At 32.7% G+C, this 143,186-nt stretch overlaps 13 protein-coding genes, 1 long non-coding RNA gene and 2 other non-coding genes across 27 annotated transcripts; 4 read left to right on the top strand and 12 right to left on the bottom strand.

Annotated features, from left to right (window-relative positions):
• Positions 1 to 5,727: 5,727 nt before the first annotated feature.
• On the bottom strand, positions 5,728 to 8,039 carry LOC7495692 (transcription factor bHLH106). Its single transcript, XM_002307931.4, has 2 exons — positions 7,606 to 8,039; positions 5,728 to 6,762 (listed from the first exon to the last, which is right to left on the bottom strand). Exons 1-2 carry the CDS (start codon positions 7,900 to 7,902, stop codon positions 6,337 to 6,339), a joined length of 723 nt encoding a protein of 240 aa, XP_002307967.2. The 5' UTR covers positions 7,903 to 8,039; the 3' UTR covers positions 5,728 to 6,336.
• Positions 8,040 to 14,572: 6,533 nt separating this feature from the next.
• On the bottom strand, positions 14,573 to 18,124 carry LOC7479666 (probable auxin efflux carrier component 1b). The gene is made up of 6 exons (XM_002307930.4): positions 16,684 to 18,124; positions 15,795 to 16,071; positions 15,619 to 15,704; positions 15,361 to 15,518; positions 15,183 to 15,259; positions 14,573 to 14,833 (listed from the first exon to the last, which is right to left on the bottom strand). The coding sequence occupies exons 1-6, from the start codon at positions 17,780 to 17,782 to the stop codon at positions 14,767 to 14,769; spliced, it is 1,764 nt and encodes a 587-aa protein (XP_002307966.1). The 5' UTR covers positions 17,783 to 18,124; the 3' UTR covers positions 14,573 to 14,766.
• A 17,886-nt stretch (positions 18,125 to 36,010) lies between these two features.
• Positions 36,011 to 42,438, top strand: LOC7495691 (hydroxymethylglutaryl-CoA lyase, mitochondrial). 7 transcript variants are annotated; one of them, XM_052454212.1, is made up of 9 exons: positions 36,011 to 36,354; positions 36,751 to 36,943; positions 37,228 to 37,407; positions 37,740 to 37,820; positions 37,913 to 38,076; positions 39,362 to 39,498; positions 39,769 to 39,884; positions 40,172 to 40,421; positions 42,098 to 42,438. In XM_052454212.1, exons 2-8 carry the CDS (start codon positions 36,794 to 36,796, stop codon positions 40,418 to 40,420), a joined length of 1,077 nt encoding a protein of 358 aa, XP_052310172.1. In that variant the 5' UTR covers positions 36,011 to 36,354; positions 36,751 to 36,793; the 3' UTR covers position 40,421; positions 42,098 to 42,438. The 7 variants fall into 7 exon arrangements, with proteins under 7 accessions (XP_052310172.1, XP_052310171.1, XP_052310170.1 ...); XM_052454211.1 differs by having other exon boundaries at positions 36,011 to 36,361; positions 42,154 to 42,438; XM_052454210.1 differs by having other exon boundaries at positions 36,011 to 36,361; positions 42,131 to 42,438.
• A 2,447-nt stretch (positions 42,439 to 44,885) lies between these two features.
• Positions 44,886 to 47,366, bottom strand: LOC112327932 (uncharacterized). Its single transcript, XR_002982449.2, has 2 exons — positions 45,430 to 47,366; positions 44,886 to 45,191 (listed from the first exon to the last, which is right to left on the bottom strand). It is a non-coding gene; the product is annotated as an uncharacterized LOC112327932 (long non-coding RNA).
• An 8,233-nt stretch (positions 47,367 to 55,599) lies between these two features.
• On the bottom strand, positions 55,600 to 66,620 carry LOC18099807 (uncharacterized; the record flags this gene model as incomplete). Its single annotated transcript, XR_008059610.1, has 11 exons — positions 55,600 to 56,002; positions 56,093 to 56,324; positions 61,664 to 61,710; positions 62,516 to 62,688; positions 62,784 to 62,861; positions 63,875 to 63,940; positions 64,274 to 64,346; positions 64,493 to 64,529; positions 64,637 to 64,709; positions 65,267 to 65,398; positions 65,864 to 66,620. It is a non-coding gene; the product is annotated as an uncharacterized LOC18099807 (transcript).
• Positions 66,621 to 68,877: 2,257 nt separating this feature from the next.
• On the bottom strand, positions 68,878 to 72,215 carry LOC7495688 (serine carboxypeptidase-like 45). The gene is made up of 10 exons (XM_002307927.4): positions 71,185 to 72,215; positions 70,993 to 71,094; positions 70,760 to 70,855; positions 70,490 to 70,582; positions 70,302 to 70,372; positions 69,933 to 70,214; positions 69,713 to 69,837; positions 69,475 to 69,567; positions 69,254 to 69,371; positions 68,878 to 69,151 (listed from the first exon to the last, which is right to left on the bottom strand). The coding sequence occupies exons 1-10, from the start codon at positions 71,426 to 71,428 to the stop codon at positions 68,996 to 68,998; spliced, it is 1,380 nt and encodes a 459-aa protein (XP_002307963.2). The 5' UTR covers positions 71,429 to 72,215; the 3' UTR covers positions 68,878 to 68,995.
• Positions 72,216 to 74,969: 2,754 nt separating this feature from the next.
• LOC18099806 (serine carboxypeptidase-like 45) lies at positions 74,970 to 78,718 on the bottom strand. 2 transcript variants are annotated; one of them, XM_006380911.3, is made up of 10 exons: positions 78,296 to 78,718; positions 78,049 to 78,153; positions 77,684 to 77,779; positions 77,481 to 77,573; positions 77,327 to 77,397; positions 76,869 to 77,219; positions 76,638 to 76,762; positions 76,334 to 76,426; positions 75,768 to 75,885; positions 74,970 to 75,313 (listed from the first exon to the last, which is right to left on the bottom strand). In XM_006380911.3, the coding sequence occupies exons 1-10, from the start codon at positions 78,531 to 78,533 to the stop codon at positions 75,167 to 75,169; spliced, it is 1,437 nt and encodes a 478-aa protein (XP_006380973.3). In that variant the 5' UTR covers positions 78,534 to 78,718; the 3' UTR covers positions 74,970 to 75,166. The 2 variants fall into 2 exon arrangements, with proteins under 2 accessions (XP_006380973.3, XP_052309634.1); XM_052453674.1 differs by lacking the exon at positions 78,049 to 78,153.
• Positions 78,719 to 80,340: 1,622 nt separating this feature from the next.
• TRNAV-AAC (transfer RNA valine (anticodon AAC)) lies at positions 80,341 to 80,414 on the bottom strand. The gene has a single exon. It is a non-coding gene; the product is annotated as a tRNA-Val (tRNA).
• Positions 80,415 to 84,215: 3,801 nt separating this feature from the next.
• On the bottom strand, positions 84,216 to 86,364 carry LOC7479664 (trans-cinnamate:CoA ligase, peroxisomal). The gene is made up of 2 exons (XM_002307926.4): positions 86,059 to 86,364; positions 84,216 to 85,954 (listed from the first exon to the last, which is right to left on the bottom strand). Exons 1-2 carry the CDS (start codon positions 86,254 to 86,256, stop codon positions 84,398 to 84,400), a joined length of 1,755 nt encoding a protein of 584 aa, XP_002307962.1. The 5' UTR covers positions 86,257 to 86,364; the 3' UTR covers positions 84,216 to 84,397.
• Positions 86,365 to 93,386: 7,022 nt separating this feature from the next.
• Positions 93,387 to 95,517, bottom strand: LOC18099805 (trans-cinnamate:CoA ligase, peroxisomal). Its single transcript, XM_006380909.3, has 2 exons — positions 95,209 to 95,517; positions 93,387 to 95,088 (listed from the first exon to the last, which is right to left on the bottom strand). The coding sequence occupies exons 1-2, from the start codon at positions 95,404 to 95,406 to the stop codon at positions 93,532 to 93,534; spliced, it is 1,755 nt and encodes a 584-aa protein (XP_006380971.2). The 5' UTR covers positions 95,407 to 95,517; the 3' UTR covers positions 93,387 to 93,531.
• A 4,590-nt stretch (positions 95,518 to 100,107) lies between these two features.
• LOC7495687 (acetyl-CoA-benzylalcohol acetyltransferase) lies at positions 100,108 to 101,427 on the top strand. Its single transcript, XM_002308842.4, has one exon. The coding sequence runs from the start codon at positions 100,108 to 100,110 to the stop codon at positions 101,425 to 101,427; it is 1,320 nt and encodes a 439-aa protein (XP_002308878.4).
• A 3,015-nt stretch (positions 101,428 to 104,442) lies between these two features.
• On the bottom strand, positions 104,443 to 107,393 carry LOC7479662 (serine carboxypeptidase-like 45). The gene is made up of 10 exons (XM_002307925.3): positions 107,022 to 107,393; positions 106,809 to 106,913; positions 106,493 to 106,588; positions 106,149 to 106,241; positions 105,952 to 106,022; positions 105,499 to 105,843; positions 105,283 to 105,407; positions 105,059 to 105,151; positions 104,858 to 104,975; positions 104,443 to 104,753 (listed from the first exon to the last, which is right to left on the bottom strand). Exons 1-10 carry the CDS (start codon positions 107,266 to 107,268, stop codon positions 104,598 to 104,600), a joined length of 1,449 nt encoding a protein of 482 aa, XP_002307961.1. The 5' UTR covers positions 107,269 to 107,393; the 3' UTR covers positions 104,443 to 104,597.
• Positions 107,394 to 109,604: 2,211 nt separating this feature from the next.
• On the top strand, positions 109,605 to 111,773 carry LOC7479661 (mitotic-spindle organizing protein 1A). 5 transcript variants are annotated; one of them, XM_024603298.2, is made up of 3 exons: positions 109,605 to 109,904; positions 110,088 to 110,341; positions 111,380 to 111,773. In XM_024603298.2, exon 2 carries the CDS (start codon positions 110,125 to 110,127, stop codon positions 110,335 to 110,337), a length of 213 nt encoding a protein of 70 aa, XP_024459066.1. In that variant the 5' UTR covers positions 109,605 to 109,904; positions 110,088 to 110,124; the 3' UTR covers positions 110,338 to 110,341; positions 111,380 to 111,773. The 5 variants fall into 5 exon arrangements, with proteins under 5 accessions (XP_024459066.1, XP_024459065.1, XP_024459063.1 ...); XM_024603297.2 differs by lacking the exon at positions 111,380 to 111,773 and adding an exon at positions 110,781 to 111,292 and having other exon boundaries at positions 109,611 to 109,904; positions 110,102 to 110,341; XM_024603295.2 differs by having other exon boundaries at positions 109,612 to 109,904; positions 110,102 to 110,341; positions 111,362 to 111,773.
• Positions 111,774 to 112,909: 1,136 nt separating this feature from the next.
• LOC127905504 (uncharacterized) lies at positions 112,910 to 113,995 on the bottom strand. Its single transcript, XM_052454234.1, has 2 exons — positions 113,687 to 113,995; positions 112,910 to 113,584 (listed from the first exon to the last, which is right to left on the bottom strand). The coding sequence occupies exons 1-2, from the start codon at positions 113,726 to 113,728 to the stop codon at positions 113,063 to 113,065; spliced, it is 564 nt and encodes a 187-aa protein (XP_052310194.1). The 5' UTR covers positions 113,729 to 113,995; the 3' UTR covers positions 112,910 to 113,062.
• Positions 113,996 to 114,220: 225 nt separating this feature from the next.
• LOC127905419 (protein ALP1-like) lies at positions 114,221 to 116,342 on the bottom strand. Its single transcript, XM_052453536.1, has 4 exons — positions 116,234 to 116,342; positions 115,075 to 115,544; positions 114,763 to 114,988; positions 114,221 to 114,672 (listed from the first exon to the last, which is right to left on the bottom strand). Exons 1-4 carry the CDS (start codon positions 116,340 to 116,342, stop codon positions 114,221 to 114,223), a joined length of 1,257 nt encoding a protein of 418 aa, XP_052309496.1.
• A 9,826-nt stretch (positions 116,343 to 126,168) lies between these two features.
• On the top strand, positions 126,169 to 130,881 carry LOC7479660 (putative SWI/SNF-related matrix-associated actin-dependent regulator of chromatin subfamily A member 3-like 1). The gene is made up of 3 exons (XM_024604477.2): positions 126,169 to 127,932; positions 128,929 to 129,220; positions 129,775 to 130,881. The coding sequence occupies exons 1-3, from the start codon at positions 126,388 to 126,390 to the stop codon at positions 130,578 to 130,580; spliced, it is 2,643 nt and encodes an 880-aa protein (XP_024460245.1). The 5' UTR covers positions 126,169 to 126,387; the 3' UTR covers positions 130,581 to 130,881.
• The last annotated feature ends 12,305 nt before the right edge of the window (positions 130,882 to 143,186 follow it).

The raw sequence follows: 143,186 nt of genomic DNA, 5'->3' as shown, positions 1-143,186 counted from the left end.
ATGGGCAAAGTCCGATTCACAAATCAAACGGGTCAATATAGGTTGACCCATGTCAATGTTAGGATAAAAGTTATTATCATGGTTTTAAAACCCAATTTAGAGGTTGACCGGGGCATGGCCCAGGTCATGGGTCAAAAGGTTCAGCACGGGATGACCCGAGTCAATGCATGAATAAATGTGGTTATTATCATAGTTTTAAACCCCGACTCAAGAGTCGACCCGAGATAAGGTTTAGGTCACGGGTCTGGAGGGTCAACCTGGCTAACCAAATTTTTTTAAAAAATAATCAAAACAATCTTGTTTTGACCAAAAAAACTTTTTAAAAAAGTCAACGGGTTTTTTACTCTAGTTTTATTCCGATTGACCTGGGTTTTTTACCGAGTCAGGTCGAGTCAATCATTTCTTTATTTTTTTCTTTAACTCGAACAAGTCCAGGCCTGAGTCAACCCATCAAGTTAGTCCTTATTTCATAACTAAAGTTATTATAATATTATTAGTTTCAACAATCAATATAAACTCAAGTAAAAAATAATAATATTGAAATATTTTTTAAAATATATGAGTTTGATAATAATACATGTTAAGAATAACATAGAAGTTAAAATTAAGTCTTTGTTGCATATTTGAGTATCAAAGTGAATTGGCTAAAACTTAGATTCATTGACCTAGTGCATTTTTCCGGTGGTCGTCAGAGTTAGACAAATTGATGTTATTATTGGGTGCGTTTAATGAATAAATATACTATATAAAATTGTTCTACTAGAGAAGGTGAGGCGAAAATCTGACTATGACAAACAAGATATAATTAATATCTTGTATTCTAATTAATTTGTAAGTGTATATGTTCTAAGCGATATGAATTAGATTTTATTACAGTCTAATACACATCTAACATGAATGTGTTTTGGATTGTACTTGGTAAGAAAAATCTTAAAGGCAATTTTCTTGTCTCTCTAAAAGCTTGAAGGGGTTTTATTATGTGTGCATAATCGAGAACATAAAAGCATAAATTTCAAGGAATGCTTGATAGAAATTTTGTAACCATGCGACAAAAATTAAAGTAGATACTTTTTTGAGAAAAAAGCAACGACTTGAATCATATAAAGACAACATTTTTTCGATTAATCAGAACTTCAAACCCCTACAGATTTTCAAATCCCAGACGAACCCTCCTTGTTGCGGCTAGGTTAACATTCACACCAATAGGAATTGACAACTTCATCGGCAGATATATATATATAACATTATTGTTTATACCTCATTTAGTTTTTCAAATTTGAGCCATGATTATAAAAAATTTATTTAGTTATTTATATTTACAGGTTAAAAATATTCTATAACAGTAACACGGCCAATGGGGTGAGATGGATCCTTCGTCTAGTTTATTACTACTGTAGACCTCAACCTGGGGCCTTTGCCAGGCCTCACAACTATGAGTCTATGATACCTAGTCCTCACGAAGCCAGGCAATCGCAAGAATGAATGAATAAAATTTGTCCAAGATTACAACAAGTGCCAAAAACCCAGCATCAAGAGAATAAAAAGACAAAAAAACAGAGGTACACTTAAATGGCCCATTCCTAAACAAATCAAGAATTAGCCCGAGCTCCAAGAAGGAGAAAAGGGAATGAGTGTAATGATTGCTTGAAGAGAGAACAAAACAATGAAACAAAAAAGTAAACAGCGAGAGCAAGAGCAAGCAAAAGGCAGCACGCTAGGGCGGCAGTGACAGAAAAATGTGCGAGAGAGAATGGCACGTCCCCGACAAAGCCAACTCCTACACGATGCATTTGTCTCCTCGTGGAAAAATAAAGAAAGAGGGATGAAGAAAAGGAAAATGAGTCCCCTACCCACGCACGATCAAGCACGTTGAATTCAAAGGCTAAACCTCTTTTTTCTTTGTCCATGATTGAACTCTTTTTGCTGGCACTCCTTTTTGCACGCTTCTCTCTATTCTATCTCCAAAATTTGCAGATGCTGTATGCCTATAAAGTGGATGAAACTGCACACACTTTAAACAATTGGTCAAATTATGACGAGGTTGGATGTTGATGATGATGATTAATAACCACATGGTTCTCTTATTGATAATTACTAAATCAAACCCGGCTTTAGGATTTGAGCCCATATTAAGTTTTCAAAAAAAAATTAAAATTAATCTAATATTTGATCAAAACTTGATTTAATTTTTTAAAACAATATCCTTTTTAGAGTGACCCAATTAACATACTCAACATGAAATCCAACTAGGATTTAATAACTTTGTTGTTAATTATATGTTACAATTGGCTAAGTTCTTCAATACTGAAGAATTAAATGGCAAAGCTTAAGATTAAGTCTCTATTGCATATTTGAGTATCGAAGTGAATTAGCTAAAACGTAGATTCATTTACCTAGTGACATTTTTCCGGTGGTCGTCGGAGTTAGACAAATTGATGTTATTATTGGGTGTGTTCAATGAATAAATATACAATATAAAATTATTGTACTAGAGAAGGTGAGGTGAAAATCTGATTATGAAAAACGAGATATAATTAATACCCTGTATTCTAATTAATTTGTAAGTGTATATGTTCTAAGCGATATGAATTAGATTTTATTACAGTCTAATACACATCTAACATGAATGTGTTTTGGATTGTACTTGGTAAGAAAAATCTTAAAGGCAATTTTTCTTGTCTCTCTAAAAGCTTAAAGGGGTATTATTATGTGTGCGTAATCGAGAACATAAAAGCATAAATTTCAAGGAATGCTTGATAGAAATTTTGTAACCATGCGACAAAAATTAAAGTAGATACTTTTTTGAGAAAAAAGCAACGACTTGAATCATATAAAGACAACATTTTTTCCATTAATCAGAACTTCAAACCCCAACAGATTTTCAAATCCCAGAAGAACCCTCCTTGTTGCGGCTAGGTTAACATTCACACCAATAAGAATTGACAACTTCATCGGCAGATCTCCCTTTAGTTGTGGTATAATCAAAGAGAAACTATATATACATGATATGCGATGCTTTGTCTCCATTTCATGTGGGCTCCAATCGGTTTTGTGATCTTTGACCCTCTCATTTTGCTTAGGAAGTGTCATTTCTGTGGCTCGTTCAAGATCTAAGTAGGGTCAATTGTCACAAGTCCAATATGAACGATATCACAAAACCATTGATTCCTTTTGTTTGCTTTACTTATCAAAGGACTAAACCTTACAAGACAATATTAAAATACAGAGGATGATTATAAGAACTAACTTTGGAGTCGACTCAGCCTAAGATTCTCCTTAAAACAATCATTAAGAAGACTTGTTTATTTAAAAAATAAATAAATCACTACCAGAATTCTTATATTTACCGATGAAATTTTACATCGGTATTTATACTATCATTCCGTCGGTAATGAATTTACCAACAGGATCACGAATGTGAATGCTCCATCGATAAAAATCTCGTCGGTAATTTTTTTATCTGTCAGTGAGTCCGTTGGTAATAAAAAAAATATTTATTATTGATAGATTTAATGTGGATAAGCACGCCGAAAAAAAATTACTTGTTTCATTCCGTCAGTATTTCCCTCGGGAAACTTGTCATATAACCGACAGAAATATTGTATGCAATTTCTTCAGTGATTATTTAAAAATATTTTAAGAAAAAAATATATTTAATAGAACTAGAAAATAATTAAATTAATATAAATCAACACTCCATAATACTCTGGAACTGAGTTGCTTGGAAAAAATAAGAAGAAAATCAACTCAAACAAATAAATAAATCAACTATAAAAAAATTTCACCTAACCTAGAAAACCTATTTCATAACCCATAATCTAGCAACAAATAAAAGAATTTAATTGAAATTAAACAACAAAATTGAAAAACAAAATCTAACAAAATTGATCTCATATGAAAAAAATCCTACAACAACATTCATACAATTATTAAGAACATAAAAATTTAAAAAAAAAACACAAAAAAAAATATTACCTTAATATAGTTGCGAGTAAAGCTGGGAAGAGAAAATAAAAATCAAAATTATAAAATATGTTAATTAAAAAAATTTAAAAGAGAGAAGAAAAGAGAAGAAGACATGTTTGAGCGTGGAGGATAAGAGGAGTTAAGGAGAGAAGAAAAGAGAAAGAAAAAAATGGATGTTGATGTTTTTTACATATATAAAAAGAAGAGAGAAGAAGAAAAAGAAGAAGAGACATCTGTTGTGAAATGAGGGATTCTAGTCTTTTTATTAAGACATTTTACTGATGGATAATAAAATTTTAATATTTTTAATTATTCCGTCAATGATTTCATCTGTAAAATTTAATTTAAATTTTCAGTTTAATTGAAAATTTTCAAAAAAAACCCTTAAATATCACCGACGACTTTTCAATCCGTCAATGATTCTCTGTGTAATATTTAATTTAAATTTTCAATTTAATAAAAAAAATTCAGAAACCCCTCAAATATCACATTTTTAATTCATCGGTGATTTTGTCTATAAAAAACAGTAATTAACAGTGCAATTAAGAAGTGAACAGTTTCAAAGATATCTGGAAAATACTAACGGAATTAATCTGTTAGTGATACCTTTTGTAATTGACATGATGAACAGTGTCAGGGAGAAGTTAACAGTTTACCAACGATATTAATATCAACGGTAATTTCATCGGTATAAATAACACGTCATTGTACTTTTTAGCTTTATTTTAAATTTTTTTCACTGTAATTCCCTCAATATATACCGATGAAATATTTTTGTCGGTAAAATTCACTGTAATTTACCGACGGAAATATTTCATCAATGTTTCTGTTTGTATTTGTTAATTTTATAATAGTAAATAACAACATTATTTCAAAGAAAAAAGATTGATTTGAAGTAAAATCAAACTTGGATTAGGTTTTGAATTGGATGATCACCAAGTTGATCGAGTTTTATAAATCTAATTGAGATGATGTAATACATGTTCATGCAATAGAAAAGGTATTGTAAGTCCACTTATAGACTTTTCTTTTTGTATATATACATTTATAACTGAAAAAATTGTGATCAAAATATTTAATTGATGCTAAATATTATTTATCACATAGTGGGGACAAAATTTAGGCCATTTGCGATAGAAGTAACTAGCAAGATCATCTTCAACATTGTTGAAGTTAATTAATTAGCATACCTAATTAATGCTGTTTGAAAGTAATTGAGTTCTATTCACACTTGAAACTAAAAAAAAAAATATTTATCAGTTTGGAAGTAAAACTTAATGGAACTTCTACTTGATATAAAAAAAATAAATAAATAAATAATGAAAGATTACACTTCAGGTTGATGATAATCAAGACAAACAGCTTTAAAAATCGTAAAAATTATAAAGATTCGCAAAAAGAAAGAAATTTTGAAGGCTGCTTTTACGCTATCGGTCCAACTTTAAAAAAAAAAAATATATATATATATATATATTTAGATTTCAATAGAGTTATGCGTTTCTATCATGGGAACAACACAGCTTATTGAAATGTGTTATTTCTCAAATATTTTTTTTAGTTTTTAGTTTGCTAAATATAGTTTTTGGTATGAATGTGCTATTTAAGAAAAAAAAAACAACTCCAAACAAACAAAACCTTAAGTTCTCTTGCAGGAACTCTTGTTCTCTACTGTCCTATTCCTATATATTCAGTCTCTTTCACTGCAATTTAATACTCCTTAATTAACAGCAAATTCTGGGAACGCATCTAACACAACCAGTCTACAATAACTTCAAAATCTTTTCCTTCTCTTGCTTTCTTTAAAATCAGTGTACATTAAAGACAAAATGCTCAATAATGGAACTTCAGTTCTACACATACATTGAAGAAAAGTAGATAAAGACATGCCTTGTACTGCCAAATATCATTACAGAAGACAATCATATGAAATCTATGTAGGAGATTGACATGCCTTGTACTACACACTGAGAAATACTCTTCAACTCTACTTGGAAACTCACATGAGTTTTTTGCTTTTACAGACACCATAGCCATTCAACGTCCAAAGATTTCTGATCTTCTTCGTCATCTTCAGTTCAGATTCTTAGATTCTTCTGCTCTATGATCCCCTTACATGTAAGATATGATCCCATGAAGGAGACTGAGAATATCCTAAAACCCTAGACCAGTTAAAAACCCAGACTAAATCACACAAATACGTTTCCCTTTTCTTTTCCCTTCAATTCTTTGGGGTTTAATTACACTAAAACAAACAAAAACACACAATAGAGATTAACCAGACTACATCACAAGCCTGCAACACCTAAAAATATTCCAAAAAAAAAAAAGATTAAAAGGAGACTAAGACAAGCACATGAACGATATTAATCATCATTGGATTACTAATTTTCGGTCTAATACCCTTCGCCTTTTCGATCTTTCGCTAGAATTCGAGCGTTCTAGTAAAGACTTCAATGCATTTTGCAAGAAATGGACCGACTCGACACTATGATCTTTGTCAGCCGCAATGATAAGAACATTCCTAATTCTTCCTCCTAGTGTTACCATTTCTGCTTTCAATGTCTTCAAGTGTAGAGATTTCAGTATCTCGATTAGGTCTGGCATGAGATCCGACCGGTCTTCACAGCACAGAGATGCCTTGAATATTAATTGTCCATCACTTGAATATTCACCAGAAAGTACAGTGACTTCATCGGTTTCTGATGGGAAAGATTCAAGTCCAGGAAGCTCTGAGGTCTGTTGTTTCAGTTCTCTAACTCTTTGAACAACCTTTGCTAGAAGTGAAGCTTTGTCTGTCTGTAAAAATTGAAACAAAGTAACAGGATCGATTAGAAACCCTAGCTAGCTTTAGTAGATTCGAAATGTAAAAAGCCTTGCAACTTTCCTAAAAGCACAAACCCTATGTAAAGAAAAGCAAAGAAAAGGGTTCGCTGCTTTTGCTTTTGCAGGTATATGTACTTGCAGTTTGAACAATAATTCAAAAGTTTCAGAAGACTTGTTTGTGTAGATCCAAGGTTTCAGAATCTGAATTTTTACTGTAGCAGCGATAAGCCTTGTATAGATCCTTCCCGTTTGGTTACCAAGAAAATGAGGGATAGAAACGGATAAAAAAAAAATTCAATGAGTGAAGCACATAAAACCCTTGTTGTTAATCTTCAAAAAATGGGTATTCAAGTAAACAACAAATGCCAAACGATTTGAGTTGGGCAAGCGTCAAGTCTGTCAGCAGGGATTTCGGCTTTGTGGGTCAAAGGTAATTAATGACTGAAAAGTCTAAAACTCGAAATTTCAACTTTTTCCACTGCATTCTCAGCAACCAAACAATCAAAATTATTGAAGCAAAACACTATGGAAAACCCCGAAATCAATACCAATTCGTTTCAAGTTCTGTATGAACCCAAAAGAGAAATAAAAGTAAAAACAGCAAGAACAAAATTACAATATTTTCCATGAAAACCCCTTTAAAGCTTACAATCTTTTTAGTTTTCGTGATCCCTTTCTCTTATAAAACAATCCTCTCACAAGAAATTTTAGGGAAAGAGTATTAATATAATCCCTTAAACTTCATGAGTAGAAACATGATCAATTCAGAAAGGAAAAGAAAAGGAAACGCAAGATCATATATCATAAATATATTACCTTGGAATTGCAAGGAAGGAGGCCTCTAAGCTTATCAAGATGAGAGTTAATCCTCTCTCTCCTTCTCTTCTCAGCTTCCTTGTGATTCTTCAAGGCAGCAAGAGCTCTATCTTCTGGTGTCATGTCAGTTATCACAGACCTTTCAAAGTGGTAATTACTGTTATGGTAGGAAGTGGAAGATGAGGTACACAAGGTTTGCATCGCAGCCGGAAAACCGTATGGACCAACGTTAATCATTCCATTCTCGGTAAGAAACCGGTACAACTGTGAATTCTCCTGACAGTTTTCAGGCTGCATGTTGATGTTGTGTTTTCGGGTTGCCGTAGGAGAAGGGAGATGACCCGCAAGTGAAGATTTTCAGTCTTCTTTGTGTTGAAAAAAGTAGAGGGCTCTATCTCTGCCTTTCGGTGGTTTTGGGTTTTTTTTTTTAAGAAAAAAAGGGCATTTTATTTATAGTCGTTTGATTTGACTTATTATGTCGTTTTAGGATAAGGTTATGTGCAAAAGTAGTGGACCCAGCATAAAGGAGGTCTAATGATAATGGGAGCTAGGATATGTGTGGTCTTTAGATTTTGATTTCTTATTTTATTTCTAATTTCCCTCTTGTGATCTTTATTTTATGGCTAGTTTGTGGTAAATACCAGTAAATTAATCAAATTAAACTTATAAAAATCTATTTGAAATTAACCCAACTATATGTTTTTTCTGATTTTTTTATATATATTAAAATAAAAAACAGTACTGGTTCATCAATCATTCAAATTGTGATAATTTTCTAAAATTAAGCCAATTCTGGAAAAAGGTTTATATAAATCCTTTTTTCCATGAACTCAAATTCCATGCTTTAAAAGAAGAGTTATGCGGACCCAAATCCCACTAGCCGGTCCTTAAGTACCGTAATTCGTATAATGTATGGTCCAATAGTAAAGAATATTCATTAATGTATCTGTAAGATTATCTCAGTGTATTATTTTTTATTTAATATTAGTTTTTAAAATCAAAATCTTCGAATTCATTGAAAGGCAGGTAGAAAACACCCCCACACCATTAATCAGTCCCCAAATGTTAAAGCACAAGTACTCTTCTCAACAATCTTATTTGAAGTGTCGGGTAGGCTGGCGGGTCAACTCAGTAATATATCAATTTTCAATTTAAAATTGTTTTCAAATTAAAACTAATTAATGTTATACTAATTGATTTAAGTCCACGACATAATTGATCTGATTAAATCCTAATTTAATATTTTAATATTATTTTAAATCAATATAGTTAGTCTAAATTAACTCACCCAACTCATGTATCTAATCTTAAATTGAGTCGTGAAAAATAAATTTAGAAGTCGTGATTAATATTTTTAGCGTGTGTCGAAGCATATAAGCCATTACTAAGGTTTTTTAATATTATTTTTGGTTGGTGTAATTTTTACAAATTAAAATTGTGGTCAAGAGAGAACATTATGGCGGTCAAAAAGTTTTTTTTTCTTCATCATAAACAAAGATCACAGGGCAATTAAAAGGAGAAAATAATCATGTAGCAAAAATAGAAAAAATTATTGGATTCTTCTCTTAGAACACAGAATATCATTGCAAAATTGCAATGATGTTGAGGAAAGGCAAATGAATAAACCATGTCCACTTTTAATGGAAGCTAGGGGATCCAAAGTCCAAGAACAATCCCTTTGAACATTATAAAACTCGGTCTAATAAGGTTAATGCAATAATTAATCAATTCATAACTTGATATGAGCTGGGTTTTATTTTGAATTAGTTTTTTTATTAAATGATATTGTTTTTTGTTTTAAAAAATAAAATTATATTTTAAGTTGACCTTCCAATTTACGAGTCAACTCATCTATCTTACATTGTGGATCTTTAGCCAAATAGACTCTAAAGTAGGCCTCCATTTTGATAATGAATCTCATTCTTTAGTAATACTACTCCTGGCTTTGCAAACAAGCCTAGACAAGGATATTGGGCAGGCCCATAAACAGTTAAATTACTTTCCATTTATAAATGCACTTAAATAGACTGAAAGATATTGTGCAAATCTTATTATGAGATCTATTTTTTCTTTTTTTTTAATCAGAGAGGAGACTCGAGGATTTGAATGTGAGATTTTTTTATAAAAATTAATTTACTAATTTAAGAGGATAATTTTATTGTTAATTTTTAATCCAAAAGGCTGGTATGGAGGTTTATTTAATATTATTTAGGAAGGGATTTAGCTTCTGTTAATGTGTGAATTAATCTAACAAGATAATTTTATTGTTAATTATTTTAAAAAAGAAATGGAAAAACAAACACAAGATATAGCTCTGTTTGTTTTTACATTTCAAAAGTGTTTTTGAAAAAATTTAAAATTTATTTATTTATTTTTTATTTCAAATTAATATTTTTTGGTATTTTTAAATTATTTTGATGTGTTAATATCAAAATATTTTTTTAAAAAAAATATATTTTAATATATTTCTAAATAAAAATATTTTAAAAATAAAATAACACGATGAGGTTTTATCACGGCTAAAAAAAAAACTAGCTCTTAAGCCGGATACGAGCCACCTGTAAAGCCTGATAAGTCATTGGAGAAAACCATCTGGTTCGGGCCTTTGCTATCAATTGTCTTTGCTTGAGTGGGCTAATGGGCTTGAACGTCATACAAGCACTCATTTTTTGAAAATAAAAATAAAAATGAATTCAAGCTAGATTTTCTTGAATGGAAAATGCATTAGTTCCTGTTACACTAGTTTTTAACATAAGAAAATTATTGTAATTGATATTCATTTCTCATATGAACTAAACACTTACCTATTTATTTATTTAATTTTAATCTAATGAGTTAAATATTTTATAATTTGTTTAACCAATTAGTAATTGGATCCTTCACTTTGAAAAGTTATTACATAAACTAGGCTTGCTATTTATTCGCACTCACAAAGTGGTTAATCACTAATTATTTTATAATATGTCTCGTACAAATATCTATGTGAATGGATTGATGCATTATTATTGAACTCCAGGCAAGTATCGAACATATATCAAGTTCTTTAACTCAAAAAAAAAAATTTAATATCAAAATAATATCATTTTAAAATAATTAAAATTTATCATAAATTATGTCGTCGGGTTAACTAAACCAATTCTGAATTGATTTTTTAGACCCGATATAGGATAAAAACAGGTTTCAACTAGAACTCAAGTTGATAAAAAAAAAAAGTTTGGGTCAATAAAATTAGATTTATGGTGAGCGCACATTATATTTTTTTCACTTAATTGACACCGAAGTTCCTCTCGAGCAGCCTCTCTCCATGGGATAGTCTATCTATTTTTTTTTTAGTTTAACGTGGGTGTCCGGGTCAGCTTGCGCGCACCTCAACTAATCTCATGGGCCCTGAAGTTAACGACCATGTAAGCCTCCAGTGACCATCATATGAGTAATCATAGGGCTCGAATCTGAGAATACAAAGGAAACAAACATCTTAGTCCCAAGCTATTTTGACATGAAGGAATGTGAAAGAAAATACCGTTGTCTTCCAATGAGAGGTTAACGAAATATAATATAGAGCCGCCTAAGATTTATTTGGAACTTTCGACTTCTTCTCTTTCAAAACATGACCAATCCCTGACCTTCCACTACACTTCAAGTAATCAATACAATTTGTCTATGAGAGCATCGCTAATTTAAATTACTGTTTGAGAGTGTTATTATAATTATTTTTTAAAATATTTTTTACTTTAAAATATATCAAAATAATATTTTGATATAATTTAACCCAGTAAATCTTGTTAATATACAAATTTAGGTATTACTACTACCCAACTTAGCTCTTAAATTAAGTTGCTATGGTCACAAATCATGTGAGATCAAATCTCACTAGCACTAAAATTTAGAAGGGTTAAAGACAGAAAGAAAGAACTTGCTTCTTGCTCAAATGTGAGCTACACGTAGTCTTGGTGTTTTTGTATATAATCTTTCACTATTTAATCTCTGTTTAGCATTGCGAGGAACTGCGTGGTTAATTACGATATTAAATGGATACAACTGCAAAGGTTTATTATAATCTCGCGTGATTAACCATGTTACAAAATAGAGATAATTGTGCGATTGATCGCAGTCACAAACAACACATAAAAATTTATTTTTTAAATATTGATTCATCTAAAAAAACTTCAAATCGGTGTCTCAAACCCACCATCATTATTTTTTTCTTTTCCTTTTGCCAACCATGTTAGGGTTTCTATATTTCCCGTTTCCCGATTATTCAAAAACATGCAGCCAGTCCTTTCACATCAAACCTTCCTCCAACATATTTTCCGGCCATGGTTTCCCCGTAAAACTAGCCTTTCATCTGACTTTACAACTACTTGTAACCTCAAATATCCTTCATAACATTATAAAGGCAAATGGGGTGGTGTGATTATTCAATATTCCAGGTGCACTGATCTCCAGCTCAAGTGACTAAAAAATTGAAAGCAAAAGGGCCAAAACTACATAAGGCCTTGAGGGATGCTTAGTGGCCATGAAAGTGGAACACGTGCTGCACATTGAATGGAAGATCATGAAAAAGAAAAATAAGAAACTGGTTTCATCATTATATTCACTAGGGTCATCTCCAACTTTTCGAACTTTTCATGCTTCAATTGGTGTCTTCTGAGCCATGAAAATAAAGAAATGAAAAGCTGAACCCACTTGTGGTATTAATTAGGGCAAATAAGCTGTGTTGTCTGCTGTGGATGGAGATTGTGTCACATTGCACACATAAAAAGAACTTTTAGTAAGTCTCTGCCACTGACCGCATTCTGCAGATTACGAGTAAAAAGGCAAATTGCTGTATTCTCTTTCCCACAATTATTTAATTATAATTCCATAAATTAAGCATGCTTGGTCTGAGAATTCGGCTTTTGATGAGGTGAAATGATGGAACATCATTTGATCCTCTAATTTTCAATTGGCATGCAGAGATGTAGGTATGGCCATCAGAAAAGGAAATGTAGCAGAAGCTGCGGTGAGTTACAGAAAGTTTTGTTTTTGTATGTATCTTGACTAATTTCATTTCATTTTATTTTATTTTATTAATATACATATTTGACAAGTTTGGATGTATCTTGACTAATTTCATGAACTCTGAAATTAACAACCATGTAAACTTCAAGTAGCCCTGAGATTTGTAAAACTCGAAATGATGACCTCTAAGGAACAAATTTAGAACCTGACCAGTTGAGCTACACCCCTTAAAATTATGAAAGGTTGAATGAAAAGTACAGACGCAAGGATATTTTGTTAAAGATTCATTTTTATTAATAGTTTATTTAGAGTTTTATTACGTGTTATTAAACTTGATTTAGTTTGAGAGGTTCTCTGGTAATATGTTGATTCAAAATTTAATTTGAATTAAATTTTAAATTAAATTAAATGATAATTGATTTAATCAAATCTGGCCAATTCGATCAAAAACTAGTCTAATTTATTTTAAAAAAAATAGAAACATTAAAAACAATTTTTTATTATTTTTTTAAATAAAAAATAAAATAACATTGTTTTAGATTAACACGTGTCAATTTAAATTAATTCATCTAACCTATAATTTTTTGGGCCGAGTTGTGGACTTGATAGGATTTAATAATTTGGTTTTAATATGAAATGTTTATTTGTTTGTATATTTCTGAAATTCAATTGAATATATAAAAACAATTTCATTAGCCAATTTTTATTTGCTTGCTTTAGAGACCAAAACAGAACTTTAAGGAAACATTAAAGAGCAAAATTTAATATTTTTCCTTGAGAATTCTTGGAACTCTGGACTTCAATGACATCTTTCCAGCTTAAAAATGGGCTTTAGGGATCATAATAAAGGAATTGATTCACTTTACAACCCTAAAAATAAAGATCCTTCTTTTGATATCCTTTATTAATTGTAACATGGTATTTGAAAGAGCATATAAGAAGTATAAATATATAGTATGAACACTAGTCCAAGGAGGTGGGCTTCCAATTCCAACTATTTGGAAACATGTAGCTTTCAAGAACAAGGAGGTATATATACCTCCATTAGAAAAGTGCTAGGATGTATACCAAAGAAAACTGCTAATATGAAATTTTATTTTCAAACAAAATTAAAATCAATTGATATTAATTATTTTTTTCAGAAGAATTTAAAGAAACACTTTAAATCAACTAAAAATTTCTATAAAATAAGTTCTAAATATTGATCATGCTTCTTGGAAGGGCAAAGCATTTTTTGAGGTGGGAAGAAAAGGGTTCCCTAGTTGCCATCCATTAACAGAAAAAATTAATTCTTGAAAGATGAATATTCCATGACACCATATCCCACTTTATTCTTGAGCAAATTTTGATGCCAATGTTGCTTGGCAACACCAGCATTATCATAAAGTGAATGAATAATTCACCTTGCCACCATTGCATAATTAATTAAATAATTCGGGAATCCAGAATCCTTAAAGAAGTGATTACTGTTTTCTTAAATTCTTGAACTTCTATGTGAATACCACCTATAGAACCAACACATTAATAGCTGCTAGGGCATATTTGGCTGAAAAAGAATGGGAAGTATGAAGATTAAAAGCTTTTAACCATTAAAGGATCATTGCTTTTCTCATTAAAAAAGAAGAAAAACTTTCATGTCACAGAATCAATGGAGAAGTCCTGCCACTTCCAGAAGACAGCCTCACAAGAGACCTTCGGCACCTTTTTAGATCCTTGACCTAAAAGGGAGAGCCCAGAAACAGGTTGCAGTAGATCCTTGGCTTTCTTATGTTTTGGTCCTGGTTGCAGTAGACACAGGTTTCTGCTGAGCCTTCCATCCAGATTTCCATGACAATCTTCTTCTTTTTTGTAATATTGAAAAGGGTTAATAAATAATAAGCAGTGGAACCTCAAAATACTAGCTTCACTTTCTTTAATCAGAGGGGGAGCAAGGCAAAAAGGCTTTAGAGATGAGAATAAGGCAAAATGACTAGAAAAGATTTCTTTCAATTAGACAATTACATATTGTTGCATTTCCTACTCCTAAATCCCTCTCCCTAGTTTCCCTTCAAGTTCACGTTCTGTTAGAGAATGCCCAAAAAATCCCATAGGCCAAATGTGTTAGGTACACCTACGTAAGTAACTAATCATTGCTCATCAGCTCCAGGGATGCCCTCACCTTCAAAGTCCAAGCAAAATATAGTAAACCAGTGTGATTGGCAAAGCAATTAGCATCCCAAATATAACTCTGCAGCAAAGGGAAAATCAAGATACATAAATAACATTAGAGGTCAAAATCATTAATGTGTAAATTGAAGAGCAAACACGGTTCAACAAGTGGTGTGGAAGCTAAAGCTAATACGTGCTCATATTCTAGTATTGTGAAACTATCTTGCATTAAGAGCCTTGATTATACAAAAGAAAAAAGTAGAACATATTTGCAATGATTACAAGGAGCCATTGGTATCCCTAGTGATCCCATGAAAATGAATTATGAACAGGCAGATGAATTTCTTACCAATATTTAAAAAAAAAACAAAAACAAATGCAGTTCAGACAATTATATTAGAGTTGTAGCAGAATTTAGAGTTTCGAACCCAGTGCTCAGTATGTCAGGATGAACATTGTATTCCTTTGCAAAGACAAAGGGCACAATCCCTTGTGGAAGAGCTGACTGAAAAGTCAAACAAAGTATGTCATAAAGGATATTCAAACAAAAAAACCGTCCATGGTCACATTTGGGGAAATATTTATCATCTGGTTTCAGGGTTTTACCTGCACTATGGCAATGTGCAGTAGAACTCCTCGTAGTCCAACAGCAAATGAAGCAGCAGCCATGACTGCAGGACCAGTGAGGAATCTAACACTCATGGCAAAGGCAGCAACTGAGTTTCCACAAGCAATAATCCTAGGCTGCAATGCCATGAACAAACCTACAATCCAATGTGATGGTTTTATATAGTCAACAATTGCCAAGACATATCAAGCAAACAAGTCAAGAAATCGTTTGATATAATCTGATTATTAACTTACCAAGACTAAACATGGCCATTCCAAGACCAGCATCGGATAGAATAGATATAGAATGAGCAATTATTTGAGGCATCTCCAAGTCCCACCTGTTATATTGTAAATGTTTTCAGGTAATGCAACAAGATAAAAGTTCTAAACAAAAAAAAAATTATGGATTGTATAGTTTAGCACCATACTTGAACGAAACAAGAGACCATGTGAGCCCAATTAGACTGGAATAAGTATTGGGATTCCTGATAAGTTTTCTCCACACCATAATGAGAATGAGTCTTGTCACAACGCTAGTAGGAGGCATGGCAGTTGGCTTCGGTTCACCATTAGCAGCACTCTTTGGGTGCAGCTCAGCTGTGGAGCTTGAAGCAAGCTTAGAAAGCACTGGACCGTCACGGTCTACCCCATTAGGTACAGGTCTGTTTCCAAAGCTGAACTCATCTCGACCAAATTCTTCATAATCTAAACATCAAAACTGAAACACGTCAGTGGCTGAGAATATGAAATTAACAGACGACTCTGTTTTTTTATAAAGCAAGAAAAAAAAAATGCCATAGTACTCTAAACATGAAATGAAAAGGGAATAATTGTGGTTGCACAATACCAGGAAAGTTGCATAACTAGAGATGTTACTAAGATTTACTAGTGATTGAATTATGGAAATAAAACAAAAATAATTGTGGTTGCACAATACCAGGAAAGTTGCATAACTAGAGATGTTACTAAGATTTACTAGTGATTGAATTATGGAAATAAAAACAAAAATAAAGAAGACACCTTGTTGATGATAAAGGCATCAAGGTTACGCCCAATTGCCCATGCTATAGCAAAGGCAAAATGAAAAGCTACAAAAGATGTAACAAACAAAAAACCAACAATCCCACTTGACATGACAGGAAAATAAGGTTTCTCCAATAAAAAAAACCACTTAACTTTCAAGTATCAACAAGACAAATACACAAGGTTCCAAGAAAAAAACCACAACTTTGTGCCAGATATCTTGTAATCACAATCAAGCCATGCAAGAAACCAACAAAATCCAAAAACAAATACTATCAAGGTTAGTGTTTATACCTTTTTGGTTAGCTACCCCACCAAGGTCATTGCCATAATCCCCTCCCCTAAAGACATGTAGGCCACCTTCTGATACTGGTGAAGCACTTGAACTCCAAACAAACATATGCAAATCCTTGCCATTCTCAGTCCCGTTTGCCTTCTTTTTACCCCCGGGAGAAAAGATCCCAGCATTAGGTGGAGTAGGATAAGCGCTTCCATTTGCTCTTGGAACATTACCAAACACCCCAAGCCCTCCACTTTCTTCATCAAATTGCAGGTTACTGAAGTTCGAGTGTCTTGGACTGGCATTGCTTGCATTCTTAGAATAAAAATCAGTATGGTTAAAACTGGAGGCTCTTGGGGTAGGATTCCTAGAAGATTGAAGGGAGTATATCTCTGCGTTGGTTAAATTAGACGGTCTAGGAGTCATTGAAAGGCCCGAGTTTAGACCATGAGACATCCGAGAAAACACGTCTGATCTCGAGCTAGTTGATTTCCTAACAGTAACATGTAACTTCCCATCTTCACCGACTTCAGCATCAGTTTGCAATGGCTCTCTACCATCTAAAGAAAGAATATCAGAGTCAACCCTGAATGATATTATAGAACCAGCAGTATCGGGAAACTGTTCACCAATCAAGATTCTAGCTCCTCTATACTCAAACAAGAACAGCATCAATGTGTACCATATTATGCATTGAAGAACAACTATTTGGACCATAAGACTCCCTGAGGCTTCTCCATACATACCCTTCAACAAAGGGATGCCCATAACAAGAGTGTTTGGGAGAGTAGAGAGTGAAAACAAAGTAATGGACCATTCAAGGGAGCCTCTAGAGATAACTCTGGTCCAAATAGCTAAAACCACCAAGACTATGATTTTTTGAAGAGTATCTGCTGCAATGAACCTGTAGTTCATAGCATAGGGGTTGTTGGTGGAAATGAAGTGAAAAGAAAGCAAAGGTACAGCGAATAGAGCCACAAATCTGTTGATCCCTGAACATTGGTCAGGGCTAAATATTTTCCACCATTTGACTGAACCATAAGCCAAAATCATGGCCACATAAAGTGGTACCACAGCTGTGAGAACATGGTAAAGGTCTGTGAGACTGATCATTGATGCCTTCTCAAGTTTAGTTTTTTAGAGAGGTTTTTGGGGGTAAAGGAGTGCCCAGATGAGAAATTTGATTGAACAGAAAAACCCAGATGAGGTTTTGCAGATTATGCTTACAAAGATTGTATGTACCCTTTATAACTTTCCCTCAGGTTTTCCCTCGTTTTCTCTGCTTCCAAACTAGTTATAAACAAAAAAGGAGTAGTCTTTTTCGAGAGAGGAAGGGCCTCTATATATCCATGGTCCTGTATTTGAGAGAAAATGAGGAAAAAGAGACGAGCAGAGCATACTTGTGTGCGTGTGAACTGAGAGAGGAAAAGGACTCGTAAACAGCATCTTTCGGAGAAAAAGAGGGGGGGGAGTAAAAAACAGACCTTAACAAAAAGGAACCTCACACTCCCACTTTTATTTTTTGTTTTCTTTCTTTGTAATAATTTTTCATTTATTTTTTCGCTCAATTGTGCACAATATTACCTTTTCTTGGTTGGAAACAAAATATAATGTAAAGTTCGTATTTTCGAGTCTTGGAATATACAGAAAAAAATGATTGAGAGTGTTTTTTAAAGTGTTCTTTATTAAAAAATATATTAAAATAATATATTTTTTATTTTTTACATTAATATATTAAAATGATTTTAAAATATTATATATTGCCTAAGTTTATGATGGGATGTCTTGCAAGTCATAGATTAGTGATGCTCTCTTGTTGTTTGATGAACATGAAACACTTGCAATCCTGGAAAATTCCTGATAGGCATTTGTTTGTCTACAGTAATGAAATGATGGATTTGTAGAGATGAGAATCGAATTATAATTATCATTTAGGCTGTTATTGCATCAAAAAAGAACACAGAAACCACTTTTCAAAACAAAATCTAGTTGAAAAGGGTTGGAACTTGGAAGAAACAAGATGAGGGCATGAACTACAGTCAATAGTTCGAGTCGGATTATCACTCCTTTCAGCAGATTAAAGGGATGGGCGACAAATACACATGCAAAAGGGACCTTTATTCACCATGTCTATGTTTCTGTAATCTTGCCTTTCTTTTTTCACTTTTCTTTTCAGCCTTTTATTACTATTAATTGGAGTTTTTAAACCCTTTTAGGTGATGATCACCTTATGATTTGGGTTACTGAGTTAGTTTTATCTTTTTATGTTTTATATAAATCAACATAACATTTTTTTTATTAAAAATAATAATTAATTAGTTACAACTAGATTCTGCTACGTCAATTCGGGTGTTTTTTTTTTTTAGGTTTTCTCAATACATCATCATAAAAATTAATATAATGTCAAATACAAACTTAACCAAATTAGTAGAAATGTTGTTTGACATGGTATAGACATTGAATTTACGTACACCATTGACTAGGAGGAGTAGTTGTAATCTTCCATTGGAGAACTACAAAAGTCCATTTGTGTGCCCGATTCATGCTTATTTGTAAATGATTTCCCATTGTTCTGCTTGGTGATTCTACTGTTTTTTTTTTCTTTCTAATTATTGTTATTATAAGGATGATGACTTCATGATGTTGGTGGATAGGAAAACCTTGTCGTGTTAAATATAAAGCAATTATCTTTACATTATGATATTATGATGTATAGTATTTTTTAAAAAATATATTTTATTTAACAATATATTAAAATATTTTTTTATTTTAATATCAACATATTAAAACAGTTCAAAATTTTTTATAAATATTTATTAATGTCAAAATTGAATGCATGAAGATGAGCAAACCCTATTAAATTTCATTGCACATGATGTAGACCATGAAACCCACATCAATTCTTAAACAAGAATCTGCATATCTGAATTGTTAGAAAAATTATATGATAATCAATTGTTAACGGTCAACAAATATTGTATAAAAGAGAAGATATAAAAATGAGAGAGATAATGTCATATGAACTCGTCAAAAATAATAAGAAGGATATATATATACCCTCTCTTTTCAAAAATTATTTTTTTAATTTTCTCTCTCTCTTTTTTTTCTTTTCTTTTTCATGTACATTGGCTTTTTCATCAAATATAGTAGATGTAAGTGTAACTATCACAATTCTTGACAAACAAAAATGCTCCAATTCTTCACTTTTTGTTGAATAAGTGTTTGTCTGTAATGTGGTGGTATGTGATATTTTTTAAAGAAATTAAAATAATATTTTTTTAATTTTTTACATCAACACATTAGAATCATAAAAAACATTTAAAAATCATTAATTTTATAAATTTTCAAATGAAAAAATAATTTGAAAAGTATAAACTCATACAAATACAACAAATTAAGACATTCCTTGTATAATTTAATAATGGCAAGTACCAAATTGAAACAAGAAATGGAAATCACTATGGATAATCCTGTTTTTTCTTATTTTATACAACTAAGGTAGATATAAAAAGTCATGGAAACATTAATTATAGGTAGTTCGTAGTCCATATCCCAGTTGAGAGGTCTTGTTTAAATATAAAAGGCACCAATCCAGCATTTTAAAAAAGTTACTGTGTTAATCAGCTAATTTAATAATCAGTTCTTAAATTTACTTTTTAATAATCATGAGTTTGAGTCATTTCAAGGTCACTAGAGACTTATATTATCATTAACTTTAAGACACGTATGATTAATTGAGATGCGCATAAGCTAATTCAGACATCCATATTAATAATAAAAAAAACACTGAGTTTTAGAAATGTGATTAAAACTATCAAAAACAATTTGTGTTTTTGAGTTTTTATTTTATATTTTCAAAAAACAAATATGTGATTATTTAAATTAATTCAGAAACTTTACTCTACCATTTTGTAATTCTTCAATCTCAATACGTAATAAAGGGAGGAAACAAGATCGGATGTTGAGGGCATTGCACTTCCAAGATCTTACATTTTAGTTCTCAAATCTTGGATTTTTCTCAACACACTCTTCAAGTTAAGGATTATCCAAGAGAAATACATGTTTCTCAACATCAAAAATTTTGTGATTATATTTTTTTATATCTATAACTTTTTAATTTATTATTTTATTTTTCAATTCAATCTAATTTTCCTAAGCTAGCAACCCCAACTCATTAGAATTGTGACTTTGTCCCTCGTGTAATTGCTTGACATCACAAGATTTCATATAAGATCCACTCAATGACAACGATATCAAGAAATTACGAAAGAAAACATGAAAACAATACAATATAGTCCATAAAGCATACTATAAGCGGAAATTAACCTTTTCAATAATTCCATCAATCAATCCAGCAAGTTATAATTGTTTAGTAATTATCAATTGAAATTACAACAGTCAAGCATGTGTTTACTAAAAGCTAAGGAATCTAAAAGGGAGTAAAAGTATAGATTAATCTCAAAATCCATTATGTACTTTTAATCCCAATTGTACTTTCCATCTAACCATGCATCCCTTCAATTTCATTTCTATCAAACATTCCTCGGTTTAGCAAGCTGATTCGATTAAAATATTTCTAATATGTAACTTAACTATAATAAGGTTTTAATTTGAACTTTCAACCAAATCTGATTAATCCGACTAATTGATATATTACCTATCTAAACCTGATCGAATCAATATTAAATAATTTAAAAAATAAAATAATATTGTTTTGATAAAAACACAATTAAACTGAGTTGTTTTTATGCTAGACCTTGAATTGGACCTGACAACCATGTTTAATCCCTCCAACAAGGTATTAAAATTAAACTATAAAAAATGGCTTTTATTGGACTTCTTGAGTTCTCTAGTGGTAACTTAATTCTTAGGTAAAACAATTACAAATAATTCTTGTTTCAAAACAAATAAACTTCAAATAAACTTGAATAAATATGGTGGATATTTTATGATTAAAAACAAAAACACATTGGTATGGAGAGTGAGAAGAGTCCAATGACAATAAACACAATTCATTGTGGCATGGCATGAGAGGGGGAAAGGATATAAAACATGAAAGGAACACGTCAACAAAAACAAAAAAGGAAGAAATCACAAAAAAGAAGAAGCATAAACCCTTAAATGCAGGAATGATTGCAACATCTCGGTAGGGAATTTGAATTCCACAACACCATGCGTGACACTTGTTTGACCTTTATCATTGTTGTTTATGTCTAAGAAAAAGTTATGGGCCTAATTTCCCTCCTTTTTTTCTTTTTTTTTTTTGGTGTTTGGTATTGTGTGTTCAAATTGGTTTTAAATTGAATGGTTTTTCAATTGAATCTTTTATTTGATTAATTTTACAAGATTGATTCATTTAATAGCCATTATTGGTCATCATTGCCACCCACATTATACATTTAAAGGTATATTAAATACCTTTTCTCTATCAATTTGATGTAATTTGTGTTAGTTTGATTCCATACAACGTTAGGGTTTTGAATTAAGGATTTAAAATAATCATATTTTTTTCTGTAACTAGGCTAATTAGATATAATTTGAGTTAATAACTAGGTTATTTTATAAAATAATCAATAATTTTGGGTGGTTGTTGATTGTGAGTTAACAAAAATTTTTTGTTATAGTTAGTGTTGATTTAGATTAAATTATGAATTATATCGAATTGGGTATAAAATAAGATAATTATCTATGAAATACATGAATTGGGTTGCTAATTTTGTTATGGTAGTGAAATTCAGGTGTTCTTCGATTAACTTCAAAAATTCAGGTTTTAACCGATTATGTTATCGTTATGATTTTATTGATAAATTATGCATTTTGATTAACCCTGGGAAATTAATAAATTAGATTAGGTTTTTGTTGTGTTGTTTGACAGAATGTCTGGCAATTTAGAAATATTATGCTTTTATGGTAGTACCATCGTCAATACCATCAATGGTGTCACTTATAATAGAGGAAGTCATGAATTTCTAACTACTATATTATACATGTCCCTTGATGAGTTATCTATAATGTTATGTGATTGGCCTAGTTATAATATGTTTGAAATAGAAGTTGAAATTATTTAAGAGGTATTGCAAACCAGGGTCAGTCAAGCTCGTTATGTCAGTGTACCAATATATAGTGATGAAAGCGTGAATTCAATGTTTGGGTTTATGAGGATTAATGAGATTAATATGTTATAGCTTTATTTGAATAGTATACCTAGATGAAGAAATCCCTCTAGTATAGAGTTGACTCGGTTTTCAAGTAACTCTCAGAGAACCATATAAGCATCACGAGCAACTGGTCCATTTAGGCGAGGTGGTAATGCAAAGATACAAATAGTGGTACAAAAAATTATTAATATGAAACCTCAATTGGATATGACATATGCTTCATATTTCTATGAATAATTTTAACCAAGTAACGATGAAGATGACCATTACATTGATAGAGATGAGGTTGAGGGGGGAGATGAAGAAGATAGAAAAGACGGGGATGCTAAGTTGGTTGAGCTTGTTAATCAATACATGACTACTCATCCTCATGAATTCGAGGTTGTGAGTGTGGATGACCAATACGGATGCAATGACTAGGCTAATAGTTATAGGTATTCGCGCTTATCAATTGATGAATTGGAGATTGAAAAATAAATCAAAAACATGTCTGGACGTATTACTATAGTTAAACAGTGGCATATAAAGAAATCATTGCAGTACAAGGTCCATCGTTCAACTAAAACTTATGTTTAGTTGCAATGGGTTCAAGAAACAATTTGCAGATGGTATTCGCGTGAGGGAGTATCACCAAAGGTCTAATTAATGGAAAATTTCAAAACTGAAAAGGACAACACATATGTCAAAACCCTCTTGTTTTGCAACACTATCATTAGATTGACTTAAGTTTCATTGTTGAGGTGATGTCAGCAATTATAAAAAGAGATACAAATACAAGTGTCTTAACGATTCAAGGTATTATGGAGAGCGATTATGAGCATGAAATCTCATATTGGAAGGCATGAATGGCTTAGCAGAAAATATTTGAGGGTTGTTTGGTACACATAAAAAGTCATTTCAAAACCTACATAAAATGCTACTATCCATCAAGGATTCAAATCCAAGAAAAAATAGCATTTAGGATCATAAAATGATCGGTGGCAATTTGGCAACATTTGGGAGAACATTTTAGGCATTTAATGCTTCAATGGATGGGTTTTAATATTGTCATCCTCTAATTAATATTGACGACACTCACCTTTATGATAAGTACATGACAAAGTTTTTAGTTGCAGTTGTTTATGATGCGAACAATAAAGTTTATCTGCTGTGCTTAGTTATTGTCGAAGAAGAGACAAGCAATAATTAAAGTTGTTTTTTAGATTTACTTCTTCAATATGTAATTGGTGGTTGCACCAAGTTATGTATTATATCATATAGACATGTGGCGATTAAGAATTTCATGGCACATATTTTTCTTGAGCCTATTAGATATCATCGACACTTTGTGTGTAACTTAAGCACTAAGTTTAGAAATGTTGCCTTGAAAAATATGCTGCATAGAATATGTATAAATCCTTCAAAATAGGAGTTTGCCATTTTATACAAGGATATGATGGGGGACCGATGATGTGATTAGAGTATGGATAGAAGTTGAACATAGAGAAAAATGGACAATGCTAGAGCAGCACCCGATGATTGATGTAAATACTTGCATGAGATGGTATATGTCCATTATGCGTTGTTTTATCACACCTACTAGTTGTTTTTTTCGAGATGTCCATGAAATTCAATGCATTATGCGCTTCGATATTCGAGGCATATATGATTGGTATACAATATTATTTTACATGTAACATTTATTAAATATTGTTAACGTTATTGTATACAATAACTTCTAATTAGTTTTTAATGTATGTAAATAGATTCATTACTTGGTACAAGAGACTCCAATGATTATCCATGAAGGCGTCAATAAAATGGGATGTGTTATGGTCAACACTGCCCTCATTTCATGTCGTGGTGGACTTTAATAGGCTAGGGAGGCAAAATGTCTTTAAGTGGCATTAGGGAAAGTTGAGATTGCTTATCATGAGAGTGTTAGGGATGTTGGTCTGTCCATAAGTATCCCAAGCCCATCCACGAACATCCTAGTTTCGTCTATGAACTGAGGTGATATTAGTCCTCCTCACCTCTACACGGATGTTACAGACTCATCCTCGAGTTAAACGAGTTAAGGTGATGCTTTAGACTCATCCACAAGTGCTTCGAACTCTTCATTATTAGATATAGTTATATATTATTATATGTTATGATAATTATTAATAAATACATAGTTAGTTTGATTTCAATAAAATATCATGATATGTTAATTGTCAGTTTAATTTTGTTAATTATAATTAAAAATATTATATACTGCTTATGTAAATTGTGTTTCAATACTAGAAAATTGGTTATTTAAATTGTGTGGGTTGTGATTTTTCTAGACATGAAGTTAATGGCAAAATAAAATTGTTCCACGATATATCTTTTTGTCAAGGAGATCTAAATGGTTAGTTTTGCAGGAGCCGATGATTTTGATTTCACTACCCCCACAGCCGCCGGGCATTCAAACTGAACTAGCCAGTACCTCGGGCTCCAGTTTCATAGATAAACATTCCATATCATGTGTAGTCACGATCACATTTCCATCCCGAACTTGTTGAAAGCATTCCATTAATTTAGCCCATCTTTATATAGGCAGGGTTCCATGGAAAACTATTCACTACAATAAGAACCTCATATTCAAAGTTGGGCAGATATCTAATCACAGTGGTAACTTGGTGAACAGAATCCATTCTTTTAAGCATTTCTGAATGCGAATATAGAAAAGCAAGTTCGGAGGACGGTGCAATGGATTTGGATTCACTTGGGGCAAAAAAAAAAAAGAAAAAAAAGACGAGGCGTCAATAAAACGGGATGTGTTATGGTCAACACTGCCCTCATTACTTGGTACAAGAGACTCCAATGATTATCCATGAAGGCGTCAATAAAATGGGATGTGTTATGGTCAACACTGCCCTCATTTCATGTCGTGGTGGACTTTAATAGGCTAGGGAGGCAAAATGTCTTTAAGTGGCATTAGGGAAAGTTGAGATTGCTTATCATGAGAGTGTTAGGGATGTTGGTCTGTCCATAAGTATCCCAAGCCCATCCACGAACATCCTAGTTTCGTCTATGAACTGAGGTGATATTAGTCCTCCTCACCTCTACACGGATGTTACAGACTCATCCTCGAGTTAAACGAGTTAAGGTGATGCTTTAGACTCATCCACAAGTGCTTCGAACTCTTCATTATTAGATATAGTTATATATTATTATATGTTATGATAATTATTAATAAATACATAGTTAGTTTGATTTCAATAAAATATCATGATATGTTAATTGTCAGTTTAATTTTGTTAATTATAATTAAAAATATTATATACTGCTTATGTAAATTGTGTTTCAATACTAGAAAATTGGTTATTTAAATTGTGTGGGTTGTGATTTTTCTAGACATGAAGTTAATGGCAAAATAAAATTGTTCCACGATATATCTTTTTGTCAAGGAGATCTAAATGGTTAGTTTTGCAGGAGCTGATGATTTTGATTTCACTACCCCCACAGCCGCCGGGCATTCAAACTGAACTAGCCAGTACCTCGGGCTCCAGTTTCATAGATAAACATTCCATATCATGTGTAGTCACGATCACATTTCCATCCCGAACTTGTTGAAAGCATTCCATTAATTTAGCCCATCTTTATATAGGCAGGGTTCCATGGAAAACTATTCACTACAATAAGAACCTCATATTCAAAGTTGGGCAGATATCTAATCACAGTGGTAACTTGGTGAACAGAATCCATTCTTTTAAGCATTTCTGAATGCGAATATAGAAAAGCAAGTTCGGAGGACGGTGCAATGGATTTGGATTCACTTGGGGCAAAAAAAAAAAAGAAAAAAAAGACGAGGCACATTCTTGTTATTTTAGCACACAAAAAGGTAAATATACAGGAGATGTTCTAAAGCAACAAATGAGATAAGAGGTCCCTAAAGTTCCACTGAATAATATACGAGAACCCACCTGAAGATGTTACATGCAATATTTCTCCCACAAAAACTATATCTTAGCCCATGAAATTAAATCAAAGTGGTCCAGGCTCCAAGCTTTCATTTTCATGGTAAGTAGACCAGGCATCAAGCATGTATTTCGTCACCACTAGCCTGAATCACCGGAAAATCTCCTTTTAGAAGCTTTCATCAACCTGGCTGATCATTTCCCATTGCATGACTGCGTAGTGCTATTCAACTTTTATGAGGAAACTCTGTGCACAATCAAAGAAGAACAAAGATTTGCCACCTTTTCTTTTTCTTTTTTCTTTTTTTGTGGGTTTGAGAGAGCGATGGTCCTCTAGAACCACTAGTGATTTTGCGGCTGGTTTGGGTTGAAACTTGGAACAGAATTAGGTTCTTTCCATGCAAGCCCATGATAATATTTCTTGACTTTGTTTGCCCAGATGCAAATTATTTAATTTCTTCAACTTTTTTCGACAACGATGGTAGCGTTTTTTGAGTCATCTGATAGGTAGGGAGGGAGGGAGGCTTTGAATTTTCAGTGCAAAATGCCAAAATCAAGTGGTTACTTTACTCACTTTAGCTCTGTTCCTAGAGAAACAAGCAAGGGTTGCTTTGGCCTTGCCAATTATCACTAATCGTCATTGGATTATTCATCACTGTCCTAATTGCAATGCCTGCAATTGGCTGCCAGATTGATCTGCTTTTACATGCTTTATTTTATGTATCTTTGACCATTTTAAGGGGTTATTTCACTTATTTTGGCGATAGTGGGACAACTCTTGGAGCTTTGCGGGGACAAGAGGGATTAGAAAATGCCAAATGCTCGAAAATTTCAATATAGTTGGGCACCAAAGTAGTTAATTTAAGCTCTGACTCATTATTGGATTCAAGATCCAATTATTCGACTCATTTTTGGGTGCATGCCCCCCAGGGTTGATGTTGATTTGAGTCAACTAATTTTAAGTTTTTTAAAGGTTAAAACAATATATTTTAAAAATAAAATTTTAGAGTTCAAATAAAAATTTGATATGGTCCACCAGTTTGCAACTTTGAATTAAATTTCTAAAGAAAATTGGCTTGAATTAAAGATCTGAATTATTAAATTATTAAATCAATGATGGATTGTTGAGCCATTTTTTTATTTTTATCAAAGCTATATTATTTTTTTTATTAATCTAGTAAAGTTTGGATCGAATTTAATTGAATCAACTAGATTATTAAAAATTTGATAGTGTCAATTAGAATTTATTAAGTTAATATCCAATTCAACTCAATAAGAAATTTAACTCGAATTATTTTATGTGAAGGGTTTGGTATAAGATGAGGTTATATAACTGCTGGATCATTGGTCCACGCTACACCGCGAGTTAGATCAATTTTACTTTTATGTCAAAAAAATGTATAGATATTGCTAGTGTTTTTTCTAATATATAAAAAAATCAAATCATATTAGGATTGACCCAATATGACCTGATCGACTTGATGAGTTCAAAAACAATTTGAATGACAGGTAAAACCATAATTTAACTCAAAATAATTTTCCAATATGAACTTTTCTTTACAGATATTAAGACAATAATATATTTTATCGATTCAGGTTAACCTTTTAATCCACATACAGGGTCATGAGATAGTGATAACTTCGTAGAAAGCAAATCAAAACAAATTATGAAATCTAATTTCCAATAAATTTAGTATTGAAATATGAAATTGAAAGAAACAATAAAAAAATACCTAAAAAATGACCCCGGGTCAACCTAAGTTAACATGTCAAACTCACGATCTAGATAATGAGACCTTAATAACCCAATAAAAAGCAAATTGAAACAAATTATGAAATATAATTATCAATCAATCCAGTGTTGGAATATAAAATTGGAAAAAGATTTGATAAAAAAATGACATAAAAATAATTCGAATCAACTTATGTTAACTTGTCATACTTGTGATTCAAGTGATAAGATGAGATTAACCTTATAAAAAGCGAACCGAAACAAATAACAAAATCTAATTTTTAATCAATTTAATTTTAAAAGATATAAAAAAAAGAGTCATTTATGAAAGAAAAAAAAACTTGAGTCAAACAAGTTAACTCGTCAAAGCTGTTTTTCAGGTTATGAGATTATGATAACCTTGAGTCAAACAAGTTAACTCATAAAACTTGCGGTTCGAGTTATCAAACTAGAATAGATATATAAAAAGTAAATTGAAAAAATATAAAGTTTGGAAAAATTAATATTGGAAAATAAAATTAAAATCAAGAAAAAACATAAATTAAAAATAAAACTAAGAAAATAATTTTTTTAATAAATAGTAATATGCGGAGAGGTTACAGTAAAAACTTTTATCTTTTTTTTTTAATTGTTAATTTTTTAATGAACAAACACGAAGCCCGTACAAATGTTTGATATCGCGTGAGGTTAAACTATCATTAAAAAGCGCGTGATGATATTGTGTCCTCTGAAATGTTAATCACCCTCAAACGACCAGAATTACAGACTAGTTATTACTCTCTGTCGCTTTCCACCAGCCGCAGACGGCGCAGCTGTCAAGAAATACAGCAAATCCAAAGCAGGAAAAGCTTCATAGCAGCAATTATCACCTCCCCGCCACTCTCCTGCAAGTAACCAGAAGATAATACTCCCTTCTTTACTGGCTAGTTTCACGATAAAGACAACATGGCAGCGAGTGGAAAAACCTAGGTTATTTGCCGCTTGTTTTATTCCATGCCCTAGCAAGGAAACATGAAAACAACACGCTTCGGCAGTGAGGAAAGAGAGAGGTTTTTCAGTGTTCTTAAAGGAAACTTTTAATGGATGGGATTTTGTCCATGGCGTTTGGCAAATCTTTAATCTGTCAATTCTGTCTGTAAAATTCTTGAAAATGACAAATTCTGTGATTCTTTCTTCCAGTTTTTTGTTCCCAAGGTCCAGTCTCTGGTTTAGCATGGCCCCTCGTTTTTTCCTCGTACGACACCTGTCTGTTGAACAAAATGAGCTCACATTTTATTTCTCAAATTTTAGCTCATGTTCTTAGTTAAAATTCAAAAAGTAATAGGTATTGGTTGTCATTGTGTTAAGAAATTTTTATTTGAAGGGATCAAATGAACATGCTCGGTGTTCGAAAACTTGTGAGTTAAGATTGAATTTCAATAGTCGCAGTGAAAATATTTAAGAGAAAATCCATAAATTTAACAATAATTAGAAAAGAAGAACACAAAATCAAATAAATTGATGCAATAAACGGTTGTAGATTGGGAAATCTTTAAAATTAATGGAGTCTTTTATACTAGATAATGAAACATTACATTAAAGTGACGTCGTCTGTAAGAGCATTGGCCGACGGCACCATTTTGGATGCTTGTTGCCGGGATTTGTGGCACTCCCAAATCTCCGACAATCTGCTACATTAAAGTAAGGCAAACCACTTGGCTTTGGTTTTGCCCTTTTCATCATGCCTTAGCAGCCACTTTCTACCCTAGGGATTTAGGTTCTTCGCTCTCTCTCCTTGGGCTACAAGGAAGAGCCTGCCTAGTGAGCAGAGCAAGTTGCCCTTCCTCAAAACTCACGATGCTGCAGGCAGTGCCACCTGCCTAGTTAGTTAGACCCATCAAGGCTATGAAATTATTACTATCATTTTGTTCCATTCACTTTTAACATATTAAAACATTGTTGTCTAGGCATTTCGAACTGAGATTCAACTGAAGAGTTTAAGCAATAGATATTTTTTTTAATTAACATATACCTCTCGATTGATTAATTTTATGTTAATGAAGATAATGGCAATATAAGTTTTTAGTAGTTTAAGATTTGTGAAATTTAAATTGGTAATTTTTAAAAAATAAATTTAAAATCTAACTAATTGAGTTATATCCTTCAAAATTTATACATTAGATTTCTAATGAACATTTAGCGGTGGAAGATAATTTTTTTTACAATTTAAAAATAAAAATTAAAACAAGTGTTAAACAAACACGTAATTAAACAAGTATTATATTATAATTTATTTTTTACTTAAAAAAAACCATATTATGTTTTTTAGGTGTTTTTTAATGATTTTGAAACTTGATGATATTAAAAATAAAAAAAATTAAATTTTTTTTAAAAATAACCATACACCCTAATACAAAAACATACACCAAAGATCATTGTTAAATCTGAGTTAATTATTTTTATTAAAATGATATTATTTTTTTATGTTGAGTTTATCAAATTTAAATTCATTTTAATCAAGTCTTCTAAATTATTAAAAACTCAACCGAGTCTATCGAATTTTACTGCATTGATATATTTTCTAGTTTAATTTTAAACGCAGCCTAAATCAAACACATAATAAATCTTTTACTCAATTTGTGGAATACCATGTTTATCAACCATGGAATGGAGATTGGAATAAATTGTAGTAGCTCCAAAGATTTCTTCTAGGGCCCAATAAGTTTAGAATTCAGCTGAAGCTTGGAATGATGCCTTTAAAAGCCCAGAATACTTGGACTGCGTTCTCCTTCCAATTTCACCTGCAAAGTGGGAAATATATTTCAGATGGATCCTTTTAAATAACAGATTAAAGCTCTATTCTAATGGCGTTTGAATAATGATGAGATAGAGTCAGCTAGGAACTCCTAACATAGAGTATGATTTATTATCTCTGTGAGAAATTCTGTAAACTTGAGGGACTAGATTGCAAATCCATGACCTCACATGCTGCGGCAGGGAGTAAGGTTTTGACTTGCATGGTGCTCTCTTCCAGAATGAAAAACAAAATCTTCTAGAGTCCAGTAATGCCAGAGTCAGACCATTAAAACAAGGGAATGGGTAGTCTGAGGTGACCCAGAAAAAGAGTAATTCAGAGATTGATACCTATATGCATCTTAAGTTGAGGCCCAATTACTTTATTATGATATTTTTTAAATAAATATTTAATTTTTAGTTAGTTTTATTTTCATATCCTGTATAATGATATATCTTTTTCTTTTTCTTTTTATGTAAGGAAATGGATTTTCTAGTTTATTTTTTATACTCAATATAATTAAGTTTGCTAGTGTTTTTATATATAAAGTGTTGTGATAATCTTTTTGATAAGTGAGATATAGATGAATAAAATTAAGTATTTGGAGTGTTTTTCAACAATCATGATGTTTTTGGTACGTGAGAGTTTTGAATTGTAATAAATTTTGTTATTCTTTGCTCTTGTTTGCGTTAATTGGTATTAAAATCTAACATTTTATGATAGTTTTAATTGGAGGTCACAGAGAAAGTGTATTAGAGCTTAACAATTCTTGTTGGTTTATTGTTGTGTGTTGTTGAATAACCATGGATGTAAAAGATTACAGAATAAGATGTGTTGTTGTTTTAGGAACCCACGATAGAGTGACTACTCAAAGATGTTGTATTAGGGATTTATGATGGGACAACCCGCACAAGGATATTAAGGGTTTATAATGGGGTGGTCCACACACAAAATAATGTCTGTAGCACATAATAGTTGTTAAATGATGTATGAACTCGAGGACAAATTCCTTTTAGCCCGAGAAGACTGATGCAAAAGTATTTTTGAAAAAATAAATATTTCTTTACTTAATTTTATTTTTCTATTTTTATTCTGTATTATGATGCTTTTCTAGTTTTTTTATTTATTTGAAGGAAATAGTTTTCCTAATTTATTTTTTATATTCAATATTATTAGAGTTTTCTAGTTTTTTTTTCTATATAAATGGTTATAATACCCTTTCAATGAGTGAGATATAAATGAATAAAATTAAGTATTTTGATAGTCTCCTTATAATTATGGTGTTCTTGGACTTTAAGGATTTTAACTTTTAATAAACCCTATTATTCTTGGCTCCTGTCCTCATAAATTTTCCGTGTCAGAACTTGTTACACAATATTGTATGCATGCTTTTTTTTTTTCCAGTCTTTTCTAAAACTATCTTAATTTATATCAGATAAATAAATAACACACTTTATCTCAGATAAGACGTATTAGGGGTAATAATATTTTTTCTTTACGCAATCAGTCCATTTACTTAGACTTTGAGACCAGTTAATGTTTTTAGTTAACAAAATATTAGATGACGACTCTCATTCCCCTATTTTTACTGATAAAGAACAAGAGTTCCACTACACCCATATTATTCCCGATAATTTCGATCCAGGAAGATGATCACCGCGATGTCGCACATGTGCGACAATGACTTTCTTGATATCGTTAGATTCTTTTCATCGAGATGTTTCCAATGACATCAGGTTGCTGTCATCAAAGCTTTAATTAACCTCCAAAGTCTATTTTTTCTTTCATTTTCTCTTATTTTTCATCTTTTTTCTTTGAAATTTATGCTAATTTATTTTAACAATTTATTTAGAAATCTTATTCTCAACCGAACATGTACTAAATTATGTTATTTGCCAAAACTTTTTCCATTTGTGTTATTTCATAAATTTTGTTCAAACCGTGCTAATTTTCAAAAAATTTTCTTTATACTGATTTATTTTCTAAATGACGTGATTGATGACTCTAAAGTGTTGGTTCGGTTTGGCCCTTAGTGTTAACTTTGACAATGCTAAGTCTGGTTAAAATTCTAGTTATAAGACACGGCTTAGCCCGTGTTCGTGTAAAAAAACCTGATTGACTCGAGTTAACTTGCCCGAGGCGCAACTCAAGCACCAGGTTGTACATTAACATGTACTCACGAGAAGTGTACGCCTTTCATGTGCCTTCTGCTTTCAATTTTAACTATGTTCATCAAATTCGCAATGTTGCTCAAAGTTGCTCTATTGGTATTTGTTTTTCCTGCTGTTCTGGAATTTGGTTAAGACTGAAATATCAAAACTGATGATGATGGCAATATCAGGTCATGGCTATGGAAAAGGGAGTGTACAAAATCAGAGTAAACTCAATATCCTCTGGACTTTCCAAATCGGAGATCATGCAGGGTCTTGTGCAAAAGGACTGGCTTAGTATTGTTGCCCAGAAAACAGTCCCTTCGAGAACATTTGGCACTGCAAATCCAGCATCAACATCCCTTGTCCGATACCTAATCCACGAGTCTTTAGAATATGTGACAGGCAACAATTTCATTGTCGATGCTATTAAGAAAGGTGACACAAAGCAAGAATCAATTTCAAATTCACAAGAAATCTGGAAGTGATTTGCAGCAACAACCAAGCCTAGAATCATGCCTTGTAAATTGATACATTTAAGAAAATATATTATGTCCTTAAATAACTTTTGATAGCTGTATTTTTTCTTAGATGGATTTGTAAGGTTGGTATAAAACAACATCCTAAGAATCAATTAAAGGATGTTGAAAATTTCATTGTGAGCTCTTGAATAATATTACTACTCTATAGATGCTGGGGCAACCCTACCGGGAGTCCCTCTATTCTCTTCGCCTTGAAACTTGATTTTCCCCATTTATTTACCATTTTGAGCTTTCAGTTACCAGCTGCATAATTGTTTAAGTCTCAGCTGAGAATCTTCTCATTGCATTTGCCGACCCCTTTTCCTGAAGAGGAAGTTTCATGCGATTCTTGATGATTTGACAGAGAAAAATGAAATTTTTACTGTCAAGTTGTTGTTTGCTGCGTCCATAAATCCCTATGTATAGCTCATATTTGAGTCAATCAAATCCTTTAATTGACTAACCAGTAAATGCACCCCATTTATTTACTAATTCGAGCTGCTTTCAGATACCAAGTAGCATAATTTTTTAAATGTCAGAGGAGAATCTTTTCATTGCATTTGCTTAATTACTTCCATGTGATTCTTTTTCTTGAAGAAGTTTCGTGTTTTCTTTCCGATGTTGTTGTCGGTGAAATAGTATCGTTTATGATGGATTTTTGTGTGTGGCTATGTTAGTGTTTAAAATTGTAGTATAGAGTATTATTTAAAATAGTTTTATGTTTAAAAATATATTAAAATTAATTTTTTTTTAACATCAATATATTAAAATCATAAAAAATACTAAAAAACCAATTTAATAACATTTTAAACCAAAAATACTTTTAAAAATCACATAAAATCAAAAGTTGTGCTATGCTAAATACCTCAACATGTTATCTTAGATTATATCTAGCCATATTATCCACTTGTTGAAACAAATAATTTTTGATATCTATTTTTTAATTTAATTACATAGTAATATAAATAAATAACCACAGAAAAAATAAAGAATAAAATTATAAAAAAGTTTTTTTTTCCAGTCAAATATGTCTTTTCTTATTGATGTAAATTTTTTATTTTAATAATAACATATATATTTTTATTAAGAACATGATTTATTGAATAAGAAGTAACAACAATTAAAAAAAGATTCTTAAAAATTTGAATGATTTAAAGTAAAAAGAAAAAAAAATTTAGTTAAAAAACTTATTTTTCATGTATTTTTTTGATAAAAATATGTTTTCTCTATCAAAAGTGTTGTTTTTTAAGTAAAAATTTATCATTTTTATGAACCTGAAAGAAGATGTAAGAATAATAATTAAAAAATTATTTAAACAACTTACAATAAAAATTAGATATTAATAAACATTTTTTCCTAAAAATCTATATATTATGTTAATAGTATTATCATAGAAAATTGTAATTTTATTTAATATATGTCATGATTAAATAATCCCTTATATATTATTTTAATAAATATATTCAAAAAGAGAATTTTATTCCAAAATTAAAAATGAAGAAAATGTTAAAGGATGTTTATTCCAAGTCCCTTATTTGCATGTTTTTCAATGGTTAGAAGATGCATTATTTGAGGAAAGCGTGTAATAGAAAAAACATATTGCAGTCTTGCAGACAACACATTATTTTTTAGTTTAAATATTTGCGATAGAAAAGTTGGATTTTATTTTTTCAAATCCAAATTATACCCTCTAGTAACATTAATAATTAAAAATAAAAAATTCAACATAATTAAAATTAATTTTACAGATTATAATTTATTTTTTCTTAAAGAAAAAAATCATCTTCATTGAGCTATTTTTTATAAAATAAATCAATAGACATTAAGATTAGTATTTTTAAAATTATATAGTTAATTTTTTTTCAAATGAAATAGATAAAATTTTAATTCATTTAGTTATTATATAATGAGTAAAAAAAATACTTCTATTATATAATCTAATATCCAAAAAAAACTTGAGGGAAAAGTTAAGGAATTGAATACTAAATTTTACTACTTTAATTTCTTTTTAAATAAAATATAATAAAAATGTATGAGTTAATATAATATTCAATATATATTGAAATGCCAATCCAAAGCACTGATGCAAATAGACCTCTCGGCCCTCGCTCTGATCTTATCTCTCGCGCTCTCTGCAACTAATCAAACTCGCTTCCTTTCCTCGATCCCTTCTCGAACGAAACCACTCAAACTCGACAAATTTCAGCTAAATATTTCATTATCATTACTAATTTGAAATAAATTTTCTTTTTTGATCATTTTTAGCATATCTTTAAGCCCTTGATTGATCTCATGATAACCACAAAGGCTCTCTCCAAGTTTTCTCGGAGTTGCAGTTTCTTACATCATCGTAATTTTGTCCCAATGAAACCCATCTTAGATGGCGCAACAACAAATGATATGGCACCCACAAACTCTTTTTTAAAAGGTGTAAAGTAAGGACCTTTATTTACTTTTTGTTTGTTATTCAAGCTGTTTGTTCTTCAAAGGTTCTGTTGTTTATGATGTAATGTGGTTGGCAAGTTTTTTTTGTTTTGTTTCCTTGATTTTATTGCTTCCTTTTGGTTACATGTGTGTGTAGCTTGATCCCAAATTTATTGTGGAGATTGATTTTATTTTTTTAATTTATTTAGCTATCTGGGACTGTTGTAAGAAGGGTTTTTTTTTTTTGAGAAAGTGTTGCTGGAATGATTTAAAGTTTGTATTTTTTTGGTTATTTTTTGACAAACTTGCATGTGCAAGACTTGCTTAATGAGTGCTTCATTTTTTAGTGTGATACAAATGATCAGAGTCGATGAGTTTTTCTTTTCTCTATTTCTCGTAGTGATACAAGAGAGGCAGTCTCTTGGAGTGGACAAACAAGAAGAATGTCTCAAAGGGGTTTCTTGAATCATTCACGTTCAATATTGGGTTGGAATTCTATGGAAATTGATAATGTTCATGATGCTTTGCGCTTGCCAAGTCGTCATTTTAGTACTTATTACAATGACAAACTCAGAAGGGAATCGACAAATGAGGTGGATCAACTATCTTTTGAACTTTCCTTTATGCTATAGATGTTAGCTCAAAAGTGTCATTTCATATAAGGGAGGAATGGAGTTGTAGGATCAGTATCATCACCTTCTATAAGAATATTTCTTAATTAATTCTTAGCTTCATGAAAATGAAACTTAAGCAGCTGTAGTATAAGTTAGTAATGATGCAATGTGATTTACATTTCTATATCCATATTCTGGATGCATTTAAAATTTGAGCTTGGTTGTTATCTACTCCAAATGAGGTTTTGTTGCCTATACTGCAGCTTTTTAGCAGCATTCCAGAATATGTGAAGATAGTGGAAGTTGGTCCAAGGGATGGATTGCAAAATGAGAAGGATATTGTACCTACTGCTGTTAAGGTTGAGCTGATCAAAATGCTAGCTTCTTCAGGGTTGCCTGTTGTTGAGGCCACGAGTTTTGTTTCCCCAAAATGGGTACCGCAGGTGCGTATTATTGGTTGTAATGAGAGATAAGAAACTTTTCTTAAATTCACATTTGTAATATTGTTACTCTTATCTTCTTCGTATCATTATACATTTACATTTTCATGTTTTATAGAAAAAAAGTGTTATAGCCTTTCCTTGGATTTTAGTAATTTTTAAATATATGGCAACATCTGCCTTAGATCAATTTTGATGGTTTATTCTAATGTCTATTTGTTTGGTGCACTCACATAGGTTTTTTAATTCATATCTGTCTTGTCGTTCTTTGAAGGGAGCTTCCCTCCCAAAACAAAGTCTATTATTATGTTTTTAAACTACTTTTTGGTATACAGCTAGCAGATGCAAAGGATGTAATGGAAGCAATCAGAGATTTTAAAGGTGCTCGATTTCCAGTCTTAACTCCTAATCTAAAAGTGAGCTGTCTTAAGTACAATTCCATGCTATATAAACTTCTTATAACTTGTGTGGTGAGAGTTGCTGATATTTTTGTAGCACTTTTTTCTAGGGCTTTGAAGCAGCTATTGCAGCTGGAGCCAAGGAAGTGGCTGTCTTTGCCTCTGCTTCGGAGGGTTTCTCAAAATCAAACATCAATTGCAGCATTGAAGATAGTCTTGTTCGTTATCATGAAGTTGCCCTCTCTGCCAGCAAGCTTTCAATTCCTGTTCGTGGGTATGTTTTTGAACTTGCACTAAATACACAGTTAGTTCTTTTCTTATCCCATCAAGCTTGTATTGCTGCATTTTGGTCAATCTAGAACAAATTTAGTGTACTGGTGGTTCATCTGAGTTTAGTAATCTCAAAACCCCCCATATTTTCTGATATCCTATTCTGGATATGCTTGAAGAAGGTATTCATTCTTGTTGAGAATGTATTCATGAGTAACACATTTACATAAAGAGAAAGATGGCATTTTAAAGGATGCATACTGTCGGATCTTCTGACTGACAGAAGGTGATTTTGGTTTGTAATATCTTTTGGTTTGCTTTGACAGCAGTTGGCAATTTGTGAGATGATAGACTTATAGGCACAGTTCATTTTCTTAATAACAGATCCAAGATATTAACTCATTCTGGTGACCAGATGACAAGTTGTAGGCTCTTGAAGTGCCAAATATAGAAGAGAGCTGTGACTTTTTCCTGTCTTTTTGACCAGCCCTTTAAAGGAAAAATGGAGATCATTTTTGCTGAAAATGAACTAAATGTTCTTCACCTCTGGCTTGAAAGCCAGAATGGTTGCACAGCAATGACAGCTGGCCGAAGAAAACCTTTGGAGGAAAAATTAGGAAGTGAATTCCCTTTTAATTTAGAAGATAATGTGGCCTAATCTTTTATGCCTATAGTTGTATGGAAATTGACATGGCAAATCACCTAAATAGCAGTTGAAGATGATCTCTGTGGCAACTATTTAATAATACTTTGAAAGTTGAAAGCTCTTTCAGTGATACACAATTTATATGATATGTCCATAAAGATTGTTAACATTGACATCTTACTGAACTCAAAAAACTTGGATAGCTCCATTTTCTGTCCTTTACTGACATGTTATTGTTCTCCTTGTCCCTCTTCCCCCCTCTAAATCATGAATGAGATGTTCATAGTTCTATCTTATCCAGGAACCTGATATCCAAAGGATATCATGTTTGATATTCGAACTCAATTTATTATCCCAAATATTCAATACATATCCTCCATAGTATCAATAAGGGTAGGCGAGTACTCAAGGCTTATACATTTTACCATTGGTATTAGTAGAGCAACATTTCTTGCAACCTCCCCTGTGTTTTGAACCAGAATGCCTGGTTTGCAATAGAGCTGACATAATGCTATGCATTAAGCCCACCCTCATTTGGTTTCCTTAATACGATGTCCCAAAAATTTTGTGCCACTTCATTCTTAACATGTAGCATAAAATAATTTGGTATTTTGACAAAATAATTACTTTTTAATCCTGGCAGCTATATATCATGTGTTGTGGGGTGTCCTGTAGAAGGCATGGTTTCTCCATCTAAAGTTGCATATGTGGCCAAAAAGCTTTGTGACATGGGATGCTATGAAATTTCTCTTGGTGATACAATTGGAGTTGGTACTCCTGGTAATGTCAAGTTGCCTTCTGCTCATAATTAAAGATGATTAATTCACTTGTATATTTGGTTTAACTAGTATCTGCAGCGTGACAATTTGTTGAAACTAGGTTTTGCACCTATATGAATGTCTTATATATCAGAAGCCAGTTGTTTCTTCTATGTTTTTCATTATAACTATGCTTATAGTCTCATTGAGGCTTTGCTCTTGACCTTTCTTTTATCATCTTCTGGGTAAGATGGGGTAGGTGTTGAATTATTTTTTCCTTTCCATGGCTTAGGCACTGTCATCCCAATGCTCGAAGCTGTTATTGATGTTGTCCCTATTGAAAAGCTTGCTGTCCACTTTCATGATACTTATGGGCAAGCTCTTTCAAATATTCTAGCATCACTTCAAGTAAGTAACTCCTCTTCTTTCACCTTTGTTAATGTTGAAAGCAAAGTGATGTCCATATTTTATTCAATGGTTATGCTATTAACTCAATAATTTACAGGAAGACAAAGCCTCATAGCTTTGGGTATAACATCCAATCTGTTTCCTTGATGATATGAGGGATAATGAATCATCCTGTTTCTTTTTTTTTTAGGCTCTTGTGAGTCCGACAAACCATAGACTGGTGTATCAAACCAAAACCTTACACCTCAACTAATTAAATCCTTACAAAGTGCATGTTCTTTTGCCAGATGGGGATCAGCACAGTTGATTCATCAGTTTCTGGTCTGGGGGGTTGCCCATATGCTAAAGGTGCTTCTGGGAATGTTGCCACTGAAGATGTTGTTTACATGCTCAATGGTCTTGGGGTCAAGACCAATGTGGATCTGCAGAAGATCATGTTGGCTGGGAATTTCATCCGCAAGCATTTGGGACACTCATCTGGTTCAAAAACAGCAATTGCCTTGAGCAAAATCACAGCTCATGCCTCCAAACTTTAAGGTACTGGAGCTTTCATTCCTTTTCATGAAACTACTTGCGTGCAACCTCTCTTGTTCCCTCAACATGCAAATGCACAACATTTTACACAGACAGCTATTGCTTGCAGTTGATCCAAAGATTGTACTTAAATTAATTGTTGTCATAAAAGATAAAGTAATTATCATCCTGTTAAATGCTCCTTTAAGCCTGTATGCTTTTGTGATATTAATAGCATTGTTGCTGTTATACAACTCTATGCCAGAAGATTGCTTGTGTTGGGATTAGATAGATCAATTGTTGCTCCCAGATTGTAACTTTCAGCATTGTGATCTAAATGTAGAGAAAGCATTTGAAGTATCTACTTTTTCTATCATGTGGCTTGTATGAAATTAATTTCATTAAAAGAAAATGGACCATTTCTGTGTGACACCAATAGACACAAAGTGATTATGAATATCAATGAGTTTTCATTTACTGTAAAAGAAGCTTGATTTTATACAGTACATGACATGGGTGAATTCAAATGAAAATGGAGGGCTAGCGAGGAACTTTTACTTGTTAAATAATATTTCATCTAGCTGAGAAGAAACTAAGAGCAAGTTATAGTCTTAGTAAATGAGAACAAACACATGAGAAAATAGAGTCATAGATTTTATTCTTTCCCACGGTAACAATGCTCCATTGCACATCAACTACACAGCTAAATTATCACATGCTAGGTGTAAATGTAGGTTCTTTTTGTGAAAAAAGGTAGCGTTACATGCAAGTAACTCAATTGATGGAATAGACAGATAAGGAGAGTGGAGGGAGGAGGGCTAGGCAATACCAGGGAACCTGAACTTGTGGTATGTGAGGAAGCTAGGAGGCAATTGGTGAGAATGGAAGATTGAAAGTTTGGAGAGGTGTTTTGGTTTGGAAGATGAGAATTGGGAGAGAGAGATCTACTGTGTGTTATAAACTTGTCTTCTTATTAGAGAAATGAGGTTATATTTATAGTGGGGAAGGTGTAGTTTCGATAAGGAAACTTTGAGGAGTTCTACTAATGACAAGTAGCAAGAGTTTTGCAAATGATATGATGACTAGCGTTCCTGGATTTAATGAGGAATTAGGACATATCATCATGGATGATATATAGTTGAGATTTGCACTTGCTTAAGCTAGGTTAGAAGGTGTGAGTCCTCTTAACAAATCTTGTCCAAGCTCGCCAAGCTAATTCTCTTAAAATATCCCAAAGATGTAGGCCAAATTTCAGGATCGTGCCATAAATCCTTCAGCTAGTCCTATTATTAATTTGCAATAGAAACAAGTCAATTATCTAATATTGAAAGCATAAATAGATTTTCATGTATCTATACTAGGTCAGGTATGGGAGTGTTTGTTATTGCGGCGTGACAATGCTTTTTTAATTATATTTTTTGCATCAAGTTAATTTTTTTTGATGTTTTTGGATTGTTTTGATGAACTGATGGCAAAAATAAATTTTTTTAAAAATAAAATTATATCAATATATTTTCAAGTAAAGAGCAGCCGCATTCAACTCAAATTGCTGCACTTTAAGTTTAGAGTTTCGGTTAGCATGCGGACCAGATTTAGTTGCATAGGGGTCATTAGTAATATCATGAATAGTACATAAAATTCTTTCTAGCATAAACCATCCGAATAATGAAATCCCTGATTCTTGGCTGTATTATTGTCAGAATATCTCGTTCTTATCAATGCTCAAATCTTAGCTGACAAGAACAGCGCTTCTCAGCTCTTTCAAGACCCTCATCTCAGCTGACAGCAACATCGCCAAGTAAGCTCTTTCAAGCTGGTGGACCTGCAGAATCTTCTTTGTATCATTTAGAAGTTGGGTAGGGTAACATTCTTCAACTTCTCCCATCACATTGTCAAACTATTCAAATTTGATATATTCTTTCCTTCAAAAGAAAGCAAGACCTTGAATGACTGAAAAGGGACTAAATTATCATTGTAAAGCACCTCGATTTGAGGTTGAAAAGGAAGATATAGAAGAAACAATAAAGACAACTTCCACAAACTAATTCCAGACCAAATTGCATTTGATGCCCGATGATATAATGATTATTTGTCAAGTTCTTTTCATCGCAAAGAAGTTTGAAATGTAATGTTTGCTATCATAATTTGCCTAACAGTTTGTGGGTTTTTATATAGCTCATACCTGTGGATTTTCCTTGAAAAGTACACGTGAATGTGAGTGAAACAGTAATATGATAGTGATTTCGTTGGTACTCGGTGGTTGGAGAATTTTGGTGATGCCCGAGCATCATGGCTATGGACTTTTGCCAACTTGGATCCTTTAAAACCTCTTCAAATGTCTCCAAGGACCTGTTGATTAGGGTTTTTTTCTTGAATGTTTAAACTTTGAAAAGGTACACAACTGTTGAATTCTCAGCAAGAAAAATAATCATAGAAATTTTCTTCTTTTAACCCCCCCTCCCCCCTAGCTACAGCTGAGGTGAGTTCTGTCCAAATGAGATTCTAGGCTTGTGATTCTTCGTTACAAGTATCTGGAGTCTGGACAGAGGTATTATGGTCCTTGCGCTCTTGAAATAAGTTTTGAACTGTACTGTTACCTGGTAACCTCTGGACCTTACCAGTGCGAGGCCATGGCTCTGAGAACTTCATCGAGTACTTCATGTTTTCTAGTTTCTCTTTCTTTAAACTCTACCATAAGAACAAGCCATGTAGGGAACCTCCGGTCAACTTCTAGCTCTCAGTTTATCGAGGTCAGTTAGTGAGATAGCCTTTTTAGATCCTTGACAGTTTGGGCAGTGATAAGGCCAGTATCCTTGAGGTATTGGCTCCAATGAGAAATAGGCTTCCTCCCAATTCCCATGTTATCACCTCAGTCTTGAATCAGAAGAGCAGCAGCAAGAAAGAAATTTTTTCATGAATGTACTAATCAGGACATGGTTCGTCTATCTAAACTATGAAATAAAAAAAACACTAGTTTAGATGTGTGAAAATTGATTTGTTTAACCTTTGGAACAACTAAAGTAACATGAACACTAAAGATGTTAATATGTGTTTGATTTTGTGGTTGCGGTTTTAAAAAATAAATTTTAAAAAAATTATAAATTATAATGTGTTTTTTAAACCAAGGTTTTAATAGAGTTTTGGGCAAAATTATGATCTGTGTTGATTAATTAAATATTTTTAAACATGTGATTAGTGTAAAATGATACCGCATCACTATAACAATCAGAACTAACTATAACAATCAGAACTACTTGATATGAAGACTTTTTTTTTTGTTTTTCATGAAGTAGTTCTGAAGCTACACTATCATTTATATATTCTTATGAGTTATTCCATTTCTTTTCCTAGCAAAAATATAAAATAAAATGTATTGTATTAAGTAAAGGATAGATCTCCCCATCCATTATTGGTCATGTTTAAGCCAATGTCAACAACACCTCTCTTTTTTCACTAACTGTTGAAAAATCTTGATGCTTTTCATCTTCTAGGTCTCTTATAAGCCATCCTTTTCTTACTTTTTTGAAATCTTTTACTTTTTAGCTCCTCTTTCAATTTTATTCCCAGTGTAATTGTGATTGGAATCCTGCAAGTTGCACCTACTAAATCACTTTGTATTCAGATTAGGGCTTGGTAATTGGAATCCTTTCTAATCCCTTTTCCATCCACCCACCAAAAAGGGGAAAGGGAGATCAGATGAGTGCTTGGTACAATACTTGCAATGAAATTCTTTTCCAAAAATCATTTTTGTTTGATGCTCATGGATGGAATAATCTTGGCCCCTCTATACCAAATTCTTAGATTGAAATTTGATTTTTCTTCTTCATAGGAAATGTGTTAATTAAGCCATGCATTGTCCTCCATTAGGTGCTAGTGTATTGTTTTTGGAAATTAGTGCATATTGTTTTGATGGATTGGTACAAGTCGAAGCTCTAGCTTTTGTTTTTTATTTTTAGAAGTGTTTTAAAAGTGTTTTTTTAGCTTAGTTGATATTTGTTTTCAGTGTTTTTTTTAATGGTTTTAATGTACTGATATAAAATAAAAAATTAAAAAAAATATTATTTTAATATATTTTAAACAAAAAATTATTTTAAAAAACATGATTATACCATAATTCCAAACACCCGTGAACAACTTGCTATTATAAAAGATCAGTGAATGGGATTATCTCTAAAATCCTCCTAAGAACCCCATTTCTGCATCAAGTAGTGATCTGGACGGGTGACATTTTAGCATTATTAGACTCGAAAATCATAGAGAATTATATACAGACCTGCACATAAAGCAATCTACTCACGAGTAGAAATGTGCTTGGATTATTTATTTACGAGAAAGGGGTGAGATTTCTGTGACACTTGCTGATATATTGGGATTATTATCTAACCAATATGATATAAATATTCTTGTATCTAATTATAAAAAAAGTAGAAATTATATACATACATGTATATATTATATCAATATTAAGATGCGTATATAAAAAAATAATTAAATAATATATGTATATGTTATATTAATATTGAGATATATGTACATCATTTATAATTCTTTATATATTATTGAATAATAAATAATATTTAAATAATAAATACCTAAATAATGAAACTATAATAAATACAAAATAAATATATATGATAGAAACATGATTTACATGTACTCATAGGATGTGTTTGTGTCCTCAAGGGGCGTAGCGTGGTGGCAAAGGGCTTGAGATCTGCACAGCAGGTTTCGAGTTCGAGTCAAGACGTGCACCTCTTGTAAGAGCCTGGGACAGCCGGGGTTTTACTCACTTACCTGGGCCCACAAAGTGCGCTTTTCAGGAAGTGGGGTTTCCTCGAATCCAAAAAAAAAAAGACGTGTTTGTCTTTGCGGTAAAAACTATATTTTACAAAATTTTTTTTATTTATATTTATTTATATTTTACAAAATCATTACTGAATAAATAAATTTTAAAAAATATTTTATTTATTTATATATATTTTTAAATAAAAAATATTTTAAAAATAATAACTATTAAAATATCAAACAATACCACAATCATTCTTGCTGGGGTGCTTGTAAGCGGTAAAATCCTCATTATATAGTGGACATATGGCTGGCAAAGGGAGAATCAACACCAGAATTTAAGGTGGGGTCTGCCACATAATTATTCAGGCAAAGAAATGAAGATGATTGAGTCTAACAGTCTCTGATAAACAATTCCACAAGGAATTTAAGGCTCACAGTCCTGCTGCTTCCTCCCTCCCTCTGGTTTCCAGCCAAGATGAAAAATGGCCATTAGAGCAGGCATGAGTCATGAATGCTTGTACTGTGCATTAGGATCCATCTTTACTGTTTCAAGCACTGAGGCGCAAGTCCTCTGTACATCCATCCATACGATTTTTTTTTAAAAAAATTAGCATTGTTCACTCAAAATATTAGCAAAATAATACATTTTAATTAAAGCTTAACCCGAAACTAACCTAATCATAATCCAAATCTCAGCGACTCAGCATTGTTTAGGGTTTGATTTTAAAGTTTGGTACATGACATGACATGATTGGAAATTACAATATCTTTAATTTTAATATTTTTTAATCACCACATGTATAAAATTATATATATATATATATGTGTGTGTGTGTGTGTGTGTGTGTTGTGTGCAAACCTTATATCGACAAGTGCCTAGTACCTAGTAATCTTAAACAGTGTAAAGAAAGTATTAGCCCACTGAAACAGTAAAGTTATTTTCTTCTTCCAGCAGAAGCAACGACAGGACTAATTGCCACCAACCAACAGCAAATTTCTATAGCAGATCAGAATTTATAACACCAACAACTCCATTAATGGGCATTGATGTTTCATGAGTAATATTTGAAAGCAGCAGTATTGACTTCTTCCTTTATAATCTTAACAAATATAAGTATGTTTCTTCAGCCAAAATCTCGAACCTAAACTCTCATATACATCTGTAAGACCACTTGAAACATTTACTGTGGAGATTACAGCAAGAGCTCCAAGCATAAAAAATGTTCATAAAAGTGATAAGAAAAAAAAAAAAAGGAAAGCAAAGAAAGAAAACAGATAAAAAAAAGTCTCATATATTAAGGAAGCAGATTCAAGCTTGGCGACTAGCTGTAGTAACTTATCTGTTGTGTAACGGATTCGGTCCTGTATAGACCTTCCTCTTATCAGCACCAAAAATTTCATTACCATCTTTATTTGCATTTCTCTTGAGGCCACCAACACTATTAGACATGGCAGGATTGTTCCTCAGCTCAGAACTAGACCCGCCTTTGACGCTACTAAACTTTCCATAGCCAACAGCATAACATGGAGTCTCTAGCAGTGACATTATTAACAGAAGAAGAAGAAGAAGAGATAAGCAAGCCAGCTCTCTTCTTAGAACCCCCATTTCTTTCTTCCTTGTAACCCGATTGATCATGGCATGGAAATGGAGCACTAACTAGAGTTATTTAGCAAGAAATACTGTAAGCAGGAGCAGCGGTGAGAGATGACTGGAGATGGGGATTGCCCTTCTTTATTTCTTCTGCTCCTTTTGGGGTCCTAATATCAAGAAACTTTTTGGTGTTTTGTTGAGAAGAAGCCTGGTAGGGTTTGAAGAAGAGGCAAGTCAATGTAGGATGCGGGTCAAAATGCATAGAACTTGCTGCCTGGATTTAAAATAGAAATAGTAGATAGGTTTCAAACTCAAGACTCAAGAGGGTGTTATTGGCTACTCATTTTTGTTTACAGATTTCAGAGCCTAACTTGTGCTGAGAAAAGCTGTGCAGGTATGAAGCAGAAAGGGAGAGCTGAGAGAGGTTCAATTTCCTAACCTCTGAAAGTGAAAGCTTCCCGATGTCTCTTCCTCCAGTATTTAGCTATCTATCTCTGAGTCATGACATATAATCATTTTCTTGGACTTTTATTTTCCTTTGTGTTGCTAAAGAGAGTGCCTTGCCTAGTGCCTACAAGGACGTGAGAATATCCTCAATTTCAACATTGTGGTATGATATACTAGTGCATGTACTCAAATAAAAAGGTTACATAGCCCCACAACTACCAGCTAGCCTTGGCAAAAAAAAAAAAAAAAAAACGGCTTTCGTGTTTGTCTAAGCAGCTAGTGACTGTTTAGTATTGTATTTTACTCTGTATTTAGATGTGTTTTAATTGTATATTTATTTTAAAAATATATTAAAATAATATTTTTTTAATGTTTGTTTTTGATGGTCTTGATTTGCTGATATAAAAAATTAAAAAAAAATTATTTTAATAAATTTTTAAATAAAAAATATTTTTAAAAATTATTACGTACTACATTATCAAATATACACTAATTCTGTTTGAAACGTTGACTATGCAATAATGTTTTCTCACAATTTGAAAGTTGGTTAATTGTGTAGACAAACACATATTAATAATGATGATTTTATCCCTTTTTTCCAAATTATTTTTAGATATTTTTAACATCTTGGATAAGTGAGTTTAAAAATACATAAATTTAATGGTTAAAATTTTCTAGAAACAATTTTGGTAAAAATCTCCTAGTAAACTTAGCATTATCTGAAATTAATTAAGGATAATGTAATTGCTTTTGCCATGCTTTAATTAATATATTTCTTTTGATTATATGAAAAACAAGAATAGGATATATATGAATCTAAAATTAATTAACCTCACTCCTTTTCTTCCAGGAGCTAGGGGGGATTAAATCAAACATTAATCATTACTCTAAGACATTTTTGGATCTGCATTAACATAAAGATTGAAATAAAATTGAAAACAAAATCATGTAAGCAACTGATCCTAATAGTGTCATTGTTGTCTTGAGAAGTGACTAATTAGGTACAAATACAAATCCCCTCCTCCTCCTCCTCCTCCTCCTCCTCCTCCTTAGTCTACCACCCTTTTGAGTATCTATTAGAATTTCAAACCAATAATAAACTTAATAAAGGCAAAAGATGAGGATTAAACTGGTGTTTATCACAAAACTTAGTCAATGGTATAATTATTTTCATGGCTACATAATTTCACGTTTTTTTCCAAATGCTAATACGGCACCACCACATCAATCAAGTCAACAATTCAATCGGTTTTTTTTTTACCATTTCAATTCAATTCATCCTGTTTTTATTATTAGATCGATTGAACAAATGACTCATACCTTTGAGCTGGACCGATCTTGAGTCTTGTTTACTAGTTTATTGGTCGAACCGGCTGGTTTGGTTTAGTTTTGATAACACTATATCATCTTAAAAACGCATAGCTAGAATACAATTTAAGGATGGTATCTTTTATCATGGGTGTCATTTTCAAATTTGATTTTGATGTAGGTATTTTGGCATGCATGTACACAAAAGTGCACATACACCAAATGCATTCAGTACTATTGAATGAAGCACGGGAGCACATTTGATCATTGTAAAACTTGAATAGGGGTTGATGATGCATGAAGTTTGGATCAAGGGTTAAAGATGGTTGATTTTAATTTTTTTTAAAAAAAATCAAAATAATATCTTTTTTTTTAAAATAAACGGATTAAGGGTCGAGTTTTGATCGGGTATTAATCAGGCCGATCACGTTAGCAAATCATTTGAGTTTTTTTTTATCATATTAGTTGAGTTTTTTTTTTTTATATATTTCGTTCAACCTAGACAGGCCCAAACCCTAGGTCGGCCTGAAGGTTCCACGTTAACCTGTTGGGTCAATTCAGGATTCACAACAATGAATTTGACAACTCAATGCACTATACACCCTTCTACCCTTTTCTTCTCTTCTCTTCTCTTCTCTTCTCTCCTCACAAATATATGGTATTGTTTCTCATTTAATTGGTTTACAGTCGGCTCTTCAAAAGAAAGAAAGAAAGAAAGAAAGAAGGTGGCAAAATTAAAATCATATACTTTTAGACCCACCACTTCTCAAAGCCTGAAGGTTTGAGCTGGTGCATCTCCTTGTATGACAAGAAGCAAAGATCAAATCCTTCAAAAGAAGAATGTGATTAATTATGAGTACATGCGACATGATTAGGGCAAAGAATATATTGCTAAGCAAGCAACTATATATGGTCTTTTCATTCTGCAATATTGCCCCTCCCCTCTGGTCAAAGTCTTGCTCCTATCATTATAGGAAAATGACTTGTACATGAAATCTCTCATCATGGGCTACCCTCTTTAATGCCTAATTATGTTTATAGAGCCCATACAGAACTTGCTTTAACACACAGACATTTCTCTCTTTCACATCTGTTGTGTCTCTGTTTACCCTAACCTGTTTTCTCACTTTTGTGTTGCACAAACCAGTCATGTTATAGGGCCGCTCCATGATTTGCTAGATATGTGTCTATCTCCCTTCTATTTCTTTTTTTTTCTTCTTTTTTAAGGTTTAGGACGAAAATAGGATCAAATCTCCTTGGTGAAATTCAAGAGAGGAATAACAAGCTGTAGTTCTTCTGGGTGAGTAAAATTTCCCAAAGTCTCTTCTGTAATTTTTTTTTCTTTCTAAAATTTGCCTCCCTTTTTATTTTGTTAGATATCTTTTCAAAAGCATATTAAATATTAAAAAAAATATAATTCATTAGATCATGTGATCTTCAAATGGGATTCAAATTGTGAATCATAGGCTTCTTTTGTTTTATGAAAAATGATTTTTTGAAAACAACTTACTTAACTCTCTCATGTTTATTTACTATTAAAAAATTAAAATTGATTAATAAAAAATACTTTATAATCAAAGTAAAATTTAACTTGATTTTCAGAATTTTTTTTTATTTTGAACGAAATACACTTTCAAGAAGTTGCAAAAAAATCAAAAATATCATGTTATTTGTTGATTATATCAAATTTAATCCCCAATATTTTGATTGATGCATATTTTGTTTTGAATCATTTGATTTGATTTGATTTTAAATTTTATCATTTAGAATTTTATTTTATTTAATTTTTATATTAACTTTGATTTTTATTCTTTTGACTGTATTTGTTTGTCTCTTATACTTTTTTTAATTGAATTTTTTTTATCTATCATATTTGGTCCCTATTCTTTTTATTGCTATTTGTTTTATTTGGAATAATTAATAAAATTAGAATTTTTTTTTATTTCATCTTTCTTCAACCTTTTTATGTCATATTTGATCTTCATTCTTTTAATAAATTTTTTAAAAATAAATTAAAACGTTAATAAGTTAATTTCCACCTTATTTTTCATTGCATAACCAAACACTGAAAATTGTTTTTCACTTATTTTTTATGACACTGCCAAATGTAAAAAAATAATGAACTTTCCAAGAAACCACGGTTAATTTCATTGTTTTTTTTCTAAATTTTATCCTCAAATGTTTTTTACTGGTTAGTTAAGATGCTTTTGAACCAACCAAGTTAATTGGGTCACATCGAAAAAACTTCTACAATTTAATTTTAAACTTGAGTTAGACAAGAAGTTGGATCAAGAGATTTCAAGGTTAATTCACTATGTCAAGTTTAATAAAAATATAAAATAGTTCTTTACAACCTAAATATTTTTTTTTACGTTCAATTTTTTTAATGTAACCCACAACATAATACGAGTTGTAAACTAGTAATTATCTATTTCATTTCATATACTTTAAGGCCATGAAAATTAATTTTGCTGGTACTAGAAAAGAAATGTTAGCTCTTATATATAGACATTGACATGGTGGCGCATAGTATGAATCCTAAAAATTTATCAAGGGTTATGATGACCATTAGTGCCTAATTAAGTTAAAAAAATAAATTAAATAAGAATGAAAAGTTATTGTAGCTAAATAGACATTTCACTATTTATTATAATAATGAAATGATAAAATTGCTTTCGATATTAAAAAACCTTGAACTAGGCATTAATGGTAAGATAATTTTTTTACCATGATATAATTGTTTTTTAAAAATTATATGGGGATAGATTAATTTTTTTATTTTTTTATTACATAGTAAAATTACTAATTTAACCCTCAAGTAAAATAATATATTGCCTATTAATCAGGACCGTTTTGGTCTTCTATTTTTTTAAAATGATATAATAACTTTGATGCCCTTTATGATAAAATCAACATTACTCTCTTGCAATGGCTTTTTTTTGTCATTTTACATTGGTTTTATTGTAGATTTGAAGGTTATTCGAGGGTATGATTGTAATTTATCTATATTTAATATTATTAAACAAGACCTATCGGCGCATGTGGACAGCGCGTGCAGGGCTTTTCGGCCACTAAACGCCACCTTCAATGATGATGTTTGAAAGATATTGGTGCCCTCGATGCTATAGGGTGATGTGTGCCCCAAATGCGTCATAGGTTTGACACCAGTGACCATTTGTTTTTCTTCTTCTTTTCTCTCCTCCTTAAATTTAGCACTAACCCTTCCAAATTTTTGATCAGCCGCTTCAATTTTTTTTCCTTCACATTTGGTTCTTGTTTCTTTGATTGATATTTTTTAAATTTTGAATAAGCTATGAAATTACAAATGTTTTTCATTTTTTCCATATTATTTTTTTTAAAATTTAGATTTCGCACCTATTTTTTTATTACTATTTTTCTTTATTTTTAATAGGCTATAATATATATATATATATATATATATATATATATATATATATATATATATTTTAATTTTACCCCCTTTTAATTTTTTTATGTTTCAAATTTGATCCCCATTCTTTTGATTGCTATTTATTTTATGTGGAATCATTTTTTAGGGTTTGTTTTTAATATAATTTCATTATCCATGGTTTTTTTCCTATCAAATTTGATCCCTATTTTTTATACGGATATCTTTTTTTCATTGGCAAGTTTTTTTAAATTGATATTTTTTCATGATTTTATCCTTATAAATTAAATTGGTTGGGAATTAAGTTTCTTAATTGAACGCGGTCAAGAATTTCATGGGTTGCAAGTTTTAGAGATTATACTAGGAATAGGAGGTTTGCTTAGGTTGACTTGGGTTTCCCCCCCTTTTTTAAAGCTAATATTGACTTAGATTTTTCTCATTGCTACAGGGTTAGTCTTGGTTCATGACTAAAGTCACCAGTTTCAAAGGTTGACGCGAATTGATTTTCTTTTTAGTCCCTTTTCTAAATTAATTTATTTCAATTTTATTTTTAATATTTGATTTTTTGAAAATTGGTTCTCATACTTTTTTTTCTTCTTTTATATTGGGTTATATCAATCTTATGATCATGGTTGTGAGTTAACCTGAGTTGACTCATATTTTTTTTTCATTTCTTGTTTTTTTTCTCCCTTTAACATTGAGTTGTTCAATAATTAAGTTTCATGATTTTATTCAATTTTATTTTGAATGCGGTAACTCTGGTATCACAATTAGATCACAGATTTTGCATCTTAACTTGGATGGGCTCAAATCGAGTATTTTTTTTTATCTTTTTTAATTATAATTTCTTATGAATTTTCTTCTTTCAACATTTTATTTGCTAGAGATTGAGCTTCACCTTTTTCTCCTTTTATTTTTATTTTTGTGGAGTTATCATGTTCACATTTGATTTATTAAGAATTGGTTTTCAAATTTTTTTCTCGTGTTTTTTTTTCTATGAGACTATCTCAATTTTATTTCTATGGTCGCAAAATTTGCGAGTTAACCTGATTTAAATAAGTTTTTTTTTTTTAGTTTCATCTTTCAACATTGAGTCATTTCATAATTCAGGTAGGCATAGAATGAGTTTTTTTTTTACCTTTTTTTCTTTGTCATTTTTTTAATAGTTTATTTATTGTTGTTGTATTTTTTTAATTATATTATTAAAATTATCAACTGAACCAATGACCCAGGTCTCAATTTTTTTTTTCTTAGCATCTTTTTTTATGTTGAAATTTTTTTTGCCCGCCCTATGATGGAGCACGAGCCAGAAATTTAGTATATACTACATAATAAAGGGCTAATATTAAACAATTATCTTACCTTAAAAATTTAAATTATTAAATAAAATTAATATCACCAGGATGGAGCACTAGGAATTGTTTGGCTTTAATACAACCTGACATAACCGAGAAGCGAATGGGTAACGATGTGTGTTATAAGTCAAAACTCTCAAAGATCCATGAGATTTGTTACAAGACAAAATCTTAAAAGACCAAACAAACCTATAATTATAATGAGAGACCAAAATACTTAATTTTATTCATTTTCACCGCTGAAAATATAAGTTAAACAACCCTATTTATACTAGTTTTAGATCTAAACTCTAATACTTAATTGAGGAAAAATCCTAAGAAATAATTATGGAATTAATATAGGGATTTCTAAACTAGATATGAAAAATAAAAATAATATTTAATTTTTTAAAATCTCTCCTGATCATTTAATTAATAAAATTCTATTATCATATTAAAAAATATTTTAACTCAGAAACTTAAATAATAGGTAAAATTCTAAAATATAAGTTTTGTGAACTGCAAGATTGTCAACAACCAATTTTTTTAAGCTCATGAATTGACAACTAAAAAGTGAAAATCCCTGTATTAGTGGGTGTGACATTGATGTTTTGATCTAGGATAAATCAATTACGAACATTAAATACGTTATCAACATGTAAATATAGTTAATTACTTTACTAATATTTTGGTTCGCACTAATTATTACCTTCAATGTTTGTCCACCTAAAATGGCATCATGTTTAAGAGAGCGTGAGGTCACTAGCAGATCATATCAAAGATGGATTTCTTCCATTGATGACAATCATTAGTCATAATCTTATTGTAGGGCTAAATTTAACTTAGATTTAAGGTGGTCAACTTAATCATAATTAGTCAAGCTGTCTGAATAATCCTGTTCCTCTTCTAGGCCTCCTTTATTTATTTTTTTCTACGTAGTTTTTTATTTTTATTTTGCACAATCATATATTTCTTGAACCTCAAACATTTAGCAAGGAGATTGAGAATTATTAATTGTGCATAATCATATTGATTAAGGAATAATTCTATATCACCAGTTCGAGTCTCATAAATCTCAGAGCCACTAAAGGCTTATATAGTCGTTAATTTTATGACCCGTGGAATTAGTTGAGGTGCGCGCAAGCTAGCACAAACATCCATGTTAATAAAAAAAAATAATTCTAGATCATTTTTAAAGATTAATGCTTAATTGAAGTTTTCACAAAATTCAGAAGATGTTTGATCTCATCCATCTACATGCAACAACAAAATTATAATATTATAGAGATAAAAAAAGTTATATTCATTCCAAAATATCTTTGTTCATTATTAAATTTCCATGCTAATCTTTATAAAAAAGAAAGATTTTCCTGGTGTTAATTATAGTTGACATGCTTACTAAAATCTCTATGCTCACTTTAACTAGAAAGAAAGAGAGAGAGGGAAAATAAAAAGATAAATTTTTTTCTCATCATGAAACCAAATAATCATTGAATAAAAAAAAGGAAAAAGTTGTAGAAATAATTTTTTTTCTCATCATCAGACCAAATAATCTCGTGGAACAGTTAGTTTAGAGAGTTGTCGGAGAGATAAACATCTCACAATTAGTTCTTGATTGTTTGACGAGTATTTAATTTAGATGTCCGATTTTACGGGAAGATTGTGATTAATGAATTCCATCGAAAGCCCTGATTTGAGGAAATCCGAGTATTTCCCGATCAATAAGCGTCTAATTGGATATGGATTAACAATCTTTAAACGATTAATTTACGAGGAATTCGCGATGAATTTAAGAAGAAAATCGCTATTGACTGGCGAGGAATCAACGAGCATGCGCAAATGGAAATCCTGCAGAAACCCCGAGTAGTTTACGAGGAAATCACGAGTATTTAACGATTAATTTGCGAGGAATTGACGACCCGAGTAATTGGCGAGGAAGTGGCGACCTTTTCCCGATGAATAGGCGAGGAATTAGTCACAATCCAACGATTAATCGGCACTTGGATTCTGATTATTTCGCGTCTTTGACGATTAACATTGTATTGGCGATTATTTAACGACTTTTGGAGAAAGCTATTTTTCTCAATATTTGCCCTTCAACTCACGAGCTCCACCAAGTACATGGCGATGATTTCTCAGTTTATTACAGATTTCTTTCCCAATTAATCGCCGACCAGATTTTCCGTTCATGACCTATCGTTTATGGGAGGAATTGCCGATTATTCTATGCTTTAATATTATTTATTGGCGATTAACAGCGAGGAATTTGTTTCAATTATTTTTCTCAAGAATTCTTACTCATACTTTTTTTTTTAAAGCCAAATCTATGGAAAATAACATTAAATATCCATAGATTATGATTAACGTTTTGCTGGCTGCTATCTCTTCCTAGCCAAGCATATATCAACACCAGACATTTTGATTTCTTGACACCGTACGATTCCGGCTGCTCCTCCGGAGCACAGCCATCTCTCACTACCTATGTTCATACTCCATCAAACTCTATGCATTGCAACAATTTTTGGTGGGATACTTTCAATTACATTCCCAGCTCCATCCTTTCCTCTTCCTTTCTGTTTGTCATCTTGCTCGATACATGTCAATGCCAGATCTTCTCCTTCCTGTTTCTTACCCCCACTTTTAGATTTTGGTTTCTTTTTGCTTTTTGAAGCTGTCAATGTTTCATCTGATCCATCATACATACCTGGATCATCACCATAGCACAGAGCTGCAACAAGTTTGACAAACTTGATGATCAAAAGAGAGAAGAAAAGCAAAGCTAAGAAGAAGAATATAGGGGTGAAAATTTTGCAGTTACCTAACGGTTGATCATCTGAAGTTGGGATTTTTGCGGCCTTATTTGACACAGACAAGGGCTGCTTGGATTTTGGATTGTTCCCAACATCGTTAACTAGCCTCTTCAAAGGTAAAGGACCATCTGGTAATGGAGTGCCAACTACAATAGCTGATTCATCCTCACTCAAGGACCCACAAGCAAAATGTGGGGCCCTATGTTTCGATGGATCTTTCTCCACTACTTTGGTTGTGAGCTGATTATGAAAGCAACACTATATAAGCTTTAGCAAATGCTCTGAAGCAGGCTAGACGTACAGATGTGGGCATCCACATATATAATTATTCAAACTCTACCATGAATTGTTTGGTAAAAGAGTAGCATCAAAGTATCAGACAAAGACTTTAGTTGTCTCAATTATTCATGCAAAGATCTATCAAGAGCGTGTTTGGATGCCAATCCTTCACGTCACTCGTGTAAGTAATTCAAACAAAATTTTGCAAACATGCTCAAGACATGTAAAACAGGTATGCTACTAAATAATTCTTGTTCACACCAATGAGCCAGACTCCTGCCAAATTAAATTCATGATGCAATGTGGTTCTGTTAAGAAAGAATCAATAAAATCTCATGTTTACGTAATGTATTAGGAAACATATGCTGTCAAAGATATGTATTCCTATTGTAACTCTTATTCCAGAATTAGCACAATATAGGAAAATAATCTTGTATATAATGTAGCTGTGACAGACTCAATTAATAAGCAACAGGGTTGGCAATCCCTTTTTTTCTCTGAAATTCACATGGTATCAGAGCTCGGTTTACCCTAGCTCTCCTTCTCCTTCTCTTTCTCTGCCTCTGCCTCAAACTCCTGCTTCAATATTTTTTGCCGATTGTTCACTACCATGGAACGTGAGCAATTTTCTAAAGAAGGCAGGAATAATGCCTTTGATCCTTTTTTTCTATACCATTCCGATCATCCGGGATTGGTGCTTGTTTCCAAACCACTCAATGATGATAACTACTCTACTTGGTGCAGATCAATGACAATCTCTTTAAATGCTAAAAATAAATTGGGATTTATAGATGGGACAGTACAAATACCATCAGCCACCAACCAACCGGATGATCATGCTTTATGGAAAAGATGCAATGACATGATTTTATCATGGATTCTCAACTCAATTACACCAGAACTTGCCGACAGTGTTATATATTCGACTACAGCACAAGAAGTTTGGGAGGATCTTCGAGATCGTTTTTCTCAAAGTAACGCTCCTCGTATTTTTCAGATTGAGAGAGACATAGCTTGTGTTTCTCAAGCTCAGATGACAGTTGCGGCATATTATACAAAGCTGAAAGGATTGTGGGATGAATTGGGATCTTATAACGGAACTGTTTGCTCTTGTGGAGCAGATCATAAGCGACGACAATTGATGCAATTTCTCATGGGATTAAATGAATCTTACAAGGCAATTCGGGGGCAGATTCTACTGTTGAATCCTTTACCTGATGTTCGTCAGGCTTATGCTTCCATTGTTCAAGAAGAAAAGCAACGCAGCTTAGGTGATACACATGATGCAACAGAAACCGCAGCCATGGTGGTTCAACGAAATGCACCCACAACTCTGGCTTTTCGATCAGGTCAAGGGGTTTCCTCCCGCTCCAATTCTTTTAATCGTAAGCCACTGCACTGCATATACTGTGACAGTGATCATCATGTGCGAGATACATGTTGGAAATTACATGGATATCCACCAGGTCACCCAAAGCACAAAGCCAGCAGATTCAACAAGTCTGGAAGTCGTCAACATTACAACAAACCTGCACAACCTTCAGCTAATTACATCAAGGAAGGTCCCACGATGGAAGAGAAGCATTCAGTGATGAATGGACTCTCTGATTTACAGTTCCAGCAAATATTGTCTATCATGAACAATACCGGAAATGCTCAAACCACTGTTCCTCAAGCCAATGCTGCGGTCACCACTCCAGGTTTGTTACAAACACCAGTTATTATGCCAAGTCGATTGATTCTCGACAGTGGTGCCACTGACCATATCACTTCTTCTCCGAATCTGCTTGTCGATAGTCGGCAGAACACTATTTTGCCACCAGTTATTATGCCGAGTGGAGAACAGGCTCCAATTACGTCTACTGGGACTTTACATTTGAATTCTGTTATTTCTCTAAAAAATGTGCTTGGTGTGCCATCTTTTAAGGTGGATTTGATGTCTATAAGTCGAATTACAAGAGGACTTAATTGTTCAGTAACCTTTTTTCCCTATTGGTGTGTTTTACAGGACTTGGCGACGAAGACGGCGATTGGTTTGGGTAAACAACGAGGCGGACTTTATTACTTGGTTGCATTAGCATCAACACCACCAACACCAAAATACCAACCCTCCGCATCTGCTGCCATTGCTACCCAATCATCCCGTTCTCATGTCATCTCCTCCACTGATTTGTGGCATCGCCGATTATGGCATTTATCTTCCTCTAGATTACATTTTATGGCAAAAACTTTACTCAATTTTCCTTTTAAATTTCAAGACGCTTGTGATATTTGTGCACTTTCAAAACAATGTCGTCTTCCTTTTTCTGCTAGTTCAATTTCCTCTATTCGACCATTTGAATTAATTCATTGCGATATTTGGGGGCCTTATAAAATTCCTTCTCTTTTTGGTGCTAAATATTTTTTGACAATTGTGGATGATTACTCTCGATTTACATGGGTATTTTTTATGCATCACAAACATGAAACACAAAATTTACTCATCAATTTCTTTTCCTTCGTCAAAACTCAATTTAATGCATCCATCGCAAATATTCGTGTTGATAATGGGGGGGAATTTTTTTCTATGCAGAATTTTTTCCGCCAACATGGCACAACTTATCAACACTCTTGCGTTTATACGCCCCAACAAAATGGGGTCGTCGAGCGTAAACATCGTCATATCCTTGAGTCTGCACGTGCTCTTCGTTTTCAAGCTCACCTCCCCTTGCATTTTTGGGCAGAATGTGTTCTTACTGCTATCCATTTAATCAATCGTTTGCCCACACCACTTCTTTCCCATAAAACCCCTTTTGAAAAACTTTACAACAAGGTTCCAAATTACTCCCATCTCAAAGTTTTCGGTTGCCTTGCATATGCTACTGAAGTGCACGCTACACATAAATTTGCTCCTCGAGCTGCACGTTGTGTTTTTCTCGGGTACCCAGTCGGCCAAAAAGCTTATAAACTCTACAACCTTACCACCCATAAATTTCTCACCAGCCGTGACATTGTCTTTCATGAACACATTTTTCCCTATCAATTACCCTCTACCGTTCCTGCACCTCTCATACCATCAACTGAATCCACAACTGCCACACCAGTCATTCCCCTTTCCATCTCCGATCTTCCTTCAGCAGACTTCCCAGTCCCCTCTTCAGCGTCTTCCACTCCAGTCCCTTCGTCATCTCCCTCCAATGTGCCCCTGTCACCACCTATCCTTCATGTGCAGCCTCTGCGTCGTTCCCAGCGGCATCACAGCCCTCCCCATGCTCCGCGTGATTATGTTTGCAACCAAGTAACGTCTCCCAAACCAACGCTGCCTTCATCGTCCAGTCCCACCACAGGTACAAGGTATCCTCTTTGTAATTTCCTTTCTTATCACCGCTACTCACCACAGCACAGGTCCTTTGTTGCCACCATTAGTCAGGACATTGAGCCTCGCTCATACACTGAAGCTGCCTCCCTTCCACAATGGCATAATGCCATGCAATCTGAGCTCGCAGCATTGGAAGCTAACCAGACTTGGTCCCTCACATCTCTCCCTCCTGACAAGACTGCCATTGGATGTCGCTGGATATACAAAATCAAACGCCATTCAGATGGCACCATTGAGCGTCATAAAGCTCGGTTAGTGGCCAAGGGTTACACCCAACTGGAAGGTATTGATTTCCATGACACATTCTCTCCTACTGCCAAAATGATTACCGTCCGCTGTTTATTGGCTTTAGCAGCAGCACAGAATTGGTCCCTCCATCAGCTAGATGTACACAATGCTTTCCTTCATGGTGATCTTCATGAAGAAATTTATATGTGTCCACCTCCTGGTCTTCAGCGACAGGGGGAGAACTTGGTATATCGCCTCAACAAGTCGTTGTATGGATTAAAGCAAGCGTCTCACCAATGGTTTGCCAAATTCTCTGCAGCTATTCAAGTTGCCGGATATGTTCAGTCTAAAGCAGATTATTCATTGTTCACATGTCGCAATGGTAAATCTTTTACCGCATTATTGATATATGTTGACGACATTCTCATCACAGGTAATGACCTTAAGGCTATATCCAATCTCAAAAACTTTTTGCACAGTCGTTTTCGCATTAAGGATTTGGGTGATTTGAAGTATTTTCTGGGCATTGAGGTCTCTCGATCAAAAAAAGGTATTTCTATCTCACAACGGAAATACGCTTTGGAAATTCTGAAGGATAGTGGGGTTTTGGGTGCTAAACCCGTGAATTTTCCTATGGAACAAAACACAAAACTCTCTGATGCAGGTGACTTGCTTAAAGATCCATCTCAGTATAGAAGACTTGTGGGCCGCCTAATCTACTTGACTATTACACGACCGGATATCATGTATTTTGTACATGTGCTAAGTCGGTTTATGCATGCCCCACGCAAACCGCACATGGAGGCTGCCTTGCGTGTGTTGCGTTACCTAAAAGGTGCTCCAGGTCAGGGTTTGTTTTTCTCTTCTCAAAATGGTATGTATCTGCGAGCTTTTTGTGATTCAGATTGGGCTGGTTGCCCAATGACTCGGAGATCAACTACAGGTTATTGTGTTTTTTTGGGTTCTTCGCTTGTTTCTTGGCGGACGAAAAGACAGAAAACAATGTCACTCTCCTCAGCAGAAGCCGAATACAGAGCTATGACAGGTACATGCTGTGAGTTATCTTGGTTACGATCATTGTTGAAAGACCTACAGATATTGCACCCGAAACCAGCATTACTACACTGCGATAACAAAGCAGCTTTACACATAGCAGCTAATCCAATTTTCCATGAGAGAACCAGACATATAGAAATGGATTGTCACTTCATTCGGGACAAAATACAGGATGGTTCGATCACGACTGAATTTGTTACTTCAGCAGAACAGCTTGCAGATGTCTTCACTAAACCATTGGGAAAAGAGAGCTTCTCCACCATGATTCGCAAGTTGGGAGTTCTTGACATCCACTCTCCAACTTGAGGGGGAGTGTTAAGAAAGAATCAATAAAATCTCATGTTTACGTAATGTATTAGGAAACATATGCTGTCAAAGATATGTATTCCTATTGTAACTCTTATTCCAGAATTAGCTTAGCACAATATAGGAAAATAATCTTGTATATAATGTAGCTGTGACAGACTCAATTAATAAGCAACAGGGTTGGCAATCCCTTTTTTTCTCTGAAATTCACAGGTTCCCCCCTCTTAGCACCCAGCATTAACAAGTGCAAGAGAACAGGCCCATGCATGACACACAGACTAGGATGTCACATGGATGTTATGTAGGAGTGTAGGGGAAATAAATCATATGTAAAATGGGAAGTCTGCTATACCTGGAAGCGGCAAACAGTACCATCTGCACTACAATATGCAACCATGCCTGTCAATTAAAAAAAAAAATGGAATTATGAAAAGGTTGATACAGCTAGGACAGCAAATAATAAGAAGCATTTTCGATTGATCCGACTGTAGTTATATGCAATAGAAGACAGATTGTAAATTCCACCAAAGAAATACCCAAGTTACTATGTATCACTACAAAAAAAGTTTTCAAGAAAAGTGGAGGACATTGAAGTGAGACCCTGTTTCTCCAGAAGAGCTGGCCTGACTGGAGGATGAAGCCGGCCCATTTGCAAAACTCGAAGTTTGTTCCATTGGTTCAAAATTTTTCTCAAATCAACAGCTCGCCAAATCATCTGCATTCATTTGGACACCTCATAGTCTTAATGGGTATTATTAGTCAGCTGGCATACGGGATCACTTTCTTCTCCAACTAGATTTATTTGCTACAAACAACAGAAATAGAACGGTAGACTGGATCAAATAATCCCGGAGGAGCCATTTTGAAGTTTGATACTTGAGAGGGACTTATTTATGCATTAACCATAAATTAATTCCATTGATGTAGGCGTGTTGGGTTGCTAAACAACAAGACCAATCAAAATATTGATAAAGACAGTAGTTTTGTAGAAGAGAGGATCCTAATCTAAAAGAGTAGAACCCAGGATGCAACAATCAAATAACCTTGCATAGGCAACATCAGTCACAAATGCTGTAAGAAGATGATAAAAACCTGAGGGAAGAAAATGCAGTATACCACCTATCGTTTTGTCCCCCAATTTTGATTAAGCGATTAATGAAATTGCATCATTTCAATACTAAAGCAAATGACAACACAAGAGTACCTGTAAGCCTTGACACTTGAATGCTCCAGATAGCAAAGGAAGAACAATTAAAAACGTGCATCCCTAGTTGTTTTGGTCCAACAGAAGGTTGTCCATTGACAGCAGCATCATACGCAGCCTTTGCCAAGCTGAGGAGTCTCATTGTTCCATCATCTAAGGATAAAATTATACATCTGAAAATGTAAACAATTAAAGGCTCGATACAAGTGAATAAACTTATTGATAAAATCCCCAACCTGTGATTTATTCAATAAAAATAATGCAACACCTTGGATCTGGCAGCCAATCCAGGCTATATATGAGTTTTGGCGCTGGATGAAGGTCCCACAAAGGTCGGAATGAATCACTGCAATTGTTCAGAAGCTTAGTTATACAGCAACTATATTTAAAAAAAAAAATACAAATGGAATTGATTTCCTCATTCCATAATTGAAGTAAAATAGGGATTGAGAACTTCCTCCTGCTCTGAAAACACAACAATGTTACATGATACATACAGCCAACATATGCAAAAGTATTCCACATGGAAAACTGATGAAGTAAATTCAACTCTCAGGTGTCTTTTTCTACCACCTATAAAAGAGTTCCTGGCCATTAATGTTGAGATGAGATGCCAGACAAAAGGGAAATGTTTATTTATATGAAAGAGGAGCATGACGCATGAGGCACCCTGATCAGTTTTTCTTAATCCTAGAGGACAAATGGATATTAGAGAATGGCCTCTCAAAAAAATACAACCACAAATAAAGATGACAAGTATGATAAGGGCATATGATGATGCTCAACTCTAAATCCCAATATCAAAATGATGCAAAATTCATGGAAATATATCACTCTGACTGCAAAATGCATATCAATGTTTTGTTTATAGGAGTTTTTTATGCTGTGATTATACCAGTGATAACTCCAGACACATAGGAACCAGAGACTATAGTCACAAAATATTAGAACAAGCTCATAAAAAAAAACTATGCTCCACCTCTTCAGAGGCTTGTTACTCTATAAACATTTATCACAAAAGTTCATGAAAATTTGGTGCAAGCATTAAGGAAAATGGTCTCCAAGTTTTTTGAACATGAAGCCATGTTATGCTCTCAGTCCAGTCCCCCAAAGCTTACAGCACATAGTGGTACTGGTGTGCCTTATAGTCTGTCTACTCCAGGGCAAGGATAAAAGGCAGTCATGGTAGTTCTATTAAACATTCAAATCATATTCTTGAAAGTTCCATACAAAATTACATACCCATAAGTTCATCTGAAGCAAACTGAGCAATTAAGAATTTGTATATAAAATGGAACATGCAAACAGTGATATCAAAATAATGCCAAGTAATTGTGATAACAAATAAATCATACTCACCGCATGTCCCAAAACTTCAGGCACCAATGTCTGGCAGTGAGGATAAGATTTGGACTCCCTTGGTCACTGGAAAAAAGTTTGAAGGCAGCATATTTTATATCTTAATTATAAGCAAAAGAAATGAAAACTTTGGCCAGTACAATTTCTTTGAAATAAACATCTTAAAAGTTTCCATGCATCCCTTTACAGTTAAAATAGCATTATACACAAGATAAAATTTCTGGATGATTATTGACAACACAGAAATTTTAAAGGCAAGGGACATGCCATTGCCAAAGTAGCAGGATTATATATCTTCAGATCTAATAAAAAAAAATTGAAAATTTGCATCAAAATATCAGAGATAAATCAAACATACAGCTAGAAAAGTAACAGACTGAGACATCTGACATCACTAACCTTTCAGATGGGACCCATGTGATTGCTCTAATAGTAACTGTATCTGCGCTGAAACAAAGCAAAGGCCTTGTATCTGTAGATTAACAAAGGGAAAAAAATGGAATGATCAATCAATTTAGATCAGAACTCCAACCAAATTTAACATGACATAAACTGTATCCACACAATTCACACAGAAAGAACTAAAACATGAAAGTCATTAGACTCATTAGTTATTACCAGATGCACCACTTGCAGAGAATTTCCACAAAGCAACCTGAAAATGAGGTGATGAAAGGCAACAACTCGATTAGACTTTATCCCAAACCATGGCAGACAATTAAATTAATAACAGCATAAACAACAAGATGATTGATATATTACAGTTCCATCATGGCATCCAGCAAGTAAGTAATCATGATGGTGTGAAGTTGACCACTCTACTGCCAAAGGGATGGTGTATAGGAATTTGAAAAAAAGAAATTAGAAACAAAATAATAATAAAGCGCACAGCAAAAAATATGATCAATGAGCAAAAGGCTCTATAATTAATGACAACTCTTCAACAATCTGAGTTAGGTGAATTTGGAATTCAATGATGAAAGATCTTCATCAATCGTTCTATTCAACTATACACATCACTTCAAAATCCACAAAAGCCCGAATGTCAAATTCCTTTATGTGACATATACGGACAAGGATGAAAAATACTTTAGTGGCAGTCCTTTCATTCGTTCTATTATTGTTTTTCCTCCTTTAGAAAAATGAATTTACTTTTCTCCACTCATACAAACACGGTACAAGGGTACACTTGGGTTCCACCATATACTGCAAACCAAATCATACCATGTGAAAGTGAACTCTCCAGGTCAGAATTTCTACGAAAAGGGGTTTCTAAGCTACATATCAGATAGCCCTGTTAAAACGAAAACCTAAGTGTATTCTACAATCTCCTTAAATTCCAGTAGTACTTCATATAAATATAAAGAGCATAGAAGATATCAACAATGTTACCTCTGTATACCTCCACACTTCAGAGTTGAACATCTGAATACTGGCTTTAGCTTGACAAAGCGAGGATCTGTGCCTTCTCCATTAGAAGAAGAATAAACAGATTTCATAGCATGGGGGAGAGGAAAATCCCATCTGCATTTGACAGGGGGAATTGTCAACAGTATCACATTGATAATTAATTTATGCCTAAAATTAAAAGCAACACCTAGAATTTAGGAGACTTATAGTAAGAGTTACATTATGGGCATGCTGAGGGGCAAAAGAAAAAAAAAAAGGAATAATGGGCAAATGAAATTATATGTTTCCTAACCACTTCTCATCCCCAAACCCCCACCTATCCCTCCACGCTCAAATGACAACACTATGTTTGCATTTCTTCAATTTGCAACATTCCAAGTGTAAAAGTCTCCTTACAGTTATCCAAGAAATCATCAGCATTTATGTTTTTCAGTCTATAACTCAACATGATTAGATATGATCAATTCCTTCTATTAATCATATCTGAAAATGCTAGAACTATTGGTCATTATAGAAACGTCAATCCTTCCTTACAATGAATATTATCTTACACTAATCCACGTGAAGAAGATGACTTACACTTCCAAAGATCCATTTCCTAGCAAGACAGCAAGATAGCCCATGCGATGCTGGAATGGGGTGCATTACAAGGTCGCCATTTGACATCCCATGCAACTTTTTCATTGTGAGCAAGGCATAATACAACTCTTGCCGAATCAGCATCCTTTGGAATGGAAGAAGTGGAGTTGATATCCAAAGAAACATTATCAGAACCATAAGCTAGCATTGCAGTGTTGAGTCCAGAATTCTCATGTGTTTGGTAGTTTACAGTTGAAGTGGAGTTGATATCCAAAGAAACATTATCATCTTCATTATGAGTCAATAACAGTGGACAAGCAACACCATCATAATTACTTCCCTTCCTTGCCTTACTTTTCAATCTTCTACTTTGTGCAGTAGTTCTAAGATTTGAATTACAATCAGATAGCTTTTTGGTGAAATTTTTTTGTTCTTTCACCTTGCGTTTTTGTTTGGCCTCATCTAGGATGTTTTGAGAAATACCTTCTATAGCAAGAAGTCCAGGTGAATCTTGTGGGTATTCAATAGCGAGAGCTTGGACATATTGGTTGCTGCTATCCAAATTATCAAGAGTATCATTTGTTGGGTTCTTTCTAGGTTGTCCTCTTGGCCTCTTAACCTGAGCTAAATTCTCAGAGAGGCAGCGATTGTATATACCTTGGCTTAGGAGTCCTTGTAGATTTGGACCCAAGAAGAGCAACTTGAGCTGATATCTTTTAGCACCAAAGAATCCAATTTGAGCTTTTCTTCGTCCGTTTTAATCTGCGTCTACGTTCTTGAGTTTCTCCAGGAAAAAACTTCTTCAAAACGTTGGTATCTTCTGCTCTCTCCCCTGGTCCCGTCGGTTACAGCCCCCTTGATGGTTTGGCGAGTTTCTGTTGCAGAGACGATGTATGAAGGGGTTGAGGTTGGTGGTGGTGCGTGGAAGGACTGACGGGGGCTGTGTTGGTGGATTGGCTGGCTCTTCTTATGCAGCGTCTGATTTTGTTAAAGTCTTGTTTGATTGCTTAAGGTCTTATAGCAGTGAATATTGATGGGAAAAAAATAGGAGAGACAGAGAGAGTGGCTGCTGCAGTGACGGTGGCCTTCTGTTTTCGGGTTTTTGGTGAGAACCGGCTGTCAGAGTTCGCAAGTGTCGGGGGGGTTTTTTTCCCCGGCCAGGCCAGAGAGTGGTAAATTATAGTTCAGTCCCTGTTCTCTTAAGAAACTAACTGTTCAGTCCTCTCAATTTCTTAAAAGCTATAAAGTAGTTTCTTGACCGTTAATTCATTGGCAAACCTATAAGATTCGAAGAGACGCCAATCACCTTATTTGCACAATCCATATTTACCAATAACAAATATACAGTCTTTTATAAATTAATTTCTAAAGGAAGTGAAGGTTTTGGTGTTATATATTTGTTTTTATATATTATAATTTTCTTAATTGAAAAACAAAAAGATGTTATTTATGTTTAATAAAATAAATTAATAGATAAATTGAAAAATAGTTTTTAATGTTAATTAAATATTAAATTGAAAATCTAACATTCTTAATAAAATATAGATGTACGGTCTAAATATCTAATCTTGTTTTTCTTTTTATTTTATACATTTTTTGAAATTACAATGATCTCTTAAAGCATTATAAAATTAAAAAAAAAACAATTACAAAGATTAATTAAAACTAAACATTAAAAAAAGAAAGATAAGAGAGGTTACATTAATTAAAAAGTAATAATAAATAGGAGACAATGTATTGAGTTTTTCTTTTTTAAATGAACTAGACAACTTAGTTACAAATTAGTTTATCATATTCGATAATTGAAAAATCAATATTAGAGTTTTAGAACCTCAAAAATTAATTTTTAAATTTTTTTGCATCTCAAGACATTCTAGAAACCCTAATAAATTCATTTCAACCCCAAAATATCTAATTTCTCTAAAAATAAAAAAATATTGAACCCAATTGAGTTCATGACTTAAATTATAAGTTTGATGAGTTAAGCCACGTCATCCAGACTGATTTTTTTTCTAATATTTCTTTTTTTTAATTAATATATTTTTTAATGTTTTTTTAAATAATATTTAAGTTTATGTTTCAATTAATATCCCTCATTGTGAATTTTTTTTCTTAACCTATTTTGGATAAAGATTTTTTTAATAGTATTGTGTGTATTTAATTTTTGAAAAGATTATTTTGATTCATTTATAATTTTTTAATTTAGATGAGCTTTATTTTTTAAAATAAAATAATTTTATTTTTAAATAATATTTATAATATGTGTAGCATTGCATAATATTTTTTTTTATTCAATCAATTTAACATGTGTGTCTATTTTTATTATTGTTTAATTGAATAAAAAATTAATTTTAATAAAAAAATTCAGATAACATAATCGAGTAAATATCCTGTTTTGTGAAATTAAATATCTTGATCTATATATATTTTTTGATTTTTTTAATTATTATTAATAATTTATTTATTTATTAATATATAGCTCTTGATTTTTTTAATTACATATATACATGAGCTTTTCGATCTAAACTTACAATTTTTTTAATATTTCATTGGTTCGAAGGTTTGTTCTTTTTATGTTTTTTTATTGGGATAACTACAAACCAGTCCCCAACTTATATACTCACTTGTAAATAAGCTCTAAGCCTTTATAATCTTGCTAATTTCTCCTCATGCTTTCTCTTGCTCAAAACCATTATATGCCAGTTTAAATTGGTTAATAAAATTAAGTTTACAAAAACCACTTCTATAAATTATATTATAATATAATGTTCCAAGTATATGACTAATAAAAACATAAATTTAAGATATTGTGTGTTAATTCATAAAATTAATTATATCTTTTTGATCTTTTCAGTATATACATGGGATGAGATAACAGATACTCCCATGGGATAACCTTGTCCTGTATCTGTGTGTCCATTCTTGTTCATCACCAAAAACACATACCCTTTGCATTGTTTTAGTGACATGAGATTGAGTCTCACACTGGATGTGCAAGAACAGTGGCAAAAATATTGATGGCAACACAAATGGGGAATTAATCAAAATCTTGACAGAAAGCAGGAATGGTTATGCCTGCTGTGATGAATTGACAGTTTACAATATTGATTTGAAACTAATTTATGAATTTGTTCAGTAAACTGTAGGGGGTGGTAGTTGCTTCCCTTCCAAGAATGCATTAAACAGAACAAAAGATCTTTCTGGCTGTGAAAATGGAGCTTCATGTGATGCTCCTCTGATGGTTGCAAAAGATAATATATTACCATATACTTGTGTCCACCCAGCAACCTGTGAAGAATAAATATTAAGGCATGATCCCATGGGGTTATCCTAGATTGTTGTTAAAATCATTAATCTGAAATTATGTGCTCGTGATGAGGATTAACTGACCTGTTTTCCCTGGAACCAGGTTCTGTAAGGAACAGTTGTGTTTAGTCCCAATTCCTTTGCCAACCCATTCACTACTGTCCTTGTTCCAGTGAGTGGGATCACTGAATCTTGATCTCCACTGAGAAATTTACAATGTTGTTAGTATTACCATACTGCATGATACATTAAAATGGCTACTACTTCAAGATTTTGAGCATTCAGTAGCATGCAGCTTAATTTACCTGTAAACATGAACCCGGATGCCGGACTTGAGAAGCTTGGCAAGAAGAGGAACTGTGGAAATTTCTAGATTTTCCATCTCATATTTGACGACACTGTATCAAGCAAGATTCACAGTTGTAGACATTAAGAATTCTCCATGATAAATAGAAAATAATTTTGAAATAGGCAGGAGATAACTTCATAGAACACTTTGCAGAAAGGAAGAACAAAGCTTATATGCAGGGTTTTGATCCTTACTCACTGCATACCGTCCATTGATCTACTCCAACAAGCTGAGCATGAAGAGCTTCCAGTACATCTTTTCTATTCAAGTACTTGATTGTTTCATCTTCTACACAGACATCTATTGTCCCTGTATATTCCTGCACAGGAGACCATAGAAAAGCCTAATTAGGCAAATCCATTTTAGTTCTGGAAGATAATGTATGATCTGAAAGAAAAATAAACAAGAGCTCACCATTTGTTTTAACACTTGGGATTGAGATTCAATCGATGATAAACAGACATCAAGAGTAACATCATAGGCGTCAACATATTTACTAACTTCCCTTGAGACTTGGCTATTTACTGCAGAGCAAGGTAGAGAAAGAGAGCCACTTTGATATTGTCTCCTGATTTGGGAGTAGTTACAAACCGTGGTGAAAATCTCATAGGTATTATCTGATATCAATCCATGAGACCAAAAAAACTCGGCACGCGAATTAAAATCGGTATTGAATTCTAGCAGTGGATTTCCTATCTGCAGCCATAGAAATTCATGTTAATTTCAGCAGACATTACAGCAGACCCCATGGAAATGTGCATTTCAAATGTTCATATCACTTACTGCTATTCCCTTCAGATTGAATTTTGCTTTGGATTGGACTATAAGTGTTGCAAGTTGTGGAACATAATGACCTGATAAAAATTACCGTGTGCTTTTAGTACTGTTTCTCTTCATACTGGCCAATCCAGCAGCTTTGAGTTCATTAAATTGCTATGCTTGAAAATATGAACAGAAAATTAACAAAATACCTGCATAGCTCTCTCCTGTGATGAAGAAATCTCTTCCTTTGTATTCTGGGAATTCATCGAACCATCTCTCAAGAAATACTAGATTGTCTTGTGCTGTAAATGAATTAGGCAGTCATCAGTTTACCCGAAAACAAATTGTCGCACAAGTGAAAGAAACACTAAATTAAGTGTGTTAGAAGACGTAGTTTCAACCAAATCCATATATATTATTAGTAATCTACTGTTACTTATCATGGTGTGGATCAATTATAATTGACAATTTATGAAAACCTGTAATCCCATCGGTCACATAGGTGTAGAAAGAATCATTAGCAGAGTAGGAGAAGCCAACTCCTGCAGGTGATTCCAGGTATAACATATTTGCTTCTGCAGGAAAAAAAGATTAAAGAAATTTAAGTCTCTTTTGTTATGCCCTTTGAATCTTTAATTTTGCATAGAACATGAAAAGCAGACTCTCATATTTCACATGGAAAGAGACAAAGCAGAAAAGTTTACAAGGTTACCTTTATTCCAGCTATAATCATTTTTGAGCAATATCTCTCCACTTGGTTTGAAAGGTCCATGCTCACAAAAAGCTCCAGCTCCGATTGATGAACAACCAGGCCCTGCAAATCCCAGCAAGGATTTTCATTCTTCTCAACCATTTAAAAAGCATAAAACTTTGTAGCAGATTTCCGATAGAAAGAAATTCATACCTCCATTTAACCATAGAACAAGAGGCTTTGTCGCTGGGTCTATTTCTGCTTCAGCAAAGTAGTAGAAAAGGGCTCTCTTCTGCTGCTCGTCAATGGTTATGTATCCCGCATACTGTTGAAAACTGACCGTTGGCTGGCCTGGCAAAGCTACAATTTTTCCAGCTTCTGAGATTGACCCTGTTGTTAAAAAGATTAGAGTTGCACAAATTGCTGCAATGACAATCCATGGCTCTTTCTGCTGCATTTGAAGATAAGGATTTTGAGGGCAGCTCCAGTTGTGCAGAGGATTGGCTTTGGAGAAAGTGCAGAATAGTGGCAGCTGAGAATTGTGCTGTGATACACACCTTTCTATGGTATTTTATCAGATGATGTACGGGTAAACCCTATTTTAGTGCTTGAAAGCAAATGCTCTTTAGATTATCTTATCTATCATGTGAGGATTAAATTGAAAAAATAATTTCTGTAGACTCTGCCAAATCCCACAAAGTAAGAATCTCACTCTCGCACAAAGCACGCAGAGGATCACGAGAGGAGGTAAGTGGTCAACTATTAGACACAAAGCCTGACAACATTGTGGGCTCTTCCTTGGAAAATCATCTCTAACCTTTCACAACTATTTTGTTCACATGCACTCTCTAGTTTCTACAACTAGGTTATCTGCAACAAGACAAATGGTTGCTCAAAATAACAACCAACGGATCTGTAGCTTGAACTATAGAAAGCTTTTGCCCGTTGATTGTGGGGAGGGGCCAAACTTGGAAACTTCTTCATATATATCCCACTCACAACTCACTCTTTCCGATCCACATTATGGCACACATCCAGCTCAGAGTCTCTTTGGGCTCTAGAGCCTAGAATGATGCACAGATCCCTATCAACACCTTGCGTTTTGTCACCAAACAAGCACTTATAGTCAATTATTGGTGGGAGTGATTGGGGATGACCACTTCTACTGCTTTCACACCAAGTAGCTGCCAAATTCTATGATATTTTGATAACTTTTGTAGTTATGCTTTGAAAAAATAATATATATTTTTTTATAGTCATAGTTTTTTGAAGAATGTGTTCAGTGAGACTATATAAAACTATGTACCGATTGATTAAATACTTTTGAAAACTATAGTTAAAATAAAAAGTAATTTCAACCACCCCTCACTAGTTTTGGAGAATTTTTCGTAATCATCATGCACTGGTTGAATTTCTTTTTTTGTAAACTAGAGAGAGCTTTGAATCTAGACCTCTTGGCAGAGGCAAGCATGGAGGGGCTGCGGCCACTTGAAAGATTAAAACAGTCCTTCAACTTTAAGGAGTGTTTGCAAAAAGTCATTATTTTTGTACATAATGACCCTCTAAGGAATAAAAAGGTTGGCTCTGGTCTTCCAATATCGAACAAAAAATTCCAAACTCCATCATCACTGTCTTTTAAAAAGCTCAATGACAAATCTGTTTTTATTTATTACGGATTAACACTTCTTAATCAAAGTTATTGAAATTTCATGACACTATGGGAGACAAACAGTCGTCCTTATCTACTACTGACACATTAAATTTTGATTTCAACGTCAATAATTCTTTTTTTTTCTTCTTGTGATCAGAATCATTTGCACCGTAAGTTGAAGTTGGAAACAGTCCTTTCCTAGTCAATGATGCAATCCATAGAACCTAATAAATTCTATAGTGAAGATAAGATTTATGGCTTTATGCTGTTGGTAGTGGTTCTTTTGTAGAAATGCCTTAAACAGGACAATGGGCCTTTCTGGCCGTGCAAATGGAGCTTCATGAGAGCTCCTCTCATGGCAGCAAAAGATAAGATATCACCATACACTTGTGTCCACCCAGCAACCAGGTAAAAAAGAAGATCATAAAGGTATATATGGTACCAATTAAGTAGTCTTAGATAATCACAGAAAAAAAAAAAAACAACCTGATGTTCTTAAACTCTGAGCAAGAATGCGAAAGGAAACCACTAGTTTGAATTTGTCTCATCATCCGGGAGTAGTTACAAACCGTAGCAACCATTCCATCGGTTGCATCAGATATTAATCCATGCGACCACAAGAACTCAGCAAGTTAGTTGAGATCAGTACTGAATTCTAGTAGTGGATTCCCGATCTGTAGCCATTAAAGTTCATCAGATGTTACAGAAAACGCTTTGCATGTCCTTATAAAATGTTCATATCACTTGCATCTGTTCCTTTTAGATGAACATGGTGACCTGCTAAGAAAATATGATCTTGTAGTGCAATCTCTCGGGAAATCTTACCATGACATTATGGGGTTACCTTTATTCCAGCTATAATCATTTTGAGCAATATCTCTCCACTTGGTTTAAAAGGTCCATGATCACAAAAGGCTCCAACTCCAGTAGATGAACAACCAGGTCCTACAAATCCCAGCAAAGATCATTTTTCACACCATTAATAAGCATAAAAATTTGAGGTGATCAATATTCTGAAAAAAACAGAAAGAATACATAATTCCATTTAACAAAAGAACATGAGGCTTTGTGGCTGGATCTATCTCTGCCCCAACAAAGTAATAAAAAGAGCTCTAAGTCGCTTTTCATCAATTTTTTCAGCTTCTGAGATTAACCCTGCTGTTAAAACAATCCATGGCTCGCGCTGTTACATTTGGAGGGTGAGACAGGGTGTGTCTTGAGCATAAGAGTGGTTTTTGACAGAATGAGGAGTGTTGCTGTTAGCATAGTTATAACACGGTGTAATAGTTGGCCCGGTTCAAGTAGATTTACTTTAATCAACCCAAGTTTTTATTTGAAATTCTTAAAACAATGTTTTTTTTAAATACATCTAAATACAGTTTCAGACCCAAAAATAAATAAAGCTTTACTTGTGAATCATTGGGTCAAATCGGACAACTATTTGTTTACTATCTTGATTTTTCTTGATTGGTGAAGATAAGATTTGTTAAAACTATCAACTATTGAAATTGCAGCTTGAACAATTAAAATTCATGCGGTCATGGTGGAGAAACTTGGAAGTCTTCATCTCCCACCAACAAATCTCACTTTTCTCATCTGCATTTTATAGAACATGTAGACATTCAAGTGTTAAAGATGAACTCCTTGTAGTCATGTTTTTACGATGTCTTAAGATTTTGCCCACCAAACTAAAAGCCATTGATGCCTTGTATCTCATCTAGAACCTCACTTTAATAAATGTATTTTCATAAAGTAGAACATAAACCATCAATGTCAGAAAATACCTTGGTGGGTAGTGATTAAGAACACCCACATCCACCGCAGCTTTCACACCATGAGGCTGCCATGCCGGTGTTAAAAACACGATCGAATTATATTTTTTATTTTAAATTAAATTTTTTTAATGTTTTTAGATTATTTTAATGTGCTAATATCAAAAATAAAATTTGCACACTAACGGTGTTTAAAAACACAATTCAATTATATTTTTAAAAAAATTTGAATATTTTTTTAATTTTAAATTAATTTTTTAATATTTTTAGATTATTTTAATGTGTTACTATTAAAAATAAAATTTAAAAAATAAAAAATTATTTTATATATATTTCTAAATAAAAAATTTAATATTTTTTTTATGATAATAAGACTCTTTTATCTGATTAATTATTAGTATTAATCCCATGACTATTTATTCTTATGTAATGTAAGGTTTTAATTATGTAAGAGATAAAAAAATTTTAAAAAAAAGAGTAAAAACATTGTGGGGTTTTTTCAAACCACATCATCTAGGAGATTGGATGAGCATGGTAGACTAATTGTCTGCCTTATCCACTCCTGAAACACCAAGTGATGGAAATTTATCTCAATGGTTATTGTTGTAGTCATCATAATTAACAAGTCAATAAAGCATGAACAAAATCATGATCTTGATGTTTAAAAAACATCTTGCACGATGATGTGAAGTTGGAAACAACCCTTTTCTAGTCAATGATGCCATCCATAGAAACCTAGATCATTCTTCACTGAAGATTTTTAGCAGTTCATTCATGCTGTTGGCAGTGGTTTCTTCTCCAGAAAAGACTTGAACAGGAGCAGAGATCTCTTGGGTTGTGTTGATGGAGCTGTGTGAGAAGCTCCTCTAATGGTGGCGAAAGATAGGTTATCACCATAAACTTGTGTCCATCCACCAACCTGCCAACAATGGAAGAGTATTCAGGGACTAAATTAAAGGTTCTTATGGAACCTTGAGCACAATCAAAAGCTACAAGGATGTTTGAGATCGTGATAACTGTTATTTTTTAAAATACTTTTTACTTGAAAATATATCAAAATAATATATATATATATTTTTTTATTTTTTAAAATTCAATTTTGACATCAACACATCAAAACGATCGAAAACATATAAAAAAAATTCAAAATTTTTAAAAACTCCAGATTCTCAATAAATAAATAGAAAAATATCTGTAAAAAAAATTCTATTTAGTCCCCATGTAACAAATATTATCCAATTAACCATAATATTAAGATTTATGACAATAAATGGGGGACCCAATTGAGAATTGGGTGATAATTGGAGGATAAATATGTCCTTAATCTGCTAAAGATTTTTTTAGTTAACCAAAGAATAGATGAATGAACTGACCTGGTTGCCTGAAAGCCAAGCTCTGTAAGGCACTGTTGTTTTGAGTCTCAAATCCTTCGCTATCTTACTTACCAAACTTCGAGTCCCAGTAAATGCAATAATTGAATCTTGATCTCCGCTGTTAAATTTCATTCAAACAACATGAATAAAATGAATTGGGTATTTTTTTTTTATCTAGTCAATCCATAACATCATCATTTTAAGATTTTTTAAAAATTAAAATAATATTATTTTAAATTCTTTTAAAGTCAAATTAGGTTTTGATGGTGTCACAAGTTAACCTATTGTATTGATCGAGTTTGACTGAGTTAAATTTCATATGATTTAATTTAAAATATATCCCGTGACAAGTCTTAAGTGAATAGAGGTATCGAGTTGAACAGTAGAACAGACAGGATATATTAACAACCATCTAATTTTAACAAAATTATTCAACTGCTTTCATTTGATAATTTAAGATATCAAAATTAAAAAAAATTAAAGAGTCAAGTTAATTTAGATTTTGACTAAAAGTTCAGGCAACTTGTGACTGATTAGCCTTTCAAGATGCCTTTTTGCATGATTACCTGTAAACCAAGACCGCAAGGCCAGACTTAACCAGAGATCGCACAACATGAATTGTTGGTCTTTCCTCATTTGATCTGTCATACTCTAATACCCTGAATCAAGAAATAGGAAATTAAACCAAATATCTGGAAAAAAATTCAAATAATGAAAAGATCAATACAAACTGAACATGCCCTTTTGAATTGCCATTGAAATTCATTGGAAAAAAGTCATGAAAAATAGAAATTGAAAATATAATTTGGTGTTTCATAAGAGAAGATTTTCTTGAATGTTGTATCTTGAACAAGGTCTAAGAATCATTACACGCTACAAACATGCCAATTGGTGACTCCAACAAGTCTTGCGTGCAGAGCCATTTGCACATCTTTCCTGTTCAAGTAATTGGTTGTTTCTTCTAGTAAACATACATCTACCTTCCCCATAACTTGCTGTAAACGAACATAGAATTATTAATCTATTGATAAATATGGAAAATTAAGCAGACCTTTTATAGAGAAAATGGGAAATTTAGTCTTGAACTTGTTAATTAATTACCTGCTGCTGCTTGACAGAATCCAATTCTAAAACTTGAGGTGATAAATATGGAAGTCTTGACCTTAAAAGTTGCTGATTGAAGATCTTGAGCTGTGATTGATTAGATGATAGACATATATCACCAGTGACATCATATGGATCGATTGATTCAGATAATTCCTTTTGAACTAGGGTATATACACCTAAACAGGCAGAGGAAACAGTGCCTGTTAAGGCCTCTCTCATGAGCTTAGAACTGTTGCAAACTGATGTAAGAAGTTGGTAGGTAGAATCTGATATTAATCCATGTGACCAGTAGAAGTGATCCTGTGCGTTCAAGTCGGTGTTGAATTCCAGAAGTGGATTTCCTATCTACAATCATACAAAAAATTTGAAACATTTGAGATTAAATTTAGAACTCGAAGAAGAAAAAGGAAAGTTTAATGCAGCATAAAGAGATTGCTCTATGTTCTACTTACAGCTATCCCCTTCAGGTTGAAATTCACCTTGGACCGAATAATGAGCCGAGCGAGTTGAGGGACATAATGGCCTGGTTGAACATTAGAGATATGAGGTTTCAGAGATTAATTGATACAGCAGTAGATGGCAGTCATTGATTCGAGGCATAAATACCTGCATAGCTCTCTCCTGCAATGAAGAAATCTCTCTGCTTGTATTGTGGAAATTTGATGAACCAGCGCCGCAGGAACACCAGATTGTCTCTTGCTTAAGAAACAAACACCAATCCATTCTAATAAGTTTTGTTAAAGGGCAACATATTCTTGTCATTGTCGATCAAAACTTTGGCTAAAGTAAAAAGGGTACAGAAATTCAACCTGTCATCTCGTCATTGACATAGGAGTAGAATGTTTGGTTGGCAGAATAAGAGAAACCAACTCCTGCCGGGGACTCCAAGTATAACATATTTGCTTCTGAAACAAAGAGGAGCACAAAAACTTTAGCCAGCCACAAAAGAAAATTATGAATTAGGCATTCAAAGTAGAAAAAAGCCGATTAAACCAAGTAATTTTGAAACATTTTGCTCCAGTGTTCAAGGTCAACGCAAAGAAACTACAGTTTCTCAACTAATTAAAGTGATAAATCTTGAATTTGATACTGATGATCATTTATTTTCTTAGTGATGATCACAGTACTTGTGGTGGTGGCTCCTACAATGATGCAAACAGATAAGGGCTGGCACCTTTATTCCAACTATACTCATTCCTGACCAAATTGTTTCCTGTTGTTGGTCTAAAGGGGCCATGTTCAACAAAAGCACCAACTCCAACAGAGGAACAACCAGGCCCTACAAGAGGAAAAAAGCTACAATATATTATAATTTATTCAAACCCGAGAAAGAAAAAACCATACATGGTAAAGGCAGTCAAGTCCATGGAGAATCCAAAGCATTTGCTGTAAGCTCCTGTGAGCTTGAGTGATATTTTTACCTCCATTTAGCCAAAGGACAAGGGGTTTTGAAGCAGGGCTGGTTTCTGCTTCAACAAAGTAGTAAAAAAGTGATCTGTGCTGCTTCTCATCAACCGTGATATAGCCAGAGAATTGCTGGAAACTAACTGGCGGTTGTCCAGGCAATCTAACAATTCTGTCAGCTTCAAGGAGGGACTCGGTCCTTGAGCACAAGAAGATTAAGGCGATTGCCATCCATGCTTGAATGAATTGTTGCATGTTTAAGAAAGAAAGGAGAGTCTCGCTGTGTGAGATGATTTTGGAGCTAGCTTGGCGGTGTTCTTATAGCATCTCTGTGGGGTTCAATGAGAGATTAATCATTTAAAAATTAATATATTAGTTTGTATGACAATTTAATATGAAAAGCTTATTTATCAATTATTTTTCATATATTATAATGGGAATACTTTTCTTATATATTTGCAAATTGTGTGTTATCTTATTCTATTAAAATCAATGTAACTAGTCCTTGTTATTTAGTACTACTCTTACTCGATCATATTCGCAATTTAATGAAAGTTACTTTATTTGGAGGAAAAAAAAAACTCATATTCCGGTTTTGAGATTTATAAGATAAGATTTCAACATTACCCGAAAATTAGAAAATATCAATGAAATATTTTTTTGATGTTTAGAAAAATATCCGATCAATATTTTTTTTGTCGATAAATTTTTTATTTATTTTTTATTTTTTTTTCTTCATAATTTTTGTTAGAAATTACCAATGGCAATAATAAAATATTTTTCATCAACATTTTTCTTTGTTATTTGTTAATTTTCTAGTAATGAATATCGTGGTTTTTTTTTCTTTTATCATAGATTAAGTCTTGAAATGTTAAAAATAGAGGAGAATGAATTATTTTTCCCTTCATCTTGGCTAAGTGAGGAGTAATAGCAAATCTCACTATTTTAAAATTCAAACAATATTAACAATCCAAAACAGCAATATAATTTTATACTAGTTAATATTTTATACCAGTTAATGAAAACGCTGATTTAGGGTGTAATGTTGAAACATGTGCTTGCATTTTCATAATTAATTCAAATTTGTTATAAGATTTTCTGTTTTAGAAAATTTTTTGTACTACCATTTGTTCTGAATATCAATAAAATTCTATACATAGATCTTTGGGAATGATGATACATGCAAAGCACAATGTTATTAAATTTAACTTGATCATGTTAGTTTACTTGAGATGCGAGACTTAACTCAAGTTTAATGGTTGACTTGATTAAATTCAACAATTTGAAAGGTTAAATTGTGTTTCGATTAATCTAATTAAATTTTGGTTTAATTTTTAATTTTTTTAAAAATATTATTTTAATTTATCCAAATTAATATAAATTAACTTAACCAACAATCTAGGAATTCAGTCAAACCGGATCTAATAGCCTAGGCAGAATTCAGTGGCCTTAAAAAGGATTCAACTAAAGTTTAAAAAAAAGATTTTCAAAAGAACACGGCACCATGCCATGCCAAAAAAACAAAGGTAGTCTTAATATGAATCCCCCACTGATTTCTTTAATGCAGACTAGTCATATTAATTATTAATCCACGTAACTAAATGTTTAATTAGTGAATAAATATGGTATAGGCTCAAGATATGCCATATTGTTCACTGCAATTTTTCCAATTATATAGTGTTTATCTTCACTTTTAATATATAAAAATTATTTAAAAGGACGAAATTATAATTCAATTAATGTTGCGATTAAAGAAGCAGAGAGTTTTTAATTTTCCACTGGCGGGGAATGACTAAAAGTTTGTGGACTCTCCTTATGCCATGTCGCGTGGGTGTGACAAGCAACTGCTCATGTGGGAACCTTGACAGGAATGGAGCAAAGAAGTATGTGGTGTGCGATAAGCCAGAGAATGACTGGCATGAACTCTATTAGGAACATTCAGAGGAAAAAATCATATTCAGAAGAAGAAAACTAGCAGCTTGCTTGCTTGATTTCATTTCTGTTCTTGTTCTTGTCGTGAGCAGCTTGATTACGTAATTGAAGAAAATAAAATAGAAAACATTGGCGTCGCCCGGGTTCGAACCGGAGACCTTCAGTGTGTTAGACTGACGTGATAACCAACTACACCACGACACCCTGATGCCACCATCATATCTTACTATATATATACCTTTTAAGATGATAGAAGGTTCGTTTTTGAATGACGGGTTAAGAAATGACTCGTCATTGTTTTCTTTTACAATTAAACTTGCAAAAAATTGTTAGTTAGCAGATAATAAGCAAGTCTGAATTATATTATTATATTATTATTATTATTAATCTAGGTTAGCTCCCAACAAGAACAAGGTCTGACAAGTATACTTCACAATCATGAACCACTAGACTGATACTATTCGATATTGAATTCCTTTCGGACAAAATTAATCGACACTTCGAGCTTAATCAATAATCATCGAAACCATAATTCAAAAATTACTAAAAACCTAAATGGTATTTTTACCCCTATGTGGTTTCAGGTTCGAGCCCTGTGGTTGCTCATATGATGACCACTGGAGGCTTACATGATCGTTAACTTCAGGACCCGTGTGATTAGTCGAGGTGCGCACAAGCTGGCCCGGACACCCATGTTAAACCAAAAAAACTAAAAAAAAAAAAATTACTAAAAACCTAAATGGTATTTTTATTGTGCACAAAGCACTGCTCTTTCTCTTATATTTTACTATAAATCTAGTGTTCACAAATTTTCTTTGTTTTCAAGTTGGTCCTCCATTGATTTCTTTACGATTGCATTATTTTTTAAACCAAATTTAAAAGAAACTGAATCAAATTTATTGACTAAAAATAAAATTAAAACATAGGGGATCAAAGTAGAAAAGATGTCACAAACGAGTTATGATTTTAAAGTTCACAAAAAAAATATAATTTAGTCCTCATACTTTAAAAATTATACATATTCGATCCCTCAATATTTTTTCAATTCAATTTTGATACAAAATTTATTTTTGTTATTTTTAAGTTGCAGATTTGAGAGAGAAGAGGAAAAAGTCATCGCATTCCAGTGGTGAACAAAAACAAATATCGTTAGTGCCGATTTTAGCCATCAAAACGGTCGACTTTGGTGTCAAATTATTATTTTTTATGATAAGAGTTTATATTATATGCTCTATTTTTTTTACCTTGAAAAAGCCTAAAAAAATAGATATGAGTTCAAGAAGATTTTTTTTATTTTAGGTTAATTTCGAGTTTTGGTACGGTTTTTTTCAGATTTTTTAAGGCCTTAAATAGGTTTATCAAGGTTATTAAGGTGTTTTGGGTAAAAAAAACCTTCACCCCCAATTTTCCAACCACCTAGATAAAATCAGACGACACGTCGTTTGCCTCAATAAGTGACACCTTGTCTTATTTTTTATTAAAAAAATTAGGACAGACAACATGTCATTTGCTCTAATTTAAATAAATAAAATAACGGTCCATGCACGCGAGCCCTAATGAAATGGGTTAAGCGGGTTGTCTTAGCCTTTTTATTTTCAAATTAGTGTTTTGTTTTTAAATAATGTTTTTATATATGTTTTTTTTTCAAAATTATTTTTTATTTATATTTAAATTAACACCCCTTCTCTATTTTATTTTATTTTATTTATATAACCTCTTTTAAATGACAATTATTTTTTTAGTTATTTTGTATGTATTTAATTTTTGAAAAGATTATTCTAATTCATCTATAATTTCTTTTTATGTTTTATATCAATAAAAAATATTTTTTCTTGGATAATATTTTGTAACCTTAATATTTTTCTTTATATTTTATTCAATCAATTTCATGTGTATTTGTATCTATTATCATTTAATTGAATAAAAATTTAATTTTGATAAACAAAGTCATTCAAAACAACCGAATGAAAGGCTCATGTTGCAATGTTATATATCGTAATCTATATATGTTTATCAATTTTTTATTTTTGTCTTCATTTATAGTTAATGACTTTTTTTTATTTTTTAACACACATGATTCTCGATTTATTTGATTATATATATGCATAAATTTTTTGAATTACACTTATATTTTTTTTATGTACAAATAACGTTAGAAAAGCCTACATGGAAATTTTTTTTATAGAAAACAAAACATCTGACTCGTAGTATAGCGCTGGTCAAATAGTTACTATTACTATTAACACTATATAGGTGACATGTGCTATGCCAGGAGCTATACCATTTTTTTTTAGCGAGAAAAAAAACATTTAGCTTGCCAGAAACTTTATGGCAGTGAACAGGTCAATTTTGAAATCTCCTTACCTAACTCGGGTTTTAAATGAATCCATTTGGGAGGTGCCTTGAATTGACAGATTCAACCTAGTGGGTTCATATGCAACTTTTATGACCAACATAGATTGATTCAAAGGCAATTGTACTAGATCCACCAAGTTTAACAACTATGTTCTTTTTAAAATTATTTTTGCTTAATTCAACAAAAAAGGAAAAATATCCACTAGCAAAATTGACTAAATATCTAGGTTAAAAAAATAAGGAGGGGATTGACCTGGGTTGATCTAGTCAACCCGGCAAAACCTGCTCAATATCCCATTCACAATTTTTTTTTTCTTGCCAAAATGACTTTGTTTTGATGTATTTTTAAATAAAAAATTATTTGGTGAACCCGGTTTGACCCTCCTGACTCGGGGTTTTTCCGTAGCTTTGTCTCGGTTTTACCCTTTAGTTGGGTGTAATAACTTTTTTGAAAAAATCAAAAGAAAAAAATATCAGGGGAGGCATGAGTATAGGTCCCAGGTGCGCCGACCTATAGTAGGCCCACATGTCTACCCATAGTTTATTTATTTAAGAACGGATGACATATCATCTGTCATTTAAAAAAACATACAAGGAATGCATTACCTGCTTTTTTAGAATCAAGCCACCGCATGTGGCTAGATTCATGGCAGCTCATATGGGCTTAAAACCTATTTTAAACATTTTTTTTTCATTTAAAACATCTAGAAAAACACTTTGGGACCTCAATAAATTCATTCATTCTCTTAAATTAGGATTTCATTGATTTAAAAACAAAATATCAACTCATACCAAAAAACAATTCTTGAGTCCTAATTTATATATTTTTTTGGCAAAAGAAAGGAAAAAAAAAGAGTCTAAATAGAACAATCTTCATCGAATAAAAGAAAAAACATTTTCCTGGAAACCAAACCAAATTTTTTTTTTACTGGAAAATGTTTTCCGTTGACCAACTTTTTTAATGACAAACAAACACAGGAAAGTTTGGAAAGTAATTTCCCGGAAAGTGAATTCCGAGAAACAAACATGGCCTAAATAAAACAATCTTCATCGAATAGAACCGTTGGCATCAAGAATAACAAGTTTTATAACTAAAAAGTGGATGTTTATCAACTTTCTCATTCTACCTACCATACCATAATCTGACTACTCTTTCTCTCCATGGACTATAATGCAAGAAAAATAAAGTTGTGGATTGTCAATCAATCTCCAAGCTCAAGGGACCGAAAAAGATTTTTTGTCAAAACCCAAAGAGTGAATTTGTGGAAAAGGCAACGACACAAAAATTGTTTTTCTAAAAATTTGTTCTGAGACAATTTCATTCCTCTCATTTCCAATTATATGCAAACAATAAAATCAGATTATTTTCTGTTAAATTAGGCACCAAGACAATTGCGAGGTTTTTTTTTAAAATCAAATTAACTACATCAAAAATAAACCGAAACAAACCATCATTCTTAAATCTTAATCAACACAACATTGTAGACCAGAACACATCATTATTTCTAAATCTCAATAAACACAATATTATAGGATCTAATTGAAAAAAAAAATAATGACCAAGGTAAAAAAAGAGTCTAGAGTTGACATTTTTTTTTTTAAAAAAAAAAGGTCTGAGATTGTTTATTATTTTCAATTTTGGTCATTCCATGCAGACAATCATATTAATTTTTTTTAATAAAATTAAATATCAACTAAATACAAAGATAATTTAAAAAAAATTACAATAATCAAATAAAAAACAAACCAAAATAAAACCCAATCAACACTCAAAATTAAAGGGGCAGGTCTGTACATACAGGCGAGGAAAAAAAAACTGAACCATATCAAGTTCAAAGACGAGACGAAGCAACACGAGATGGCAGAGCCTGACGTCCTTGCATTTCTGTATTGGCATTTACTTGGGCAGTATTCTTGCTAGGGAAGGTCTCCGAGACCACAAAATTTCGTGCCAAATCCCTTAACTGGAATTTCTGAATTTTTCCTGTTGAAGTCTTGGGTAACTCAGGGATGAACTCCACTTTCTTCGGAACCATATAACGGGGAAGCTTTTTCCTGCAATAAGCAATAATATCAGCTTCTTTGAGATCATTAGATTTTCCATCTGAGTTCTTTCTAATGGCAAGAAAAGCACAAGGACTTTCTCCCCAAACTGGGTGTGGCATGGCCACCACAGCTGCCTCTAGGACTCTTGGATGGCTGTAAAGAACCGACTCTAATTCTACACTGCTGATGTTTTCACCACCAGATATAATCACATCTTTTGATCTGTCCTTGATTTCCAAGTATCCGTCCGGATGTATTACCCCAATATCGCCTGTAGCAAACCATCCATTCTTGAATGCTTTCGCGGTGGCCTTTGGGTCCTTGAAATACCCTTTCATGACAGTGCTTCCCTTCAGAACAATCTCCCCCATTGTTTTACCATCCCTAGGCACGCTAATCATTGTATTCAAATCTTTGACATCCATATGAGCCAGAGCTACTGAATTAATCCCTTGTCTAGCCATGATTTTTGACTGATCTTGGCTTGGAAGATTGTTCCACTTGGCCTGCCACTCACACACAAGGGCTGGTCCAACCTCTGTGAGGCCATACGAATGAGTGACATGGAATCCTAATGGCTTCATCTTTTCAAGTAGGGAGGCCGGTGGTGGTGCCCCACCGACAAGTATTTGGACAGGAGAAGCGATTTCTCTACGTTCTTCTGGTTTGGCCTCAAGGAGGATGTTGAAAACAATCGGTGCACAGCACATGTGAGTGACCCTGTGCTGAGCGATGTTCCTATACATGTCTTTAGCAGTGGTATTGCGTAGGCAAACGTTTGTTCCACCCCGTGCCGCAATGCCCCACGCAAAGGTCCAGCCATTACAGTGGAACATAGGAAGAGACCACATATACACAGGTTCACTTGCCATTTCCCAGCCAATAATTACGCCAAGGGAGCCAAGGAAGACACCTCTGTGGCTATAGACAACCCCCTTTGGCTCTGATGTTGTTCCAGAAGTGTAATTCAAGGCTATGGGATCCCATTCATCTTGGACCTCAAAAGGGATGTGCCCTGGATTGCCCTTGCGGACAAGTTGTTCATACTCCCATTCACCGAAAATGGCACCAGTCGGTGACTCGATGTCATCAATGAGAACGACTGAAGGGAGAACTAATTTGGATGAAATAGATTCACTTGACATCAGAATTTGGAGGGCCTGACGTGCCAGCTGCACAAATTGGTAGTCGACAAAGAAAACCTTTGCTTCTGAGTGGCGTAGAATGGTGGCTACGTGGTTTGGATTTAGCCTGGTGTTGATGGCGTTGATGACTCCCCCTGCCATGGGCACTGCGAAGTGCATCTCATACAGAGCTGGAATGTTGGGAGCCAACACCGAAACCTGTTAATAAGATAATAAACAAATATGCTAGTTCGAGAATATCCTGACCGCCAAAAAAAACAAAAAAAAAACAGACACAACATAAACTATATCGAAAAACTTACAACATCGTTTTTGGAAATATCAAAGGAACGGAGAGAATCAGCAAGGCAAAGGCAACGCTCGTATGTTTGCTGCCATGTGAAATGGATTCCCTCGTACACAACAGAGTGGCGATTGCCATAGACTTTGGCAGCTCTCTTCAAGAAATTTATGGGGGTGAGAGGAACATAATTTGCATCACATTTTGGAAGCTGATCCATTGAAGGAAGTAACAGAGAAGCTAGCTAGGCTTGTGTAGAAAGAAAGAGATAGTATTGTTGGTGGGTGGCATTAAGGTGGTCTTGGATAATTGAGGGTATAAATATGGAATTAGGATCACAGGTTGAAAGGTTAGGACCAACTAATCACATATAAATTATTAATTTGATTAAATAATGTCTAATTAGCCATAATTGGATTAAGGAAATTATATGTTATAATTTAAGATTGCAACTTTAGAACTTGAGAGAACATAGTTAAGGTTTTTGACACACTAACTACTAACAGTGAAGAAGATATTGACGTTGTTTCATCCGGTACAGTTACTTGTGGATTAAAAAGAAAAGGAAGAAAAATTAAATATCAATTTAGACAAATTAGTATGGCCAGCAGCTCTGCCACTGCCCCTTGAATATTGTTATATCCCACTTCGGTTATCTTGCAGTGCTGGGTTTTTCTCCTTTCATGGCCCCTACGTCCATGAAATTATTCTTCGAAAGTATGCTCTAAGCTTTTCACCGCCACATTCCTCGTCAATAAAGATTAGTTCATGGAAGAGACTCATCTTTTTCTATTAAGTTTAAGAACTCGAATTTAAAATGAAAAACGATACGTCTTACCAACTCCATGATCAGACAAGGCTATCTATATATAAATATAATTTGAGTTGGTGTGGGTTACCAATAAACAAGCTTGCGTGGAGGTTCAATGGTTAGTCTAGACAACAATCAACAAGCTAACACTTGATAAAATTGAATATTTTCTTGAAGTTTGCCTCGAATCGAAATATTTTTTAAATTACCTAACTGGGAAGGATCCATATATAGTAATAGAGACTCCAATCTCATCTTTGTCCATTCAACTCTCATAAAAACATATTAGATCACACTCAAAAGAATGAACAACTCTATTTTAACATTTTTATAAAATAAAAAATATACATCGACATGGACACCCACCTTCCATGTAACCCAAGACTTGAGTTAACTCTCGAGTTGGATACTTTAAAAACTATGGTTATAACTAGGATGAAAGTTTGCTGCTTTTTTGTTAGTGGTTTTTTTGTTAATAATATAACAAATTTAATCTCATACTATTCGATATTTTCCTTTAAAAGATTTTTCCTTTTAAATGATGGAAAGTATATATATATATATATCCTCCCCTTAATATTTTGTGAGTACACGTAACCTTTCTAGTGCTGGAAAGTTTCCTACCCCATTAAAGTTTGATGCCTATTTCTTGCTTTCAAAAAATTCAAGTTTGATCCCTCTAATCCCTAATTAAAAGATATTGCTTAAGATGGTTGATTAAGTCTATAACGACGTCTCTACTACCCTAAAGAGAATAATTTTTTCTTGGGCCTTAATTTCCTCAGGGTGAGGTATTATTTTGGCTCGGAATGGGAGCTAATAATCTCCTCGGGAACTCTAGCAAAATCATGTTCTCTGGAGGCCATTTTATCAAAAAAGAAAGCTGCTGGTAAATGTTGCTTTCTATTGGTTCTCTCTTGCAATAATTAGTCGTGCATTCACGGTAAGTTTACATAACGGTGTTACGTAGCCAGTCGGGTCAGACTTTTTAAACTTAACAAAAAATATCTAAAGGATAAAGAACTTTGGTGTTGTTATTAAATTTGGTAGTGAGTGTTAATTTTAAAATCTAATTCTTTGCTCAGCACGAGTTTAAAATTAAATAGTGTGGAAGTTGTCCTATCATGATCTAGTTGACTTGGCCGATTCAAAAAAAACCCGGCCGACCTGTAGAAAAAATCTGAAAATGAAATTAAAAAAAAAATAAAAATAACAAAAAAAATCTCTTGATCCAACTCTTTATCTAACTCGGGTTTAAAATCAAACCATGTAAAAATTACATCGACGTGATTCAACTGATTAGACAAGTTTAAAGGCAATCCATATAATTGTTAAAAAAGATCTAAAAATGAAATTGAAAAGAAAAGAAAAACAAAGAACTAAATTGAAGGAAAAAAAGAGAGGAGCTTCACTGTTATACATAGTGAAGCTCTGAAAAGAGGGCCTTTTGTTTAATTAAAAAATTATTATTATTTAAAAAAGGCTAAAAAAAAAAAACAGGGTACTAATTAATTAAAACATAAATACAAAAATTATTTTAAAAAATAATTAAGAAAAAAGTAAAGAATGAGGGCATGTGCTGTGGGCCTGGCGTGTGGCCCACAAAGAAAGGGACTGCGTGAGGGCCTTCATTTTTTAAAAATTTAATGCGCTCTTTGACAAAAAAAAAAAATGACAGTGCGTTGTTTGTCTTGGCAAACAATGCATCGTTTATCATTCCCCAGAATACGACCACTATAGTGGCCAAAATACTCATTTGCAAATTATTTTTGACCTAAAACATCTAGGAAACATCATTGGAACCTTAATAAACCAATCAATGGCCTCCAAAAACGTAAAAAACCATCCCAAAATCCATAAACAACCCGAAATAAAAAATCTTCCACAACTCAGATCTATTTTTAGGTACTTTCAAGGTAAAAATACACAATCTTAACTTTCCTCATCATATGGGATCATTTGACATAAAAATAGACTGTTTTGGTGACCGGAATCGTCGCCAACAAAAACTCTCTCTTTACACCATAATTCGGCGACCCGCTCTCTCTCCCTCCCTCCTTCACTAAAAGAAAGATTGAAAAAAATGAAATTTAGTATCAAAATTGATTTTTTAAAATTTAGAGGGACTGGTTACCTATTAGCTAAAAATAATGAGGAACTAAAATGAACTTTTAAAGCAAATCTCAAAACTGCCACCTATATTATCTGTTTTTAAATTTTAGTTCTTTGTCTTTCAATTCAACCCTTTCACACAAATATATATATATAATTGGGTGCGAATTTGGGCTCAAAATGACTTAATTATGGAAAATAAAAATTGACCAAATTATTTTAAAAAAAAATAACTATTTCAATCCATAGTATTTTGATGGAGAATGTACAGTAAAGTTGCTATAGTGGAATGGCGACATGACTTAGTTTTTTTTGTTAATAATTTATTTAGTATTGAAAGTAGTTTTCTTTATTATGATATTTGGTGTGACAGAGACTTTTAATCATATTCAAAACAAGGTCGCCAAGATGCAAATCATATATTATTTGACTTTTCACCTCTCATATGTTTCACCATATTATTTAAAGAATTGAAATTTTTGCTCAAAGGTATTGGGTTCAAATTTTAAATCAAAAATCTTTTAAGTGTACTTTACACAACAATGATTAGTAGCTGAATGTATCGGTGCATGGATCTTAGTAACCACAGAATTACATTAATTTATTTGATTCATTATTTCATAAATAAGTAATTTATTAGTCCCAAACATTTATGTCATTTTATAAATAAAAATAATCTATTTATTTCAGTTAATATAAAAATTAATTAATTAATTATATTTATTTTCAAGTCATAAATTTGAATAACTAATTAAATTTATTTATTTTACAAATAATCAGTATGCTTTTTATTTTTTCAAAAATAAATATTTTAATTTAATTTAATTATTTTTAAAACTATTTATTTTATAGTCTTAGAATATAAATATAAATTTATTGATTAATTATTTATCTATTTTTATCAATTATTTGCATAAATTAAATAGGCAAAACAAGTCCAAGTAAAAGAAAAAAGAAGCAAAGGGTAGTTTGAATTTAAGAAAACGAGTGTGGGTAATTTGAAAAAAATTGCCGAGATGATTTAGTCCATTGAAATGAACAAGCTTGCCACACTCCCAGTAGCTTGGATAAACTCTTTCCTCTCTTTATCCTTTGTATCCTTCTCCTGGCTTCATGAACACGACGGTCCACTGCATCTTGCCCATTGATATTGGATAGGATTTTCTTTTTGGCCGACATATATTGCATAGCTAATCCTCTCGGTCGAAAAGAAATTAACCAGACAAGCTAAGATGTCTTGTCTCTTCAACCCAACCGATTCGTTTATTTCGGCATGGACTGCCAAACCACTTGGATATTTTAGTTTGGTATTTGATCTAAATCATTGATTTCTTTCGAATCTTTTGACTCATTTATTAACTTTTGCAATTCATTGAAAATTTTGTTATGCGCGGCATCGAAAATAGCGGGTCTCTCTCCTGAGAGGTGTGTTGAAAATATGTTTTGAGTTTAATCATAAAATTATAATTATGAAGTTCAAGAGTTACCACTTAATATTATGGTCACTAAAAAAACTAATGATTTGCGAGAGTCCGGATAAGGGATTGGTTGTGCAAGGAGAAGACGCATCACCCCTAGTGCATCCTATCTAAAGTAAATTGCAGTGTTTTTTTTATTGTTATTCGAAGTCGTGTTCTTGTCCATTAGTCTTGTCTAAGATTCAAAGCAGATCTCCTTTTGTGAGGAAGTTTGTACCTTATTGAGTTAAATCTTAACCATTCAAAGGGCTAAATTATATCATCGCATTTATTTTGCACTTTGTATCTTTAATACCCGAGAGTATACTTTACAGTGTAATTTTATACCCCACGTATTAAAATCTACAACTAAGTCCTAATACTATAAATATTAATTAAACAAAATAGTTGTCGAAGGATTTTTGACATTTTAGCCAAAGTCTAATGGATAATCATAAACTGGTTACGATATTTATTTTTGCATTTTTAAAAAATGATAAAAATATGATTTTGTCTTTCTAAAAATATGCATGAAAAACCTTTAGGATTTGGCCGTATACAAAAAAGAATTTTTTGTTTTTGTGTTTTTTAAATAAGGATTTTTTGTTTTTTCAAAAATTTTAGAGAAAATCAGGTATTTTGTACTGGATTCATATTTTACAGTGTAAATCTATGACTCAATATTTAAAAAGATTGGTAGAAAAACACGTGAGAAAATCTAAAATTTTTTTTGAAGTGATCCTTGGAATTGTTTTGGTTTTTCTTTATATATTTTTATATTATTATATAGGTTGGACTAGATCTGACCCAGTCGGGTTAGGTTGGGCCGACAAATAGTCCAATAGCCAATCAGTCCAATCATTTATATTGTACGTTTTGGTACTTATTTAATCACTCTTTAATTTATGGTTGAATAGGTTATTAGCTAGTTAATTTAATTTAGTTTTGTATTTTATCTTAACGAGAGTTAAATTTATTAAATATTTGGTCAAGAAAGAATTAAAAAATAGTAATTTGTCTGGCCAGTCACAAATGAATATGACATAAGACAAGGGTGGTTTATAAATTTATTAAATATGTGTTTTTAAAATTATTTAAAAAGACACTTAGCTTTGATAGACACACAAGTTAATTTGAGAATATCCTTATCATTAAAAAGAAAATTATTAAACAAGGTTGAGAGGTTTAATAAAGAATTTAGAATGAATCATATTTTTGCATTCATCAATTTTCCATCTCAACCCTCAAAGCTTAAAATTTGCCAATATCCTGCCTATAATTTTTCAAAAGTTTCAATCTTGCCCTTCTCTTTTTATTTTTGCTCTAAAATCTCATATGTGTTATAATATCTCAAAAGAAAAAGAAAACTAAGAAAAACTCAAAACTAAATTAAAAAAAATAGGCTATTCAACGATGAAGAGTAACAATGGAAATTTATGTAAACTAGAAGGGTAACATTGAGAACTTCAAATTACAAAGGTAGAAATGGAACATTGATGAATCTTAAAGGAGAAAAATGAAGTTCACCGGGAAAGTTTTCAACAGTATTGATTAAATCCAAAGAACATCATTAATATTGCTAACCCTAAAGAGTTGATCCTTAATATTGCTATCTTTTTGCCTTGAAAATCGATGAGAATTATCCTTAATATTTAAGTATGAAACGGTAAAACTAGATTAATCCTGTTTATATTCTTTGGTTGAATTTCACGAATATGGAAGTTATAAATAAAAATTCATTGTTCAAAAAAGTGTTTTTACCATTTTCCTTCAAATGTATCACCATATTGTAATTGATTAAAATCTTATCATATGTTGTAATTATCTTGAGTGGAACTGCTAAAAAATAAGAATTTCTGTATTTTATGTTTTAAATTTTATTTTTTATACCAGGTTTTTCATCACGTTATAATTTTATTTTTAGAATTTTATTTTTTAAAATTTTTTATTCAACTCCTCGTTCTTTTTTATTTCGGTACATTGTAGAAAGATTAAACAAACTTTCATGTGGGTTTGACCTGATTTTCACAATTATACTAGAATTTTTTATATATATATAATAATAAAATTAGAATTATATTTTGGAGTTTTTGACTACTGACGGAGAAAACAGCCAATTTTCATAGATCAAATCAATTGGCCAAACACCAAAGGTCTATTTGTGTGGATTTGTGCAGTACAAGGCATATTTAGACCTCCGAGTGAAGCAAAAAACAATAATAATTGATTACTTTAATGGATGAATCGTAACTTAATTACTATAATATATCAAAAATAATTGATTAGTTATTGTAATATTAGAAATAATAAAATAGTCTCTTAATGCTGTTAATCATCTTCCATCTAGTTTTAGTGGTTAGCCTCCTCTCTGTTTTTTTTTCCCCTAAAAAATAAAAAGCAAGATAATTTTGAAAATTAAGGATATGGAATTGATGGAAATGAATTAAAAAATAATATTTAAAAAATAGGGATTAGATATAGTTTTTTGAAACTGGAGGGACTAATTAATAGTTCTGTTACAATACAAGGACTAGGTTATGTTTTACTGCTACTTCTACTATACGAAAGCACCACTGAATTAGAAGCCTACTAGCTAGCGTAGATATGGCATTGAACAAGTTCTTAATGCACTCCATTCATATGTATTGAATTCAGATAAATTTAATAAATCCTCTTGAATATTGTTTTAAACATTTAAATCCTCAAATTTAATAAATTCATTTTAAATTCATAATTATTAAACCCATCATGATATAAAGGATTAATTCGGAGATTGATTTAAGCCGAGTTTATTTTTAAATTATTTTTTATATTGATTCAATTAAATATGGATACATCAAATCAATTTATCTCTATTTATTTTATTTTAAATTTGGTAGTCAATTCTGAGAAAAATTGTTTTTTGGTCTTTATCTAAAATAAGGTTAATTTAATTTTAACTAGTTAACCACTACGCTGACACTTTAATCGTGGGACAAAATTAATTCACTTGAGCTTAATCGATAATTATAAACCATAATTAAAAAATATTGCTATAAAAATAGGTAATATGGTATATTCCACGGAAAGGGGCAGGTCTGTATAGCAGAAAATTTTTTTTTGAGCCATATAAAGTTCAAAGACGAGACGAAGCAACACGAGCTGGCTGAGCCTGACGTCCTTGGAGTTCTGTATTGTGATTGACTTGGGCACTCTTCTTGCTAGGGAAGGTCTCTGAGACCACAAAATTCCGTGCCAAATCCCTTAACTTGAATTTCTGAATTTTTCCTGTTGAATTCTTGGGTAACTCAGGGATGAACTCCACTTTCTTTGGAATCATATAACTGGGAAGCTTTTCCTTGCAATAAGCAATAATATCAGCTTCTTTGAGATCATTAGATTTTCCATCTGAGTTCTTTCTAATGGCAAGAAAAGCACAAGGACTTTCTCCCCAAACTGGGTGTGGCATGGCCACCACAGCTGCCTCTAGGACTCTTGGATGGCTGTAAAGAACCGACTCTAATTCTACACTGCTGATGTTTTCACCACCAGATATAATCACATCTTTTGATCTGTCCTTGATTTCCAAGTATCCGTCCGGATGTATTACCCCAATATCGCCTGTAGCAAACCATCCATTCTTGAATGCTTTCGCGGTGGCCTTTGGGTCCTTGAAATACCCTTTCATGACAGTGCTTCCCTTCAGAACAATCTCCCCCATTGTTTTACCATCCCAAGGCACGCCAATCATTGTATTCAAATCTTTGACATCCATATGAGCCAGAGCTACTGTGTTAATCCCTTGTCTAGCCATGATTTTTGACTGATCTTGGCTTGGAAGATTGTTCCACTTGGCTTGCCACTCACACACAAGGGCTGGTCCAACCTCCGTGAGGCCATAAGTATGAGTGACATGGAATCCTAATGGCTTCATCTTTTCAAGTAGGGAGGCCGGTGGTGGTGCCCCACCGGCAAGTATTTGGACAGGAGAAGTGATTTCCCTACGCTCCTCTGGTTTGGCCTCAAGGAGGATGTTGAAAACAATCGGTGCACAGCACATGTGAGTTACCCTGTACTGAGCGATGTTCCTATACATGTCTTTAGCAGTGGTATTGCGTAAGCAAACGTTTGTTCCACCCCGTGCCGCAATGCCCCAAGCTAAGGTCCAGCCATTAGCGTGGAACATAGGAAGAGACCACATATACACAGGTTCACTTGCCATTTCCCAGGCAATAATTTCGCCAAGGGAGCCAAGGAAGACACTTCTGTGGCTATAGACAACCCCCTTTGGTTCTGATGTTGTTCCAGAAGTATAATTCAAGGCTATGGGATCCCATTCATCTTGGACCTCATAAGGGATGTACCCTGGATTGCCCTTGCGGACAAGTTGTTCATACTCCCATTCACCGAAAATAGCACCAGTCGGTGACTCGATGTCATCAATGAGAACGACTAAAGGGAGAACTAATTTGGATGAATTAGATTCACTTGCCATCAGAATTTCGAGGGCCTGACGTGCCAGCTGCACAAATTGGTAGTCGACAAAGAAGACCTTTGCTTCTGAGTGGCGTAGAATGGTGGCTACGTGGCTTGGATTTAGTCTGGTGTTGATGGCGTTGATGACTCCCCCTGCCATGGGCACTGCGAAGTGCATCTCATACAGAGCTGGAATGTTGGGAGCCAACACCGAAACCTGTTAATAAGATAATAAACACAACACTATTGTAAATACTCAGAACTAATATGCTAGTTCGAGAATATCATGACCGCCAAAAAAAACATAGACACAACATTACTAGATCGAAAAACTTACAACATCGTTTTTAGAAATATTAAAGTAACGGAGAGAATCGGCAAGGCGAAGGCAACGCTCGTATGTTTGCTGCCATGTGAAATGGATTCCTTCGTACACAACTGAGAGGCGATTGCCATAAACTTTGGCAGCTCTACTCAAGAAATTTATGGGAGTGAGAGGAACATAATTTGCATCACACTTTGGAAGCTGATCCATCGAAGGAAGTCTTGGAGAAGCCAGCTAGCCTTGTGTAGAAAGAAAGAGAGAGTGTTGGTGGAAGGTATAAATAGGGAATCAAGAGCACAAGTTGAAAGGTCAGGACCAACTAATAATATAGAAACTATTGGATAAAATAATGTCTAACTAGCCATTCTTGGTTCAAGGAAGTGGTATTCATAGGCCGAGAATTACATGGATCAGGAATTATTCAATTTGATTTGGTTTTTACCTAAAAAACTAACCAAATCAAAATAAAAAAATAAAAACCAAAACTAGTTTCAAACTACTTAATTTTAATTTGATTTAATCGGTTTTTTATTTTTATTTTTCTCACTCTTTTCATTGATCAAATCTCTATTTATTTATTGCAAGTCATATTGTGCATAATCCGATGTAACTAATTATTATTATTTTTGCAGCAAGGAAGCAATTAATGTTTACAAATTAGAGTAATAAACACACCTACATCCCTATTTATTTGCTTAATCGACTGTAAACTACTATGATTTAATCCCTGATCTTATAAAAAAAAAATAGATCCGTTTTCCCACGATAAGAAGATGGTGTTTGAAGATTATAAATTAATAATTAATGCTACAATTAAGTTCATTCGGTCGTTGCAAAATACAACTTGGACTGATCAACTACACTCTGTGAATAGTCTCAAGAGTTATGTGGTAGCAGTGTACCACACGCAATATACGTTGACTTCATGCAGCTTACCAACCACATCATCAGGGGAGTTGGTGTGAGAGCCAGTGGATAGTATAAATAAAATCTCATATTTTTTTTTAATATTATAACAAATTTAATCTCTTTTCTTAAATATTTTCAATTCAATTTTTGTATATGCATTTAACCTTTCCAATGATTACGCAGTGTTTGGAAACACGTTTTTTTTTTTAAAAAAATTTAATTTATTTTAAGTTTTCATATCGTTTTAACATGATAATATTAAAAATAATTTTTAAAAAATAAAAAAATATATTATTTTAATATATTTTCTTATAAAAACACTTTCAATTATCATCATTACTATACTCTTCAACATTAATGTAATCTCTTCGCCTTCATGTATTGTTAGGACATGTAACGTTTCTAGTGTTGGAGAGTTTCCTCCCTCGTTAAGATTTGATGCATATAGTTTCTTGCTTTCAAGAAATTCGAGTTTGATCCCTTTAATCCCTCAAATATATTGCTTAACATGGTTGATTAAGCCTCTCCACTAACCTAAAGAAAATAAATTTTATATTGGGTCTCAATTAAAAAGATAATTAATTTGTTTATTTTTTATTTAATTTCACTGGATTGATTTTTTCATAAATAAGCCATTTTATTAGTTCCAATGAATTATGTTATTTTATAAATAAAAACAATATATTTATTTAAACCAATGTAAAAAATAAGTAATTTATTTTAAAATAATTCCTTTTGCTTTATTTATTTGATTAGTTTCATAGTCCTGGAAATTTTTTATTAATCTCTTCTTATGTTCAGACTAAGAACCTTTTATATAATGTAATTTTTATTTGTTTATCCTTCATAGAATTGATTAGCTTACTGCTATAGTTCGATGAACTCTAAATCTTAATTGTTATTTAATTTAAAAGTCTATATGATATATTTACATCTTAAAATACATTTTCTAACAAGTGGAAGCCCATAAAAGCAGACGACAGAAAATCTAACGAAAACGAAACCGCACAAGATTTGCAGAGAAAATTGACACCAAAACTCTGAAAAGGAACAAAAACCAAAAATGTCATCTTCGTTTCGAGATGGGAAGAAAAAAGGTTTTTCCCTGTGTTTTGCTTTCCTCGGGAGGCCCACATGGCAGCCATGTCTGGGAAGCTCCAGCAACAGAGATTTTTTGCCTTTATTTTGGATGATATATAAATAATTATAGAAACTCTCTTTTTTCAAGGTTTTAGGTACCAACTACCAAGTTTGAGAAAACCACCGATGCACATGTCACCGATCCATATATGATACGTGAACAAATCTACGTCACCAGACACCAATCCACATGTAGCTGGATTCTTTACTTGTAATTTTCTGTAGGTCAGATTTTTTAAAAATAAAAAATTATATATACAATTTTTTCTAACATGTTTTTACATTTAAGAGATTTTTATGTAAAATTCAAAAAATTTATGCATACATGTAATCAAATAGATCGAGAATTATATATATAATAAATAAATAAAAATCATAAATAATAACTAAAAACAATTAAGATATATATAAATTAAGATATTTAATCTCGCAATATGAGATATTTATCCGGTTGTGTTTATTGAATTTATTTATTAAAATATTTTTTTATTCAAACAAATGATCATAAAAATAAAGATATAAATTAAATTGATTGAATAAAATAAAAGGGGAAAAAATATTATGTAAAGCTGCATATATGAGAAATATTATTTGAAAATAATTTTTTTATTTACAAAATGAAATTTCATCTATAAAAAAAATAAAATATAGATGAATCATAAAAACTCTTCAAAATTTAAATGCATAACCAAAAACATAATTGCCATTTAAAAAATGTTCTCTAAACAAAATGAAAGAGAAAAGAGGTATTAATCTAATTTTAAAAAATTATAGAAAAAAACCATATAAAAAAGCATTAATTTTAAAAAATAATTATAAAAATATTTTAGAAAAAAAAAAGTAAAGGTCAGATGTTTCTCAACCTAGCCTATTTCGTCAGGGCCTATATGCAGGTCTGTCCTTACAGACCCGCATGACTAAGTCTTCTTTTCCTTTTTTGCAACTAAAGGTGAATGACATGTTGTCTGTTCAATTTTGTTTTTTTTAAATAATAATTAAATAACATGTCATTTGATTTGCCAAGATTTTAGCTATTGTGGTGTCGCAAAATCAAGGCTTAAGCTTTTTTTTTAATCAAAAAACCGGTTTTCAACCTCTTTTTGACCCAAAACACATTTAGAATCGTTATAAACCTATCCATAACCTCAAAAAATCATCCCAAATCCCAAATCAATACGAAACCAGAAACTAAAAATCAAATTGAGCTCAGATATGTTTTTTCATGAACTTTAAAGGTACAAAAAAACATCTAACATGTACCTCCCTCGTCAAATGAAATCATTCGACACAAATATCGATTGTTTTGGTAGTATAAATCAGTGTCAACCATATTTTTCTATCTCTACTGTTGGAATCCAGCAACCTCTCTCTCTCCTCTCTCAATCGAGAACTAAGAAATAAAAAAAAATGATTTTTTTGTACCAAAAGTGATTTTGGAAAAAAAAAATTGAGGCACCGAAATCATATAATTTGAGTTATTTTGAAAGTTAGAGAATCAAAGTGTATTTTTTTTCAAAACTTATGGAATGCCATTTATGTTTGGCGTCTTTTTCATTTCGGTCTCTATTCTTCATATCTCACCATTGACTAAGAAATCAAAAGTAATTTGGCTTAAATTAAGATCAAAATACTTAAAATAATACTTTAAAGATCAAAATAAATTGTTAAAAAACAAACAGGATCATCCACAATAATTTATATATGCATGAACCATTCTGACATCTACAGTGAATATCCCACACATAAGACAGCAGTTATGGATAGCCACGCAGGGAATACATATGGTTAGCTACAATAGTAGTTAGAAAACCTAACATGTTAAGAGATAATTAAGAATGCCATAATGTTCTCGGATCTTTTATAGACTCTTATGAGCCTTAAAAATATCTTTTATACCGATCAAATGTTCTAGTTAGTCCTGTACATGTAAGAATTGCAATAGTTAAATGGTGGAATGGTGGTGGGTCGGCCATGGACCTCAACTATGTAATGATTTGCAATTGCACGTAAGTTTAGACAAAATTTATGAGGCTAGGATTTGTGTTTTCCTAATGGTTTTGCCTTAGTCCATTCCTTTCTCTTCATATATGGCCCAAAGATGAAATGGATCCTCGTCAAATTTATTTGCTTGGTTCAGACATACATCTAAGGTCCATGTAACAGTTTCTCTTCCCACTTTTCTAGGTTCTTGTATAGGTTTATTTTCATGATTACAACTTTTTTTTTGTTTGGTAAGATTATCCGGCACTTAGGGCTTTGATTAATGCAGATTCGATTCGGCATGTAGGGCTTTGATTAATCCAGATTCGAGCCTGGTAGGATTACAAGGGTGACAAAGTTCTCCCTACCAAGTATTTAACATGGCTGCATTTCTAATACTCGAACCGAGAATCATGGTTAAGTTAGAACAGTCCAGCTACGTGTTCTGTGGTTATGATTACCGATTGCTTATACAAGCTTCCTGGATATATTAATTCTTGAAGTTACTTGGATTAAACATCATGTTACATTCATTTATTGAAATTCAATTTAATTCTTGTAATTTTAACAGCACAGCCTCAAGCATTAATTATTGATTAACTTAAATGAATTAACTCCACTTCATTAATACTTGATTTTAATATTAAAACGTACCATCAAATGCTCTTAATTTGTTTAATTTTGTAAAACTATATCCAGGTCAATAACACAAATTTAGAAGAAGCTAGTAATGAACCTATATATATATATATATATGCAAAGGATATACATTCCCAATTGGATTATGCAAAGGATATCTCAAGCATTCCTCTTAAATTGATTATATATATTTTCCCAGATTTTTGAATTCTTGTAAAATCATACACAAATTCAATTCTGAACATGAAGGTTCAAATCTTATCTAGAAAGTTGATAGCTCCATCATCTCCAACTCCACCCAACCTTAAGAACTTGAAGATTTCATGTTTTGACCAGCTTGCTCCTCCCACGTACGTGCCCTGCGTTTTCTACTACCCAGCCAATGGTGAAGACCATGGTGGAAACAATGTCGAGCGGAGTAAGAAAATCGAAAAATCACTAGCTGAAACCTTAGCCCTCTTTTACCCACTAGGGGGGAGATACACCGAAGAAAATTTGTCAATTGAGTGTAGTGATGAGGGAGCAGAATATTTGGAAGCTCGAGTTAGTGGTTCCCTATCTCAACTTCTCGAAAGAGAAGAGTTTAAGACTGAAATGTGGTCGCGTTTGGTGCCACGAGTACTCCAACCAGAAAACAGCCCTCTTGTAACCATTCAAATCAATATGTTTGAATGTGGAGGACTAGCTATTGGTACATGTGTGGCACACAGGATAGCTGATGCATACACAGTAGGTACCTTCATCAACACTTGGGCCACTGCTTGCCGAATTGGGATCGAAAAGGTACATTGTCGTCCGAGCTTCCCTTTCGGTTCTCTTTTTCCACCGAAGAACATACCCGCTATCACTTCGGTGGACGATGTGATAAGTGTTAGAGCTGTTAAAAAGGTTGTCAGGAAATCTTTCGTGTTTAAAGGTGAAACTATATCAAGATTGAAAGAAATTGCTGCAGCTTTTGATTCAAACCAGCTGCTGAAATACCAACCGACCCGAGTGGAGGTTGTGACAGGACTTATATGGATGGTTCTCATAAGGGTAGCTCGAGCTATCCACGGCCACCTGAGGCCTTCTGTCTTTGGACTTACAGTTAACATGCGAGGGAAGACAACTTTAACTATGCCCGAGTATGCTTGTGGAAACTTCATAAACTTGGTGATTGCGCAATTTGTGCCAGATGATGAGAGCAAGATTGAGCTTCATGACTGTGTAAATCGGGTGCACGATGCGATAAGAAGCGCTGTAGAGGATTGTGCGAAAGCTCCAAGCGGGGATGAGTTATTTTCTCTCATGATCAAGAAGATGAGGGAGGGGGATGAAGCATGGAGAAAAAGCGAGATAGATGCCTATATAGTAAACTCTTGGTGTCGTTTGCCATGGTATGAAACAGATTTTGGATGGGGAAAGCCCTCTTGGGTGCATGGCGTGGATGCCGCTACAAGTCCTGGTACTGTTACGCTCATGGACACTGAAGATGGTGGTGGAATTGAGGCATTTTTAGGTTTGGATGAGAGTAGCACACTTCTTTTTCAGCAAAATCTGGACGTTGCATTAACTGGCAACTAGCTAGGAATTAGTTAATTTGAAGATGACAACCAGGTTCAAGTATCAATGGCTTTAGACTTCTAGTTATCAGAGCAGATCATTAATTTCCATTTTCATCGATTTAGTTTTTGTAATATCATCAGTGGTGTTACAAATTCTACACCAAGAATAAAATAAAAACGAGAGATTCGATTTTGATATGTAAGAATTTTCCTCAAGTATATAAAGACTAAAGAGGCACTGTGGAATCTCTCCAATTGCGTAGGCATTCGAATTATTATTCGGAAAGAAATTAGCATTGTTGATCAACCATGAACACGTAAATGCATTTCACTTCTACCAAAATTAAGATATCCATGTTTCAATTTCAGCTCCTGAGATTTTTAAAGTAATGATATCTGTTATAATTTTCATATCAATTTAAAAATATGTGTTTGATAATATAATGTAGGGTACTTTTCAATTAAAAATATATTAAATGATATTATTTTCAGATTTTTTTATTATATTTTTTATAATAGCACATTAAAATTATTGGAAAGCACCTAAAAAATCATTCTTTTAATATTTTTTTCAAGTAAAAAATACTTTAAAAATCAAGTTGAAATGCATTACTAAATAGAGTTTAAGTGGTTAGATGAGATGTCAAGATACAATTTATATTATTTTTTAATATTCTTATTAGAAAACATCAAAAATATAGAATATTAGCACTCCATTAATATGATTTGAGAATATGTATAGAAGCATGCTGATAATATTAGAATTCAGATTCAATATTGTGGGACATGGTGACCTGTCGATTTAGATTATAGTTTTTATTTTTTTTGGTTAAAAATTTAGATTATAGTTAGATAGCTGGAAGTCACTCACTTTGATCAACAGACATCAAAAATTTTATGCTACTTGTTTCTTCTGAAAAACTCAGAGTTTTCTGCCTTCATGAACCTTAAGGTATCTGCACAGATCTCTCCAGTGATGTAGAAATCTCTACCCTTGTATTCAGGGAATTTGGCGAGCCTTTGCTGCAGGAATATGAAATTGTCTTGTGCTATATTGATGCTTGTACCTAATGCTTATCGCATAAAGATTTTTATGGCATCAATTTAATCTGAATTAAGTGTATATTTATAGCAATTTGTGTGCGAAGATTGATTGATTTTGTCACCAGATAGTCTTTAACTTTCACTTACAAGAGGTTTGCTGCTGAAATTAAAAGATAAATTTTGTTTTATTGAAAACTCTGACAGAATAGTTAGTCTACAATAGTGACAATATCCTTGTATTTTTGCAATTAAACTATCGAGCCTTCCATTTCTCCCAAGAATACAAGCATATAGAGGAAAGCAATCTGAATAATATCCATCCAAGAAAAAAAACAAAAAACAAGGCAATCCCTTTCAATGACAAGCAGACCATTTTCTGCAGCTCTGTGCAGAAGCTCAAATTTTTGCATTTTAAATACAAGATTTCTTCATTTATTTTCTATCGAACAAAAGAATTGACTTGAATTCTAATCCTAGATAAACTTTATCCAGTCCCATCTATATATACGTTGTCAGCAGTTTTCCATAACACTGTTGTTCTGCAATACAAACATACATCATTAATTAGTGATGTGGATAATTTTTGTTGCGAATGTCTATGAACTAGACACAGAAGGCCAAATCCACAAAGAAACCCGGACACATCAAACTGTAGCTTTGCAAAAACATCCATGACTTTATATCTGATCGGATTTTATATCCAATCGCTAGATCGTATTTAAATTTTGTCAGCAAATTCTACCAGCTCAATTCTATAAAGGGACCGGCTGTAACTAGCCAAGGTCTAAAAGATTCTCAAATTAGACTTAGAAAATATTGTTTTTAATTATTTTAGTAGTTAATTTCAAATTTTAATTACTTTTTCTACTTAGTTTTGAATTCTTTGATAAGGTCGGTTCTTAATTTTTATATATATAAATAGTTTGATGTGTTATTTTTTCATTATATTATTGAATTACAGAAAATATTAGAGTTCTCTCAATTTCACAAGTACCCTAACCCTAGTATATATTCACTTTACGTTGTGTCAATTACTAGTCAAAATGAGAGAAAGAATATGGACATAGGCACATTACAAAAGAAATAAGCCAAGAAATTACAATTCTTCGAAAGCAACATCTGTGGTATAAAATAACACACGAGGTTGTTTGATTACTATTAATGAAGCTTCAACCAGTTGTCCTATACAGCTGCCAGGGCGGGCTGGTCTTCTTCTGTCACATTCATGAGATTCTCATTGCTGGCTTTGTTAAACTTGGAATCATTAAAGATAATTTGGCTAAACAGTTTTGCTTTTACAGTTTAAAACTTGCATTAATATATCACCATGCAACTCATAGTTGAGATATTGTAGAGGCAGGAATAGTTTTTGATGTATGGGGTCAATCAAGACCAAATGGCTAAGGGATACAGCAGTGCTTCCTGGTCCCTGAACTTTATGCATTCATTCTTCCATTAAAGACCCAAAGTTCCATTAATGACTCAATCTTACAAGGCTTGAGCTTAGTTTTCTTTGTTAATCTTCCCGTTTTAGCTGCTTGTTGAAGACATTGAAGGCTCAGCTGTTAGCTGATAATATGAAATTTGGACCTCAGAAGATGATTATGTAGTTTTCATGATCTGAGAAACTTTCACCCAAGAGCACATTTAACTTGGACCTGCAATTGCTATGTTTAGCCTGTGGTTTCACAAGCAGATATTTGTCTGTGCATGCACAATTTTCTTCTCTTCATAGCTGCTCATTCAATTCTTTCTTTATGTTCAATGACAAAAGTTTGGGTACGGTTTCCACTCTCAGTTCATAAACCTTCAAGTGAAGGATTGAAAAAGAAAATGTCAAGAGGGAAACTTCAAGCTTCGACAACTTTCCAATTTGGATTCTCAACAAATCTCTTTATTGGTAACCCCTTAGATTATCCTCCAATGTGATCTTGTTTTTCTTCATAGAATAACAAGGAAATCAAGCACTTGAATTATCAGAACAAAGATAGAAAACTTAAGTTGCTTAAAGGGTCAATATCATTGCATATATAGGCATTCAAATTCCTTTTCCTACCAAAGACACTGACAGTGGCATTGCTGATCAAGCATATAAACACATATATAAAAGTAAATCAGTTCTATAAAAAAAAAATTATCAACATTTTAATTAGGCAATGCCTCTGGAAGGGGTTTTCCGGACAGAAATGCTGAAAATAAGGCCAAAGATCTCTTGGGAGATGTCAATGGTGCTAAATGTCCAGCTCCTCTGATGGTTGCAAATGTTAGGATATCGCCATAAACTTGTGTCCATCCACCAACCTGGGAAGAAAAATTGAACCAATTTGAACAGAAATGAAGGCCAAGCTCAATTGTTGATGAAATGTACTGCAGTTACAACAGGTTACAACAACAAGTAGCCTAACCTGCTTATCCTCAAACCAAGGTCTATAAGGCACAGTTGCATTCAATCCCAGCTCTTTCGCCAAACCATCAACCAAAATTCTGCTCCCTATAAATGGGATAACTGAATCTTGATCTCCACTGTAGAGGTCATTTCAACTTATGTTATGAATAGTAGTAACATTTGCTAATTGTAAATAACAGATAAAACCTGCTTGTGTTACCTGTAGACTAGGACCCGAATGCCTGAACTGACCAGTGAGCCCACAATATTGATTGTAGGTATCTCGAAGTTTCGCCTATCATAATTCACCACACTACAAAGAAAAGAAAATGACATAACCTGTTGAAACGCCCTATTTTCATTTCAAAACAGGGGAAAAAAAAAGTAAGATGGCACCTGCAAGATCAAGAAAGCTATCTGCTTCAAAGCAGAAAGGATTATTACCTGCTGCAACCTGTCCATCTGGTGACTCCTACAAGCTGAGCATGAAGAGCTTCTTGCACATCTTTCCTGTTCAAATATTGGGATGATTTTTCTTGCACACAAACATCTATGTTCTCAGCATCTTTCTGCATACACAGAGAACAAAAATAACCCACCGGCAATGTTAAAACCAAAGGTTAAACAGCTTGCACATAGGGTCACACACAGAGAGCTTACAGTCTGATCGAGTGCCGCTTGTACTGATTGAGTGGATGATGAAACTTGAAACTTTGGTCTAAAGGGGTAACTGGGAACATCCAACTGTGATTCACCAGATGATATGCAAATATCGCCAATGACGTTGTAATCATCAAATGAGTTAGGAAATTCTATTGAAAGTCTCTTATTCACAACCACACAAGCAGCGAACCTAGAGCCTGTTATGCTCTCTCTCCATAGCTGTGAACTGTTACAAACTGAATTCATGAGTTCATAAGTAGCATCTGATATCAACCCATGAGCCCAATAGTAATCGCCCTCAGAGTTAAAATCCGTATTGAACTCCAATAAAGCATTTCCTACCTGAAACATATCAAAAGTGAAATATTAGCACTCCATGAAATATGATTTAAGAATACGGATGGAAGAAAACTGATAATATCAGAATTCTGTGTTCTATTCTGTACTCACAGCTATGCCCTTCAGATTGAATTTGAGTCCTGACTGAGCAATTAGGTGTGCTAGTTGAGGGACATAGTGGCCTGTCATTATAGGATTACATTTAGAGAACTTGAAGATCACTCACTCACTTTGACCAACAGACACAAATTTATAGTTGTTTCTTCCAAAACAAATTGAAGCTTTCCACCTTCACAGAAATAAGGTACCTGCATAGCTCTCTCCAGTAATATAGAAATCTCTATCCTTGTATTCAGGGAATTTGACAAACCATAGCTGCAGGAATATGTAACTATCTTGTGCTGAAGATAAGAAAGCCTTAATATTTTAAGTTTCAAAATAAAATTTCCATATACTACTTATGCACATAACTACAAAAAAGATCCAGAAAGAATAACAGTTATGCTGATAAATTGATAGAAATCAACTTGTGGATTTTATCAGAATAAACACAAGCCCTGTGGACTGGTTGTATTAGGTGTGCTTTATCAAAAGACTAGGTAAGATGCTAAAGTATTTAAGCAATCAAGTAGTTAGAATAATTTTTTTTTACCTGTGATAGTGTCATTCACCAGGTCATAGAAAGATTGATTGGCGGAATAAGAGAAACCAACTCCTGCTGGTGATTCCAGGTACAGCATGTTCGCTTCTGCAGCACAAAAGAAAGGCAAGGTTTAGCAACTCTTTGCAGGGACATAATTAGTAGAGAACTATGCATTCCACCAGGGGTTAGGTCTTTCGCAGTCAACAGAACTTCTTGTGAAAGTTTTTCTTAGGAAACCGTTCCAGGTAAGTTAGGAATGCATAGTCTTGAATTTGTTCAATGCTTAGTGGTTCCCACGCAAATGATAAATCAGATTTTGAGGCACCTTTATTCCATCTATAATCATTTCTGACCAGAAGCCCTCCACCACGGGGTCTGAAGGGGCCATTTTCAGAGAAAGCTCCTATTCCAAAAGAAGAACAGCCAGGCCCTACAAAAGGAACAGGAGAGCACAAAAGTATTTAAACCATACAACAAAACTTAAAATCTCCTGAATCATCCTGCTATAGTGAGTCAGTGACAATAAAATCTGAAGTACCCCCATTTAGCCAGAGAACAAGAGGCTTTGATGCTGGGTCTGATTCTGCTTCAACAAAGTAATAGAAAAGTGCTCTGTCTTGGTTTTCGTCAACGGTTACATATCCTGAATATTGCTGGAAACTGACTGGTGGTTGCCCTGGCAGACTCAAGATTTTATCATCTACAGAGGAGGAGTCTACAGCTCTGCTTATCTGCATGAAAGTTGCACATATTACTACCATAATTATCCATGCCTGAGCCCCCATGTTGTTGACGGAGAAAGATAGAGTGTTCTGTCTCTCTTTTATTTTCGGATTCCGAAGATGAGCCGGCCAATCCTAACATCTTTATCTGAGGTTGGGTCCCCCTGCGTCGACCGGCTACAAGACTCCAAATTGTTCCTCAATTGTGTGTGTTTTATAAAGCAGATTGCAGTTAAGACAGCTTTTACAACTTAACTTCAACTTCTAGCATGGTAATAATCCAAAAAATGTCAAAAACATATTTTCAAGGAAAACGTCACACCATGTAAAATATACGATAGTGACAATCAAAACATTACAAGAAGTAACAGCCAGGTCAATTAACTTATGTTTTCATAAGTTTGTCCAGAGACACAATGCCTTCCTCGGAAATACCTCCCAACACTTCGTTTAGTTGTTCACATGTAGCTTAAGCTTGTTTCACTAAAGTTATCATTGGTTTTAGCAGACTATCCTAGCAAAGCTTCCAGGGTTGGTGGCTTCTCTATCGTCAAATACAGCAAAATTTCCATGCTGGGCTCTGCTAAAATGCTCAATGCAGAAGTCCCATTTTTTAGAAATAGCTCCACCGATTTGTCACAGGACCGTATTACTACCATAATTATCCATGACTGAGCCCCCATGTTTTTGACAGAGAGAAGGATTCAAATTATGCCTAAATCGTGTGATTTATATAGCAGTTTGCGACTTCACTTCTACTTCTAGCATGGCAATCATTGAAACATAGTCAAAACAACACTCTGTCAAATATATGACAATCAAAACATTACAAGAAATAACAGCCAGGTGATTTAACCAATGCTTTTCATAACTTGCACAAAGACAGAAAGCCTCCCAAATCTGTCACATGTCACCAGTAAATGGTTGATATTTGTTGGAGATAGATACTTCAGGAATCAGGACAAATTGGATTTTTCTGACAGATAAGATCCTTTATGGTCTTGCTTGCCTAACCCAAAAAGAATAATGGGCAAATCCCAATAAAGATTGTTGGGCCCCGTTAATATTAGCCAAATCATGACTCTAAACCGATGACCCTGCCACATCAATAGTAGGTAACTAGGTATCTCTTACATATTGTCCAATTCTATGAAAAAATATAATACATGATCAAAAATAATTTTGTCACCAATAAAATCAATAAAATTCACAGATGAACATGAATTTGATTCATTGCACAAACAATTAAACAGTTCGATCCATATGAATTATTATAACAATTAAACTGTCCTCTCTTCTAAAGTAGAGGTTATAAGTTCATAAAACATCGGGAGAAAAAAAAATCACCACAATACCGATTGGAACTCCAAACAAAAACTTCTTGCAGAAAAGAGAAATTATAACTAGGAAGACAAAAATATAACTTCTTGCAACCTTTACTCCAACTATAACTATTCCTAACCTTAATCCCTCTACAGCCACTTGGAGCCTATTTATTTTTACGTTTTAAAAGTGTTTTTAAAAAAAAATAAAAATTTTTATTTTTTTGTTTCAAATTATTTTTTTATATTTTTAGATCATTTTGATGTGTTGATATCAAAAATAATTTTTAAAAATAAAAAAATATATATTATTTTGATGTATTTTCAAGAAAAAAAATACTTTAAAATCAACCGTTATCATATTCTCAAATACTCTCCATAACATGAAAGGACCATTTCAGAGAAAGCTTCTGCAGCCATATTCTAAAAATTCCCTCGTGCACATGGCTTGTTGGATGGATACAAACAACAATCACTTACAATTATCAATGAAGACACTTGAATGTCTATAATTGCGCAATTTTTTTTTTTTTTTTGTGAAGATTGATGGACATATATCAAGCTTCTCTTTTCCTTCTTTTGTGAGATTCATGAACATGTCAAGAAATTTGTGAATTTGAAAAAGAAAAATATTAAGTACTATCAATATATCCCTATCTCATTTTATATAGAAAGTGGAATGCATGATGATAATTATTAGCCATTTCATTTTTATTTAGAGTTATGTAATAAATTTAGTATATAATAATCAAGAAAAAAAAAAGGTAGACTTAGTTTCCCATAGGGTAGGTAAATAAACATAAAGATAAAAAAAAATCATATAGAATGCATGTATCATAGGTCTTCAACATAATATTTATGATGCTCACGGAGTAAAAAATATATTATATTAGTTATTATTCAAATCTACCTTAAAAAAAAAGATAAACACAAAAAAATATAAAAAACTTTACTCATAAAAAATAATAAAATTATCTAAACCTAGAATTTCTCTCTCTCTCTCTTTTTAAGTCATCTATAAATAATTAACTATCCGAGCACCAAACAATTTCTTCTAATTTCTCCTGGTAATCTTAGGAGAAAAAAAAATGATATCTCCTGAGGCCCAAGAACTTGGGAGGAAATGAGTGTCAATAAAGTTTACTGGGCTATTATAAATCTCTGAGTGGTTTCATGGGCTGCACCTAAAAGCTCTCTCCCACACACCTAGGAAATTTTTACCTTTTTCTTTTTGGACAAATTACAAATTTTCGCTCTACTCGCATTTGATTCTCTTTCAAATTCGTTACAAGATCGAACCCATTTGACTGAAAACGGAAAAGGGTGTTCTTAAATTGAAGCAAACGAGAGAATTATCCTCAAAGACTTGACTTTCAGGTACTTATCTTCATTTATTTTGTAAAAGTTTTAATCTTTTTTCACAGTTTAGGAAGTTTGGGACTTTTGTTAGTATTTTGCTGGATATGTAGTTTATAAATTATGGGTTTAAAATTTTATTGATTTATTTTGATTGAAATACTGAATTTTGGACAAAATGCTTGTTGAGATCACAAAGAGAAGTTTTCCCTTTTCAGATATTGTGAAATTTGTTACTGTTATGGATCCAGAGGCTGCAAAGACTGCAAGAGAATCTTTGGATTTGACATTTCATATGTCAAACCTTCTTAATACAGGACTTGATCGACACACCCTTTCGGTGCTTATTGCTCTTTGTGATTTGGGTTTGAACCCTGAAGCACTGGCTGCTGTTGTGAAAGAACTCCGAAGTGAACGTGTTTCATCCTCTAGTGCTCCGATACCGAAACCATAATTAGGTAACAAATTTCTAAATGATTTTGGTAGAATGTAATATGAGTTGATCATTTGCTTGTTTGTTGCGTTATTTTTATTGCTTTGTTTTACCGAATGTATTCTCGATTTATTGAAATTCAAGATGCTTAGCCACACGTGTTTTTGCCTTCTCTTGCTTGATGAAATGTAGAAACTAGGATCCATTTATAGAGGAGTGCTGAGATCTGTCACAAACACAATTATGTGTGAACTGTGAAAGATGATACTTGTTGTCTAAGCATTCGCTGTGCTGTAGTGATTTTTTCCTCTTAGAGCCTTTGATCAAGTTTAAGTGGTTGTTTGAGTTGTTTTGGTTATTTCACTCATATACTCCTGTTAGCAAGAGCAAATTCTTTTGTTGTTCTGCTGCCAATTGCTGGCTGATTTGTCCCTGCTAAACACCTCCACATTTTGTTCCAGCAGAACTGTTGCGTGCAATCTGGCTTTCTATTCTTCTACCATAATTGGTGATAGAGGGCAGGGGTCATACTTGTCAGCTTATTTAAAGAAACCTGCTGTTTTGATCAAGCCCATTTTTGAATGTATTTGGCAGTGTGGTTGCGGTTGCTTTTCAAATAACTTTTCGTGCCGAAATGCATGCCAATGATTTTTTTTATTTTTTAAAAATCATTTTTGACATCAGCACATCAAAACGATCTAAAATATACAAAACATATTAAATTTTAGCAAAAAAAAAATATTTGAATTTTTTGGGAACGCGGTTTGCACCGTGTTCCCAAACGATTTCTTGTTCTAGCTCTTGTTTGTTGCAGCTTCTTCAATTTCATATACATTTTGGAAAATATTTTTGTAGTTAGATATGTTTGTCTGTTGTCTGCACTACTGTTCTTTTTCTTGTGCTTGCAAGGCTTTGTAAACATCATTCAGAGTTCCTTGGTGAACATTGCACATTGCAATATATACATCTTTACCTTTTTCTCTCCTTTTATGCTATGAGGCTCGTGCATCTCCGTGCCACTTAAAATGTGTTGACTGAACTCCAGTATGGCTTTACCCAGCAGGACCTTTGGGTTGCAGAAATTCAAGTTTTCCTTTGAAGCAAAGTTGCAGCTCTCTCTCGGAACAAGAACAGATCAAAGGCAGCAGCAGATATTGAAGGTGCAGAAGTGTGGTTGTTGATAGTTTACCTTCTTGTTGGAAGTTTTAGTTTTTCTTCCCCTCCGTTTCAGAAGCTTTTCTAGGGCAATGCTTGAGATGTTTCTCTCCAGTAGATTTATAACACTTGCTGTGTATGGAGCTCCTACCATTCCTTTATGTATGGATTGCATAAGCTTTATGTGCTGAAATTTGTGTGCCAGCATGCAAGTAAACCTTGTCGACAAATTTGAACATAGATGCAAGGAGATGTAACAAATTTAAACATAAATACAGTTCCTTCATGCAGTCATGCCATAATGAAGCTCCACTTTACCGATGCCATAACAAAGTTGAAAATTTGATGGAAGTAAATGTTGACCGTTGGTAATTAATGGAAGTAAACCCATCGAGGGCATTCAATGTTTCAAAAACATTATCATATGATAAGGAACCGTTGCAAATACTTGTGAAATATCGTTGCAAAACAGATATTGAAATGTCCAGGCGAACACAGAATATCCAGAAGAAACGTGCTGTGTTTCAATCACGTAATCTTCCTTCATCTAAAACATTATTTCGATTATTTCGACGCATAGCTACCACAGATGCTCTTTAATTTCACCCGTACTCGTTGAATTTTCTTCAACGAGGGTCCCAATTGCGCCAGACACTGGCAGTCTGGCACCATGAGTGGCACGCACAGGGAAGGCTCCACATTGTGACATGACTCACATCTCTTTCTTTCCTTTGATTTTATTATTAAAAAGAATTAAGGCTCCGTTTGTTTGCAGGAAAGTTGTTTCCTTTTGAAAAATAAATTTTAGGGAAAGTGAATTCCTGAAAAGTGAATTCCGGGAAAGTATTTTTCGATATTTGGTAGTGTTATGGAAAATGAACTGGAAAACACTTTCCAGTGTTTGGTTATGTTATGGAAAATGAACTGGAAAATAATTTATTAATGAATTAATTATTTTTTGAAGTTTATCTAATATATATAAAATATTTAATATAAATATTTAATCACTTACAATAAAAAAATAAAATCTAAAAAGTATAATGATAATTTTTTTTTATTAAAATATATATTCATACATAGCTTATTTTATAAAATATAACTATATATGTCATATCATATTATATAGAAATAAGCTTGTGAAATATTTTTTAAGTAAAACCTATTACTATATTTTTTTCAATTTTAAAAGTTTAAAATTAGTTTTTTTTTTTCATATGAAGAAAGCCAAATTATTTTATGGTAAGAGTAAGAGTTATATATTTGGGTTTTTTTTTGGTATGAAGTTTTTTTAAAAAAAATAAATAGATTCAAAAAATATTTTGATGGGTTTTTTGGATAAATATTTTTTTTACGGGTAAAGGCAATTATCCCTTTAATATCCCTATAATATATATCGAATAAACATCAAGAAATAAATATAAATATCTAAAATCAAACAAAGTCATGCATAAATATTAAGTTTCGATGTCATATACATACATATTAGTTCAAATTACAAACATAAACATGCTAGACCGAATTAAACAAGTAAACATACTTGTCAAATAACAAACATAGTCTGAATCCAAATTTTAAACATAGTCAAACCATCTTAGCAAGCAGGCCTGTAGTAGTGTTGGTTCACAAAATTCTGAACCCAAATTTTCCTCAAATTAGCATTTTTTGCCATAAATGCTTTTGCCAACATTTCATTTTGGACCAAATGATCAAATGCCTCCCCCAAAGTGATCTCATCAAAGCCTTCAATTTTCATTACTTCCGCATACAACGCATTAACATCAAGTTGATTTTTGCTGAGGCTTTGAATTGCAAGTGCTACATCTCCAATCTGTTTAGACAACTTTTCAACACCATCATCTTCATACATGCGATTTCGCTTCCTATGTTGCCTCTTTTGTGTACTAGAGGAAGATGTCTCTTTTCCCTTAGAAGTTTCTTCATATTCCCCTTCATTTTCAATTGAAATTGATTGCTCTTCAGTGTTCTCTTCCACGTTGACATCAGCATATGATTTGGCATAATTTCCGGTTGCCATGTCTTTTCCAACAACAATTGCCATTGCCTCGTACATATCAAGTTTTTTGTTGAGAAACTTGTCATAATTGGGATGTGCCTGTTCATAAAGTTTAGAATATGCAATTTTTTAGTTCATTGTATAACATTTTAGAAACAAAAGTAAATATAAAAATTACAAAGAGTATAATATTTATCATACCTTTACTTCTTCATCATATACATCTTTCGAAACTGTAATCATCTTCAGACAATCATCCCAGCCAAAGCCACTTTTATTTTTAAGTTTGGTTATTATTCCCCATTCTTTTTTCACAGTCTTGAGATGATTTTCCACATGCTTAGGCTCGCATTGCACGTTGAACTTTTGACTGATTTCTGTAGCCACCTTAACAAAAGATTATGCTTTAAAGGTGGAAGAAGGTTTGCTTCCTTTAAGTGTCTCCTCAACTAATATCTCAAGCAACATGTGAGACATAGGCTTTGACCATGTGAAGTGCTTGCCCTTGCATTTTTCATTATGTGTGGAACTCATTTCTACAAAAAAGAAATTATAAATGTATACAAAATAAAATCATACAATATTTAGATTTAATAAATTTCATATAAAAACTACAATTAATAATTAAAAGAGAAATTATAATAAAGTCAACATCTACTCCAAATACATAACAAATATAATACAAACTCAAGCAAGACATAATAAAAACAAACACATATAATTAACACTCAATTACTAGTTTCTATGAGTGTTATAATCATTCCACATGGTCGAGGCAATCATTTCTCTTTTTGTTATCCACTCCCTATTCTCTTCCCTTTCCTCCCGTTGACTTAAGTTGATTGTTCGTCTAATTGGTTCACTATCCGAACATATTTCTTCCATAAGAAAGTCATAAGGATCAACCCCCATTATGTGATTATGAATAATACAACATGCAAGCACAACATCTACTTGTGTTTCATAAGACCAAAAAGATTTTCCATCAATTGATCTAAAACGACTCTTCAAAATACCAAACCCTCGCTCAATAACGGTTCTCAATGAAGAGTGTCGAAGATTAAATAGCTCCTTTTCATTTTCTGGTGAACGTTCTGTAAACTCATTCAAGTGATATCGAACTCCATGAAAAGGAGAAATGATTCCTTTTCGAATACCATAACCAGCATCACCGAGATAATATTTCCCTACAAATTTAAAAAAAAAACCTATTACTATCTTTATGTAATAAGACATTTTATATGTTTATTGCACATAATACATACTTTATTATATACCTTTTGGAATTTTTAGACCATTAGGTCTTGATAATGCATCACCTAAAACCCGTGAATCATGGGCACTTCCTTCCCAGCCAGCTAAAACATATATAAACTTCAAATCAAAAGTTATAGCTGCTAAAACATTTTGTGTTGTTCCTTCTTTTCGCCCTCGAAACTTTCCTTGAATCTCAACAGGAACATTTGCAGGAACATGGGTACCATCAATTGCACCCACACAATCCTATATAAACATGAAAAAATAATTTATAACCTTTTCTTCTAGATGTAATTAATTAATGTATAAAGATATTGGTATTCTTTTCATACCTTAAAATAAGGATAGAATCTTCGATTATTCATTATCTCTGTTGGAACTGTATCCTCTGGATTTTTAATAAGGTGTTTGTATAACTTAAGAACTGCTTTTAAAACAATTCTAAAGTAACGATTGATAGTTTCAACAGACCTATAGTATATACCACTAATAACACGAAATCTTTGGTTTTGGCCTACTATTTGTAAGAACACAATTACTTGCTCCCTAATAGACACATTTTGAGTTGATCGTAATAGGTCACGACTTGTGAGAACATCACACAATCTATATAAGACAACAGGTTTCATACGAATTTGTTCAACGCAATGTCTATCACCTCGATTCAAAATGCTGTCAATATAGAATTCTCGTTGAGCAATTGCATTTATACGTGGTTCTCTTGGTATATAAATTCTATTTCTTTCTTGTTCAATAATAGCTACCCCTGTAGCTATCACAGTTACAGCTGCTCTCATACATGCTGCATGAATTATCTTACTATCCATATCATGAAAGTGAAGTTTTATGATAACAAAACCTAAAAATTTGAGGAAATAAATATTAAAAAATACATATAAAATACTTCCACAATCAATACAATAAATTACGCTAAAAGAAGCTGACATGTGTAATAGTTATGGAAATGGTATCTGATTCCCTAAACAAACAAGGTCTTAAAATATATTATTTAAGACCATAAAAGTAAATTTCTCGATGATAAAACCGTTTTCAGAATTATACAATTCATAAGTTCACAACGATCAATAAACATTGCGCAATGAAATCCATATAATTACCGGTATAGTCCCACAAATTTATCCATATATAAGAAATATAATCAAACACTAATCATATATTAATCAAAGCAAACTAAAACACAAATTTATATTTATTGTTCTGTTATAATTCCCCTTATTATTTCCATATGTAATTCCCCTCATTAAACTCTCGCACAAAGACATGAAAAAAAATGGGAGCTCACATTCTCTGGTTAATCCTTCAAAGCTTCCTTCCCCTGACTTCACAAGTATCACTTTAAACTTAATTCCATTCCCCTCTCCCATTCCCCCTCCCTCTCGATCTATTCCCCTAAAACATTCCTCTGTTCACTGTTCCCTGTTCCTTCTCCCTCTCTCTCTCGGTCGATTGCCCTCTCCCATTCCCCTGTACCTTGTTCCCTCTCCCTCTCGGTCAATTCCCCCTGTTCCCTCTCCCTCTTGGTCGATTCCCCTCCCATTCCCCTATTCCCTGTCCCTGTCCCTCTCGGTCGATCCCCCATGTTCCCTCTCCCTCTCGGTCGTTTCCCCTCTCGGTTTCTCTCATTCCCCCATTCCCCAGTTCCCTATCGGTTTCTGTCATTCCCCTTCCCCTGTTCCTCTCCCTCTCGGTTTCTCCCATTCCCATGTTCCCTATCGGTTTCCCCATGTTCCCCTCTGTTTCTCTCGTCATTTATGAACAAAGAAGCAAATATTGAAGACATAGAAGCATGACAAAGATTGAAGGGGCAACAGGGCTCCTCCTTCCCAGTTCTCCTCCCTCTCCCCCCCGGCTACTGTTCAAAAACAAAAAGAGCAAGGGTTGATTTTCAAAGCTTCCAACCGGGATATGGTGGCTGGATCCGGAGATGGGGTAACAGGGAGGGGCTGCTTTTTGCTGGGGAAGATTGATTAACACAGTTTGGGGATTTTTGGCGTGCCTTGAATTGGTTTGTTGGGTTAGAATAAAACTGCCGAATGTGAGTGATTTTTGCAGAAAACTGTCATGGCAAGATTGTGTTTTTTGTGGCTTTGCTTGATGAATTTTAAACTTAATTCCATTCCCCTTTAGCTGTGTTGGAAATGTTGTGGAAAACATATGACAGGTAAACGATTTATGGAAATGGAATGCCATACTTTTTACAGATCTACAAAGAGGATTATAGAACATAAAGGAAATAGAGGAAAAAAACATACCTGAAATTGTGCAAGCGAAATGCTTCAATTGTCCAGAGAATGCTTCTGTAATTGTTCCTGCGCTCGTGATTTGTGAAAAATCGTTTTTGACGAGAGAGAGAGATCGTGATTTGTGAAAAGGAAAGTGTTTTCCTTTTTTTATCCGGAGGAAAACACTTTCCTTTGATAAAACGGTATTTTTTTGTTGACTGGAATTAAGTTTCCATTGACTACTTTTTCCTAATGTTGCCAAACATGGGAAAGTAAGGAAAATGAATTCCAGGAATTCATTTTCCTTGAAACAAACAAGGCATAAGTGATGAAGGGAAATCATTTTCCTCCCATCACATGTTACTGTACATGGGATCACTAACATGCTTCTTTTTCTGTTTATTTTTATATTTTAACATTGAATTTATTAAAAAATAAATTTTAATATTTATTTTGATTTTTTTATGAAGTTATCATGATCTTAAAAAAATATTCATGCATCGAGTTGGTGTTCAATTTTATGATCATCTATTTTTTCTATCATATTATTAAATAAAAAATAGTCTATCATATTATTATATAAAAAATAATTTAAAAAAATATAATTATTATGATTTGAGTTTTATAATTTATTTTGATTTTCTATGGAATCTTAAAAAAGCATATGGCATTGGGTTGATACTTGGTTTTTTAACATCTATTTTTTAATTATATTATTAAATAAAAAATAATTATAGAAAAATATATAATTATTGAGAATTAAACTTCATGATTTATTTCTATTTATTTTTTATGGGGTTATCGTGGTCTTAGAAAAAAGTATCGGTATTGAGTTGATACTCGATTTTGCAAGCATCTATTTTTTATCATATAATTAAATAAAAAAAATTAAAAAAATTTATTAAACTCAATGAAGTTCAAAACTCAAGTCACGGGTTTGGCGGGTTAAACTAGGTTGATCCGGGTTGATTAAATGTGTCATCGTTTCAATATTTTTTTTAAAAAAAATATCATCTTAAAAATATCTTTGAAGTCAAACCATATTTTTACCATTCGTTTTTAGTTTTTTTAACATGTCAAGTTAATTGGATCACGCTAGTACAACTCCTATACAATTTTAATTTGATACTTGAATTAGGCAAGAAACATAGTTAGGAGATTTTAGATATGACCGTTGAATTGGATTTAATAACACTATTAAATAATTTTATGTTTTAAAAAAAATTTATGTTTAAAATTTTTTTGGTCTGAACAACGCATATTTCTAGGAATTATCTAGTTTGGTGTGATATGAAAAAGGTGTTTTTCTAATTAAAAATAAATCAAATTATGTATTTTGAATTCTTTTAAATGGTTTTAACATTTTCTTTTTGTGGTTTTAGTATTTCCATATTTCTAAATTTCATATTCAAAATTATTAAACCCGGTCTAAAATTGATCCAAGACAAGACTGATTTAGGTTATGAATCGTGTAGGTTAACTTATGTTAATCTTAATTAACTCTATTTTTTAAATGTTAAAATAATGTTGTTTGGAAAAAAAATTAGAGAAAAAATTCATTATTTTAATTGGATTTTCACCCGATTTCATCAAATCAACCTGGTTAACCGAACCAATTATATCTTTTATTTCTTGTAAAACTCAACTTTGTCTAGACCTGTATTAATCCACAGACATGTCGGGTTTTTTTTAACTATGCTCAACTCTTAACTATTGGACTATTTCTTTAAAAATATTTTAAAATTTCTACTCATTCATTTCAAAAACATATTGAAATAACACCACAAATACATTACAAAGACAACCTACTGGAATTGAGATGAATTATGTGCTAAAATGACAATTAAGCTCATGATTTTTTAATAATGCGTTATAGAATATAAAGAATTATCTGTCTCCTGATTTGTCCAGGTATTTCTTTTACACTATGAGCAGAAGTTCCTCATCAAATAGGAGAAGCTTTTAAAACGAGCACAGTAATGCTAAACGACAATGATGATTACTTGATTAGAAATATATTAAAAGAATATTTTTAGTGTTAAATGGCAAGGAGAAGGTGAAAATAAAATATAAAATATGTATATTGTTTTCTTAACTGTTATTGTCTTTAATTATTTGGTATAGTTGTCATCTTTTGTTTCTTGTTTTTATTTTCTATTTTTTCAAAATTGTTTTCAAAATTTTCATTTATTATACTTGTAAGTTCTATCATTCTTATTTTATGTCCGGAGTTGTTAGTTATTCTACCTTTATTCTTATTTTTATTCAAAAAATTATTTTTAAAAGGAAACACTGAAAACACCAATGACGGCCATAAATGTAATTAAAAAATTACTCTCAAAATGATATACACTTCACAATTCATGTGTTTTCATTTCATTTTTTATTAACAAAAATTTATTGGTATATCTTTATATATTTTTATTAATAAATATCGGATCTAAAAATATAAATAGGTATAAATTTTCTTGAATTCTCGGGTGCGTTGAGTTGGCACATGCCAACACCAAACATGTTCTGGTAGAGACGTGTTGAGTCTAGTGCTAACCAGACCTAGCCACGATTGGGCTTCACAGTGTGCCAAACCTAGTCTCGAGTGGGCTTAAATCTATCATGACTCGTCATTTCTCTTTCTTTTAGCTAGATAAAATGAGTGGAATATAGCTTATAATGTAACTTAAAATATCACAAAAATAAAGTTACACTCCAGCCATTTTTCTTCACAAAGAACAAAACTCATATATTATAAATATATTATGAGACCTTCGGAACAAAGGTTCACAATCTTCATTCTTTATTATATATATATATATTTTCAGAGCATTTCTTTCTAAAATATTATTATATTTTCTCTCTTTAAAAAAGATACGTATTTAAATATCGGAGAGTCCTTACCTCTATAAAAAAAAAAAAAACTTTTTACAGGTACTAGTCATAAGTCATCCTGCACTACCAAATACCAAATATAGGCTATCAATTATCTTAGTTGAGGAGAATTAATGAGATTGCGAGGACCAATTAATTAACTGACTATCTATTTTGAGAGTCATGTTTCTAGACTACTTGGATTTTTGGAACCTGATCAATTTTAATTCTTGGAAAAATGAATATATATTTTCTCTTTTTTAAAAAAAATAAACCTCTTTCTTGATCAACTTAATCATTCAAAGATAAAAACAAAAACAAAAATTGCTCATCTCCTTTAAAAAAATTTGACACATTTGGTCCTCTCTCTCAAAAAATTAAGCTAATCCTTAATTTCCAGCCTGTCAAATTATCATCTATGATCTTAGTGGTAACAAAATCATTAAATTGTTTTTGAAAAGGATCTAAAATAATGTTCACCGCATCCACTAGTGACTTGTTGAATAATAATAAAAATTCTTAGAATTTGACTTAGTCAAGTTTCATCCAAGTTTATCTAGATTAATTAAATTTAGTTGAATTACTTGATTATCTGGATTTCAACATCTAATTCAGTTCAAATATAAATCTAGCTTGGGTTAGATTTTAAATTAACATATCGATACATTAACCTATCAAATTAAATTGAGTTTAATAACTATGGCACAAATCTAGAAAGTTGGTGCGAGTAAACTTATGTAAAGTCTCAACGCATGGTATGAACATCAACAGTCTTGATTTGGATAATCAATCAAGATAGTTCTCTTGATGTAATGTATCTTGAACCATATGTAATCCCTTTTTACTTTACAAGAACACCAATTATCCACAAGACTAGCAATCAATTATAAATGAAAAAGGTTTCTAGATGCAATCAATCAGAAGAAAAGGATGCGTATGTTCGATTCGTGGAAATCTGGACTCTCTTGTGACAGGTGGGCAAGGGCCTATCCATAAACACAGAATCAGAAAATTGTATCGAAGGAAGCTGTAATTATTATAATTATCTTCACATTACTAATTTCCCATTTTTCTTTTCTTGATCATCTTATTACTATTCGGATTCTTTCAATCTGCAATAACTTTGTTAAAGCCTGATGTTCTGATTTATTTTTATCCTTTTTTATTTATAAATTATTCTGCAACATTTAGATTGATCCAAGGCATCCTTCTGGGGCAATCTTGAATATATATTTTAAGAAATAGCCCGAATAAATTCCTGTCAGCCTTTTCTTGTGATGTTTTCTTTGGGAGAAAGTGTTGAGCTAGTGACATCTCTTTCCGTTTGTTTGTTTGTTTTATGGTTGGAGAGTGATTTTTTAAAAAGATAATTTTTTAAAATTAATTATTTTTTTTATTTTTAGATTGTTTCGATACGTTAATATTATAAATGAAAAACAATTAATGTATTTTAAAATACAATTACTACCACAATAACAAATAAATTTTTAAATTTTTTTAAGGTAAACCAGGTCAGGGAATTAATATAAAACTATTAATAAGTAGTTTAATTTTTTAAATTAAACTATTTATTTAATATAAATTGTCAAAAAAACCCTGGAGTTCATGTTTCATCATCTTTATTTTTTCTAATTAAAAATATGAAGTAAATCGTCTTAACTTACAGTTATAATTTTTAATCTTATCATCTTTATTCTTTCTAATTAAAACTATAATTTCAACACGATCTAGGGTAAGCCGTGAAGATTCGAATTTAATAGTTTTTTCTGATGTCATGTTCTTGACATCTCTTTCGTCTTTGCAGGTAAACCAAGCTTTTGAATATTCCGGCGCGGGCGAGTAAGCTGAGTGGGAGTGGTGAGTCAAAAGAACTTGGATCCTCCTACATCGCAAACTCCCCATGAAGAGAAGGAAGACGTTGAGCAAAACGAAACCAACAAAAGGAAATTGGAAGTATTGCTGACTACACAGCTGAAGTTAGAGCACAGGCCCTGGAGTTTGTTAACCTATCTTCAAAAACACCACCTGCTTCGATGCTCTGGGTGGATTGCCCGCCAACTGTGTCACGAATGTTTTACCTCAAGGTTGCAGGACCTCTCATGTCTGAATCTCCTTTTTAATGCCTTTTGCCTTGTGAATGATTTAAGAGGAAGACTGCTGTAGCTTATATTTGTATTTTGGTAGTTCAAGGCTCGACGCAATCAATTGATCTCTTTGTAGATGAAATCACGCAATCAATTGATCTCTTTGTAGATGAAATCACCCAAGGGTTCTTGGCATTGCCCAAAACAATACATATATTTTTATTATTAGTAATTTGAGTATTCAGGTTAACTTGTGTAAATCTCGATTAATTCCACGAGTCCTGAAATTAACGGTTATATAAATCTCCAGTGACCTTAAAAAAACTCGAACTCATGACCATTGAAAGTAAACTCAAGACTTGATAGTTAAGCTACTCCTTAGGATTTGCCCAAAACAATATTTGTTTATATATGAGATGGTATTAAACAGTTTGGATTATAGAGCCCTAATTTCTGATTTTGAGTGATTTTTTAAAATATATTTTGAATTGAAAAAATATCAAATTAATATTTTTTATATTTTTTTAATGATTTTGATTTGATAATATTAAATAAAATCTAAAATTATTATTTTAATATATTTTAAAGTGAAAAATATTATTCATAATAATATTAAATACATACTCAGTAGCCAATCCTAACCTTAGTGATATATACAATAAAAACAAAGGGTTAAAGTCGAAACTTTTCAGCAGGAGCTCCAAAAAAAAATTCAATTGAAATTACTTGTTCATTCAATACAGAGATTGCAAACTCCTTTCTCCTTTTTTTTTAAGAGAGATTTCTTTCAATTCTTGATTTTCGAGTAAATAATAGATTAGTCCCTCTAGTTTTTGAGAAATCAATTAATTAGTCTTCCTTAGTTAAAAAAAAAACTAAGTATATTGTCCTTTTCGCCCATTTCATGTTCTTTTCCAATCTTTTTTTTTTAAATAGAAAAATAGATATTATGGAAAGATTTATGAGGACAGAAGACACTTTTTGAAATAAAATAATATTAAATTAAATATAGTCAATACTAATTAAAGAATAAAATAATTATTTAATTTAAAATCTTAATTTTAATTTAATTATGGTATTGACAAAGGAATCGCCAGGTGAGAATTGAATTTGGTAAGATTTGATGATTTTTTTAAGAAACTAACCCTCTCAAGTTTTATCATAATTTTTGTTGATTTTAATGCATTTATTTTTTTCTTTACTTTTTGAATGTTGTTGAGGTGTTTCATAAAATTTGGGGATGGATGGAGGGGAAATTGGAACAAAAGTAAAAGATGTGGGGACTGATTCCAACAAAATTAATATACATATAAAAAGGGAGAAAATTAAAATTTACCCCACACTATATATCAACTTTAAATCATGTTTGACATGTTAAATTATTACATGAGTAAGTTTTACCAAAGGAATTGTAAATGTAATTTTAAATCCTATCTTGAAGTCACCTGAGAACAAGATTAAAGAGGAAAGACTCGGTTCAATTTGATTCAACCTAAAGTTTTTTAAAAAAATATTAAAATGACGCAATTTGAAAAATAATTTTTAAAAAGCTAACAAGTTAATGACTAGGTTTTAATAATTTAACCCCCGGGTCAGTTTGTGTTTTAAAAAAATAATAGTAAGTGTAAAAGGTAAAAACAAGTTTTCAAAATTATTTAACATAAGATGGGCAATTAGAATATTAAAAAATTACATGAGCAAGATTATCCTAGGGATTGTATCTATAACTTTATCTGATGCAAAATTCCATTCTCATAAACTGTAATTTAATCGTTTATAATAATATAATTCTTAAGAACATATATAGTTAGATGAATATGAGAACATTAAAAGTGTTTATAAGTTCGAGGAAGAGAAAAATCATAATATAAAAGTTTTTATTTCTTAAAAATCTTGACGAATTTTTATGAATTATAATTTAATAACAATGTGATATATAATTTTAGAATTTTTATGATAGTCTATAACTTTGTATTTTAGAATCAATCAAAGATATCAAAATTTCATTTTTAACATAAATATACTTGAATTTTTTAAAATTTATAATAAAATGATAATGCAATATATATTTTTAAAAAATTTGTGATAGTCTATAACGTAGATATACTTGGATTTTTTAAGATTTATAATACGATAACAACAAAATATATTTTTAAAAAATTTAAAATATCCTATAACTTTACATTTTAGGATCCAACATTGACAAAGATGCCAAAATCATTTTCGTCATAGATATACTTCAATTTCTTGAGATTTATAATATAATGACAGTGCGATATATCTTTTTAGAATTTTTATGATAGTCTATAACTTTGTATTTTAGAATCAATCATTGATGAAAATACCAAAAATTCATTTTTAACATAGATATACTTGAATTTCTTGAGATTTATAATAAAATGATAATGCAATATATCTTTTTAAAAAAATTATGATAGTCTATAACATAGATATATTTGGATTTCTCAAGATTTATAATACAATAACAAAAAAAAATATTTTTAAAAAATTTAAAATATCCTATAACTTTACATTTTAGGATCCAACATTGACGAAGATGCTAAAATTTCATATTCATCATAGATATACTTGAATTTCTTGAGATTTATAATATAATGACAACGCGGTATATCTTTTTAGATTTTTTATGATAATTTATAACATAGATATACTTGGATTTCTTGAGATTTATAATACAATAACAACACAATTTTTTTATAAAAAAAATAGAATATCCAATAACCTTTACATTTTAGAATCCATCATTGACGAAGATGTCAAATTTTCATTTTCATCGTAGATATATTTGAATTTCTCAAGATTTATAATACAATAATAATACAATGTATCTCTTTAAAAAATTTATGATAGTCTATAACGTAGATATACTTGGATTTCTCAAGATTTATAATATGATAACAACACAATATATATTTTAAAACTTTAAAATATCTTATAACTTTTACATTTTAGAATCTATCATTGACAAAGATGCCAAAATCTCATCGTAGATATACTTGAATTTCTTGAGATTTATAATATAACCACAACATAATATATCTTTTTAAAATATTTATGATAGCCTATAACTTTGTATTTTAGAATCAATTATTGACGAAGATATCAAAATTTTATTGTTAACATAGATATACTTGAATTTCTCAAGATTAATAATAAAATGACAATGCAATAAATATTTTTAATTTTTTTTATGATAGTCTATAACATAGATATACTTGGATTTCTCAAGATTTATAACACGATAACAACAAAATATACTTTTTAAAATTTTTAAATATTTATAACTTTACATTTTAGGATCCAACATTGATGAAGATTCCATAATTTCATTTTCGTCGTAGATATACTTGAATTTCTTAAGATTTATAATATAATGACAATGCGATATTTTTTTTAGAATTTTTATGATAGTTTATAACATAGATATACTTGAAATACGATAACAACACATTTTTCTTTAAAAATAGAATATCCAATAACTTTACATTTTAGAATCCATCATTGACGAAGATGCCAAATTTTCATTTTCATCGTAGATATATTTGAATTTCTCAAGATTTATAATACAATAATAATACAATGTATTTTTTTAAAAAAATAAATTATCATATAACTTTACATTTTATAATTCATCATTGACGAAGATGTCAAAATTTCATCTTCATCATGGATATGCATGAACTTTTTGAGATTTATAATATGATGATAATGCAATGTATTTTTTTAAAAGTTTTATGATAATTATAACATAAATATACTTAGATTTCTTGATATTTATAATACAATAACAACACAATATATTTTTTAAGAAATTAAAATATTTTATAACTTTACATTTTAGAATCCATCATTAACAAAGTTGCCAAAATTTTATCTTTTTTCGTAGATATACTCGAATTTCTCGAGATTTATAATACAATGATAACAAAATATAATTTTTAAAAAATAATTATGATAATTTATAACTTCATATTTTAGAATTAATTATTTATGAAGATACCAAAATTTTATTTTTAACATAGATATATTTGAATATATTTGAATTTATTAAGATTTATAATATAATTACAACGCAATATGTCTTGTCGAGAATTTAGAAAAATCTACCTACCACCCATTTTATAAAATCACACCAAACAACAAAAAATGCCAAGAACAAAAACTAATTTCTTTGCAGTTTCCAACGTCAATTTTCAACAGTCAGTTATACTATAGATAAAGACTGACCAGCTCCTCTCTCTATATCTCTTTCTCTCTCAAGACCCGCCCTTTTAGACCCTCCAATTCAAACACAAACATTAAAACGGCACAACCTGCTACATGTCTTAATCTCACAGATTCTTGAACGCCACAAAACACCTCTGTCTAACCCACCGTTCGTCGACTCGAAAGACACAAAAAGACTCGAACTTTCTTTGATTTTCTTACCTTAATGGAAGAATTTCAAGAGGATCGTGAAGACCCAGTGAGCCTTTACATGTCTCTTGATAATTGGCAGGATTGTTCTTATTTACAAGAAACCCCAAATGAGTCATTCATGGTTGGTTTTGTTATAGCCAATATAGTGGGTTTACAGTACTACTCAGGCACAATTACTGGCCGTGAATTGGTTGGTCTTGTGAGGGAACCACTTAACCCTTTTGATCAGAATGCTTTAAAGGTACTGAACACTAGGTGTCTTCAAGTGGGTCACATTGAAAGGTCAGTTGCTGCTGTTTTATCTCCTTTAATTGATTCTAATATGATTAATGTTGAAGGTATAGTGCCTAATTCTAGGAGTGGTGGTAATAAGTATAAAATTCCCTGTCAAGTTCATGTCTTTGCTAGGGTAGAGGATTTTGAGAGTGTTAAAACTGCGATTTCGCGAGGTGGCTTGGTTTTACTTTCTCAAATGGAAGTAGGTTTTGGGTTATCTGAGGCTATGGTGGTTAAAGAGAAGAATAAGAAAAGCGGGCTAAAGAGTTTGGATGAGATATTTAAATTGGTTGATGAGAACGTGAATAAGAAAGGGAAATTGGGGGCTTTAGAGCCTCCAAAGGAAGTGATAAAGTCTCAACTTTTTGAGCATCAAAAAGAAGGGTTATGGTGGTTGGTTAATAGAGAGAATTCTGGTGAACTACCTCCTTTTTGGGAGGAGAAAGATGGGGAGTTTGTGAATGTTTTGACGAATTATCATACTAATAGGAGACCGGAGCCTCTGCGAGGTGGGATTTTTGCTGATGATATGGGGTTGGGCAAGACTCTAGCTTTACTCTCTTTGATTGCTTTTGATAAATGTGGTGGTGGTACTGGTGTTGTTGGAGGCAATAAAGACAATGTTGCTGAAGAAATAGGTGGGGATGATGAGGATGTATCTGTTTCTGGTAGTAAGAAGGGTAAGAGGGGTAGAGCGAGTAAAAAGGTCATTGGAGGACGGAAAAAGCGTAAAGTTGAGGATACCCTTTCAGATGGAAATGTGAAGGGAAAGTCTGTCCTCATGGCTGATAAGTCTTCTGGTGTTCCGTGTGCTAAGACTACATTAATTGTGTGCCCTCCTGCTGTATTTTCAACATGGATAACTCAGCTAGAGGAGCATACTCAGCGTGGGTCATTGGGTGTATATATGTATTATGGGGAAAGGACTAGAGAAGTTGAGGAGCTTAAGAAGCATGATATAGTATTGACAACATATTCTACTTTGGCTGCCGAGGACCCATGGGAAGACTCCCCTGTGAAGAAGATTGACTGGTGCCGAGTCATTTTGGATGAGGCGCATGTGATTAAGAATGCAAATTCTCAGCAAAGTCGAGCAGTTACCAAATTGAATGCTAAGCGGAGATGGGTTGTTACAGGAACGCCTATCCAGAATGGATCACTTGATTTGTTTTCTCTGATGGCCTTTTTGAGGTTTGAGCCATTCTCCATCAAGAGCTACTGGCAAAGCCTATTACAGAGGCCACTTGCTCAGGGTAACAAAAAAGGGCTCTCACGACTGCAGGTAAATCATCCTATTGTTGATTTTTTTTTCTTCCGTTACTTGAAAATGTTGCCTTCACATCAGCATGTTGGCTATCGACAATTGCATTGTACAATGTTGGAGTTCTGATATCCAGGATTTTCACAGCATAATTCCATTGAAAATTTTTCTTACTTTATAATAAGTATTTTTGTCTCCCAATATGATACCGGAAAACTCAGAGCTGGGTGCCAATGAAATTCTGGTTAGTTTAGTGTTTAGATGATGGAAATGGGAAATGTGGAGGATGCATAAATATAGGATAAATGGTGTTCAACCTTTTAGAGATGCAAAAAACCACCACTAACAAGGGTTGAACTCACTGAATCTAAGGATACAGAAATATCACCACCTTAGAGATTAGACTTTAGGATATCTCACCACTCAATGGCTTAATTATTGAAGTTTTATGTGCTGATTATTGACAAAGAAGGTAGAAGCATGCAAGTTAAAATTAATGTTGGGGAGAGATTTCAGTTTTCCTGACAGCCTGTACACTTGGGAGTCAAATTGTCGTAACTCCCCATAGAAAGCTAAGATCTGGGCATCTTTTGAAGCATTGGAAACTAGACATGTAGCTTTCTAGTCATATGTGAATTACCTGGTTTTTTCTGCTGAATTAATACATTTTTTTTTCCTTTAAGTTAATCCCACAATCTAAGCCTATTATGAGAATTTTCAGCTGTCCTGAACCTTATTTAGCACCATTTATCTCATATTCATTTTTCCATTTAAGTTTTTGATTTATCAGGAATGCTTCTGCGTCACCATATATAATGTCATGGCTTAGTGCCTAGTTAGACATGACTGTGCCTTTCCCAACCATTACAAATTGCATTTTTTCCCAACCATTATTGTTTCTCTTTTGGATTCATATGCATATTTGCCTATGATTTTAGGATTTGATGGTTGCAAAATTTCTTTATTAGTCATTTTATTTTTAGGTTATGATTGTGTCATGACTTCATATGATTTCAGGTTTTAATGGCAACCATTTCTTTACGGAGAACAAAAGATAAGGGTGTAGTTGGATTGCCATCAAAAACTGTAGAGACTCATTACATTGAACTTTCTGGTGAAGAACGTGAACTGTATGATCAGATGGAAGCAGAAGCCAAGGGTGTTGTCCAAAATTTTATCAACACCAACAATCTAATGCGCAACTTTTCGACTGTACTTTGTATAATTTTACGACTTCGCCAGATATGTAATGATTTGGCATTGTGTCCTTCTGATCTGAGGTCACTCCTCCCCTCTAACAGTATTGAAGGTATTTTAACTTTTAATACTGCCTAATAGTTTTTTTTCATTTTGGGTATGGCTATTTCAATTGCTTAGATTCTATCACAACTCTTCTAATATTATTTGGAAGGTGGATTTTTTTGGACCTGTTACATTGATTTATACATTCCACTCCTTAAATTTACTTCCATATTCCAAGCTCAGGATATGGCTATATGATACATCATATTTCAAACAGTTCTATATTGAGTGTTATATGGATTATCTTGTATATGCATGTCTTAATTATAATCTCCACATTTGCACGCATCAATTTTTTCATTCTGGTTTGTTGTTGCTGAAAATCTCTGGTAATAAATTTATGCATCTTCCAAGATTGCTCGTTTCTTGTATATGGTTCCAGTTATAAGCAATATCGATGCTCAATGAAGTCCAATAACAAATTGCTGTGTGTTTTCATTCCTGTTTGATACAGGAAAGAAATGAGATTAGTTTGTTCAAATTACAAAAGCTTTTGATACAATTTTTTCCAAATGCTATGGTTATGGTATGCTTACTGTTTGAAACTTGATTCTATGCCAGATGTATCCAATAACCCGGAATTGCTTATGAAGATGGTCACGGTGCTACAAGATGGTGAAGATTTTGACTGTCCGATATGCATTTGTCCGCCAACTGAGACTGTAATAACACGCTGCGCTCACATATTTTGCCGACCATGCATTTTGAAAACCCTGCAGCGCGCCAAACAATGCTGTCCACTTTGTCGCCGTCCTCTATCCGTGTCTGACCTGTTCTCAGCCCCTCCTGAATCTTCTGGTTCTGACAACGCAAACACATCTTCAAGAACAACTACGTCTTCTAAAGTCTCAGCTCTCATAAAACTCTTGATAGCATCAAGGGTTGAAAACCCTGCAAGAAAGTCGGTAGTTTTTTCACAATTCCAGAAGATGTTGGTATTACTTGAGGAGCCACTAAAAGAAGCTGGTTTCAAGATCTTGCGGTTAGATGGGTCAATGAATGCAAAAAAGAGAGCTCAAGTTATCAAGCAATTTGGAGTGCCAGGACCAGATGGACCCACAGTTCTGCTTGCAAGTCTAAAGGCTTCAGGAGCTGGTATAAACCTTGCAGTTGCTTCCAGAGTCTACTTGTTGGAGCCATGGTGGAATCCAGCAGTTGAGGAACAGGCTATGGACCGTGTCCACCGAATTGGACAGGAGGAGGATGTAACAGTTGTGCGGCTGATCGCTCAAAGCAGCATTGAAGAGAGGATATTAGAGATGCAGGAAAGGAAGAAGAAACTGGCAAAAGAAGCTTTTGGAAGGCGAGGAACAAAGACCCAAAGGGAGGTTGGCATAGACGATCTCCGTGCACTCATGTCCTTGTGAGTTCTGACTCTCACAACATTTCCATGTGTATGCATTCACTCAACACTTAATCATACATGTACGTGTATAATCCGGATAGGTTTATGCAACTTCAATGGCGTCTTGGTTTCTTTGGGCTGGGGGGCGGCGGGGGGTATACAACTTAAGGTGCAGATGATGCACAGGCACAAGGCTTGTAAGCATGCAAACCTTTTGGACAAGTTAGCCATCTATCTTTAATTTTTGAACAAAAAACATCCTTGATGGTTAGTTTTTAAATTTAAGAGATTGGTAATCACTAAGAATTCTTATTTTTCCTTTTTCTCCTCTCTTTGCAACAGTTCTTTATCACTATTAAAGTCTATTTGACATTATGATAGAGGTTGTTTTTTATTCGTAAATATATTAAAATAATATTTTTATATTTTTTAAAATTTATTTTTAATATTAACACATCAAAACGATTTAAAAACATTAAAAAAATTAATTTTAAGCAAAACAAAAAGTTTTTTGTGAAATGTAATTTGGGCTGTGTTCCTAAACAGTGCCCTAGTGTTGCAATATCATAGTAACTTTTGTAGTTACAGTTTAAAAAGATAAGTTTAAGAAAAATTACAAATTATAGTTTTTTTGTATCCTAGGTTTCAAGAGAGTTTTTAATGAAACTCGTGCAAAATTGTGGTATATGTTGGGTAACCAAATATTTTTAAAATTATGGATGAGACAAAATATAGACCAAACTACTAGTTTTTTGCAAGACTTATGCAAAATTATGGTGGTCTCCCTAAAAGCAATAGTCTCTCAAATCTTCAAGAAATGGTCGTGGTCTTCCTAATACTATATGCATCACTTTTCAAGGAATGAACGTAGTTTTTTCAATGCTATATGCATCACTTTCCAATAGATGAACTTGGTATCTTCGGTACTATATGCTCCACTCTTCATGGGATGAATTTGATCTCCTCAATGCTATATGCATCACTCTTCAAGGGATGGACTTGGTCTCTCTACAGGCAGTAGTCCCTCAAATTACCAAGGGATGGATTTGATCTCCCAAGTGCTCCATGCACCACTCTTCATGAGATAAACTTATCTTCCTAGTGTTATTTGCACAACTCTATCTCTCAAGGCAACTTCAATGGATGAACTTGGTCTCTTTAGTACAATATCAACATCATCCAATCACTAGTCTTCAGTGGGGAGCTCCCATGCTTCGTCAAAAAAAAAATCATGGTAACCACTTTTTAGTGGAGGCCTCTTAAGCCCCATGATGATACTGAGAAAGCCACAAGCTCCAATACTCCACTCTAGAAATTTTTAAGGTAAAGGCTCAATTATATTATGTTCTACATAACCACTTAGAAATTTTTATAAAATGATAAGCACAGTACCCTTAATATTTTAAAATTTTTCTAAGTACATACTTTTTGTATTTTATGTCTGAAAAAATTTCTTTTTGTCCAAAAGCATTTTGCGCGTTGGGTCTGGCATTGCGGGGTCTAGCATTGGCCAAACCCAAGTACTCATGGGTCTGGCCAATGCCAAACCCAATGTTTGGGTTTGACAGATGGTGTTAGGCCCAATCGCAACCTGGATATGGCACTAGCGAGACCTAGACACCATCTGGGTCTAGAGCTTACCAAACTCAGCTCTTGGGTCTGACAAGTGCTATCAAGCCTAGTAGCTTGGCTTGATACGTTGCTAGGCCAATGGGGGTGGGCCTAGTGCGTGTTTCCTGATAGTGTCGAGCCCAAGGATTTTGTCATCACTACCAGGGCATGACTGCATTAGCTATACCCACAGATTCAAGCATAATACCTAAATCTAACGCCTTAAATCCTATAGATTTTTACATAAAATCTTGGAAGATTTATTTCTTCACAAATATAGTTAATTAAACAAGTCTACATTCCACCAACACCATTAGATGTATTAAAGTTTTTCATGGCCCACCATGTCTCCATCTTTTAGCTGGATAAAATAAGTGGAATACAACTCAAAATATCACAAAGGTGAAATTACACTTCAATCCCCCCATCTCCACAAAACAACAAGACTCATAAGTTATAAATACACTATGAGACCTTCAAAACAAAGGTTTATAATTTTTATTCTCTATTGCATATATATTTTTAGAGCATCTCTCTCTAGAATATTATTGTATGTTCTCTCTCTAAAAAAATATTTATTTAAGCATTAGAGAGTCTCCACTTCCATACAAAATGATCTTTTATAAGTACTAGCCACAAGCCACCTTGACCTACCAAGTATCAAGTATAAGTTATCAACCACCTTAGCTAGGGAAAATGAATAAGATTGTTAGGACCAATTGATTAATCGATTATTCAACCCGAGAGCCCTGTTTTTAGGCTGCTTGAATTTTTAGGACTTAATAACTTGTATCACTTCTTTGTTTTTTTTTTAATTAATACAACTCAACCCGGGTTATGGGTTAAGGATTCATCTAGATCAACCGAGTGCTATTTTAAGATTATCTTTTTTAAAGATAAAATGATACTATTTTTTTTTAAAAGGGTTAAATTTAGTTTTGATTGGGTTTGATTAAGTCATATATTGACTCAACATGTTTCATGTCTACGGGTCACTAAATTGACTTCCCAATCTAAGTTAATCTAAATTTAATAACATTGGAAAGGACAACAATGAACTAGGTTGATCCGAATTTAATAACACGAAAATAACAATGAGGAACTAGAGAGCTTTCATTCCAAAAGCTAAATAGCATTAAAGCAGCTTTTTGGCCGAAAAGAATATACAGTTAGGGTGCAGCTATTACTAACAACTATATAGACATATTACACCATTTCTTAACACACTGTTTTCAAATCTTTGCATAGACCAAAAAATCAATTAAATTATAGAATATGTTATATCAGATTCGTGGGATAAATTTCTATACAAAATATCTTTCAATAAATGATAAGGTAGTTGTTTTAAGTCTATATTTTTTAAACTTAAAAAAGTTTGGAATAATGTGGATTTAATAATATGTCAAATCTAAAATACTTGGGTTCTGTAATCAGCTGAACCCAATATAAATTAGGTTTGGTTGTGTACCAGATCTAATATACTTGGGTTCAGTTGATTGCTGAACCCCAAAGCAATATGGGCATGATGAAATGTCAAACCCACTACTTTTAGGTTATGTAATTAGCTGAATCCAACATGACATAGGTCTAGCATTATACTGGACTTAAAACACTTGGGTTCGACAATCAATCGAACTCGATATAACTTAAGTCTGGTGATATGTCAAACTCGATAAACTTGGATTCAGCTATAAGCTAAACTCAAAGAAACATGGGCCTGAAAAGATGTCATACCCAACTTATTTGAGTTCAACCATCTGCCGAACCCAATAAAACTTAGGTCTGACGGGATGCCAACCCCAATAAATTTGGATTCAATAATCTGTTGAACTCAGGGAAACATAAGCCTAGCGAGACACCAGACTCAACATGTTAGGATTCATCCGCCCGTTAAACCCAAGAAAAATTGGGCCTAGCGAGATGCCAGACCTAATAAACTTAGGTTTAGTTGTTGGTTAAACCTAAGGAAACATGGGCTTGGCAAGATGCCAAATCCAAAATATTTAGGTTCAACAATCAGGCGAACTCTACGCAATATGTCATATCCCAAACAATCATTTAAACTAAAAGTCTTATGAGTTGAATAAACCGTCATGTTATTTTTTCTAGATTTAGTTACATCTCAAGTCTTGAGTATCCAGGACTAAGGAATCCTACCTCTAGAACAATTACATGAATTATTCATATAAAAGGTAATGATTTCCCTACACTTATAGATATATAAAAGATCTCTTAAGAGGCCTACCGCACTTACCATCTCAATAATGATATGTAAGATATATTTGTTCCTTATTAATGCCACCTAAAACAAAGAACTTTTCAGTTCTTTGCTTCCCTGAAAATAACAAGGTTCGAGGAATATAAATACCTAATGAATCATCTAGATAAAGGTTCATAACATTTTCTATTTTTCAATAGCTTACATATATTCCAGAGCATTAATCATCCTAAAATACAAGAACAAACATTCCTTATTCTTGTAATTTAAGGCTCTTTTAGTCATTTATTATTTTTTTTATAAAATTACTGATTTTATCATTGGAGGATCTTAAAATCCCCTGATTGGAACTACTTTTACTAGTGCTTAGGTTTTTACCATTAATTTGGTGCTTCCTAAACCAAGAAAAAGAAAATTGTTTACATGGATATCTCATAAAATAAATAACATGTTACATAAACATTTTGAGTTTTGTGACATTATTAATAAGGATAATAATTTGTACATACATACCAATTTCTATTTTTCTTTTTTAAATACAAATTTTTATCTAATTCAATAAAAAAAAATGGGAGTAGTTCTTTCTATCCTTGACATCTAATTAACTAATAATAATATTATTATTATTACCTTTTTATTTCTAACAAAAATATTACTATTAAACTATTAATTAGTATTATTGTTCAATATATCTTAAAAAAATATTATGAATATTATATAAAATAAATAAAAACTCGGTTTTTCTAGTCAGATTATAATTAAATTTTAGTCACAAGCTTGGAATTGCACAAGGGCATAAATTTTTGGTCCAACCATGTGGACCTCTGGTGCAGTAGGTGAAAATTAGTTGATAGCCAAACTCGTTCTATCTTGTGGTTGGTAAATATGAGAGTAATTTGATCATAACTTAGAATAGTTTTGAAAAGGGTTTTTTATGATGATTGAATAGGCACAGATAGATTGTAAAAGGCAAGTGCTGGTTGAATTCAAGGTAAAAAGGTGGAGGAACTATGAATCTCAAAGGCTAACTTTAATAGCTTTAGCTTGCTTGTGAGAAAATATCCAAGGTTTTATACCTGTGCAATGAGTTCTGCTCTGCCCTAAACTATATGCAGTCCTCACTAAATTTTGTGAGTTTTAGCCACATTAATGCAAAAAACCATGTTAGAATCTGCAAACACAGTTCTTAATCAAATTTCTTAATGCAAATGAGAAACAGAAAAGCAAAAAAAATGGTGTTGCATTTGAATTTTAAGAGGTAATTTTAGGCTTTTAGCATACATGAGTGGTGATGCTAGCTGTGGAAAGAAATCATTTCCTAGTAAAGGCCTTTTGTTTTATGATATTTGTAATGACATAGTCAGACAATCTAAGTTCTAATAGTAGGAAGGATATTCACTTCGGGAGCAAGAAAGAAAATTTCCCACTACAGGTTTTCTTCTTGTTTGACAAATAGAAACCTCACTTACCTGGTACAAGTTATTTGCCATAATAAGCAAAAAAAACAGCAACAACCAGGTAATTGACTGATGCCAAGACTCTAATAAGTTTAAAGGGCATACAAAACACAAGTGCTTAAAGCTAGGAATTCTGATAAGAAGAACTGATTTTGTGTTTTCAATCAGAAATCCTTAGGAATTCAAAATCTTGTTGTTTGAAGTCTTGTCTTGTGAGATTTGAGATTCAGACAATGAACTGTGAGGGGATAAATCAGTGGAGAGAGTTTTTTAAGGGTGCAACAGGAAGTATATTTCAGGTTATCAACAATGCCATCACAGTGGCAGCAAAAGATCACCCTGAAGAGTTCAAACTCAGAAGGGGCGAGGTTGTTGAGACAGTCTACTAATCCTTTGCTTTCCCTGCGTTGTGGCCATGGCCACAATGAGCTAACCCGGCCTGAGAAGGCAAAACAGGAGAGCTTTATAGTTCTGATCGATCTGTTCTGATTGGACGCGGTCAGAGGCAGGACTGTTTGAATCACTGAGGAGGCTACAATTGATGGATCTGTCTGTTGAGATTCTGCAGGTTTGAATCTTGAGAAAAGTGTTTTCGGCCTGTTTATCTTGCACGTTATTACAGAATATGTTTGAATCTTTGGCAGTGCAATCATTCAGTGCATACAAATGAAGCATTTAAGTCATAGTTACGAAACATTTGTTATGCTGTACATGGTTTAAATCAACATGAGTATGTTGGCAGTTATTTCCATTCTCAATGCTCTTCTAAAGTGCTTCAAAAAGGCAATACTGTCGGTTTCCTTTAATTGCACTGATGAAAAAGTCTAAATTTATTGCTCCACATGCTGTTTCCATGGGGAAGGATCTATGCAGCACCTTGGATTATCTTGATCACAAGTTTATTCATGTATAAAAGACACAAGGGAACTAAATTTATCAATAATCGTACTTAGAGAGACTTTGAATGCTGAACTAGATCCGACTGATGTTCTTAGTATTGCTTGAATTAGTGCCAGAAAAAAAATTAGATTGCTGATCGAAATGCTTGTTTTCGTCGTGGAAGTCAAGAATGTGACTGCGCTTCGCATCACAATGTGTGTTTTCAACTCATTTATAAATCATTTGCATGTAATAATAGCTTCAATTTCTTTCTGTAATGGCTCTGCTAGTATATAGATCATGCACTCTGCAGATAATATAATACAAGTTGTTGTAAACTCACCTTGAATTTATTTTCTTTGGAACTAGAGCTTGTGCATTTCTCATACATTTGTATCCTTTCAGGTTACAGAAATAGGGATCATTGTTAGCGCTCTTCGGAAGCACAAGTCGAAGCAGATTAGTCAGTTTGCTGAGAGACTAATCCGGTATGTATTTGCTGTATCAGGCTAGTCAATGTTCATAGTAAGTACATATGTTTACCTTATCAGAATGTACATGGAATGAATCTGGATTAATGCTGGCATTTCATAGAATAGGAAACAGTTGATTTCTGCTTCTTAACGGATACCAAAATCCTCAATGTGACGATCTTCGCAAGTCACTGAAAGCTTAATAACTCATTTACAGATGTAGTATAGGACCTCATTGTTAGTTAATCATATTGACAAACTTCACCTGATATCTTCATTTCCCCCCCTTTGAAATTCATTCCACATTAATACCTTACTAATATCAGTGCATGCTATTAAATTCATAATTAGCAACCTCCTTAAGCTGTTGTGTTCTGTTTTTGTTTGACAAGGGCCACAAGGCCATTGCCTCGGAAGTGCTACGCGGTGTTGATGGCTCGAAAGGGTTTAAGCATTTTGACATATCACCACAAGTTTCTATAGCACTTGTATGGAGGTTTGGTGCTAGTATACTTCATTCTGGTTGGAATAGATATTCGGAGAAGAAGGTTGAGTCTGCATACCGAGAGAGTTCAAAGCCTTTCCACGTGTCGGATATTATCCTGAAACTATGATATCTACATAACCTATTTAAGAAGATCAAAAAGATTAGAATGTGAGTCAATGGAAGATCTGTTCATGCCATTTTACTTCCTATCCGATCATATTAGCATGATATATCTTAAAATAGCATTTCCATAACCAATTCCTTTCCATACATATCTTACTTGAAAACACAAGCTTTTCTGCCTGGCAAAATCTACAGATCACATTGAGTCTGCAGATGCCTTAAATAGAACAGCAGCTTATTATCAACTACATTCGTCAAGATTCTTCTTCAAAACTAATGTTTGTCATCTGTTGTAGTGATTGGAAGAACAAGACCGATGATTATTTTCAATCTACAGCAGCGATAGTAGGTAAATCCACTAGGAGTTCATTAGAAATGTTGCTTTCATCTAGCCATCCCTTCATTTGGAACTAAACTTGAACTAATTTCTGATCATTTTTCGTTTCAGAGAGTTTCGCTCCATCAGACTCCACTCTTTCTTTTGCTTGTGAAGAGGTTGGGCTCCCTGCACTTCCATTGGATGATATAAATGCTGTCTTTTTTTCACAAATTCCAATGGGAGCTCTCAAAGGTATACCGTATATGCGCGCGCGGGCGCGTGTTTGGTAATTAATTCAGAGCTATATGCTCCAGGATTGGATTCGTTAGAATTCATTTGATAAATCTGTTTTCTTCTAGTCCTTGGCCTGGCTTCATGGAAGTTTTTCGACGAGATAGACCACGACAAAAGTGAGTAATCTATCATGGCTTGTTCTTTTTTCCTGAAATAGCTTGTTTATCTGTCATTCCGAGGTCCCCTGTACTGAACTTACTGCTTATATTGTGTATTGTTGCAGATCCTCAAAACAGTGTAGATACTGTCAATGTTAAGAATAGGTCACAACTTACCAAGGAGGCCAACATGCAAGTCAAGGACGATAAGCACCAATCAATGAAGCAAGGATATGTTCCTGCATCAGCGGAGCCTGTCAGAACTAAACCCTCTGATCCTGAGACTGCCAAATGGAAACCTCCCGCTCCGAATTCATAAAGGAAGATGAAAAATGGAACTGACTGGCTGGAAATACCTGATAAGGTTACAATTTATATCCATTAATAAGTTCTCAACAGGTTTTCCAGATTCTAGTCCCTATCTTACACATTTTATTTGTTCTACTAGAAAGCCAAGCATCTGGATGATGTTACAGTCAAAGCAAAAGCCGAAACCAGAAAGAAAAAACTTCCTGAAGGGTTTTCAACAAGTCGAAAAAGGTTTGCATTGTCTTGCCTGTACCCTTCCGAGACCTATATATATATATATATATATATATATATATATATATATATATATATATATATATATATATATATATATATATTGTTCCTATTTTGTTTGAACAAGAAAGGAGCAGCGTTTACAAGGACCTGTGTCAAAGCTTACTACACTCACAAATGCCAGTCACATGAACATGACCCTATGAGACCACAGGAGCAGTGTTTGAACAAAATGATCAAGAATAAACCTGATGTTAACAGAAATAAGGATAAGATCACAGTGCCGGGAAGATCATTGACAGATCGACAGGTTAATTAAGGAATATGATTTTTAACAGCATTCAAGATTTAATGAAGACACAATGTTCATCTAAGCATGTATTACTTATTCTTGCAGGAAAATAGATTCATGGACGGGGCTGCAATGCAAGATAAATTTGAAGCTGCAAAGAGGAAACTGCAAACAGGTTAACAGCAGGCAGAAAAGGGTCAGTAAACGTAACTTTTTCTTCTTTCAGACTATATATATGCAGACTATAAATTTCCCTAAACTTCTTGAACAGATAGGAGTGGAAGGACAGTACAAATCGTGGAATTGCATGAACTTCCAAAGCAAGGGCTCGGTCGTGCATATTCACAAGCGAAACAAGAGAAAAATTCCCAACGATGGGCGAATAGAAGGTGGCGATGACTTTGATTAAGCAGATTATCAATGTGCGATTATCACTGACAATAAAAGCTAAAACATCATTTATATTATTTTTTAATACTTTTCAAATAAAGTTTTTTTAAGCTTAAAATTCCTTAATATTTTCTTGCATGAGATACATTCACGTCCAAGATGCGACCGTCACAATATTCCTTAATATTTTCTAAAATAAGACTCCAAAAAAAAGGAACAATTATGACCTGGAAAAAAAATATCAGATGGTTTAGATTGAGCGAGGTCAACGATTTGATGTTCAAAAAAGAAATGGAGCGGTGTTTAGCATGGTATTAGCTAGGCTGGCATGTTGCTTCATGAAATTTCGAGAGTTAAATTGAAAAAAAAATCGGTAAATAATTTAATTGATTTAATCAAATTCAATTTAAACTCAATTGAATCAATGTCTAGAAATAAAAAAATATTATTTTAATAAAAAATAATTAATTCAATAATCTATTAACTTTTTTTTTTATTTTGGATAAATCTCCTGATTCAGGTCCAAGATGGCCAAGTAATTTAGCAAGTTTGGCTTGAATTAAAATTGTGTAGATTTTTAATATGGTCGACCTTAGACTATTGGTTTTTTTTATTAAAAAAAAAAAAAAAACAGAGCATTCAAATCTTGGTGAAGCTCAGGCTCAAGCTCTTGACTATTCTCTCATTGAACTTCAGATTCATAGTCAATAAGGCTACCAGCAAGACGTTACCTCTATTATATATGCAGTCCAAGCTTATCCGCCGTCGGCCTTCCATTGTTTTTCATCTAAGTTAGCTAAGTGTTTCTTCTGATTTTCTTGGTCTTCCTTGAAACTCAATCTACATTTTTCTTCATAACTGCATCATCGCTTCCACTTTCTAAGTGGTCATACCCAAAACGACAGCCATAACTATGAAGTTTGTTTGCAGAAATCGAAGGACCATACCAAAGTCCAATGTGAGCAAGAACGTGTAGATGGTGTTACTAGATGATTTACTCGCGCTACGGTGCAAGTCTGATTATTTTTTTTAATATAAAATATATATAGGTGTTGTTAATTTTTTCTAGTAGAAAGAAAAAATTAAATAGTGTGGGAATTGATCTGATGTGATTTAGTCGTCTTGATGGGTTCAAAAACAACCTGGATTATTGGTAAAAACATAGTTTGAGTCAATAAATATTTAAGATGAGATTTTTTTAATAAACATTAAGATGACAACATATTAGATCGATTCTGGTCAATTTGAGTTATAACCTGTCAATCCACATACCTTGTCATGAGATCATGATAACTTCATTGAAAACAAATCAACACAAATCGCTAGAATCAAATTTTAATAAACTCAATATTGAAGAATGAAACTGGAAAAAAAAATCAATTTAAAAAATGACTAAAAAAAATAACCTTGGTCAACTCGGGTTTACTTGCCAAACTCACAACTTGAGTCATGAGACAAGAATAACTTATTAAAAAGCAAATTGAAACAAAATATGAACCTCAATTCTCTGTTAACCTAGTGTTAAAAGATGAAATTAAAAAAAATAATTAAAAAATAAAATAAAAAAATAACTCGATTCAAACATGGTTAACCTGCCAAACCTATTTACAACTCATGAGATATGAATAACCTTATAAAAAGCATACTCAAACAAATTATGAAACTTAATTTTTAATCAACTCATTGTTAAATAATAAAATTATAAAAAAATTAATTATATAAAAAAAAAAACTTAAGTCAATTGAGTTAACATGATAAACTTATAGTTTAAGTAATGAGTATGGAATAATCTCATAAAAATTAAATTGAAAAATATTAGAAAGCTGGATTCTTTATAAACTAAAATTAAAAAGATAAAATTAAAATTAAAAAAGAAATATTCAAGTGAATAGTCTTATACAAGAAGACGTAAATTAAAAAAATAGAGTCGTGATCAAAGAATTCGTTCAAAAAGCAATGAGTCCATGATGACTTGTATACCTTAGCATGTCCGCGGCTTGGAATCCACCGCGTTTTGTCATTCTGTGGTTCTTGCTTAATTAGATAGTTGTTATTATTAATTACCATATTATCGTATTCCTAAATCACATTGTTTCTTGCTTTAATAAGATGATTGTCACCATCATGGTTATAAATTCAGGCTTTATCTAATAAATTAACTTGGTAATTTATTAATTTAAAATTTAGTTTGGACTAAATTTTTTCCAAACTGTTTTGTTGTTAAAATAATATTATTTTAAATTTTTTACCGTATTATTCATAAGAATTAAATAAAATTAAAGACCATCACAAGGTGGTATTTTTGGACCGATTCTGTATCCAATTAGATACAAATTAAAGACAGATTATCCTTTGTGATTAAAGAATTCATAAGAATTAAGAGATTATAATTGAATTTCATTTATTGACTTCTCGGTGGTCATCCGACTGCCTACCCATTCGCAACCCACGCCACCAGAAAATTGTAGTCTTTCAAGGAAAATATAGTCAATGCTAGCTGCTAGCCGCCCGTGTTCCATGCCATAGAAAAACAGAAGCATGAATGTTATTATTAGCAAGTGAGAAAGGAAAAATTAATAGCATTTTAGCACGTTCTTCCTTCCTCAAAAATACAAAAGCTCCTAAGCTTATTTTTAGTTTTATTTGTTTTTTTTTTAATTTTTAATTAATATCTTTCACATTTTTTTATATTATGTAGTCTAACTATTATTTACGTTGTGATTAGGTTTTTTTATATTATTTTTTCATAACACTTCAAAGTGACTTTTGTAATTTATCTTAAGATTTTTTAATTAAATTTTTAGATAAATCAATTGTGTTTGTATTATGTATTTATAAAACTAAGAATCACATGTATTTAGCAACCATACCAAACCTCCAAGATAAACAAATAAAAATATATAAAATAAAAAGGACAATCAATACTAAATATTTGTATTTTTATCTATCATTTACTTTTTGCTAAAAAGATCAATTTTTCATTTTAATTTTTAATCAGCGTTCACGACTTATTTTTTAATTTATCAATTAATGTATTTTTTAATTCGTTGTATTAAGCACACATATCATCTTTTCATTCCCCGATTAATAAATTTTTAATATTAAAAAAAAACATTCATAATATTATAAATTAATTTTAATTTGACCCGCAACACATAGTACGTACACGCTCAAGAGTAATGGTGCATTTGACTTCACTTGACTTGTTACTATAGTGGGGCTTCCTGTTTAATGGTGCATTTGACTTGTTACTATAGTGGGGCTTACTATTTAATGGTGGATATCTACTTGTGTTGTTGTTTGGTTTTGTTAGGCTTGTTAATTTCCTTTTTTTTACTTTATTTTAACTAATAAGTACAACATTTTTTACTTTGAAATTAAATAAAATTAAAACAATCACTATTCACAATTAAAAAAAAAACTACTGTTTATTGATCTCATGGT

Source organism: Populus trichocarpa, chromosome 6 (genome assembly GCF_000002775.5).
Source record: "Populus trichocarpa isolate Nisqually-1 chromosome 6, P.trichocarpa_v4.1, whole genome shotgun sequence".
Lineage (NCBI taxonomy): Eukaryota > Viridiplantae > Streptophyta > Magnoliopsida > Malpighiales > Salicaceae > Populus > Populus trichocarpa.
Note: the sequence above shows the minus strand (reverse complement) of the source record. Positions and strands in the feature narration are given on the sequence as shown.

Coding starts and splice junctions, on each gene's coding strand:
- LOC7495692 (XM_002307931.4), bottom strand. CDS start 7,902: ATGCAGCCTGAAAACTGTCAGGAGAATTCACAGTTGTACCGGTTTCTT. Junction 6,763..7,605: donor TCCTTCCTTGCAATTCCAAG/GTAATATATTTA, acceptor CAATTTTTACAG/ACAGACAAAGCTTCACTTCT.
- LOC7479666 (XM_002307930.4), bottom strand. CDS start 17,782: ATGATCAGTCTCACAGACCTTTACCATGTTCTCACAGCTGTGGTACCA. Junction 15,260..15,360: donor TGCACATTGCCATAGTGCAG/GTAAAACCCTGA, acceptor TTGACTTTTCAG/TCAGCTCTTCCACAAGGGAT. Junction 14,834..15,182: donor CCTGACATACTGAGCACTGG/GTTCGAAACTCT, acceptor CCTTTGCTGCAG/AGTTATATTTGGGATGCTAA.
- LOC7495691 (XM_052454211.1), top strand. CDS start 36,219: ATGATAACCACAAAGGCTCTCTCCAAGTTTTCTCGGAGTTGCAGTTTC. Junction 36,944..37,227: donor GAAGGGAATCGACAAATGAG/GTGGATCAACTA, acceptor CCTATACTGCAG/CTTTTTAGCAGCATTCCAGA. Junction 39,885..40,171: donor ATATTCTAGCATCACTTCAA/GTAAGTAACTCC, acceptor TTCTTTTGCCAG/ATGGGGATCAGCACAGTTGA.
- LOC7495688 (XM_002307927.4), bottom strand. CDS start 71,428: ATGCAGCAGAAAGAGCCATGGATTGTCATTGCAGCAATTTGTGCAACT. Junction 70,856..70,992: donor TGATTATAGCTGGAATAAAG/GTAACCTTGTAA, acceptor TTTTTCCTGCAG/AAGCAAATATGTTATACCTG. Junction 69,568..69,712: donor CAATGGACGGTATGCAGTGA/GTAAGGATCAAA, acceptor TGCTTGATACAG/TGTCGTCAAATATGAGATGG.
- LOC18099806 (XM_006380911.3), bottom strand. CDS start 78,533: ATGCAACAATTCATTCAAGCATGGATGGCAATCGCCTTAATCTTCTTG. Junction 77,220..77,326: donor TCAACCTGAAGGGGATAGCT/GTAAGTAGAACA, acceptor GTATGATTGTAG/ATAGGAAATCCACTTCTGGA. Junction 76,427..76,637: donor AATTGGCATGTTTGTAGCGT/GTAATGATTCTT, acceptor TTCTTGATTCAG/GGTATTAGAGTATGACAGAT.
- LOC7479664 (XM_002307926.4), bottom strand. CDS start 86,256: ATGGATCAGCTTCCAAAATGTGATGCAAATTATGTTCCTCTCACCCCC. Junction 85,955..86,058: donor ATATTTCCAAAAACGATGTT/GTAAGTTTTTCG, acceptor TCTTATTAACAG/GTTTCGGTGTTGGCTCCCAA.
- LOC18099805 (XM_006380909.3), bottom strand. CDS start 95,406: ATGGATCAGCTTCCAAAGTGTGATGCAAATTATGTTCCTCTCACTCCC. Junction 95,089..95,208: donor ATATTTCTAAAAACGATGTT/GTAAGTTTTTCG, acceptor TCTTATTAACAG/GTTTCGGTGTTGGCTCCCAA.
- LOC7495687 (XM_002308842.4), top strand. CDS start 100,108: ATGAAGGTTCAAATCTTATCTAGAAAGTTGATAGCTCCATCATCTCCA.
- LOC7479662 (XM_002307925.3), bottom strand. CDS start 107,268: ATGGGGGCTCAGGCATGGATAATTATGGTAGTAATATGTGCAACTTTC. Junction 105,844..105,951: donor TCAATCTGAAGGGCATAGCT/GTGAGTACAGAA, acceptor GATATGTTTCAG/GTAGGAAATGCTTTATTGGA. Junction 104,976..105,058: donor ATTCGGGTCCTAGTCTACAG/GTAACACAAGCA, acceptor TGACCTCTACAG/TGGAGATCAAGATTCAGTTA.
- LOC7479661 (XM_024603298.2), top strand. CDS start 110,125: ATGGATCCAGAGGCTGCAAAGACTGCAAGAGAATCTTTGGATTTGACA.
- LOC127905504 (XM_052454234.1), bottom strand. CDS start 113,728: ATGATTACAGTTTCGAAAGATGTATATGATGAAGAAGTAAAG. Junction 113,585..113,686: donor TATATGATGAAGAAGTAAAG/GTATGATAAATA, acceptor CTTTATGAACAG/GCACATCCCAATTATGACAA.
- LOC127905419 (XM_052453536.1), bottom strand. CDS start 116,342: ATGGGGGATCGACCGAGAGGGACAGGGACAGGGAATAGGGGAATGGGA. Junction 115,545..116,233: donor CGAGAGGGAGAGGGAACAAG/GTACAGGGGAAT, acceptor TAATTCATGCAG/CATGTATGAGAGCAGCTGTA. Junction 114,989..115,074: donor GATTCTATCCTTATTTTAAG/GTATGAAAAGAA, acceptor ATGTTTATATAG/GATTGTGTGGGTGCAATTGA.
- LOC7479660 (XM_024604477.2), top strand. CDS start 126,388: ATGGAAGAATTTCAAGAGGATCGTGAAGACCCAGTGAGCCTTTACATG. Junction 127,933..128,928: donor AAGGGCTCTCACGACTGCAG/GTAAATCATCCT, acceptor ATATGATTTCAG/GTTTTAATGGCAACCATTTC. Junction 129,221..129,774: donor CCCCTCTAACAGTATTGAAG/GTATTTTAACTT, acceptor ATTCTATGCCAG/ATGTATCCAATAACCCGGAA.